General features: G+C 42.8%; 10 protein-coding genes across 16 annotated transcripts; 6 read left to right on the top strand and 4 right to left on the bottom strand.

Moving 5' to 3' along the window:
* Positions 1-3,392: 3,392 nt before the first annotated feature.
* On the bottom strand, positions 3,393-25,750 carry arap3 (ArfGAP with RhoGAP domain, ankyrin repeat and PH domain 3). Of its 2 annotated transcripts, XM_062524558.1 has the most exons (34): positions 25,636-25,750; positions 19,291-20,321; positions 19,104-19,147; positions 18,857-18,939; positions 18,689-18,741; positions 18,318-18,551; positions 17,846-17,915; positions 17,570-17,690; positions 16,850-17,034; positions 16,507-16,613; positions 15,995-16,194; positions 15,529-15,614; positions 14,965-15,147; positions 14,301-14,436; positions 13,878-13,982; positions 12,788-12,944; positions 12,568-12,670; positions 12,151-12,349; positions 11,988-12,051; positions 11,461-11,624; positions 10,863-11,075; positions 10,411-10,516; positions 10,045-10,192; positions 9,845-9,913; positions 9,621-9,695; positions 9,072-9,189; positions 8,593-8,721; positions 8,316-8,449; positions 7,792-7,874; positions 7,644-7,679; positions 7,475-7,538; positions 7,165-7,314; positions 6,508-6,546; positions 3,393-5,310 (listed from the first exon to the last, which is right to left on the bottom strand). In XM_062524558.1, exons 2-34 carry the CDS (start codon positions 20,250-20,252, stop codon positions 4,819-4,821), a joined length of 5,112 nt encoding a protein of 1,703 aa, XP_062380542.1. In that variant the 5' UTR covers positions 20,253-20,321; positions 25,636-25,750; the 3' UTR covers positions 3,393-4,818. The 2 variants fall into 2 exon arrangements, with proteins under 2 accessions (XP_062380542.1, XP_062380543.1); XM_062524559.1 differs by lacking the exon at positions 6,508-6,546.
* A 2,016-nt stretch (positions 25,751-27,766) lies between these two features.
* Positions 27,767-35,298, bottom strand: stard15 (StAR-related lipid transfer (START) domain containing 15). The gene is made up of 6 exons (XM_062524659.1): positions 34,874-35,298; positions 31,942-32,089; positions 31,387-31,490; positions 30,561-30,678; positions 29,570-29,622; positions 27,767-29,348 (listed from the first exon to the last, which is right to left on the bottom strand). The coding sequence occupies exons 1-6, from the start codon at positions 35,018-35,020 to the stop codon at positions 29,130-29,132; spliced, it is 789 nt and encodes a 262-aa protein (XP_062380643.1). The 5' UTR covers positions 35,021-35,298; the 3' UTR covers positions 27,767-29,129.
* Positions 35,299-43,134: 7,836 nt separating this feature from the next.
* Positions 43,135-54,534, top strand: tgfbi (transforming growth factor, beta-induced). Its single transcript, XM_062524885.1, has 17 exons — positions 43,135-43,289; positions 43,594-43,692; positions 47,530-47,594; positions 48,146-48,303; positions 48,556-48,720; positions 48,814-48,960; positions 49,218-49,359; positions 49,685-49,897; positions 50,039-50,176; positions 50,269-50,411; positions 51,095-51,231; positions 51,696-51,826; positions 52,106-52,230; positions 52,876-52,978; positions 53,083-53,144; positions 53,368-53,392; positions 53,852-54,534. The coding sequence occupies exons 1-17, from the start codon at positions 43,174-43,176 to the stop codon at positions 53,911-53,913; spliced, it is 2,031 nt and encodes a 676-aa protein (XP_062380869.1). The 5' UTR covers positions 43,135-43,173; the 3' UTR covers positions 53,914-54,534.
* A 5,257-nt stretch (positions 54,535-59,791) lies between these two features.
* smad5 (SMAD family member 5) lies at positions 59,792-70,951 on the top strand. Of its 4 annotated transcripts, none has more exons than XM_062524404.1 (7): positions 59,792-59,944; positions 63,637-64,628; positions 65,195-65,458; positions 68,418-68,582; positions 69,276-69,500; positions 69,776-70,032; positions 70,200-70,951. In XM_062524404.1, the coding sequence occupies exons 2-7, from the start codon at positions 64,226-64,228 to the stop codon at positions 70,341-70,343; spliced, it is 1,458 nt and encodes a 485-aa protein (XP_062380388.1). In that variant the 5' UTR covers positions 59,792-59,944; positions 63,637-64,225; the 3' UTR covers positions 70,344-70,951. The 4 variants fall into 4 exon arrangements, with proteins under 4 accessions (XP_062380388.1, XP_062380391.1, XP_062380390.1 ...); XM_062524407.1 differs by having other exon boundaries at positions 68,418-68,528; XM_062524406.1 differs by lacking the exon at positions 59,792-59,944 and adding an exon at positions 60,129-60,231.
* A 1,808-nt stretch (positions 70,952-72,759) lies between these two features.
* LOC134069244 (uncharacterized) lies at positions 72,760-73,745 on the bottom strand. Its single transcript, XM_062525148.1, has 2 exons — positions 73,160-73,745; positions 72,760-72,987 (listed from the first exon to the last, which is right to left on the bottom strand). The coding sequence occupies exons 1-2, from the start codon at positions 73,700-73,702 to the stop codon at positions 72,832-72,834; spliced, it is 699 nt and encodes a 232-aa protein (XP_062381132.1). The 5' UTR covers positions 73,703-73,745; the 3' UTR covers positions 72,760-72,831.
* A 5,814-nt stretch (positions 73,746-79,559) lies between these two features.
* On the top strand, positions 79,560-86,162 carry syvn1 (synovial apoptosis inhibitor 1, synoviolin). Of its 2 annotated transcripts, none has more exons than XM_062525146.1 (16): positions 79,560-79,650; positions 80,571-80,715; positions 81,015-81,107; positions 81,218-81,370; positions 81,462-81,510; positions 81,829-81,932; positions 82,060-82,186; positions 82,265-82,364; positions 82,575-82,640; positions 82,804-82,920; positions 83,122-83,279; positions 83,514-83,663; positions 83,778-83,921; positions 84,490-84,673; positions 84,783-84,889; positions 85,304-86,162. In XM_062525146.1, exons 2-16 carry the CDS (start codon positions 80,584-80,586, stop codon positions 85,498-85,500), a joined length of 1,881 nt encoding a protein of 626 aa, XP_062381130.1. In that variant the 5' UTR covers positions 79,560-79,650; positions 80,571-80,583; the 3' UTR covers positions 85,501-86,162. The 2 variants fall into 2 exon arrangements, with proteins under 2 accessions (XP_062381130.1, XP_062381129.1); XM_062525145.1 differs by having other exon boundaries at positions 79,569-79,757.
* A 172-nt stretch (positions 86,163-86,334) lies between these two features.
* Positions 86,335-90,359, bottom strand: gpr137 (G protein-coupled receptor 137). Its single transcript, XM_062525147.1, has 8 exons — positions 90,245-90,359; positions 88,713-89,620; positions 88,574-88,623; positions 88,246-88,477; positions 87,872-88,021; positions 87,534-87,662; positions 87,341-87,450; positions 86,335-87,028 (listed from the first exon to the last, which is right to left on the bottom strand). The coding sequence occupies exons 2-8, from the start codon at positions 89,085-89,087 to the stop codon at positions 86,932-86,934; spliced, it is 1,143 nt and encodes a 380-aa protein (XP_062381131.1). The 5' UTR covers positions 89,088-89,620; positions 90,245-90,359; the 3' UTR covers positions 86,335-86,931.
* A 3,883-nt stretch (positions 90,360-94,242) lies between these two features.
* On the top strand, positions 94,243-101,528 carry pld7 (phospholipase D family, member 7). Of its 2 annotated transcripts, none has more exons than XM_062525149.1 (11): positions 94,243-94,475; positions 95,108-96,091; positions 96,363-96,547; positions 96,669-96,852; positions 97,141-97,255; positions 97,379-97,506; positions 97,940-98,143; positions 99,170-99,309; positions 99,657-99,822; positions 99,915-100,014; positions 100,414-101,528. In XM_062525149.1, exons 1-11 carry the CDS (start codon positions 94,395-94,397, stop codon positions 100,608-100,610), a joined length of 2,484 nt encoding a protein of 827 aa, XP_062381133.1. In that variant the 5' UTR covers positions 94,243-94,394; the 3' UTR covers positions 100,611-101,528. The 2 variants fall into 2 exon arrangements, with proteins under 2 accessions (XP_062381133.1, XP_062381134.1); XM_062525150.1 differs by lacking the exon at positions 94,243-94,475 and adding an exon at positions 94,538-94,731.
* Positions 101,529-101,629: 101 nt separating this feature from the next.
* On the top strand, positions 101,630-108,254 carry polr2g (RNA polymerase II subunit G). The gene is made up of 8 exons (XM_062525151.1): positions 101,630-101,774; positions 106,007-106,116; positions 106,217-106,376; positions 106,500-106,550; positions 106,737-106,802; positions 106,886-106,957; positions 107,084-107,117; positions 107,824-108,254. The coding sequence occupies exons 1-8, from the start codon at positions 101,763-101,765 to the stop codon at positions 107,832-107,834; spliced, it is 516 nt and encodes a 171-aa protein (XP_062381135.1). The 5' UTR covers positions 101,630-101,762; the 3' UTR covers positions 107,835-108,254.
* A 1,077-nt stretch (positions 108,255-109,331) lies between these two features.
* On the top strand, positions 109,332-119,581 carry eef1g (eukaryotic translation elongation factor 1 gamma). Its single transcript, XM_062524051.1, has 10 exons — positions 109,332-109,422; positions 110,371-110,529; positions 110,614-110,677; positions 110,768-110,910; positions 111,161-111,304; positions 111,387-111,516; positions 113,664-113,880; positions 115,509-115,681; positions 115,867-115,991; positions 119,017-119,581. The coding sequence occupies exons 1-10, from the start codon at positions 109,411-109,413 to the stop codon at positions 119,173-119,175; spliced, it is 1,326 nt and encodes a 441-aa protein (XP_062380035.1). The 5' UTR covers positions 109,332-109,410; the 3' UTR covers positions 119,176-119,581.
* Positions 119,582-129,232: the final 9,651 nt, after the last annotated feature.

Below are 129,232 nucleotides of genomic sequence, written 5' to 3' on the forward strand. Positions count from 1 at the left end.
ACTGCCCAGGTGCTACACAGCCAATTGTGTTTCCAGCTCTATTTTTACATTTTCGTAAAAAAAAAGTATCGCAATATATCGCAATATGTATCATATCACAATGTATTGTATCGTGACCCATGTACAGTATCATGATACGTATCGTATCGTGAGCTATAGTCAGCTGAAGTTATTTTTGCACAGTCAAATGCTTTAATAAACATATTCATATTTGACAGCAATGGCGATACGATATACCGATATATATCGATATCAAAAGCACAGCCCTATTGGACACTGCAAAGGGAAAGGACCTGTACATAACATGAAAAGGCGTTGTGCCATAGCTGAGCCCAGTTAAACTGCATACATGCAATGTTGTTAAAACGGTTTCCGTCTAAAAGACCTTCCATCTTTTCATGGACATTTATTCAGTAGTATTTCAAACTAGTAATTTGCCCCTGACACGGTCAGAAAAAAAATGAAGGGTCAGGGCTATTGGTCTGTGGAGGCCTGATTCAGCTCCTAATTGCCAAGCCAGAGGACAATCATAATGGTGGACATCTGAGCTCCTGGTCTTTGAGGGAGCACTATGCAGACAGGAGTCCCCAATTACTCACAATTGTCATGGGCCATTCAGAGACGGGGCTCCCTCTCAAGACTGAAACCAGATCCCAGCCCGCGCTAATCCTGTGGTTTCTTCACCTTTTGAATCACGGCTCTCCCCACTGGAGTGGACACCTCAAGTGTCAGACAGACTCCCAAAGTACAGTGAAACGAGCCTGTTGACTCCCCGTCTAAATCAGGAGCGAGGAGGCCCTTCTCTCCAACAGACACACCAGTCCCCCCTCCTTTTTTTTTTGAAACTCGCCCGGCTCGTTCCTCCGACGGATCCTCCTTTTATCTAAGCACGGACTCAATGAGCCCTTTTTAAGACTTTGGGAGGCTATACACTGCAGCACTGAACAATGCATGTTTGCTCACAAGAGGGTGCCCCGAAATTTGAAGGCAGCTCATTGTGTGTCATCTCTCAACCACCCATCATCTCGACATGTGCATTCAAAAAATAATGTCATAGCCAAACAAGAAAAAAGAAAGAAGCTCTCCAAAAACATGGAGGTGAAACTGAGATAAGCGATGTCTCTCTTTGTGTAAGTGCTGAGTGTTTTCAAGACGTGGCGTGACCTGTTGTCGCCCGAGAATCATTATGTAATAAAAGTACTGATGAGATGTCTGCTATTAAAGCGGCTTTGCTTGTAGGATTGTCAAAAACACTTGACTAACACGCTGACAAGGAGAATCAGGAAACTGAAAGAAATATCACAAACTTGAAGCAACGATATTGTGTTCACTCGTATATGCTTTCAGGAACAGCCTGAGCAAGTGAGATGGAAAGAGACCAGAAAGACTTAGACAAAGGGACAAGGAGGCCAAGAGAAAGAGGCAGAGAGAGAGAGAGAGAGGGAGAGGGAGAGAGAGAGAGGGAGAGCGAGAGAGAAGAAAGAAAAGATGGACACAGAGAGTGGGGCTACCACCCTGGGGATATTTTCCCTGCTCCTCGGAGGAGCTGGACATTCTTATGATTGTGCAGCCGAGTGAATCGCCGCCATCACAAAACACTGCGGCGCATTGAGCGCCCTGGCAGAGGGCAGCAGGAAGGTGACACACTGGCAGTGAGAATGAACTTAATCCCCTAAACTCTTGTCCAGGCTTGTCTTTGCTCCAGGTCCTCTCGGAGCAGACTCCAGCCACACAAAGCAACGCGCACGAGGCTCGCGATGTTCAAGCCTGCTGTAGTTTTTTATATTGTCCATGGTGAGGGCCCCCATTGAGTTGCCTCAGGCACAGTCCATCTAAACCCCACAATAAATCCTGTGTGCATCAGTGTTATATTGCAAGCAATTGTTTTATCGTTCCAGCTGAAATGGGAGGCTGATTTTTGTCAGCTATATTTTGTTACTTTTCGAAAAGTGCTGTACATATAGCAACATACAAACGGAGGAACTTCTTTTATGTGTTCAGAAACCCTGTGTTGAAAACCAGTCTGATTACAGTCTCTGTTAGCCAAAAGGCCCTTTGGTCTTTCATTACCCATACTGCCATGCTCGCTTGCAAAAGCATATTTTACTTTTTTCATCCTTGGCTTTTCCCCTAAGTGTTGTAAACAAAGACTGCAGAACATGTTGTGCAAATAGCTGGACTGCTCTGCAATTGTGTGTGTGTTCTGTGTATCTTAGTGTGATATCAGGAAACATCAGGATTCTCAGTCTGGAAAAGAAAAGCACCGGACTATGCCACTGGTTGAATTTTACACGCTCGTGAAATTCACATGCTTGTGAAATTGCCCGCTAAATGTTTTTCCAGACCAATATATCACAGGGATTGATTTATTGTCAAGTATTATTTTCGGTCTTCAAGTAAAGGAAAGAAGGGCTTTCATCGCCACTTTAACTGAATGGAAATAGTGGGATTGCCCAGAGCACATCAGGCCAGGCTGGTGATGGCTTTAAATCGGAGGTGTCCTGTTAAAAGCTTGGATAAGGAGATTACTCTTAAAGGTATTTCTAGTGGAGGGGATAGGAATGATTGACTGATCTAAGGGACTTTTTAAGACAAATGCTCAGCTCTTTCCTCAAAGAATTAATCCTCTTTTCCAGAGACACTTGCAACTTCTCAAAAGCTTTGCCAAAAGTCTTTTTGTTATTTTTCTACATCTGCTGCTTTTCAGGTTTTTTCAAGTATTCCAAAGTAATCTAGCAAAATCTTGTAAACTGCACTGCCAGTCCTTTGTTGACACAGACACGTCAGAAACTCCAGTGGGCAGCACAGTGCGTTCTGCACAGCAGAACATTTCCTCTGGACAGAAGCCCCTGCTCTGGAAAATACACCAATCGCAACCTGCAATGTTGGTAAGTTTACTTCCAACTGTTGTAAACAGAAAATGTGCAAATCAACTCAGCGTTGAATCACTTGCTCTCACTGAGGTTTGCTAATTTAAAGAAATCTCATCACTCATGAGAACTGATTCCCTTGGCATCTCTGCTGCAGCTCGGCATTATTCAAATGAGGCTTAATTCTTATGCATATGTATACACCCACGCATCTCATCTACTTCTGGTGCACCAATGGCAAATATACTGAAACAATCCAAGGTAGCCTATATTATGCAGAATATTATAATGCCCTCACCGTCCAAAACAATGGCAACGTTGTGCCAGATATATCTAGACATGCAGTATCTGTCTGTATGCGGAATAGATCAGATTAGAGGGACTGAATGGCCCGGCACAAACACAAAGGATTTGTGTGCCATCTTAACACCACAAGTGTGAAATCACCTGATCTCCTTCATCCATTTACTCCTAGAGGATTTAACGCAGCAAATTCAATAAGAACACACAGCGGCACACCTTACAAAAGTATTTATGTATTTTAAAAGGTATGGCACTGGATGATGAAAATAAACATATCACTGCCAACGAGTTGAATTCAGGAACAACAATATACAATATATACATAAAATAAATGCACACATTTCATGCCAAAAGTAAATTCAGGGAAAAATCGCTGAACACAGAACAAGCCAAAAGAACATTAAGATATTTGCATAGTATGCCAGTGTGTCAGGAATGACTGGTCTTGTATACACAGATGAAATGCTGACCTAAAAGTTTTATTTGGGCATACCAAAGGAAGTGATGTCACAGGTTGATGAGTCATCGTGGGAGAGTTTGGAATGTCACAAGTAATTTGCAGTGAAAATATGATTATGGTCTGTCGATGCACAGTTGATCAAAGACTAGTGGTCTACAAGCATCTAAGTGGTCTAAAAATCCATACTACTGAAGAAATATCTACACTGCCACCTACTGTTAAAAACAAGGTATTGCAGACATTATAAAATGCTAATGACTCCTCCAAGCTCCACTTGCGTTCACAGTGTTTTTGACAAAAGCTGCTTGACATTTTAGCACAAACAAAATGCTCTGCAAATAATTTAATAAATAAAGTAACACATATCCTGACTAGATCTTAAACCGAAATGTTGTAGTCTCTCTAATGTTTTTCCAGTACACAAGTTACACTAGGACAGTGATCCTGAATCTATGTGCCCATTGACAATGGTAATTCTGCATGTACATTACATGGCAGAGAACTAATCAAGAACAGCCAGCATATTACATAAGCAACATATTAAGTACATATATAAGCCTGTGCATTAACGATAATGCTGATGAAAGAAAGATACTGGATGAACATACAACTGAGCTTGAGACTGAAAACGTATTCACATCACAGTCATGGAAACTATCTATTGAGAAGTATAAAAATGATTTAAATGCTAACCAAGCAAAATACAGCTTAGCAAATGTGCACAATAAATACTCTATCTCTCCTTTTCCAAGGCGCCAGTTCCAAACTTCAAAGAGATCAAAATTGTCCACTGTTTAAAAAAAAAAAAAATACAAATGAACTTCACAGAAATGACCAGGGCTTAGTACTGTGGAGGACGACTTGTTCTTAGGCTTATTCATACAACAAGAATCCCAAGAAAGAACTTTAAAAACAGATAACCACTGACACCTGTACAACATGTCAGACCAAATGTCCGTTTGTTTTTTTTTGCAGATGTGTAGTCTCAGGTGCATTTGCTCCTGCAACCAGTGCATACGGTCCATGGCAAAGAAGCTCAAGTAATGAAAACACCTCCTTCAACATGAGAGCAGGCACCGCTGTATTTGGCATCGTGCTGTAGAGATAGCTGGCCTGGACGCTCCCCGTCACACCTGGACGTCTCCGTCTCCCGTCTCGGCTCCTGCGGTCACTCTGGCGGTCAGCTCAGAGGGCCTCGTCCTCGGGCGGCTGCGGGGGCTCGGGCTCGGGCTTCTTGGTGAAGACGCTGGACAGCTCCTGCAGCAGCAGCTCCTGGGACGGGCTGCAGGGTCCGCGCTGTCTCCGGCGGGGCAGGGGGGCCACCGGGCTGCTGCGGCCGCCGCTCTCGCTCCCGCTCCCGCCGCCGTGGGGGTCCCTGCCCGGCTCGGGCGGCGTCAGCGCCTCCAGGGAGGAGGCGCCGGGCAGCGGGGAGCCCTCGGTCCGTCCGAGCGGGCGCGTCGTCGGGGACAGGTCGAAGTGGCGGTCCAGCGAGACGGTCTGCCTCGGGCTCAGGCTCAGCGGCCGGCCGGGCACCTCCAGCGTCTCGGCGCTGCTGCCCGACAGGAAGCTGGTCTCCAGGGACTTGAGCACCTGCAGGCCGAAGTCGCCCACCTCCTCGTACAGAGGCTCGGGGCTCTCCGGACGCTCCTCAAACGAGTCCTGCTGCACCTTCATGGGCTGGGCAGAGACACGCACAGGTCTGGGACCGGCTCCAACTCTAAAGCCAAATTAAACCTGACCGGCTCATGAAGAACTAAGGCCATAATTATGAACCTGCGCTAAGACAGGCAATTTGAGGGATTTCAGATTTATCCTCCATATGAGCTTACAGTAGCTTGTCATTACCCCATCAAAACTAAGTATCTGCTCGATCAACTGCCATTATGTGGACAAAGACACTATTTGTTGTCGCTAGAACTCAACACTGGAAGAATTCACCCTTCAACGACGTCAAAAACAACAAACTTCCTTTTTCGAGGCCTAAGGCATTGTTTTAGTATCACAGTGACAACCTCAAGATAATTGCTGAATCCACAGCGGACAAAGAGGGGAAAATACATGCAAACAATTCAGCAGCAAAGCCAGTGGACTGGGGGCTAAACCAGAGGCCACGCCCTCTTCCCACAACACAAGAAGGCAGCTCAGGTCTCCCAGCCTTCCCTCAAGGCTATGGCTGCAAAACAATACACTGGAACAAGGCTTCCTCCCCATGCATCCTGTTGTCTACACTTCAAACATTCAAGGCAACATCCTGATAGTGTCATTGGGGGAAACGATCGCTTCCAAGAGGAACAGGGAGTTCCCAGCCAAGGAGAAGTGGGAAAGAAAGCGAATAAAAAAGAACAGATGTATTTCTTTTCAAATAAGCGGAGGAGTGTTTAGGATATATGTAATGTTAACGGTGAGACCAGCAGTCAACGGTTCAAACTCAACTTGTCCACAGGTGGTTTAAAACAGATGGTGAGTATGTAGGAGGAAAATCAAACTTGAGAGGAGTTACTCGTCGGTAGAGCGAGACATGGGAGGATCATGCACCGAAAACCAGCCCCAGAACAACAGCAGTGGTGAGGGCCGCCGTGAGGCCGCTGAAGAGTGGGGCGATTTGCATGAGAAGTGAGTCATTCACAGACACCGGGAGGAAGGGAGGGAGGGCAGGAGAGAGAGAGAGAGAGAGAGAGAGAGAGAGAGAGAGAGAGAGAGAGAGAGAGAGAGAGAGAGAGAGAGAGAGAGAGAGAGAGAGAGAGAGAGAGAGAGAGAGAGAGAGAGAGAGAGAGAGAGAGAGAGAGAGAGGGGGGGGGTGCGTATGCATGCGAGGGAGTCAAGCAGGAGCGTCGTGCCACAGACACTCAGATAGCACGTGCGTGGACTACTTACAAAGTACATGGACAGCGTCCTCCTATTGTGGAGCTTTTGCTGTAGAGACACAATGATACCAAGGTTTCCCCATGAGACCTCGAGGACTCCAGGGGACACAGGGGAGTGTTATACTGAATGGACCACCAGGGGCCGTGCATGGAGCACACACACACACAGACACACACACACACACACTGTAGGGAGTTAGCTCCAGGCCACTGTTTATGGACTTTTATTGTGACGTAAATGAGCTACGTTTACACTAGAGAGCTATGGGTTGAATCACTGCACCCTGTTGGGGAACCTTTGTTCTGTTGAGGGCAGCGGTGCATGAGTAGGATATCACTTTTGTGGAGTTTCTTTTCTGAACTCATTTGCATTACTTTGCTTGGAAACGTTGGTCCAGGAAATAATGTCACGGCTCAATTGACATGTTCCGTTGCTTAAATGACAATATCACAACTCACAATGTAGTAAATAATCTATTGGTCTAGAAAGATATCCACACGCCGAGTGTGAGCTTTATAGAGTTTATGTGAGCCTTATAAGTTATAACGTCTTCATTAGTCAAACGAACTGTGTGGTTTTGGGCGGGGCTCATAACATTAATATGCAGACGACGTACTCTCAATACATTCCCGTTCCTAAAGGTGTGAGGCGGGCGCGGTGCGTTACCAGAGTCTTATTGGCCGAGAGCATGGTGGTGTTGGTGTTGCTCTTGCTCTCCTCCCCCCGGATGGGCACCAGCGGCATGGTGCCGAACTTCTGCTTGGAGATGTCCGACGAGGAGTGTCGCCTCAGCACGGGCGGCCGCAGGTCGTCATCCTGAGGACCACACACACAGCCACCAGGCACAGACACCGTCACATACAAGGAGAAATGGCTCAGATTCATATCAGTTGACTAGAGGATGATATACAGTATTTATTTTATAGCCTACGGCTGTGTTCGTGTTTACTGGGAGACGTGTTAATAAATGTGACACCTGTGCTTTCAGCAGGTTGGTCATCCAGTCCCAGAGTTCTGCTTCACAGGAGCAGCTCAGACACCTGTGAGGAAGAAGAAAGGAACGTTACGCCTGAATGGACTAGTGGCTCATAAAGAAGGTGCCAAGTGAAAAGCAGAAAGTGAACAGGAAGAACTAGAATACGTACAACTGTTGCTTGTCCATTATGACTGTGAACCCCCACCTGGGAAAATAACAACGGTTCTCATTTCTATATGGAATGGGATAGCAACCACATGTATTGAATTCATTCAGTAGTTCTTGGGTTAATGTAAAAGGTAATCAAGTTCACTGACTTTGTGGGCGCCTTCAGCTTCTTCCTGATCCCTATGTAGATCTTCAAAGTCTTCAGCATCCATTCCTTCTCTGGTTTATTGCTCTTGAATGACAAAGGAGCAGGTCTTACTACATTGATTACCCAGGTTAGGGCACCATTAACTGAAAGTGCACTGAAACTGCTTATCTAACCAAGTGTTATCAATCATATATTAAGATAAAAAAAAAAATCTAGTAGATGTTGTTTTTAGTTTGAGTTTGACTTATTTATCTCATCAAGAAAACAAGCAAATCAGGCTGCCAGCATGTTAAGCAAATTTGGATCGATAAGACGCCTTCAAATAAGTACTTAAGATAAACTCAAAATCAAGTCAAAATTATCTTACCAAAGAGCTCTAGGTAAGTGTGTTTATACTAAAAACAAAATCAACTAGATTTTTAAAATCTAAATATAAGTTTAATAACACTTGGTGAGATTGAGGTTTTTTTTGCAGTTTCATACTGTATTTGATGGGGGGGCGGGGGGCAGGGGGGACAGGCCTACCTTCTTGTCCTTCAGGAGCAGCTTATGGTCCCTGATCTGAAATATCCGCTCCTGAAATTTGTTTCCCTGCAGCAGTTTGGGGGGCTCCTCTCTGCACTTCAGCACTCCAACCTTCGCTATCTCACTCTTGTATGCTGCACACACACACACACACACACACACACACACACACACAACACAACACAACACAAAACAATCAACGTCTGTGGGTCATTTCATGGAGATGGAGATGGACACAGTACAGGTGTCACACACATACAGTATAGGCGTGACTCACCAGTGAAGATGTCGATAACCTCTCCTTTAGGAACCTTCTTCACCACTAAGTAGGCTGAACTGGGATCTGCCATTTTACACCACTGCAGGGCTTGCTCCAGCACTTTCTCTTTAGGGTGAAGCGGCCGTTCTGTGACAAAGGCACACCATATTTACAACCCCAACTACAATTAGCGCACAATGTTGAAATGAACACACACAGATACTACACAGACAGACATCCAAGAATGGGATTGCATGCATTGCTATTAGGCATAATTCATTTTCTAAATAGTGGTCCTGTTCATTCAAATATTTCCAGTCAATGAAACTTCTGTGAATGAAAAATCTGTGTTGAAGTTCACTTCCCAAGGACATATTCAAATAGAAACAGAAATAGCTCATATTGCTGAGAGCATGGTTTTAAGTGTGACAGTTATTGCATCCACATTACATTAATAAGTTTCACTTCTGCAACTAGAACTGGCCGTGATCCCTCACCAAGTTCTCCATCCTCAATCGCCTCAAAGGTCATCCAGATGTCTCTCTCCCCGGCGGGGACGTTTCTCATGTACAGGACCTGATTGGTTAGCTCCTCAGCACACATTGAGGGAGACACCTGAGGGCACAACACACATCATCACCAACCCAAACTCTTGTGCTTCTGTGGAGCTCTCCTGCCCCCATGTGGTCAAAGTGGGTATGAGCAGGTTTATATTTAGAGATAAGATAACAGCAAACTACAAAAAGTGATAGGCAACAAGTGATTACTAAGTATTATTATCTTATATCAACATAACAAAATCGAGTTTGCATTGTTTTTAGTATAAAGATGCTTACTTTGAGCTTTCTTGTAAGATCATGTGACTCAATTTAAGAAGACTGTGACTTATTTTAAGACATAAAAACAAGCAAATGGCATCTGCCAATGGATTAAGAAAATTTGCCTCAATTTAAGATAAGATTTAATATTTAAGACAAATCGTCCCAAATCTTAAATCTCATCTTAAAATAAGGCAAATACAAATACCTAAAGAGGTCTACACCTACCTTGAGAGTGATGCAGCAGTCTGGTATCTTATGCTCCAGGTACACTTCTATGATCAAGTCGCCGGCTTGGGAGAGCTGAGGAGGGTATCAAATGAGAGTGAGTTCAGAGAGAGGCTACACTTACGTCAACACTAACACTTGCCTTTCAAGAGAAGCAGCTCTATGCTCCTGTGTGCTCCACACAGCAAACAGAACACATCTGAACACATGGCGCAGGCTGGTACCTGTGTGTCTCTCCAGGTGGTGATGAGGCTGATCTCCAACTCTATCTGCGTCTGGTGCTCCTCGTCCACCTGAACACAAATATCACCGTCAGGCTAAAATCCAACCACCACTAGAGGCTGACCTCGGTACAGTACAAGCAAGAGCATGATAACCACAGAGAGGGGAGTCTGGAGGGAGCTGGAGGTGCTGGTCTACTCACATCAAACACATACAGGTAGTTGTCGATGAGGTCCTCGATAATCTTCACCTCGTGCTCCCCTTTGCCGTCAGTCTGGAAGAGACTTGGGGCGAAAAGCAGCGAGAGATTCTTGGTGCACATCTGGTTCAGGTCAGCACATTTCTGTACCCTGGGTGACAAAGGCCAGAGGGAGAGATCACTTACACACTGCAGACAGTGGAGGGAACAGCTGTCAGATGCAACCCATGACAACATATAGCAAATGCATCTGTTTAAAATGGAGACTGAAGTGAAAATACTAAATCAAGGGAAAAGGAGAAGCAGGGGCCATGCTCAGGTCCAGTGTTGGGTCAGAGTGCTGACTGAGGGGCGTGTGAGGACACTGACCGGAAGAGGTGACTGATGAGGGCAGAGAGGGTGGTCCTGTTGACGCGTGGCAGGCCTCGGATCAGCTCTTTGTATCTGTCCAGACGATGCATCTTATTTGAAACCTCTGTAAGCAGCGGTAGGAAAACAGTTAGGGAGGATCTTACTTCTCCTTTTCAAACAAAGAGACATCTTTGAAGTCAAGAATGAGCCACATTCAGAGGGTCAACGTAGAATTGCACAACTGTCCACTGTTATATGCTATTGTTCAACATATATGATAAACATGTAGGAAATAGTTAGGGAGGCTCTTACTTCTCTATTTCAAACAAAGAGACATTTTTAAAGTCAAGAACGAGCTAAATTCTGAGGGTCGATGTAGAAAGGGCAATGGGAACTGTGCACTGTTCTATAAGTTACTGTTCTACATACAGTATATGGTGAAACTGTATAAACTGTGTTAAAGGACTCACTTGCAGCGTCTTGCCAAAATGGGTGCAGATCTGCCATGAATATCGGGTCATCGATTTCCCTGAAAAACCTCTTCAGCACATCGGTTACATCCTCGATGAAGTTGTCCCCGATGCGCAGCTTGACATTGCGTGCATCCTTACGGAACTCCTCCATCAGGAGTTTGATCCTGGATTTGGCGCCGTTCTTCCTGTAAATGCCCTCGTGGCCCAGGCCTGCAGACAGTTGTCAACAGATGTTAACACGCACCGAACATAAGCTAGGCTGGGGACAAGTCAAAACAGATCGCATCTGGATGTAACAAGCATACTTTTTCTACATGTAACATGTAACTATACATATTTTAATTCAGTGATATTGCATAAATTGCAGTATTGTAGTTTTTTAACAATCTAATTACATGTGACAGTATATGGACATTCGTCATACTTTAGGATACAATACAGCTTCCTTTAAAATATACAAGAAAACTAAATGGTTTATAAGACCTTAGACCAGAGGAAGTTAAAGAGAGATGGTGCAGATGACTGATGGAAGTGAGCTCAAACTACTCGTCCACTAGAGGGCCTGCCACTCCTCAGGCCGGGGACTTGTCCTCACCATACTGCGTGATGAAGGCGATGCAGCTGTCTACGATGATGGGGATGTCGTGTCTGCTAAGCTGCTGGTCCCGCAGCGCATTGCCCTTCCCGCCAGCCGCCTTCTGGATGTCGGCGAACCACAGGGGGAAGTCCGTGCGGCCCATGCCCTGCAAATGGAGTGTCCTGTGGGGGCATGAGAACAATATAGTCCAGAACAATGGCCATGCACACACATCAGTTAGATTTCTACATTAGAATTTACCCGGTTCTGACTACTGTCCTTTCAGGGAACACCCTGAGCTCCCCTCTGGTTTTTATTAAATTAATCACATTTCCATGAATTTCCTTTGTGGAAACCAATATAGAGGACCACTGCCATCATTGAAAAAGTATGATGTGTTCTCTCTGCTGATTCCATCTGTGAGGGACGGTCTCCTTTCCAAGGCGGGGTCATTTTCATTCATTAGATTAAGCAACTTTTTTTATTCGATTTTTAATAATAGAATGAAATCAGTGCTGGCATTCAACCCTTGCTGATATGCTTACCTTCCTTTTTCCACCAGCACAAGATTGTCCTTTTTCTCGTGATTGTCCGTCTCCGAGGCCGTGCCTGCACAAGAGGAACATCAAAGAGGAACGATTTAACGGACGTCTGTCAATCACATGTCAGCCGCGCGACATGACGGACTGATATGTCTGCGTAACCTACTGAGCTCCTGGAGCCGCTTGAGGTTGATGATGTCCTCGGCGGCGCCGTCCGTGCGAGGGCAGATGAACAGGTTGGACTTCTGCAGGACGAAGAAGGCCTCCTTCCACTGCTGCGGGTCCAGCATGTTCTTGTACCTCATCATGCCCACGCGCTCAAACTCCCGCGCCAGCAGACAGTGGCAGCTCAGCGGAGTCGTGGCCTGAACCAATACAGACGGAAACAAACAAAAAAAAAACAAACAGACCGATCTCTCGAAGGTCTCTTAAAAGCAACAAACATGATAGATAGATAGATAGATAGATAGATAGATAGATAGATAGATACTTTATTGATGCCCAAGGGGAAATTCAAGACATAACAGGACATTCAGACATGCAGGATGCTGAGCATTCCAGGGTTCCAGAGGGACACTCTTACCTTCCCAATGGCTTTTGCCCAAGATTGCAGAGCATCGGCCGTCTCCAGGCCAAACTGGATCAGCTTGTCGTTTGAAAGGTACAGCTCAAACGTGTAACGAAACCTACCATAACAAAAGTGATAGTGGTTAGGGGCACGTTAAGACAAACACTGGAAGACCAGTTTGTTTTATTCTGCAATCTGTCATATTATTTGTCCAGTATCACTGATGTTAACATACCGGTCAATAAATCCATTGTTGTTGTTGCACGAGTCGGGTCGGCTGACTCCCAGACAGATGATATCTTTGACGTTGATCTTCATGCTGGGCTCATGACTTCGGTCCGACTCGTAGAAGAGAATGGACTTCTCCACAGAGCACCAGAACTTCTGGAAATCTGAACAGACCAAACCTAAGAAGTGTGTATCTATTTCATTTTTTAATCATCAAAGTAGAACTTTTTCTTATCATGAGAGTGCTTGAGGTATGCACACAGTATATTATTCCATATGTGACCATTCACAGCGAAATCAGTCGTTTTGCTCACATCGTTATTTTGAGAAAATCAACAATAACAAACTTCCGGGTTAAAATGTTGAATTTCACGTTTTCGCATAATTCGGCTGTATACAGTCTACAGTTTCATATCGTGAACGCATTTCACTGAAAAACCTACGTTTTGACTGTTAAACCCGGCGAAGATTCAACACATTTGCTGTCATTCCCGTTGTGCACGCGCTGCTTAAACAGGTGATTTCTCCTCTTCTGGCATATCATGACAGGAGAACCATGTCAACTTTGGATGCGGTTATCTTAGCGATAGTTTGTGTAATACCCTCGATATACATATCGTTGGAAAGCTTAGTTTATGGCCGTTCACGTGAGCACAATAACTTAATTTATTCAATTTTACCAAAACGACTGGTTCCGCTTTACAGGGTCACATATGTGTTATATTACTGAAACACTGTACTGCCTTTAGGTTTTCAAAAAAACAAAACTGGACAATTCAACTCAAGACCAATTTATGTCCACATGACACATCTGAGCTTGATACGATCAGTTAAACACAGATAAAATCCTTTCTACATTTCCTAAAATTAAAAACCGTTCGTGAGAACTAGATGGATAAGAGAACTCATTTCACAAACAGTGAAACTTCTTTTGAAAACCAAGCCAAATACAATATCCTGCCCTTACATATTATGTAACGTGAGACAATACATTAGTATACATTTGTCCTAACAGCACCCATATTTCCGAGGAATTTGGAGGGGGGCTTTGCTACTGAACTTGAGCCAAGGGAGTGTACTGGCACGTAGTCGCCTACCTTCTCTGGTTCTGCGGGATAATGTGCCTTTGTTTGAGGAGCCCGCCTTGTAGAGGTACCCAGAGTGCAGCACCGGCTGCATGATCTCATCATACACACTGGAGTCTGTGAAAGCACATCACCACATCAAACCACATCAGAGGACACACACCACTCAGACACTGGAACTTGAGAATAGTGGTACCTGAATACAAAACGTGATTTGCAACCTAATTTGTTACCCAAGTAACTTTATGATAAGACTCGGGGGAGACGGGTTATTATATAAATAAATATTCACAAAGCGAAGATGAATCATGCCAAGAGCAACTGTACTCGCTGACCCTTTTGGAGTGCAATATGGTGGGTATGAATATGATTTTAAAAGGCACTCTCGGCCTGCTTTTGAGCGGAGGCTGGGCGAGACGGAGAGGCCGGCCTCACCTGAGATGCCCTGAGTGTAGTGGAGGGACTGCCTGTCGTGGCCATTAGCATCAGCCAGACGAGCGGCCTCGGCATCCGCAAAGATCTGGGTAACCGTCTTCAGCAAGTTCTGTTCGGACACGGCGGTGCAGAGGACCTGGAGCAACACACACACACACACACACACACACACACACACACACACACACACTTAGGACATGCATCACTAAGAGCACATTCAGCCACAGGCTATTCAAAAGTATCCCCCCCCATTCTAAAAAAAGAGGCTAAAAAAGACTCCCCCATTCACGGTCATCCTTTTATCAGTTCTCTTAGGTTTTCACAGATCTGACCCCCCCTCCTTCTCCCTCTCCCTGTGAAAGCTGAAATGGCCTGACTGTTAGCCCGCAGACTTAAAGGAGTGCTTTTTGGTGCAACGCTGGGATGGCACAATGCATGCCAACCCAGCCATGACTGCTGGCTTTGTGTACTCAGATGGTCCGGGCTATTTTAAGCAACGCGGGCTGCACAAGAAGACTTAAACTCTTCTTTAGCGGCATGTGAGGAATACTACAGTCACACAACACGGGTCTGTATCGACCGCCATGATGGGAGGACCTGCGCTGGAACGGCACGTGGAAGCACACGGTTGGTGTTTCAGGTGAGCGAGCGGTGAGCGGGGCACCTTGAGCAGCTCCTCCTGGGTGCTGAAGCTGGGGTGGGGGTGGCGGAAGCGCCCCTCGCGGTACTTCTGGGTGATGAAGTCGCGCCGCTGCTCCGGCGTGGCGTTGCAGTCCAGCTCGTCCACCGCGGTCAGCCTGGCCGCCCAGAACTCGTTCGCCCGGTCATTCCCCAGCATGATGAAGAGCTGGAGCACAGGGAACAGACTCTGAACGTCAGACACAAATGCCCATACTACAGCAGGGCCTTCAACAGAATACAGTCATTTCCCACATAGAAGCCGCAGGACAGTGTTTTATGCCAGTTAAAAGAAACAAAACCATATTAACACCATATTAACTGCCCCCCTGTATTAACTTCATAGCTGAAGAAATTTATCAAAATCAATGTATAAGCCGCGGCTAATAGTCGGGAAATTACGGTAGAACAGGAAGACATCCAGTAGGAAGAGGCACCATCATAAGATATAACAGACAAAAAATAACTGAATCTTGCGCACAATATAGCCAAAAGATAAATGACACATCTTTAGGGGCCTCCTCCTCGCACAGGTGATGAGCTTCTTTACCTGAACGATCTCATTGCTCCAGACGCTGGTGTCGAGTTTCAGACTCTGGACTTTTGACACCATTGTTCCCAATCCTCGGTGCTGGCCTGCGGTCAAGAGAGAACAGAAGCTATGAAGAGCACTGCGCTGCTTGGGACGCAGCAGACTGCCAAGATGTCTCATTCAAAACTGGATTACGTCTTCAGGGTGAAAGCGAATCTATTTCTGAGCACAAACAAATGGTTGTAACAGCAAAGCCCTGCAATTCTGCTCGAGTCGGAGGTCAAAGCAGACAGACATTTTTTATCACAAACATCACAGCCACTTACAAAGCGCCCAATTATGTTATTTAGGCTGTCAAATAAACTAAGCCACAGATATTGATCTTGACTGATGACGATGGCCGACTGATTGACAGATTTACAGCCTGATTGGCGGTGACTGATAGGGCACCTGGGCTTATCTGGCGCCCCCATCACAGACCCACCTGCGCAGTTCTTGCAGATGACCACACAGAGATTGATGGAGGCCCAGTCGGGGTTGATGGCCTTGCAGTCGGCGCAGACCTTGTTGGACCTGTTGGACCAGATCTTCTCGGCCACCTCGTAATCGGAGAGGGTCTCGGCGATGGACTCCTGCATGGCCTCCATCCACTCGCGTTTCTCACGGTCAGACTCCGCGGTGAAGCTGAGGCATTCCAACACAGGGTCGTCAGACAGACATGTCTTCAGGTGCTATTTCTTTTGTTTATTTCTTCAGTTAGATCATGAGATAAAGTGGTGCCTTTTAAAACACTGATGGGACACTTTAAGCTCCGTTCTATGTTCACGTTAGTATCTATCCGTTTTAACAGGCATCTTAAAAAAAGACCCTTTAAAATACCTATGAACATGAAGTTTGAAAGCCTATAACTAAATGTCTCCTGCTCAGATGAAAAATAATAAGTTCGGTCATTCACACGCATATGACATTGGGGGGTGTTTGTTCATAGAGCTTCACCTGAATGTCTTGTAGGGAGTGATAAGATCAAAGCTTTTGCTCTTGCCATCTCGGATGGTAGCCCCCCTGGCTTCTATCACGGAGATTCCAATGCCAGTCTTGAAGCACTGCAGGGAGAACAACCCAACACAGAGTAAGACAGAGAAGAGGACTCAGAACTAATCTGTGTGATTCTCTCTCTCCCTCTCCCTCTCCCTCACACACACACACACACACACACACACACACACACACACGTAACACACTCACGTAACACACACTTAACACACACACACACACACACTTTCTGTAAAACCCCTGAATACCACTGTGCCATGGTGGTGTGCCATGAATGCCTAATTACCTGCTCGCTCTTGTAAAGCCAGACTTGCTCGGTGTTGACGGCCACATAAATCTTGGACTTGGTCCCTTTAAGCTCCAGGAAGCCGCTCTTTTGGCAGTGGCTGCCGGGGCCGAAGCGTGGGCGGCCAAAAACCAGCTGCTCCTTCACCCGCTCCTGGAGGGTGCTGCACCACTTGCTCCTATGGACTGAGAGGAGGGGAGGGGAGAGAGTGGGGGTTCCTGTGTTGTAACTCCAGCAAGGCACACATTCCCATTCTGAGAGGGGACTACTGTTCTTATTGTCACAGGGGCTGGAAAGCGAAAGGCCCGTTCTCAAGGGCCGGAGACCAAAGCCTTCATCTCCCAGGAAATCAGGAAATCAAAAGACAGGAGTCTTGGCTTCACTTTCTGCTGTTTTCTCTGTACTGTGGTGGAAACGGTTTGAGGCCAATGCCTCTCTCTTTGTTACTGATCTTAAACCATGTGTTTGGTGGTTTCAATTTCATTTTCACACAACTAAAACACTTTTAAAAAAATAAATAAACACAAATTCTTAAGTAAACACCAGAACACAAAGGGAGTTCTGCTACTGACGAGAACTGTAAAACAAACATTTATGATACAGAGCGGATAAAGCTAATCTTCAAAGAGCCGTCCTTCTGTTGACACCTTCAGTGCAAACACACGCAGTGCTGAGGACTCAGACAGGTCTTATTCAGGGGGCTGATGAGCTGCTGTTTACCTTCATTGTCTGCGCGGAAGACAAATGTCCTGTGACTGGTCACAACCTCAAATTTGTTGTCTTTGGCCGTGCGAACCATTTGCATGGCTGCCAGGGGAATCACACCTTTTGGGTAAGGATCCTAGAGGGGACACACAGTTGGTAAGAAAAGAGTCAAAATGGGCCCGCTCCAAAAGAAGAGCCCTTGAGCTAGAAAGACCCTGAGAATATAACCAGACATTCAGGTAGACATGAATTTGGCCATCAACTGAGGAATATTAAGCATTTAGCTTATACCTTTTCACTGCCAAAGTACATCAGGTTTGCGCCATCAAATTTCACATAACGCTTCTGGAACACATAGTTTCTGTAATATAAAAACACATGGAAAGTCAAACGCTTTAACGACCTCAAAATGACAACTAATTTATGATGGGGGGGGGGGGGGGTTCCACATTTATGAATACAATTTCATATGGTACACACATTACTGTGCTTTAACAGACACATTCAAGAACAATCAGCACATTCAAACTGGGAATTAAATGCACCGAACAGACACGGTGCTAAAATCAGAAGCACGGCCAAACGCAAGACGAGCAGAAGTGTGGAAAAGGGAAGTGACAAAATGGCTGACAAAAGGAAGGAAGGAAGACGCACACACCGCTTGGAGAAGACAGACACGAGGCACAGACATTTCCGCAGAGGGACAGAGGTGCAGAAGAGGAGACAGTGGGAGAGCAGCAGGCCCGCGAGGTCGTACTCGTACCCTTGAGGGGACAGCTTGTCCAGCCAGCCGTAGATGATGGGCACGGCGCGCTCCGACAGCGAGGTGTAGCTGGCGTAGGGCGAGATGGTCTGGTCCTCGTCCAGCTCGCTGAGGTGCATGCCGTGCTGGGGCAGGGAGAAGGAGCGCGAGGACGGCTCCCCCACCGTGCAGTAGCCGGGGCTGTCGTGGTGGAGCGAGTTGGACAGGCGTCGGAGCCACAAGTGGGCCGGGTTCCTGGACAGAGCGGAAAAAAAGGGAGACCGCCAAAGCAGTGAGGTTGACCCAACTGACAGGGATGTCATCCTACACCCCACATCGGTGAACTAACACGTCTCTTGTCATTCCCTGTGCATGTGGATGATCACTCTTACCCCCGCTCCTCTTTTCTGGGGCCCAGGCTTTCATTGCTCCTGGTCCTCTCCGCCTGTCCAAACCCACATCAAATACACACAGCTCACTTTTCATGGCAGGGGCCATTCACTGGGCATTTAGAACCCTTGTATTAGTACGCTATTATGGTTTCAGAGACTCACACTCACATCATCATGTGGATATGGCCGTCTGCTTTGGAAAACTGTTTCACAGTATGGGCTGATCATTTCATCTTGGTCATCAGTTTGTGCTAACACAAAACAATTAATTTAGTTAAAGCGAGTATGGTGTTAAAGTTACAGTAAGTTAAGTAAAGTTATTCAAAATAGGCACACAAGCACAAAAAACTTGCAGAAATAAGCTGAGTTTTGGGGACTTTGGTGACAATTGGGGGGAGGGGGATAATAAACGTACCTATCGATTGATTAGGCCGTTCAAGTGAACCGCTGTTGAAAGTGCTTCAAAAGAAAAAAAAAGTCAGATTGAGCGAGCCTTTGTGATGTGAGAACACAAAGCCAGTCTAAACATATTAGTAAACAAACACTCAAATATCTGCAACAGGTGAGCGAGCTCACATAGAAACAAAGCATTGAAGACCCACCCGTCGTTATCAGAGTGTGCACTCCGCTCTTGGCGTGGGGGAGGTTTGGGAACAGACTGGCACCAGCGGGCCACTGGGGAGCCTGGTAAAGTGCCGCAGTAGATCTCATTGGAGACCATCTCCACGCCGGAGCTCCTGGAGCTGTGTGGGGACGTGGGCGTCCCAGAGAAGGGCGAGCCCTCACTGCTGTGCAGCGAGTCTGGGGACGAGGACAGGGACGGGGTGGTCGCCAGGTGGTGGTGCTCGGCGTCGGCCATCCCGGGCAAGGAGGACCCCCGGAAGTGGGAGGGGGGGACCCCGCGACGGAGCCTGGGTGGCACAGGGGGCAGGAGGGGCTCCGGGGTGGAGGTGGTGATGCTGATCTGCCTCTCGTAGGGGCTGGGCCTCGGGTCAGAAGGGGCATTCAAGGAGTCCGCGCCAGATTCGCCCACCGTGGAGTCTTCCAGAACCGTGAAGCAGAGGGATTCCTGAGAGGGCCTCCTGGTCACTTGAGGAGTGGAGGTGGCCTTTTTGTGCCTGTTGAAAACAGTCCGGGGCTTTGGCACGGGTCTGACGCCGGGGCTGCTTTTTTCGCCCGCGATGCCCTGAGTCAGGAGGGTGGGCAGGTTGGGGGCAGAGCTGTTGCGGAACGCTTCGAAGGACGGGGTGGGGTCCACTTGGAGGGTCAGCTGCCGGGCCTCGGAGGCGTGAATCGTGGTCTCCGACTGACAGCGGTCCAGCGGGGGTGCCCGGCGCTGAGCCTTGCAGGCCTGCTGGATGTGGCCGACCAGCTTAAGGATCCGCTTGCGGTGACCGGTGGCGGTGACGCCCAGAGCACTCAGAGCCTCGTTGTCTAGGTGACAGAAGTCCGGAGCGAAGAGAAAGCCAGCTTGTCGGAAGCTGTCCAGGTACTTCTCTAGATGGATGGAAACCAACAGATTCTCTACGTCTGAGCTTGCATCTACTGCTGCCATAGTGTACATTGGCTAAGGAATTAGCCTGCAGGCAGGAGCGACATCGGCCAAGAGGACAATAAGGCACCATTTCTTCATCTGCAAGAAGAAACACAAACAATATATCACAGATTAAAGTAAAATGCCTTTGGGCATGACAAAGCTGGGTCCGATACAGAAAACCTATTCAACTAAGAGTTTATTGGCCATGTCATGTCATGTGAGAGCCATGTATGGACCCCACCACACACCAACCATGGACAGGAAGGAGTTAATAATCTTCTACACCAGAGCTTTTTTTGGAAACTTGAAAATGGCATCACTGTGACATTTCCAGAGGGGGTCGTGACCCATCTTCCAGCCTCTTAAAATCACTGGTGTGGAACAAAGCCTGATGTCACTGACGAGACAAAGGCCCATCTTTGTTTTGCTTTCGTTGGTCTTTGTGATGAGAAAGAGCAAGGCAACATGACAGATATCTAAACCAATCAAATGTGTATGCCACTGAAGGCGGTGTGATCTAATGAGATCAACTCATGGGAAGATAGTAGCTAACGCAAAGCAGCTCTCTGGAGACATCTGTGTTTCTTTTAATTCTCCACAAATAGCCTATCCACATTCCCACAGCCGACCAGTCCATGATCTCAAGATGTCCATATCCCCAGGACCTACGGTCACTGACAGGTCAGACGCATCTGAAAGAATTTCTCAGTAGCTCGGGAGAGGCCCCAGGACCGGCCGGGACACACACAGGCCTCTGGGTGGAGTGCCCGACAGAGAGAGGCCTCTCCCCCCTCTGCACACACTTCCTGGATGTGGTCAGTGCTAAGGGTTAGATTTCCCCCTGTCCTGTGTGTGTGTGTGTGTGTGTGTGTGTGTGTGTGTGTGTGTGTGTGTGTGTGTGTGTGTGTGTACGTCCTGGAAGGTGACTGTGAAGAGAACGCTCAAGGCTGGAGCAGGCCAGTCGGACTGACCAGGGGAAAGCGGAGGCTCAGGGAGGCCGCATTCCATTCTGTCAGGGAGGGGTTGGCAGCGGTGGTGAATTATTTCCTAATCAAAGGGTTAAGACCTTGAAAGCCCCCCTCCCTCGCTCCAGGCACGTCATAACGAACAGACAAAAAAAAAGCTTCACTGTGTCTATTGTGTGTGAATCCCAGTGAGACAGACTCATCTGGACAACACCATTATGTGTGCACCACCCAGTCAGCATCTACAGAAGCTAAATATCACGCTTAGAACTGAGAGGATAGCCCACTGTCTGTGTCTGTGGTATGCTACAGGTCACCACATTAACTTCTCATTTCTCAGCTCTGCTGCGGTTGCCCCTTGCTGTAGCAAACAGAGACCTTCAAGGTTAGTAATTTGATAGCTCCCTCTGACCGTCTGGGAGATCGTTTGAAGCACGATAAGAAAACGTAAACAACTTGGTATTCTCCGACGGCGGACCGAACGCTAGCGGCAAACATGGCAGGCCACTCCCCGGCCACAGGCTCTGAGTAGGATAGCAGACGCAGGGAGGCTGATGAAAAGGGGGCCATGAGTCACATCCTACTCTTCCTTTGTCTGCACTCTGGAAGCTAACCTTTGGCTCCTGCACACTGATACACCGGATCCCGCGCTCCCACTGCAGGCAGGAAGCTCGTGAAGGGGCTTGATAAAGCCTGACCTGAGAATCGCCACGGGAGAGAGCAGTGCCTGCGTTTGTCTCTCTCTCTCTGTGTGTGTGTGTGTGTGTGTGTGTGTGTGTGTGTAAGGGAGGAGGGAACACATGAACATCTCGCTATGACCGGTCTGTCATCGTGGTGCACAGTCACTCAATGGTGAATCCGGGGGGAAATAAATCACACACCATTCTGTATGATTTGAATGGGTAGAGGCTATACTTAGCGTCAGAGGGAGGATGAAATGTTACAGGAGAAACCGTAAACATGGTTTCCACTTTGGAGTGTTGTTTTCCCAAACTCTGGAATGTGTTTGGCATGGGAAGTCCTCCAAGCTGTCCACAGTTAGATGCCTACCCCGCTGTTTTTCACAAATCACTAAGTACTAAGATTCAAAGTCAGAAGAACATTAACAATCATATCCTAGAGTGCTGCTCTAACTACAGGGCAGTAAATTGTGACCACAAACATTTTGAGGAAATTCAGCAATCCACATTAAGACTGAACTTAGCTTGAACTACTGTAGGGCAACCTCACCGGGTGTCTTGCACCATTTACATTCAGATATTGACAAAGTGAAAGTACATTCACTACAGTACAACAGCAAATGCCTCTGTGTATCATTTGATCAGATTTCATGAACTTCCTATTGATATGCCTTTGGTTACTTCATCGTGGTCTACAGAGAGATTGAGCTGCAAGGCTGAAACCACAACTTCTGTTGCGATTCTGCTGTCACAGACCCGACATCATGAGGTGTCTACTCCACTCAGACATGATGCATCCTTCCAGACACCAGTCAGGGGATCTGTGTCTGAGCACCAGCGACTCTGTCTGACAGCCAAATTCCTGCCACCAGTGCGCTTTAGGGGTTAAAGGCTGATGGTAGTGGTGGTGGTGGTGGTGGAGTCCACTCAAGTTAAGAGCCAGGAGAGAGAGGGGGGGAGCAGGCCTTCTCAGACGGGCCGTCTACTTTATGTAGGGCAGCGGAGATGACAACACAGATTTCCATGGCAGCTCGGCTCTTCAGGGCGGTGAAGCACCTTCCCCCTCAAAGTGTGCAGCGTTCGCGCCTCGCCCTTCCAACCAAATCAGAGGGGAGTCGACCAAGAAAAGCTTTCACAAGCAAACATATTAGCTCTAGGAAATTTTCACCCATCACAATTGCATGAAAAGAAACTCAGTGTTTTTTTCCCCCCCTATCCCCTGTCCCTTGCGACCCACCCACAACTATCAGGATGGCTGATCTGGGGCTTGTGAGAACTGAAAACACAGGATACAGCTGTCTCTCAAGCCACGGCAGAGCAATACTGCCCCACCCCCGGCCCTCCCACTCCAGAGGAAAAGAGATAATGTCAACCATGCAGAGATGGACCGCTGATAAGGACACAACCTCAGTAGGCAGCATATAGTCTTAATCTTAGAGACGTGGGCATGCATACAGGCCGTTCATTCAAAGATGAGCAGAACCGATAAGATATTCAAAAGATTCACTGTTATGGCAACTGCGGTAAACATGATGATGATATTTGTGCGTTTGTTGTCTTCACAACTATTGCAAACACATCGACGTTCAGTGCTAGAGTCAAGTGATCACAAGATGGACTCGAATCAGCAATCAAGTTGCCTCTCACCGTTTCCTTGTGTTTGTTTACTTCCTTCCCTTTTTTGTCTTTTTATGTATGCCCGTTCCTCTTGGCTGATCATCAACTAAGTGGCTCTTTTCTGAGTATCTGAGTCAAACTCTCCTCACAGGCCACACAGGCCAAAAATTTATATTTCCTAGATAGATTATCCATTCATGACTTACACTGTCACGGTCTGCTGAGCTGATGTGAAATATTTCTTAATAAAAACTTAATATGCTCATAAATTACTGAATGGGTAGACCACTGGCAGAATACGAACAAAAAGCCAAAAACAACAAACTCCACACTGGCCATTTCCTTTGTTTTTGAATGCACTCTAGTGAACACAGACAGTGCTACTGATTAACTCATAAAGATGCTTTCTACACAGCACACAAAAATAGACAATTTATAAACTATCATGATGTGGCATGTCCGTCTTCGATTCATGAACATTTCTGCTCTGACGTAACCAGAGGGGAAAAAAAACATCTCTAAACATCTTCCACAAATCCTGTCCTAGTCAAACATCCAGGTCCTCCCATTCGAACAATTAGTGGAAGCCGTAGAGTCAAAAGCAATTGGTGAAACGGGGGGAATCAAGGAGGCATTTGGGATGCAGGGTGCTGGGGGTGTTTATAAATAACAGTGAAGCACTATTGTGTGACACAATATGTCATTGTTCAGGGGCTGGCCAAGGCTGTGCTGCGGAGATGACAGAACACACTTGTGCCTTAATATGCTCCGTCACATTTTCAGCACTCAGATGTACACGCCGGACTGAAAGCACTCTGTTCCAGCCAAGCCTACACTTTCTGTCGCCCGAACGAGACCGTGGACGCGCAGGGAGCCCGAGGCCGATTGCATTCTGGTCCCATAGAATCCTAAAAAAAGAACTGTTTCCATTCAACTAGAATACTGCCGGCCACCATCGCCTTACTGATGCCTTGGTCACTGTATGCCACACTCATATGAGAGGAACTCATAGCATTTTTTTTTAACAAAAGGATCACTTCTTTCCAGTTGGGACTAATTTTATAACTCATGAGTCACTTCAACAGCTAACCACACAAATTCAACTAAAACTCGTTAAAAAATGTGTGTGCATTCATGCATGTCCGTGCCTGTCAGATCAAAGTAAAATACTAAAGGAAGGATAACAACACACTTAGAAAACAGCAGAACAAATTTAGCCTCTCCAGCCCAGCCAGCTCAGAGGTGGATCTTAAATGATCCTGCTGCCTTTGACCCCAGATGGCAGCTTTGAGGGGAATATGGGTCATGTCATGCAGATGGAACACTATCATACATCTCAGTCATTTAGTAACATTAGCAGGAGATCTGGAGTCTGTTCAACCAGGTCAGAGAGAGGAAACAGTGAGAGAACAGATACTGGAGAGTTTGGGAATCAGTGAGCTGAGCTGAGCTGCATGGGCGTTTTGTGCTGCACAATCCACAACATCGAAAAGCATTTTAATTGAAAAATTCAACTGTGACTCCTCTAAACTAATTATGTGTACAGCTCTGCTGAACAAGTAACTTTAAAAGTGCCTCCCTGTAGTCTGCTTTGATTGACTCTCTGCTCCAGCTATGCCACCCAAGAACTGTCACATTCTGTGTTTTTTTTACAGACTACATTTCTAAAACAAAATGATTCAAAACCCCATGTTTAACAATTACCTCATTCTAATTCAGTCAAAGTTGAACTTAAAACCTTTGACACGTCCTTGCAATACTTTAAATTCACCGCTAATAATGACATTTACAATAGGGCCATTAGTCGGTCCGTTATGATTGGGACAAAACTGCTTATTGGCGTGAAGTAAAATCAACGTTACTGTAACAGACAGACAACAGGAGAAACCTGTTAACCAAGTAGACTAAACCATAGCATATGCAGCAACATTGTTACATGCTGCAAACTATTACACTATTATCTGCCTATTAAACAGACTCGCCAAGCAGATATTTCAGTAATATTGTAACGAAACGGTGCCCAGCAAAGAAAAGAAAAAACAGCATGCAGTCTCACAGTCGGTAAGTAGGCTATCGTATGTGTTGTGCTGTTGAAAGTACAGTTACTATGAATGAAACATAATGAAACAATCCTCTATGCTACATTACCTTAATTTGTTGTGCGTTGCATTTCACACATAATTGAAGTGGAAAACATTTTATTTTCCTGCTGAATGTCGGATGAAGATAGGGCGGCCAGTGACAATCCGAAGCTAAAGGAAGCTCTTTGGGAGTATGGGTTGTGCCAATGCTTATTGAAACTCCCGACAAGTCTTGAGTGACTCCTTAAAGGGACAGGCGCTGGTTGACATTTCGTCGACTTTTTCTAACCATCCTTGCTGTTTGATTCCGCTGAATAGGCTAGTCTCTCAATAGAAGAGTTGCGAATATGTTGCAAACAATCATTTTCTCATATTGAATATCACATTGTGTACATATCAGTTTGTCAAATTTAATTTAGGCTACTCTAGTCTGAGGATGAGCAAATAGCATGTTGAAATCACGAATTCCTACAGCTGAGAGAGGGGAAATTTACAAAAAGTCTCAAGGCTTGTACAACATATTAACCTTATTCATGGGTTTCATCAGGTCCCTTTCCACAGGTGTTTTAATCAAGCACCATGCAGTCTGCATTGATAATCAAGGTGCTTGATTTTATACACCTGTTGAAAGGGACCTGATGAAACCCATGAATAGTATGATCTTCAGCAAAGACAGTTATACTGAATTATGTCACTGTACATTCGTGGTTAGGAGGGTCACGTTGGAGCTTTTAGAGGAAGCCAGGAATTTCAGGGTCTGCAGCAATAGGGCCCTCCTGTGAGAAATCAGACAGCCTTACTTGTGGAGTTTCCTTTCCTTCCCCAAGGAACAATCTGCCTGATGTCGACAGGAAGTGTGCCAAAAGGGAAACAGGAAGAGCCTGAGACAATACAGATTTTTAGGAGTGGCCCCATCTGCAAGTTCATGTATGAAAAAGGATGCAGTTAGTGCGCAAAACATCACTTATCATCACAGGTAAACAGAACAGTTTATAATAATGCCAAACCTGTTATAATTACGTCTGCGAAAACACTCTAAATGTATTATTTGCACAGAGGTGAGTGCTTGCTGACCATTTGTAAAAGGGGCTAAAGAAAAACTCCTGACCAATGTTTACACAGTTAGGCCTCACTGATGACTGATATTGATATGGTAGTCTTATAGTTAAAGTTATAGTCTGACAGTTTTATTTCCCATGGGGACAAAGGATTAAGAAGGATTCAAGAATGTTTGAATGTTGTCCATGCATTCTGACTAAGTAGTTGCTGGATGATGTCCATACACCGTCAATTGTCCACTTTATGGAACCAGAAACACAGAGTTGGTCAACATGCATTCAAGCAGCATAACAAGTCCATAGCAGACAGACTTACAAAAAAACCCATTCAGAATAAATGTGGACAAAATTACAGAGCCACAATACAAGAAATGATAAAATAGGCCAGTTTGCCCAACATCCCCATCCCAGCTTTTGTGATTTGAATGTATGTTCAGATCATGATATTGAAAAAGTGAGACTCTCTTCAGTGGGCCACAGTTAATACAGCTGATATGAGCTCAGTACTTGGAGGTTACAGTGGAGCTGTACCCAACTCTCCCCTATTTAACACTATCACCATGCACCGTCATTTCTGGACACAAGAGTTACCCTCTTTTCAGTCTGATAGGAGGAAACAGTTGTAATTCATAAGAGTTACCAGTTCTAAACAAATTGCTGGATCTGGACTTTGTGGACAACAGGAAAAAAATGAAAATACCTTCATTGTCTTTAACTATCGAATCATATGAACAGTTTCCTGTCACTGTTCAGCTTCACATTGAATCTACAGTATTAGTGTAATGTAATCCTTGCACCAAAGCAACCACCAAAACAACACAAACCTTTATGATATCCCTCATCCATGTTATACTCCATGCAACTACATACAGCATATGCCAAGAAATGATACCTGCTGATATCATCAGGGTAGCAAGGAGTTTCTGTTCTTTGGTCAGCTTTACTTTATCGTCCCATGGCGGTTACACTGTCAAAGTCAGTGAAATTTGCTAAATATTTACACCCAAAATGTCCACTTTGAAATGAGGAATGCTGCGCCCACATTTCCCCTGTCTACACTAATCTGGACCCACCAGTGTAACCACCTCTGCAAATCATCCTATCTGTCTTGTAAAAGAACATGAGATGCAATTACAAGACAAAACATAATGTCTTTATTCATAACAGAGAAAGAGGGCTTGTAAGGAAAAAGAGAGTATGAAACAAATCTATGTCAGCCAAAGGTAATAAGAAAGCAAAGCATAATAAAGAAAAAAACACACCTGATTTTACAACCCCTGAGGTGAACAAGTATGCAATTTTAGTTTTTAAGGTTGCCAAAGTACCCATGCAAAGTAGAAGTACTTGCTTTTGTCTAACTAAATTCTTGCCATTATTAATTCAAAACTGACCTACAACCACTGGACTACAAACCCATCACTGCCATCGCTGATGTTTTCAGATACAAGACCTCTGCTTTTGGTGTCATCAGTAGGGAATTTAAGTCCACTTGCCCGGAAATATATTACGCCATATGCATTTTTTTCATAAAAAAGAATAATAATAACAAAACAAATCTAGACCTATTGCCATGATGTAGTATTAAGGCACAATGATCCAGTGTTTCTACTTCAACAAGTTCATCTAAATGTTCGTAGAGAACAGCTTATCAAACTTTAACCACAAGTGCACAATACTTTGACCCCTAGTGCATCAGCAAGTCTGTGACATTTCCGAGGAATTCCCCATAGTTAGAGGCTGTGTGAGATCTTAGGGATGTACAATATTTATCATAATGCCACTCAGTACAATTTACATCTAAAACTCCACAGTAATGCCATAAAATACCCGTCAACAAATGTTGAAAACAGCTTTATCCACAGGACATGTCTTGTAAGGTCCACTGCAGGGTAAATGAGTAGAATCTTGCGGTTATTTGATTCCATCTGAACTAACTTATTAACTTAAATTGCAAAAACTGTTGAAACAGCCACAAGCCAAACAAGCAGACAAAGCAATAATCAGTGTTTTCAGATAATCAGTAGTAAAACAGTCGTTCCAAATATTAGTAATTCTAACTCAAGGATACACAATATTTTCCCACGGCTCGCTTAGTGAATGCTCTTATTTTTTAAATCATCCCTGTACAAATATCTCTACATTAAAATATTTTGATGTATACTTTCTGAATACATTTTGTATGCCTTTCAATTGTACATATATACATACAGCTGAATTCTTAGACTGAATACATTACAGTCTTCACTTTCAGGATGAGGCTGGGAGTGTTGATTGTTACGTGCCAGAAACTGTACAATGTATTCCACCATTCACCATTTTACTGAATGCAAACCCGACTGTATGTTTGGACCAAAAATGAGAGATAAAGAAGAAAAAAAAAACAGTGAGTCATGTAATGCATAACAATTAAACCCATGCACACACCCTCACTCTCACACGCGTAGCTTTTGCACACCGCCACACACACACTTTAGGGATGTGAGCAGTCCCCCCTGCGGAGCGTTTAGGTCTCGTCGTCGTCGCTGTGGTGCTGGGCCTTCTCCTCGCTGAGGCCGCTCTCGTCGATGTTCTCCAGGGAGTCGCCCCGCTGCAGGGTCAGGTCGGCCACGTTGATGCAGGGCAGCGTGTTCTGCTCGGGGTACATCCACGGCTTCAGGCTGGGGTTGTGCTTCCGCTTCCACTCAGGGTACTTCAGGCATGCTTTGTAAATCTTCCTCATTGCCTGAAGAAGTGAGACAATAGCTTGTGAGAAGGGCTTGATGTAAATACCAAAGGACTTCACTGCTTTCAGCTGATTGTTGTTGTACTAGTCTAAACTGGCCAGTAGGTGGCAGTATAAGGACATAATAGAGCTTGCCTTTTGTTCTTGGAACGGTTTTAGTTCAATGTGGAAATGGCTTATGCACATTTGTAGGGTTTTCAAGAAAAAACACTTTTTTTTACCTTTGGAGCAACAATCTGAGAGACTCGGTTGACCACCCATTTGGGCAAAGACCCTGGGGTACAAACAAACAAGCACTTAGACACATTTTAATTGTGATCTGTTGACAGGTTTTGAGGTTACATGCATGATGAACACATTTGATCCCACAATTATTTACCCTGTCAGCTTTGATGCGTTAACTTAAAACACCAAGCTGCCCTAAATGGGTCTGTAATCAGGCTGTTGCGCCGACTGACATGCTGTGGCTCTGTGTCTGTTTTGGGACAAACAACGTGCAGCCATCTTAAATCAATCAGCATCTTTGGGGTGTTATTAAAAGCAGAAGGCCTCCATTGTGTGGAGTCCTGTGGAATGATGTGCATGGGTGGAGGGAGCTGAACTGTGGCGGCGGTCCCACAGGTCACCAACAGCTGGTGAGTCGTGGCAGTGGAAGGCATTAATAATCCGCCGATGTCTCCGAGCAGCGGGGAAAAAGGGATGACATCAGCACATTTATGAAATATGTCCTGCACCGGGGTTTATTTTCGGGAATCAAAGACTTCCTGACCCCGCTTCTGTCCAATAGAATCAGTTCCTGAGGCATAGAGCTAACGCTAGGGGCCTCTGCGGCTGAGCAGAGCATAGAAGGGCCTCCTTTATAAATGAAGGCCGTGTTAAGGAAATCATATTAAAGAGCTCAGGGTAAGCCAAGCAACATGGTGGCTTTAAAAAAATAAGCAAATGCTAAAAGAACAAATAAAGCAGCCATGCTATAGCTGCGTGCCTGAGCTTTGAAGCTCTTTGAGTGCGCTGTGCTTGTGTACATGAAATATTTCATCGTAGTGCTTTCAGAGGTGTAAATTGAGGTTTGAGGGCCTCCGTGGTGGATAATAGTTGAATTATGGAAATGGCTGGAAATGTTATGTGCCAAATGAATGGGAAAGCTGTTATCCCTATAATGAAGACGTCTTGCTAACATGAAGCGGTGTTGGAGTACGAGGAGAGGTTTACCTCTTGGGTCCACTTGTGTTAAGTAGTAGAGGGAGCAGCAGTTTGGCCCGTTGGACTGGATCAGATAACCAGTGAGGAGTGACACTGCTCTCACGTAATCCTTCTTTGGCGGATATTGCTGAAACAACATAATGAGGTATAAAGACGTTTCTCCACAGTGTACACCACACTATATTACCTTCACTGGGATAATATCTAACATATGCTACAACTAAAATGGAATTTGGATCGTGAAATTAAGTAGTATCATTGAAAGTACAAGTAGATCATTGAGAAAGAATGATAACAACATAATGTAGCAAAGCGATTGCTTCTATCAGTGATGATGTTTAGCAACAGGCTTTCTACTTTCATCTGTTAGTGATTTTGTAAGAATCTCGTAATTTTCAAACATGATGTTTTTCCCCTGCAAATGAGAGAATAGGGCGAACGATTTGAGAGTGACAGAAGTGACTACTCCCAACATCTGGTGTCAGATAGACTTTTCCTGGACAAGGGGATCCATGCAGAGCTCTGGGCTGAACTCCCTGACACCCCAATGCGCATGGAAGAACCCCTCTCAGAGAGATTCTATTAAACTTCTCATCTCACAGTGGGAAAAAATGACCTGCCGGCGGCGCACAGGGCACATACTGTAATTATTCATTGCTACATGGAGATTAAATCACCTCGCCGTTCACTTGACACCGTGGTCAGGCTTTTGCCACTGGCCTTTACGTCTTCTGTTACACATGTGTGGGCCTAAAGCTTACATACCTACTTATCTACTTCCACAAGACTCAATGAATCCTGACTCGTACAAAACAAACATTTCAAATGTACGCACCGGATGTTTGACAGAGTAGTTGATGATCAAATAGTCATTGCCCAGGGGTAGCCATGACCGCATTGTGACAAAGTCCCTGTTCTTCAAGGGGCTTGGGCACCTCCCTAGAATCACAAGAGAACAAATATGCAGTGAGAAAGATACACAGGATCGCATGCTATTCCCTTTAATACTGCCCGGGGAAACTGTCAGTGTTAATGTGGTGTGTGAGTTTAGCATTCTACGGTCTTTGCAAAAAGAGGAAAGATCCATCTATCCTAATTTAATGCTTCTCTTTACGAAGACAAATTTGGTCAAAGCTCTTTGGGTAATGGAGACACTGTTAGAAAATTGAATGTTATTGATTCGCTTGCTGGTGTAGTGACTGTAAAAAAGAATTATTAATCTCCTGTATCTAGGCAGGCAGTTTTGTTTTGTGTGTGTGTGTGTGCTGTGACTATCAATGGTGGACCAAATCAGAAATAGAACCAAACAGGACTCCAGAGAGGAGCCGAAATGGACTCTCAATGGGAGGGAGGAGACCCGTAACCAGATGGTGTCGCGTGTGCCACTCACAGGAGTAATATCCCACATCTGCATTAACCGTCAGCCTGCCGATGTCAAAAGTGTCAATCATGTTCGAGTCCCACTTCTTTCTGTAGCTGGTGTCATGGAGGACATCGTATAATGTTTCTGCGGTGACATCTTTGCACACAATTTTCATCTAGAAAGACAGAAAAAGAGAACAGAGTTTTAAAAAAAAAAAGACACATGGTCAGTCTTTTGGGACATGCTGTGTTTTCGGTTGACCTTGTGACCTCTGCGGGATGATCTCTGTTCTTTATGACTTCTCCTCTTTAATGGTAGGTTGTATAGAGAGAGAGAGAGAGACTTGGGGAAAACTGTTCAGTTTCAGTGACAAGTCCATAAAGTTCCTGGAACTGAACACTGCTGGAGTTACACCAACCATGATATAATCCATTTACACAACGGCGTGAATAAGTGCACCATGATCAATTACGGATTTCTTGCTTCTTGTAAGAAATGAGACTTTAAGTTGGGTCAGGCAACTGCAGCAGTGCTAGTCTATAAAGAATGAATTTACTATGGTTGAATAAGGTATACAGGTGAAACACATATCCAGCTGACAGCCAAGCTACACAAAGGTTTAACAATGAATGAAACTCCCCAGAGTGCACTTTTCCACAAGTGAACATGTGCACATAAAGCATGCCCCCCACAGTCAGACCTGTCAAATAGTCAAGATCAAGTAATGAGATATACAACTCAATATGTCAGCATGCTATGAAATTCCCCTGTATGGTTTTCATTCTCGGCCACTGTAGCCAGAAATAATGTTAAGAAGACAGCTTGAAGATGAAAGTGCAAAGTTACCCTCGGATATCAAACTCCCTAAAAACACATTTTTTTTCCACTGCACTCTTAAAACTGCTTGCGTAGGTCTATGGGTCAAGTAAGACAAAAAAAAAACGTCAGGTGCAACATGATAAGATATTGTTTGGAAAGTGCAAGAAGTAATGTCACCCGATCCTTAATACCCCTGACATCAGCTGAATTATTCATTTGACACCTCCGCCCAACCCAGCGTGAACGGTCGCTCCCCAGTTCCACTGGGCTCCTTGAAACGAACTCTGTTTGGTCTCTATGAATGGAATGTCGTCAATGCCTACACACACTCAATTATTCATGGCAAGAAGTGCATCACTACCCCAGAAAGTTCTATCAATTATTGAGGCAGGTCTGTCATCCCTGTTTTGTCGATATTCTGGGGTCCAAAACCATTTTCTTCTCCTGCCCCCAGAGCAGCAGTCAAAAAGGGGGCCCCAAACAGTGCTGGGTCTCTCCCCACCAGCCGTGCCCCTTAGTCACTGATGTGGAGGTCAACTGTAGTGCTCCATTCAAAAACATATGCATACCCTTCGGCTGGGCCGCAACGGGGACTCAGGTTTCCGCATCTGAGCTAGCAGTTACCACGAGTTTTCCGCTCTTAATTTTTCAGGATGTCTCCTGCGTGCACCCTGCCTCTTAGAAGCGGGCTCTTTCATCACTGACACGAAGGCTCCTGGGGATGGGCAGGGGATGGGGGTAGGGGCTGGACAAGCTGCTTCAGTTGGTTAGATGCAAAGCCACCCCTCTGGTTACTGATGAGCCATCACACATGTGGTAAATCATTGTGTGCGTGTGTGTGTGTATGTGTGTGTGTGTGTGTGTGTGTGTGTGTGTGTGTGTGTGTGTGTGAGAGAGAGAGAGAGAGTTTGTGAGTTTGTGTGCGAGTGTCTTTGAAAGACATTCCTTATGTAACTGTCGGTAAAAAAGTTCGGTATTGGTGTGTTGACTGCAGTAATGCTTAAAGCTTATCAAAAGAAAGGTATACCAAAACCAAACAATCTGCACAAAATAGATGAAATTACAATACTGATTATATTGCTCTTACGGTTGGGTGTCCTGGGTAAATAGGAATAACTGACTGGGCACACTCTCTGAAGACTGCTGGTGGGGAGTGCAGCAGCACAGGCCTTTGCCTTCTGTAACTTGATGGCACAAAATCCTCTCTTGAAAGGAGCAACGTGATAGGGGCTGCTGCTCAGTGTCTACATTAATTAAACATGAAGGCAGGAAAAGGCCTACTGCCTGAGAAGATTCCCTGGTTGTTCCCGAAGCCAGAGATGCTGTCTCCTACAAAATATATGTGGATCATCTATAAATAATATTCTACCTTGGGTCTCCACTCTGGCAAGCATCCAGGGAGAGGAAAGACGCCATTGTGCAGATTTCACTAGGGTGATAAAACCCTGAACCGGTAACAGACTACATCTATTGCAACCTCCACTCCAGTCATATATCTGCGCTCAGCAGTTATTTTACTGCAGCTGTGAGCGAAAACTGCTATCATAGGGGGACGGAATAGAACTGAGGCAAGGCGCTGAGTGTAACACAATGTTCTTCAACAATGGATCCACCCCCACCTTGCTTGCTGCTCATGGTCAGTTTTAAGTGGGTTTTATGCCTTATATAATACTCCACACACTCCCTGGAGTGCCATCGGGAATAATATCCCTATCATTAAACAATGTTCATTCATCATCATAAATGTAGGCTACCTCCACTACTAAGCTGTAGCCTAGTGACTGTTGGCTACCCATTTTTCCCAAAAGAGACAGAGCAACACCAATAAGCCAGCCTCCAAGAGATGGAACTTAGCCTAATTCATTTCAGTGCAAGAATGAAACAGGCTATTTAAAACCTATGAAACATACATAATTTAGTTACGTAGTCAAGCAATAGGAGATAGAATTATGCCCACAAAGTTAACACGAAGGTGTGAACTTTGCTTTTTTCCTCACTTTTGTGAATGTCAAGTTACATTCTAGACATAATATCATATTAAATTGTAATCTTATGAGTATCCAGGCAATCCTCCCAACGTGAAAAAAGTCTTCAGACCGCAATGCAGTGAAAATGAATAGAGGAAATGCAGCACACTTGCCTTGAGTTTCTGGACACCTCTGTCATCGCCATCTCTACACCACACCGTCACACCACCTTTGCTGTACCGCGCTACCCATCCTTCGTGGTTTTCGCATTGGTCTTTGAACGACGCAAAATCGGTATCATCCGGAATCTGGACTGGCATCTTGCCCTCTCCCGTGCAGCGAATCGATCAGATGGACCGGTGAGGACTGACTGCAGGGTTCCCGATTCTCATAAGATCTCCCCGTTCTTCTGATTAATTTCTTTTTCTGAGGGTTTGTATGGCACGGTCTGTTTAGATTTAAAGCTTACCTGTGTCCAGGTAAACGACAAAATAAGCGACGACTGTCATTAGCCACACGAAGATACAACTAGTTGATGACTGCCTGACGGGACGGGACGTTACTCCAGCAGGTGTACTAGCAACCCGTGACGCGCTAGTTCAGGCACTCTTTCACATTGATGAGAGAGAGCATTATATAGGTAAGGAGTCACGTTACCGACATCCTTTCAGGTGGGGCAGCAGTCTACACGAGTACACATTTAGTCAGACTGACTGATGAACAACAGATCGGGTGTCATGTTTGCCCAGTACTAGACTCCTTTTTCTCTGGCTATTTTGTTTAGCCTCCGTGGCTGGATAGAGTACAGCTCATATTTCGCCAGCAGCCTCGGTACATGCTTACCCACCTTTTGTCGCCCTCCCTTAAAACCTCTTCCTCCTCTCTCATCCACTTTGGGCTGTTACGCAACAATTCTTTGTGAAGATCAGCAGATCCACGATAACACAAACAAATGCTTCCTATTTATAGGTGGAAAATCATTTTCCATTTTGCATACTCTGTCAGCAAATTCAACCAAAAAGTTGTCTGGAGAGATAAGGAAAAATGAAGCATCAATTACACTTCCACATAAAATTGGAAAAGACATACATATTAAGTAGCCTATAATAAGAGTCTTTATTTGACTTGGATGAAAACCTCTTTGTTGGATATGTACTGAATGTTGCAGGAAGTTACGGATTTTCAGGTTTTGCATGTAATAATGGAAAATATTATGGCAACTGGTTGAACAAAATGTTTTAGTGTCTGTCAAGTAGCCTGTTTGAACTAAGGCCCCTGAGAGTGAATACATAAAGTCTGGAATTTCAGATTCCTCATAATAGTAAATTCACTCTAGCTATGTTAGAAATTGCTATTTTAGGCGAGAGGCCACCGCACCATAAACTAGAGACAGTCAGCACTCAACCAACCACAAATAAATGCTTTCATCAAGCTAACCAAAAGTGGACAAAATTGTGAAATGTAGTCCACCATAGATATCATGTAGCAGATGCATCAATGGCTATAACAGTATCAGTGGTGTGATTGCACAATATGTTTGTTGGCTTTTGGTTTGTTGGTTTTTAGTGTGTATGAGGCCTTGCATCTGTGGCTCTTCTTGGATTTCAGATTGGTTATTTGGTGTAAATTTGCTTTGAAATGTGTAAAGTGCACATACGATGTTATATTTAACCTGAAGCTTGATCATCACAAGAGGTCACACAAATGTAGCCAAACTGATGTCTCTTTGTGAGACAGTAATACACTCCCAGACTAAACCAGCAGTGCAAAGCCAAACATTTAGTCCTTGATCCATATCCAGCTGTATCGCTGCAAGACCCCTCCCCAGGGCAGCTACTTTTCCTCCCCTCTCGGCGGGACTTCCTCTGGCCTCCACTGCGTGGCTCCATATCTCCCTGCTGGCCGCTATTCTTCATGAGCGCCAGTCCTCTGGGCCCGCCTGCGAGCTGTTGCATGTAACGCGCCGGCGTGACACCTTGGGATGACCTCAGCCTCCTGAGCGGCTGGTGGGAGGGAGGGTTGGGGGTGGGTGGTGTGTGTGGAGGAGGAGGAGGGGGGGGGGCGCGGGTGTGGGCCGCTGGCTCCTTCTCCAGTGTGTGTGTCAACCATGGCCGCAACCTGAGCTCACGTTGTTCAACTGAGCATGTTAGTGCTCCGCAGTCCAAGATGCGCCGCTGTCTGTTTGGGCCTGCAGTGCACTGTCACTGAACTCTGGTATAAAGCTCTGAAGGTGAGCAACTGTGCTTGGTTTTTTCCAAAGAAGCCGATCCTGAAAGAGAAAGAAAAAGAAAAACCCTGTGTGGCGAATGATGTCATTAATGGATGAGGGATGATGAATGGGCGATGACTCACCTGATGACTGAGTGTCTGTGTCTCCAAAGGGTAAACCAACAGCAAGCGCGAAAACGAAGCACTTATGCGGAAACAGACCAAATGTTTCTTTTAGTGATCGGATACATTTGGACAGAGCGTACTTGCTGGATAGAGCATTTACATATGCTGACATGCGCCACCACACACGCTGACATACGCCACCACACGGCATCTTCACCACCACACATGTTAATATTACAGTCATAGACATTGAGGTCATCATTTAAATAGTATGTTTCTGTAATGGTGTGCTGTTAAGTGATGTCTTGGTTTGAGAATTCCATGCTCCTGTTTCCAATGAGACGTATGCTCCCACCAGATATAGGCAAACATTTCATTGCTTTGATCAACTGGATTAAATGGCAAAATATTAGAACAAATGGCACAGTTCACATGTATGGTAATATGAGATATTTCATCCATGCTGCTGCTGTCACCATAGCTATTTGGCTGATCAAATAAAGTGGGATCTGAGTGCCGATAAATTGCTGCTATCTCAGATGTTGAAATGACTTGAGAGGATTTCTGAAGGTACCTTCAGAAGCTTCACATTCCTAACTGGTGAAGGTTCTTTTATCGCAGTCTGAGGAAATGTTGTGCAATACCCACTTTATTCTGTGATGTTTAACCCTGGAACCCCCACTCATTTAGCATGCCGCATAGTATGACTAAGCTTTGTCCCCTTCTCCTGGTTGTTAACCTTCCTCACCTCCAGACATCTGCCCAAGTAACCTGATCTGAATGCCTTGCAATGTTGCCATTGTTTCCCTTACCATTTATTTGCAACATGGCCCTGACCCTTTTAAACAGAGGCTATTGCTGAAACACCCCAGTAACCATTGTCACCGTTTCTTATTGGTCCCTGAGGCACAACCATTAGAAATATTTATGATGAAGTCATTGGGCCATTGGCTATTAACTCCTGCTTGTCCACACAGTCAATAGGCATATAGGCTATACAGGCTGACTAGTGCAGTGCAACTGAAATTGAAAGGAATGAAACAGAGCAGAAAGCAGAAGGATGCTCATGGGCTGTTTAGCGAGAGGATTCCACTGAAGTTATGCAACAAACCACTTGAGCTCACTTGTATATAACAAGCATACCAGCTTTATCTGAGAAGACAAAAACACATCAACCATACATATTCCTATGTCATCCTTCTAAATCACTGTCTTATCCAACTCTAAATCCGTCCGTCAGAATAGCAAATCAAATTCACACTAGTAAGATAAAAAGCTGATAAAAAAGGAGTGGCCGTAGCATTCTGTTTTGTAAAGTTGTATCCCAGGTAACCAATTGTTTTCTGGCTCAAGTTGGTCTTAATGCTGAAGCAGGAAGCAATGCCAGACAGTAAGGAGACCTCTGGTACCCCTGAGGAGATTGGAAAAACACACTTAATTATTTCCCCGTAAGGTAACCCACTCATGTACCCTTGTGGTTTGATATGGAAAAGCGGCCACGTGACAGGAGATGCTAAAGCACACTCCAGGACTAAAGCATGGTCCTCCTCTGAAGCCACAAAACGCTGCAAAAGAGCCGGCCAATTTTGTCTTTAAGTCTCAAGAATGGCAGCGTGCCATTCTAAACTATATCATTATCAACATCTATAAGTTGAAAGAATGAATTCCACTGTAAAGAAAAAGAAGAGAGCCCTTCTCTTATGTCGTTTAAATTAAATATTTTAGACAAACACCCAGAGGCAAAAGTAACGCTGGTATAATTCAATAAAAATCTTTGTGAAAAGATATTGAAAAAAATACAAAGATTTTGGAGACAAGAAGATAAATCAATAACTACTGGCTTTGTCATTGCCTATAAGGATTCTAAATATAAAGCATCTGACGTATGAAAAAGGTTTTAAGGAGAAGAATTTTACAGAGTGAAAGTATTATCATTCCTTTTGGAAGCCTCGGCAAAGGAATGTGTGCCTCTCTGGCTGCCGTGGAGTTAAACATTAAACACGAGGCCCCATGGCAGCTCCTGTTGGACATGGCCATAAAAAGTAATAGAAGAAACAGACCTCCACAAGGTAACATGTCATAATTCATCTCTGACTTTAAATAACAAATAAGACGTACAGCCTGAGGAATTAGATTAGATTGTCAATCACGTTTCATTGCATGGGAGATCACTAGAGTGACATTTTCTGTGTTTTATCTTGTGCACTTTTAAATTAATAGACTAAACCACAGTGTATACACAGGATCACATTTGTTTGAACTGTCTGTATTTTATGAACTTTTATCACCCCTTCCCTTCTTTTGCATTTTTCTGTTAATTCATAGAGTATGGTGACCTTACGAAGTTCTAAAATGTCAAGCAAAATAATACATCCTATGTATATGCATTTAATGATAATGAGATACATTTGCATAAAAGATAATTATACTTAAATAACATGCTATTAGCCTAGTTAATCTGGAGATTAACAAGACTATATAAAACAAACAATAAAACACAACAGGGACAGTTTTGTACCGGTGTCAGTTCCTTCATGAAGCATAACAGCGCTACTAAATTTATTGATACATAACTCTTTATGCACTAACAAATTTGTTTGACAGGGAGATAATGAGAGAAAATTGGTCTCTGGAGCATCAAAGTTGTTAAAAAGTAACTCTTTCTCCGCTGTCTCAGTAGCCAATTGAGAGGCCTTTAGCCAAACGACTTGAGAGAATGGCTCTCAAAAGGTTTGAGTCTGTTGGGTGGTAATTGTTTGTTTTTCCCCCCACAACTTGCCAGCCAGTAAAAATAACTGAGGCTCACAAACATTGCCTATGTGCATACCTGGTAAGCCATTAAGTTTTAAATACCTTTAATTGGAAACGCTTGGTTAAGCCTTTATATTAGTCCGGGAGGAGTTAGGCAGTGCAATTATTGTCTAGGAGCTATATAGTCTGGCGTCCTCTTGCACGGGAAGCTTTTGAACGCAGCATGGAGACTTACCAGATGCCATTGTGAGTGTGAGAGCCTTTACGTTTGATGTATGGCATGATGGTTGACGTGGCAGATCAGCACTTCAATAACCGCTGTATGTACAGCATCCTGAACCCTGCTGAGTTTTCCACTGATCTGCTCTCATGATCCACAGAGGCACTGCCCAATAATTGCTACTCCATCACACTTTTTTTTGCTCCTGTTTGGCCATGCAGACATACCTTTGGGACAGCAGCAAATGTTCACATACCAGTATTGTTGGTGGTAAAGATTATTACATGAGGCAAGTCTGACACCACTGACACTATTGGAAGCCATTTTGGTCAAAAGAGCGTGAACAAGCAGCATTACAGGTTTTGGAGATTATTTACCTATCTATCCTAAATGGCTTTGAGCCGTAATTGATGTGGTGCTCAAAATGACTCTCCCCTCCACGGCCGCTCTCATTTCTCAGGGAACACATGTGTCCAGTGTCCACACCACACTGTCAGAGCCCCAGCAGGAGACGCATAACCCATCAAAACTCTGCCATGGAGGAGACGCTGTAGTAAAATACCACATGGCCAATGGTCCATTATGGCAGCATATAGGGGAGAACAAGTGGGGCTTTTACGGACTGGTATTGTAGATTTATACGCTGCTCCCGGAACGTGACACAGGGATTTGCTCTGTGGAAATTATTTCCAAAACCTGTCTGACTGAAGGTATACTTTATGTTGATCGTGTTCCATCTGAGGCCATTTTTTGGTTGCTTTTGGCACGACCTCTTGTGCATGCAAATACTTACGGTTGCACAGAATCAACATTAATTTAATTATCAGCTCCAATGTCACTGTGCGAGATTTCAGGACATAGAAGTATTCTTTTACAGTAGTGGATTTGTGGGTTGCATAAAGGTTATGCAATTCCCCTCTTCATTTTGAAACCTTTAATAGTATACTGTGTGGCATGAAAATTGAAGCCATGTCTTGGTGAAACACTGAGGAATGACTCAGAGCTTCATTTCCCTGAATATCATCCATCAAGGGCTGGAAGGAGGACTTTCTGCCATCTAATAAAAGGGGGACTTGAGACTGATCCAAACATGGCAGTTTAATCATTAAATATATTTTCCCAGGGATCTCCGAATGCACTGCAGATGGAAAGGAACTGAACTCACCCTGCTGGTCAACAGTCACACCTGAAGCATGTGTGGTACAGTGCTGGACGGTACAGTCATTCCTTACTGCTGCCAGCCTCTAAAAGCTCAGTCATCTCATCCCTCCCAGTGCATACAGAGCTGGATAAAGTACAATCCACAAAAATATATATATGTTTTTATCCTGTGGCTTCCATTCAAAACAATCAGTAGACAAAGTATATGCATGTTCTCATCAAAGACATTTACTTAACCATAGACATAGAAAATAATTTAACAGTGATTTGATTAGGAAGAAAATGCGAGTATTTGCATACGGTACCACAAGAGAGTCTCAGTGTGGTTGCGGTTGAGCAGATTATGGGAGAGGGAGGGCAGAAGTTGCCATGACAGATCTGTTAAACTCATCGTGATCTCAAACAGTGAGCGGGATCCTCTGCCTTTTGTACAGGGCCTCCGAGTCCTCAGCAACTGTTCTGTCTCTTCTTTAATAAAACATAAACTTGATCAAAAAAAGTCACTCATTTTGGGCTGTGAATCATTGTGTGGGTGTTCCGGATATTTTGACAAAAAGAAAGCAGTAACTAAAACGATGTTGGCAGACCCAAGTAAATGACTTGCACTTTGGCAGAAAGGTTTGGTTTGAGGTTCAACAGGGAACAGTCCATTTGTTGCACTGTGATAAAGATAGCAATGGGATGACAAAAGCAATCCAAATGAGCATGACATGCCCACAGATGTAAGCAGACGGAGCTTAAGAGGCGGACTCTGGATATGATCTTTTGTTCTGCCTCATGACTTCATTCCATTACACTGATGAGAGCAATGGAAGCTCTGGACAGCTGAATAAAATCAGAATGTACAGTATACAGTTTTTCATAGCAGTGTTCACACATAATGGAATGGAGAAAATAACATTTTCACAAAGCCAGAGATGAAAGGCAGCTTTCAAAGAGGTGAAACTGGAAAGCAGCTACACTGATATTGGCACCAATAAAGTTTTTCACAGTTCAGCATTCTCAGACAGTAGCATTCACTTGCGTATTACGGCATAACGAACAAAATGGCTTTTAAACCAAGAACTAAAACTGCCAGGGTAATACCTGTGGACTTTGTTTATGCTGACTAAATACAGAAGGGCATATTATGATGTCATTACTGTTATGTAATATAAGCATATGACTTCAGTCCAAAACAGACAGACCATAGTTGGTGTAATAGCACATAGATGGTGCAACAGAGTGCATTTGCTCTTTGCTCTCAGCTGACCATGAAAATGAGGGTCGACCTTTCATGTGAACCTATTTACAGAAGTATTTTTTTAATTACAAAGATCGAGACCAAACAGAGAGGTTACATTCTCGACCTCTCAACATGACAGTGTCGGTGATGCTTGAAATGACATTCTTCCTCTCTAGGTTTTTCAGGGGAAATACCACTTGGCGACCAAAGTTTATGGCTTAATAAAGGTGTTTATGGTTCAGTGAAGGTGTTTTAATGGTTTAATCAATACTCTTAAAGTAATGAGAGGCTCTTTGCAAAATGTTCAACCAGGCTTCAATGATATGTGGAAAGAATGCTTCAAATTGTGTGTAAATAGCTCACCAATTTTTGGAACTATTCCATCCACATAGTGCCCATATAATGTCCCTGCTCAAACACTCAGCTCTTGCAGTGTTCCTCTGGGCTAATCTCTAGGCCTGCTTGTCCATACACATTTTTAAATGTGTTTTGGAGGTTTGCGAATGAATGGTGTGTTAGGTCGGATTGACCACATAAACACGGGCAAACATTCACGAGGGGTTTAAATCATTTTTAAAACCAGACACGTTCTTGTCAAGTAGTCTGAAGAAAAATCATAATTTTCCTCCCCTGAGGAGTGTTTCATATTACCTATTCCTATCACCGCCCCAAGCCCCTCCCTGATGGGATGGTGTCTCCTTAGTATTTATTCCAGAGGACACCTATAACATAGGCTACTTGTTTGCAGTGGGGAGAGGAGCAGTACTGGTCAGAGGATCAAAATGAAGCACTTAACGTTGTTGGCTCTGGCACTAACCTTAATTGTTTCGATATGTGTTGCAAAGTCGCCATATCAAGCAGTTCTGCAGCACAGCAGAATAAGAGGACGGGCGCATGGGTAAGTTTAATCAACGTTAATTAATTACCGTTGTAAGAAAAAGTGAAACGATGTACTTAAGGTCAATGAAAAAAGTTATATGCAGTCATGACATTATCAGATAGCCTACTCTCTAAACTACGGTTTCATTAACATTGATAGGCTACTGCGTTTGAAAGAGATATTGAAGATATTGACTGCTAATACCCAACAGATCATTATAGATGTGAGAACTGTCCTCAGGAAAGTTATAATAATAAAAACGCTCTGTTTGTGTGTTCCTGTGTCAGAATAATTGAAACTTACTTGTCTTTTCCCATTGTAGCCCTAACGTCTGTGCAATGCAGCAGATTCAGGGAACGGATAAGAAGTATTTCACCAACTGCAAACAGTGGTATCATCGCAAGATCTGTGGAAAGCCAACGTGAGTTGAATGGGATAGCGCACACAGGAAAACTTTTGTCTTTCTTCGCCTTTCTTTTACATTGCACTGCTTCTGATGAAATATTGTCTACAAATGAGTCACGGAGATTATGCTTCTGAATCTGCTGACGGAATGCACTCTTATAGGATACACAATGATAGGGCTCTGAACTTTCCACTTTATTTTAGCCATCTTGTGGAGGTGCTGCTAATTCAGATAATGCATTTTGCATTTACATTTTGCGAGAGTAACGGCGAGTTTCCACTGAAGTGAGAGTTAATCCTGAAAATATCCTCTGTCAGGACCTCTAAAACGCCTCTGGAAAAATGTATCCCTTAGATCCCTGGCTGCTTTAAATTGATGCTGGATGGTAGTCTGTGATGTAGCTGTGTGGTTAATGATAGTGTTTTGTGGAGCCAAAATGCCAGCATGCTAGACATGGAGAACTTACACAAGCATGAAAAATAGGGGCCACTGTTTTAAGAGATTTAAAAAGTTAAATTCTTTCCTCATACTGGTGCCCAAACATCTTAGCAAACCATAATTACGCCCTGAGTCAACAGTGAAGTTGTCTTCTGTAATGTTGAACATGAAAGTTATTAGAACCACCAATTAATGTCACTCAAGCAAGGCTTTGACTTTAGACCATCAAGGGGAAAGCTTAATCTATTACCATTAATTACATTCACATGTAGGCTACACATCAGTTGTGTAGCCTATAGGTCTAGATGAAATCACTCTGTAACGTCCACTGCTGTCATCACTCTCTGGTGTTGAAAAAAATACCTGTTGGCTGGAGCAGTTTGGGTTTGGAGGCTACCCGTGATGCACCGGTGTTTTGGGTTGGGTTTGTTCTAGCAGACAGCCACAGTGTCAGCATAGCCAGTCCTTAACCACTTCTCCAGCTGATCTGGGTTGGTGATGTATTGACCTGATGAGGTATTTTTAGAATATGTTGCAAGGAGGTAGCTGTTTGCATCTGCTCTGTGTGTTATAGTAAACATTATGTTGAATGCTACTGACTTTTATCTGCAAAGTTTCAAATTCATGAAGATCACAAATGTATAGCTTGAAATGATCCAATAAGATCACAAATATGAAACTTTTAGCTCTATTTGAAAAGTTATCTTAAGTTGCCTTGCATGGCTTTAGTTGCCTACAGGCTCTATACCATTCATCCTATGTTTCCGTCTGGTCTAGTGCTTTTGTCTTTTTTTTTCTCAATTTGTGCCGGTGCCCATAAACAGGCCCATAAACAACTTTTTTTTGTCTGTTGGTCTCACAAGTTGTCCAAGTATTTGGTTTACGGTGAGTTTGTTGTTGGCACTGGGGAAAAGGCAGGTGTATTATTTTAAGTCGAAAAGCTTTGGAAAAACGTCCTATTAATTCCCTAGTTCTCTGATTTCACTGCTTCACCCAAAGACTTAGAGGTCCCCAGCACTTTGTCTTGTATATTAAAGCAGTCGAACTGTTTCATAGTGAGGTGGGGTATACCCTTGCAAACATCAACAAATGCATTCTTGTTAACAAAGGACTTATTAACTTGCCTGAAACCTGGACGAGTAAGATGCTAGTCAGTGGGGTATGAGCTGTTCACTGACTTCCTCTTAAGGAGCACTCTGGTTTTCCACTTGGAGGCAGACATGCTGCAAATTCCTCATCAATTTCATTCTCTGCATTGACTGATGGACAGGCTTAGAGGTACAGAGAGTGGTTCTTGGATATCGGATTTTGACATGGCATGGCCTTTTATGTCAGTGTAATGTAGAAGGGTGATGGGATTATGTTTTCAAGTAAGTAATTTCACAATTTTGGGGAAAAAAATTAACCAACGTACCACATCCTGAAAAAAATGAAGTATCAGCATACATGAAGTGTGAGGTAACTTATGAAACAGAGGAGGTCTTGTGCATTTCCACTTTACATTTCACAACAGTGTTTCTTTCATTGCTGTACAGAAAGTAAAAGAGGAAGCAGGCATAGCTCAAGGCACTGGACAGCTTAGGAAATGACGGCTTTAGATAAATCTGTGGAGGATCTATTGTCTTCAAAAACACACAAATCTTCCAAAAGTTGCCAAATGTTTTGTTTTGTTTTTGTTTTTATTTGATTCATCACAGAAAGTCCTGTGTTAATGCGTAAACAATCAGGCCTAGAATAAATATGACCGGACAATAGTCTGGTTTGTAAAAGCAAGACTCTAATCATTATCAGGTTGAATTTATGTTGATTTACAGACAACCTCCGAGGGGTTTTGAAGTTTAGGGGGAGCCGGGGTGGGTTGGGGCGGGGGTAAGGGGGTGCAGTCTGTGTGAACAATCCCTGTCTTTGTGTGAACAGCTCATAATGGGCATTGCAGTGAGGCAAACTATTTCCAGGTCACTTGAGGGGAGAGTAATAACCGGCCCCTTGACCAATAACCTACCTACACTCCACTGGCCTGCTCCGTTTGGTTTTTTCATCAGGGAATCATTACCCCTCGCCAGACACGATTTTTGACAGTCTAGATTACATGGTCTGTGGAATTCCCTCTAAACGGGAGTTGACAACCCAAATCAATTGCAATAAAAATTCCGATTGGGTCCTTTGTTGGATGTGGAATTGCATTTAAATTCACTTTCCATGTTGTAAAGTTCTAGATGTACTCAAGAAAAGGCCAAGGCCTTTTTGACAGTTGGAAATCTGCTCTTCTAGACTTTCCACATTCTTAAGCATCTTTCAAGCTGACTTTGCCACTTTTTTTTACCATTTGTGAGGGACCACACCATTTGGAAGTTCAATGTACACAGTGTTTGAATTGTGCAGCCTATCTGTTTATTTTGTCAGAAATCCATGGCTACCATCTTTGTTTATGCTGGCAAAGAACAAACAGGAGTTGAGTTACCATCTGTTTTGATAATCAGTTCAGTCTGGTTTCCAGTCCTCTGTGTTTTACAAGGCTACCCCCACTCTGAATGTCAGGATTGTCCTCTTTGTCTTGACTTACATCTTTAGCCTTACACTCCTTTCTTATGTTCCTAGCAGCTGATCGCTTAAATCCAAGTCTGTGTTTTTGTTAGAGATGATTGACATCCTGGAAGAAAAGAAACATAGCCACTGTAATAAATGACATGAGTTTTATTTTATACCTTTTGTAAATGAAAGAGGAGAACTGTGAATAATGGTCTTCGGGCACATTTATTTGTCTGTCTCCTTCTGTCATCAAGCAAGTATTTGTAGACAGAAGGCCTAGTGTTGTAACAATGTTTAGTTTCTAAAATGAATAAGTGATCTCATTATAGCTCGGAGACATAGTTCTTGTGTTAAACCATCCTTTATGATGCGCAACTAAGTGATAACCACAGTGGTTAGCTTGGTTTGAAATATGAATATACGGGGCCTCCTCAGCTTTTGACATTTGTATTCAGTGCACCCTCGAAAGATGGTTTTGAAGTATTTCCCATTTGTTTATGCTGGCAAAACACTCTTTCAGTATTGGTCCCTTTGTTCCCTCTCAGGACTTTCCTCTGGCCAATTCTGTGTCTCTGGATTTCTGTTCTCTCAAAGGAAATGAGTTTTTATGGCCTTCCCAGACCATTTCAAGCCTAGCACAGATTTATTATGGAAATACAAGGGAACAAAATGGAGAAAAGGACTGTATAGATATGATTGCCTTTCTTGAAAGACAAGGCAGAAGGTTGGCATCACACTTTTAAATGCTATTGCAGCAGAGGACTGTGATACACTTATGAAGTTTGAAAGCGGCAGTACAAATAACAGTGTAACAGCACATGTCATGGTAGCGTAGTCGTAAAAGTATCTCTGACTCTGTGTTTTGTGGCATGTTTGTGTCTGCAGGGTGATCAGCTATGAGTGTTGTCCTGGTTATGAAAAGGTAACGGGAGAGAAGGGTTGCCCCGCAGGTAAAGAGGACAATGTGTTAAAATTCCACATATGTGACCCTGCAAAGCAAAAACAGTCGCTTGTCGCACAATGCTATTTTGAGAAAATCCACAATAAGCAAACTTCCGGGTTAAAATGTTGAATTTCACGTTTCTGCATAATTCGACAGTATACAGTCTACAGTTTCATATCGTGAACTAATTTCACGGAAAAACATACGTTTTGACTGTTCAACCTGGTGAAGATTCAATACATTAACAGTCATTCCTGTTTCCAAGTTGATTTCTCCTCTTCTGGCATATTGTGACGGGAGAACCATGTCAACTTTGGATTAGTTTATCTTAGCGATAGTATCTGTAATACCTTCGATATACATATCGTTGGAAAGCTTAGTTTATGGCCGTTCATGTGGGCAATAACTTCATTTAGTAGATTTTACCAAAGCGACTGGTTTCGCTTTGCAGGGTCACATATGTGCCTTTGGTTCAGTTTCGCCTACTCATATGTATTGCTGTCGTGCAACCATGCGCTTGTTTTAACATGGGGTGATTGGGTTCTTTGTGCTTTGCAGCCTTGCCCTTGGTGAACATCTACAATACTTTGGGCGCGGTTGGAGCCACCACCACTCAAATGTACTCTGACAGGGCCAAGCTGAGGGATGAGATTGAGGGACCTGGCAGCTTCACATTCTTCGCCCCAAGCAACGAGGCCTGGGCTGCCCTGCCAACTGTGAGTAGTAGCATCAGTCCTCAGTCTACAGCTGGCTGGAAAGGGTTCAAACTTTACCGCTCCATAAAACTTTCAGCAAGCAAGCCTCTCATCTGAGGGCTAATTGATCTGATGACAAAATCGTAATGACCTCTCATGTTTTGGAACGCTGGAAACCAGTACAACATCTCCATGATGAGGTAATCTGTAGTCTGCAATGTTGTTTATGTGGTCACCATGATGGAATGTGATGGATCTCAATGCGGCTTGCAGGAAATTCTAGATGCCTTGGTCAGCAATGTCAACATTGAGCTTCTGAATGCACTGCACTACCACATGGTCAACAGACGTCTGACCTCTGAAGACCTGAAGCACGGCGCCGCCTTCCCGTCAATGTATCAAGACTTCGATGTTCACATCCATCACTATCCCAATGGAGTGAGTACTGGACAGCTGCATCGAGAGATAGCACGCAGAAGCACAAGTACATAATACTGCAGTGCTGTAATGAGATTTCGTCTCTTTTAAAAGGTTGTTACAGTGAACTGTGCCCGCCTTGTGAAGACCGACCAACATGCGACCAATGGAATTGTGCATGTCGTGGACAGAGTCATCACCGCCATCACCAATGACGTCAACACTTTACTGGACACCGATGATGAGCTGGAGACATTGCGTGTAAAGCAGCTTTTTATGTCTCACACTTTTGCATTACTTTTAAGCTATACAGAGTTATAGCTTATAAAAGTTACACAGTGACCATATAGAAAATACATTTGAGATTGGTATTTGCTTTGAATAGTCTATTTTTAAATCATATTCTAGGAGGGGATCCTTGCGTCACATAATACTAAGCCAATCCTTTTATTTCAGTGTAACCATGATAGCAATACTTTCAGTTGAATTGTTTTATTCGTTTTTTTGTTTTGTCGTAGACTGCTGTTGCTGCTGCAGGTTTGACCACCATGCTGGAAAGTGAAGGCCACTACACAATCTTCGCCCCAACAAATGAGGCCTTTGAGAAGATTCCTGCAGATACTCTGACCAGGATCTTGGGAGACCCAGTGGCCCTGAAAGGTAATTTATTCTAAGTGCATGAGTTTGCACAAGTTAACTGAGACAAGAACGTTGTGTGTGATAATGTATCATTTACATGTCTAAGATAAGGACCAGTCAATCATTATTCCCAACCTCCCCCATCAAAATCTGATGTTCTTTGTTTTCATGGAGCACAGAACATTTACTATTTTCAGTGCAAATTAGGTAATAGTAGGCTATCATGTTGTCAGTTCAAAACATAGTAGCATAAGTATTTCTTAAAAACAATGTTTGCATTCAGAAGAGTTGAAGAGTATCATTTTCTGTTCTTGACATTATTCTGGCTTGTCTCGTCTCTCCCTAGACATGCTGAATTACCACATCTTGAAGAACATGCACTGCTCTGAGTCCATTGTGTCAGGAATGCCCTTAGAAACTCTGCAGGGCACTGTTTTGGAAGTGGGCTGTGATGGAGATGAGATGACCCTCAATGGCAAATCCATCATTCAGTCAAAGGACAAACTGGGCACCAATGGAGTTGTCCACTATATCAATGAGCTCCTCATCCCTGATTCAGGTTGGCTTCCTGTCATCTCTGTGTGTGTTGTTGGCTTCCTGTCATCTCTTGTGTGTGTTGGTTATAAACAATCTATCTGAACAACTACCTCATACATTTCTGGTTAACACTGCTGACTAACTGTGCTGTATATCTTCAAAGCTAAGACACTCATCGAGCTCATGGAGGGATCCACAGTCACCACAGCAACCAAGATGTTTGTTGATGCTGGGCTTTCCAGTCATCTTACGGGCTCTGAGGCCATTACCCTGCTGGCCCCTCAGGACGATGCTTTCAAAGGTATGCTTGTAAAATGTTCCGCCGGTCAAAGGGGCCTTTTTGCTCTTCATCCTTGGGATTTTGTCTCACAACCACATGGAATTTGGTCACAGGCAGCTTGACCATGACTGAGGAGATGAAGAAGTTGATGAGGAACCACTTAGTGAAAGACCAGCTTTCTTCCAAGGGCCTTTATCATGGACAGGAACTGGAGACTCTCGGAGGACTTAAACTGAGAGTGTTTGTGTACAGAAATGTAAGTAGGCCTGCTTGAAGCTTTTATATATAATTTGAAGGAAAAGTTATTTAAAAAAACATCTGAACATGTAAAATTGAGCAAATTACTATGCTACAGCATATATTTTAAAGGTGTGTTTTATTGTTATTCTATGTTATATATATTATATATGTTATATATATATATTTATATTATATAATGTATATTGCTATGGATAAATGTGTCTGCTAAGTGTATGCTAAGAAACATACAAATAATTGTTTATTTTCATAGTAACAACATTTACACACCGATAGCGGGCTTGTCAGTCCGTGTTGCTTTGGATAGAAGTGTCTGCTAAATACCTTTCAACTACACACATCATACATTGATTTTCATTTCTTAGTAGGTCGAACAAATAACCACAATAAGTGTTCAGTGCTTGTCGTAAAAATACAAAGACTACTCCTCTATGTATATTATATCGCTGGTGTCATGTCTTCCCTTTTCCAGCCGTGTTCTATGTGCTGGTGAGGCTGGTGGATAAAACGTGTAGCGCTCTCACATTTCTGCTTTGCAATGGAATTCACAGACCACCGGAAACATCCTCTCAGCATTGACTTAACTCTTTCCACAGATCACATTTGAATCATGAGTCTTCACATAAAACAACATTGCACTGAGGACTGATTTGACTAACAAACTTGTCCCTTCTCCATCAGAACCTGTGCATTGAAAATGCTTGCATTGCTGCACATGATAAGACTGGACGATTCGCCACCATGTTAACTGTTGACAAGGTCCTTGCTCCGCCCATGGGAACAGTTATGGATGTCCTGAAGGCAGATAATCGTTTTAGGTGAGAAGGAGTTACCCTCCACCCTAATACTTTCCCTCTGATTAGTATTGGCCTTGAGGGTGTGAAGTCGAAAGGAAAGTGAAGATATCATCTTATGCTCTGAAGTTGATACCTTGCAGGTGTTGCTTGACTTGAGAATTCTTCCTTGCGCTTTGCAATTTTCTTTTGAAGCCCTAAAGCTCTGAAAATACCCTGCAGGGAAATATCCAAAGAAAAAGACGTGTGTAATGGGTTTAACAGAGCACAAAGCTGAAAGGGAATATGCAGCTGCACATTCCCACCCACATTCAAAGACTTATTGTCAGCGTGCTCAACACTTTTCCGCAGCGCTCGTGAATTAACATGTTCTAAGGCAGTTCCCGGTCCCTACATTTACTCAGGTTTTATCGGTGCCCTGTCTGTAACATTGTTGTGTCTTTTTTTATTTGAGCATGCTGTCTAATGGCCACTCTTGTTCGTTTCAGCACTGTGGTTGACGCCATTCAGAAGGCGGGCATGACCGAGCTGCTGAACAAGCAAGGAGCTTACACGGTGTTTGCGCCTACCAATGATGCCTTCAAGGCTATGCCCCCGGCTGAACTCAACAGACTCATGAGTAATGCATTTCACTGTCTTGCCAGCGCAAACATGCTGACTTCATTCTAAAACAAAATACGATACATAAAGCATTCAAAAAGGACAGGGCTGAACAAGCACTGAATTGAAATTACTGTCCTTTTTTGGGAGAGCTACTTGTTAAACACTTCTAAATTCTACTTCTAATTACAGACTACTTCCAATTCTAAAACGTTCTAGAACCTTAAATGATTTCTATGTTCAGTGTTGTGCATGTGCCCATGGACTTGCCAGCCTCACATTGATGTGTGTTTTATAGGTAGCACCCAGCAGCTTGCTAGCACTCTGAAGTACCACATGGGTGAGGGGCTCCTGGTCAGTGGCGGAGTGACCTCTCACACACGGGTGCAGCCCTTGCAGGGAGGGAAGCTGGAGCTGGGCGTGGTAGGTCAACTATAGGCTAAAGCAACAAGTATACTTCTGTGCATATGGCTATGTTGTACGGTCAAGCGGTCATGCATATCTGTGTGTGTGTGTGTCTCCCAACTGGATTTGTTTGGCTGCAGCACAGAAAGGTTGTACAGACTGGACACATGATGAATTTTGCATCATCCATTCAGTGCGTAGATCACGTTCCTACAAGGATGCTTGGCCTTAGCCCGCTCCGGGGTCATCCCTATGTTCCCTGGGTCCTATGTTCCCCAGTTTTCCCCAAAAGGGTCCATGTTCCCCGGTTGCAATACATACTGGGGAACATAGGACCCTTTTTGGGAAAAGTGGGGAACATAGGACCCTTTTTAGAATTCAAGAAAAAAAGGGTCCTATGTTCCCCGGTCCCATATGAAGTGGGGAACATAGGACCCGGGGAACATAGGTACGCTCCCTTAGCTCCTATAACCCTCCATCAATGAAAACCACCTACAGAGTGAAAAGGCGCCATTAAGAAACTGCCAAGTCAAGGCAGATTTCACTGAAAACAGAAATATCATTGTGTCATCATCATCATTGGTGTGTTATTATTGGTAAAAGCTATGACTTGTTTGAAGTGGTCCAGTTATGAGCCTCACGTCATTTTGTAACCCCTCTCAGAGAAACCAGACCATGTATGTGAACCGAGTGCCTGTTGTTGACGCTGACCTGATGGCCACCAATGGGGTTGTTCATGCCGTAAACACAATCATTAAGCCACTCCGTAAGCCTCTCCCTTTTTTTAACAATTTGACAGTATTTTGAGATTTACCATCACTTCATGAAAGTCACAGAATCCTGATTTAATGCCTCACTTATGTCTTTCAGCTCCCAAGGTTCAGAACGATCAAGCGGCTGGATCTGTGATAACACGTGCATCTGCAGTGAAAGTAAGTCTTGGTCATTATCTAATCACATTCATCAGTAATCACATCATTTTACCTCTGCATAGGGCATTCATTTTCATTATATTGAGAAATCACATTCTTGCAGGCCATTAGATTCCATTAGCATTTTCAGCAAACAGCGCAAGTGCATGATTAAACCTCACACCATTGTTTGCAGTACTGAACAGATGGATGTGTAATGGCCTTCTGTTTGTTTTCTTTGCAGGCAGGCACACAAGTCCTCAGAAATGGTAATTTTTCATATAAGTTTCACCTTTAATGATATTCAATCCAGTTGACATATTCAATGCAGCAGGGATGTTTTAAATTGAAACTTCACTGAAACATTGATCCACTGAACATAAGCAAATTCGATACTAATCGTCGGCCAAAAAAATGTTGTCACCAAGATTAAGGACAAATGTTACCACCACTTTTATTACATGACCTCAGGTGTAAAATGTGTGGGTTTCTCATAAAAGGGAATGATATTCATTTGCCATATTTTGAAATGGATTTTCACTTTGTCTGCACAAAACAGCGTACCTGCCCAGATCAGGAATGTGTACTCCCAACAAAATTGAAATAACACCTGTGTCAATCTTGGCGTAAACCCAATCTGACTGGTCGTTTTTGTCTTGTTATCACAGCTAAAACAAAGTGTTTCTAAATGTGTGCATACAAAATGATATTTATTCTTTTCATTTCAGACGATCTCTTCCAGAAGGTGATGCGGAGTCGGTCCAGTAAAACAATGACTCGTGTTCAGTAAATCCTTTCAAGCAAGGGGATAATTATCAACTTCACCTTCCAATATTTGAACTTGTAGTGTTTGGTTTATGGACGATATGCTTATTTTGGTCTTTCAGGTGATAGGATGTTTATTCTTGTGAAAACTGTTCAACAAACAATGTTGACAGACACAAAAGGAACTATTTTAGTAGTCAGAAATGATTTGTTTGAACTTAAGTAACAAAGGCCAAGATTTGGATAATCTCTTTGTTTGATGTAAGAACTATATGATAAACCAAAGACAGCAATTTGATATGATTTCATATAGCTTTATAAAATAATTTTGAATATTCGTTCAAGTGACTCTTGTTTTTCAGTTTAAGAATGTTTATCCAGAACAGATTTTGAGAATTGTATACTGTGTTTTGTTTTAATATACCTGTAGCATGTTTGCATGGTTTAAGCTGGAACAAAAATGCTATTTGGGCACATACCAATGCAGGTGTTTTATCATGTCTCCTTGATAATTGTCTATCCTTTGTGTTTTCATCAGTTTAAAGTAAAGTAACACACAAACCATTTGTACATTACTGTGGCAGTCATGTGTGGAATCAAGCAACAATGTCTGCACATATTCAAATAAAACATTTCATTTTTTTAATCAAGAGTCACCAGGGTATTTTTCTAGCCTCTTATGTCTGTATTTATATTTACGGCAGTTCACAGACATTTTCATACAACGTCATTTGTAAAGACATCAATAAACATTACATTAACATTACAAGTTTATAAAGTAAAGTCATAACATAGCCTAATAATAATATAACAAATACAAATATTTAGTCATAGACTAAATCAAATTGAACAGAATAATAACTATAAACATACCGTATAAGCCACAACTCTGTAAGAGCTCATAGTCAATTAATAATGGGGAGAATTTTTAACTGACACTTTACCGAAGGTTTAGTATCTGTTTTTGTAAGGTTCTCTTTTCTTTTTCTGAAATGCGTGTTCAATGTCCAGAAAGCTGATAGCTGAACTTTATGAAGTAACACCATCATACAGGCTATTATTTAAGTTTCCTTGTTTTCATTTTTTCCCACAACACCCTATGGCTTTAATCCACTCTAACATGAGGCACTTAAAGTCCCGAGTATTTACTCCTCCACACTGTTGATAATGGGAACCCTTTCATAGGAAGGAAATATCAGCAGGGACCAAGGCTGTGGGGTACTTTGCCAGTCAACATTACAGAAAAAGGAAATATATTATGTACATAGTCGGCCGTTCCCAGTTGGCAAGGTAAAGGAGTGATCCGGAAGAGTGAATAAAACATTCCAGTGCTGTTGCACACTTAATGCCAGCCACAGGCAGGCTCAGTATGGGAAGGCAAGGATGTGTGACAGCCAATCCCTCCAGAAGTGGCTGAGGGGGCTTCTGAGTCACTGCCAAAGACAGTTTAACAAGTCTAAATATTGCCAGATAAAGTATGCATAAACCAAAGGTCACCGCTTTCAGTGGGGGCATGGAAAAGCTCAGGGCCACTGCTCAGAATTCCACTAAAAGGGATGAATGAAGAAAATGCACTCACTGTAAACTCATAGCCCTTTAAGTGAAGTCAGAAAAGCCACCAGATCAGATGGAGTTGAAGTCTGTTGTTCCATTTCAGAGGGTAACCTGTTGGGATGAAGTCAAAATGTGGGGATTAGACTGTGGGATGCCGCTGGGGCTTGGCATGACATTTCTCTCGCTTGATTGCATTTTAAAATGGAATATGATCAGACTTCTAAACAATATAAAGATACTGTTCAGAACCTTTTGCAGGCCCTTAGTGGATATGGGATGCCGATGTCCCATTCTAATCTCATGGTATGTGTCAGTTAAATGTTTACTAAACAGTCAGTGTTCTCATTATTTCCGCATTCATCATTATTGTATGCTCTACCTGTGCAAGACCCTTTTGGAATCCCTGACTAAGTGGAGGAACCACTAACACAGAACATATGTGGTGACATTAACACCATACTATTATGTGGTGCTGAGCTATGTGCGTCACTCAAATACCCCTACTTTCCCAGTAGTCTTTTAAAAGTCCACTGTCTGACTAATCACATTAGCAACAGTAACAAAATATCAATCACAAGTACAAACATTTCGAAGAAACTGGAGGCATATCCATCTACTGTATATCTATCTATGTAGCTAGCTATCTATCCACTACAGTGGGGAGAATAAGTATTTGAACACATGTTAAAGTTGACTAAAAAGAGGAATCTAAAATCATCTTTTGGAAATTGATCTTAATGCCTTAATTAAAGAAATGAGCAAAAATCCAACCTTTAAGGACACTAATTTCTTTGTGAATGAAGAATGTATCGTAAATAAATAAATGTTCTTCCTTAAAATAGGAGAGAATACGTATTTGACCTCTATGTTAAATTCCCATAGAGTCAGGAAGATTTTTTATACGTTTTTATTGTCAAAGGATACAAGGATACAAACAGTTTTATTTTTCACATGCATATCATTACTAAAGTAAAGAATGCAGTGAATTTTTTCAGTTCCTTCGCCTGTTGTTCATATGGGGGGGGGGGGGGGGTAAGAGTAAGCTGCAGGGGGTGAGCACCAAGGGACACCCAGGAGCAACATGGATCCAGGATGCTATGCATCCTGATAAAGTCTCCTTGGCATTTGGAATTAAAATAGCCCCACATCATCACATACCCTTCACCATACTTAGAGATTGGTATTGTGTTTTTCTAGTTAGCCTGTTTGATACTCATTGAGCTCAATACAAATCAAACCAGCTAATAGGCTAACTGAAAGAAACACCAGTTTCTAGGTATGGTGAAGGGTATGTGTTGATGTGGGGCTATATTAATTCCAAAGGCCAAGGGAAACTTATCAGGATGCATAGAATCCTGGATCCATGAAATAGCTGGTATTTAAAAATAACTATACAAAAATATGTCCTGCCTCTATGGGAATTTAATATTTCAATTTCAATTTAATTTCACTTATAGAGCGCCAAAACATTACACATGTCTCATGGCGCTTTACAGAGTGTTAAACATTCAAAGAGAGGGTCAACTAGGCTACTTATTCTCTCCTATTTTAAGGAAGAACATTTATGAATTTACAATACATTCTTCATTCACAAAGGAAATTGGTGTCCTGAAAGGTTGGGTTTTTACTCATTTTTTAAATTAAGGCATTAAGATCAATTTCCAAAAGATTTTGTATTCCTCTTTTTAGTCAACTTTAGCATGGGTTCAAATACTTATTCTGCCCACTGTATACAGTAGGCTATATATATATATATATATATATATATATATAGAGAGAGAGAGAGAGAGAGAGAGAGAGAGAGAGAGAGAGTGTGTGTGTATACACAGTCAGTCACACATATGTCCCGTGTGGTTTTATGTGCAATTGGATAGACAGAATGGAATTCCACGCGTGGATGGGGTTTCCTCTATCTTAATCTAATTTATTTCACAGTCAGTCTGGCAGCTAGACCTACATAGACTCTTTGACTGGGCAGGTCTGTTTTTTCATGGATTAAGGAACTTGCGGAACAGCCTCAGGTTATGCTAGGTTTGGCAAGTTATGTAAGAAATGAAAAAGAAAAAAATAGGGAGCACATCACTTCTCTTGGAAAAGTCAAAGGCAGATAGTTAGAGCTTACAGAAGACTTCTTATCCAGAATGACCTGTGACACATCTGTTGCCCTTTGCCATGTCCAATCAGGAAAGATCATCCTACAATGACACTCAGAGGGAAGGATTATCTTGACCCAGAGCATCTGTCTCAAAGTGTTCCTATTTATGTGGACATTGCATTATTCAAGTTAACTGAAAATAGGTGGGCACAATACATAGTAGCTATGACATTTCAAGACTTAGGCTATGGAACTGCAGGATTAATCAAATGATTGAATTAATTAAATAGCTTTCAGTTATAGTCTGGAGAAATAACAGCTGTGGATACTTGGGTTTGAGTGAGTTCATAAGATTGCTTGCTCCATTGTGTTTACAGCCAATGAGAAAAAAGTAATAAATAAATAAATTTACTGTAGGCTACCCTATTGGTTCTTTGGCATGACAGGGTCTGATGTATGGGACATTTCTATAAATCTACACAGAAGAATTATTAACTGGTGTGATGCTCCTTTTAAGATGCTACCTCAGGCTGTTGCACGTTGGATACCATGAGGTCTGCAACTCGACAGTGAGACTACTTGGTGAAGGCTGCCAACTGGTGGCTATTATTGTTCATTGCAGACAAAGAGCATTCTCTCAGATGTTCTGGTGCTTGGCTTCAAGTGCCTCACTGTTCATTAATTTTGGAAAGTGTCAAGGCCTTAATCATCTCATAACCACCAGTTGCATGTAGACTATTGCCGGGTAATGATACAGACGTTTTACAGTTTGAAAACAAAAACACAGAATTTTGACAATATTAAGGGTGCAAGATGTATCTGTGAGGTGAAGTAGGCCTAGGCCTACAAGCAGAGAGATCTTGAGATAGGCGAGATGGACTGAATTGTCAGCCACAACAGATTGGCCTATCCCAACCCAATTCAAGACGACAGGCATGTGATTTGAGTGACACTGGAAAGAGGAGACACATTTTATTCATGCTGGTGTGGAGCTAGCAACATCGGCGTTACCGGCTTTCTATTGGTCAACCACTCCTGAAGAGTTTTAAACGCCAGACAGAGAGGAGCCACATTTAGTGACGTCACTGGACCGTAGCACTGCTCGAAGAAACTGAAAGAACAGTGGTTTTTGTCGGTGTCCTTCCGCTCATTACTAATGTACTGCTTTAAGGCCCAGATCAGCCTGCAGCTGTCTTGTTTGATGTCTGTGAACTTTGCTCAATATTTCTGGTTAATAACCGTTTTATTGGTAGCCTACCACTATAGGAGTAGGCTAGCCTAGGTCTATGCTGTCATCCGACGTAGGCTATCAGTGAAAGACTGACATTGCCTAAAGTAGCCTAAATTAGCCTATAACAATTCATTATATTCAATTTGAACAGGCTCGAACAATTAGTCAATTAGACGAAAATGTTAGTAGGCTATTCGTAGTATGAATTAGCAATAGATACAGCTTATAGGCTACTCCAGACTCGTTTGCAATTAGGGGACACTTGCTTTTAGCCTAGCCTAAGACGTAAATGTTAACAAGGGAGGCTACACTGTGCAAGCGCTGCACATCCCCGTTCAGGCATGAATTCGGTTAACGTTAGAGGTGAAGAGAAAAAAAATGTCATAGAAGCACTGAGAGTCTTCATTAGGCTCCGAAAAAATACTTCTTAGACAGTGTAAGCTAAACATCTGAGTATGAATCATTGATCTTAAAATACTACCCATCTTTGAAAAGATTCGAGAAGGTGTAACTTAAGTTACTTTATATTTTCTCACAGGACTGACTTAGCCTACTTTACCGTGCAGTTGGAAAGTGCCTGATCATAACGAACATGCGATAACAAACTATCTGACAGCCAGCGTTCTGCAGACAGGGACGCAGTAAAAGTGAATGTAGCCTATCATTCAGGCGACAATGTTGCTCGACAAAATGTATACATTGTATCATAGTCCAGTCAGTGCCAACGAGAATTTGCCGAATAATAGAACGTCAAGTAGCCTATCATAAACTGGACATTCACGTTGAATTTCACCGCAACCCGAAAGAAAATACACACCGTGAGCACGTTAACACATTAAATATCGAACCTCAGCAGCACTTTGAGTTGATGTCTAATCAGAGTATGCGGCAGTGTCTGCGCTATTTCAATAAATATGTACTCGACACACTACTAGACTAGCAAGCACAAATGTCTCCCTTTGCTCAAGCGACACTTGAACTATAAATTGGCCTGAAGTTGTTAATTTGGCGGATGGATATGGGGAGTTGCACTCCGCCTCCAGTCTTTTTGACGCCAGGACATGGGAGACGAGGGAGTCGGGTAAAGACAGAGTGAAAAAAGGGAAAAAATCAGGTTCATGTCGGAGTGTGTTCACAAGAGGAAAGGAATAGGGAAGCGTCTTCGTTTTCTCAAAGGTATGCGATGTAGTTAAATCAGATGCAATATACAAACCTGTTTCGGTGGCTATACAAGAACTTAATTTTAATCAGTTGAATAGGGTGTTTTCCATAGGGGGTGGGGTGTTGAACTGATTGGAAAAAAAGTTTTTTGTTTTTTTTCCTCTTTCTAGTGGGGGTGGGGGAAAGGAGAAATGAAGTGGCTACCTAACTAACTTAGCTAACTTGAAATGAATGTAATGATAGCTAACATCCCATTAACGGTCATCTTAGCTGGTCAGATTTCAGAAGAACTTGAATGAAAAGTAATTTCAAACATTCCAAGTACAACTTCGAACAGAAATGTTGCGTTCTTGTGGTCTGTCGTCTAGCAAGCTAACTTGCCTTAGCTAACGCGGCTGATTAGTGTAAGTTAATGCATTGTGATAGTGTGTTATCCAGTTGGCTAACGTACCGTTACTTTTTTCCCTTAAAACTAAGTGTCCTCTAATTATTGTTTTCCTTACTTCAGAATATTGTTCATTGGGTAACGAATTGAATGAGTTTTGATTGAGTTGGATGGTTTTCTAGGCCAACATTGTGTCCTTTGTGGAATGCGCCCTTTATTTGTGTCTCAACCTTTCCGCATTTTAGCTAGCTAGCCATCATTATTGCTAGTTAACGTGTTCTAATTCAAGCTTGGTAAAGTTAAACTTTACTTTAAAGTTAAGATTAAATGTAACACGCCGACAATAGAGTTGAAAGTGAGTCTTCAAGTATGAAAACAAACTTCTGCTGTGTTTTCTGACTGAACGTAACTTTCGTCATCATGGTAACGTACACGTTAGGCATCATGGCGAGTGGCTAGTTATCTCCCTTGCAAATTTAATGTACGTATGTAACTTGAACATCAGACAGTACCATTCAATTTTCATTGAATAGGCAAGTTACCGTTCATTGGTTACTTAAAATGCATTGATTGTGCTTACCACCCTTGTTACGTTGTTGTATTTAGCTCTTGGCTTTTTGTACAAACAGAATGGGTTAATGTTAACGTCGTCAAAATGGCTGTACTACAGAACATTGCTGAAATGTTCTTTCAAATTATAGAATTGTTTGAGGGTTACCTAAACTTATCATAAATGAAATAGTGGGCCTAAGTGCCCCCCGTGTTGACAGTTGCCTTTGCGAATGTATGTCACGTTAATTGGATTTGTGTGCTGTGTATGAAAGTAAACGATAGAATGAATTTGGTTAAGTTGACTTAGTTCAAACACGTTGTCCTTTTACAGCCTCATATTACCCTTATTTCTGAGATTGTCATGGGGAAAAATGAACTCCACTTTCTTTTTGCCAGTTGGGCTACCTAGTGTTTGTTCAGGTTTCAGTGATGTCCTTGATTAACAGGCTGACTGGAGTGGTGTGAAGTGATCTACAGTATTTTACAGACTAATCTTTAGCCAGTAAGCAACATGCTATTCTTTTGATATACCACACCTCACCTTCCATACCTCAATGCTGAAGCACTTACTGTTACTGATACTGTAATTACCTCATGTATGATGTACAGCTGTGACAAATTGTGCTAGCTATTTTGGAATTGAGGATATGCTTCCCCAGTATGCCTGATATAAATTCTGGTTACATTAGGACGTCTTATTTCACGTCTTATTGTTCGGTCACCCGTCATTAGTGTCTTTCTGAGCAATATTGAACCTGTTATTATGAAGTACTGTTGTAGGCAAAGTGGACTGTTGTCCATGTTTTTGGAGAGCACAGGCTTTGCACATTTCCCTCCAAATTTGGCCAAAAGAGTGTGAGAGTGTGGTTGTGTTGTTACCAGTGTCAAACAATGGAGCCCCTCCAATTTGTGTGGATGATGTCAGACACCAGGGACAGAGTGGGTGTATATGGTGTCACGAGTAATTAGACAGGGAGCAATTAGGCAGTCTGAACCCCGTCTCCCAGGGTTTGGTTCCTGGGTTTATCAGGGGGCACAAAAGCAAGCCCATGCCTGAATTAACATGAACACCCCATCACCACCACCACCACCGCCCTCTTTGCTCTATAAATTGTGGGTTACCTTTATTCATTTAGCAGATGCTTTTATCCAAACGGACTTACAGGTGAGGGTTATGGTTATGGTTAATGTGTGAATAGGGATTGAAGCATTCTTTACTATTGCCAGTACACTGTGGCCTACATGATTCCTGCATGAGATGAAACCGGATTTTTGCTACTGTAAGCATGTGGTAGGCAAGATAGCACCCGCTCTGTGAGCCAGTGAGGGAAATCAATAGAAGTGACTGAGGAGAAGTGTCCTTGTGTGACTGCTGCGGCCGGGTATCCAGTGTGTAAACCATGGAGCACAAAGCCTGTAAGTCACAGCAGCCAGATCCTCCCTCCCCTTGTGCTGCTTGTGAAGCATATGACTGGGAGTGGTTCTGATACCCTTGGCCAGCTGTACAAGCACTGTGTGGCTGCAGGGATGCAGACACGTCTCAGAGGTGGGTTCTGCTGGACCTCTTCTTTGCATACTAATGCGATGAGCGCATTGTTTTGAACTGAATGACTATGATCTGCCTCACTGTCCATGTGTTGTTTTATTTTACCCTCTGACAGTAGCATGGCTGAAGAAGTCTGAGAAGTGTGAAATTACCCAAATAAGTAAAAACGGCAACAACAAAAAGAAGGATAGAACTAGCAACGGTGTTGCTCATATCAGATTGAGTGGTCTACCCTCCGTGCCTGCTCCTGTCTGTGCCACAGTGGTGTGGGTGCCAGTAACCATGCTGGGTCTGGATAACGGGTGCTCTGTCTTCACAGGGTGAGAGGCTGGGGCAGGAAGGGGTGACCTACATTCATTCTCCCAGTGCACCGAGATGAAGCATGGGGCAAGCCATCCTACCCAGCCATCCGCACTTGAGCCAGATCCTTTTGGTAGAGAGCAACTTCTGCCCGAGGGTTGTCAGCTACTTGGGACACGTTATCAAACATAAAAGAGCAAAGCATGCTTTGTTCTCCTCATTACATTCCGAATTCTGAGGGAGATTTTGGTGTAGTGCTAAAATGAGCTTTTCCGCAAGATGTGGATGCTGTACGACAGCATTTCTGGCAGCCTGTGGGTGGGGTGGAGCTGACAGGCTTGGGAGGCAGAGTGAGTGGGCTAGCGGAGATGTGACTGGAGGAAGTGACTCCCAGTGGCCTGACATCCTTTTTGTCTTGGTAGCACTCGCACTGTTTTCAATAGCTGGGCTTGCTGGCAGCTCCACCCTGTGTGTGTCTGTGTCTGTCTGTGTGTGTGTGTGTTTGTGTGAGGGAGAGAACACACCAGGGTGGGGCTGTGTGGGTCCACTGCTCACAGATGATGTCGCACAATGACCCACTGTTGAAGGACGATACACATGGCAAACACGGTGCTTTCCATTGGTCACAGAGCTGCCCAGATGTGGACCAGAGCTTTTCCAGCTTTAGGGGGAGGATGGACTACATCTGTCTATAGAGGCATCTTGAGCCAGAGTAACTGGAACAGTAGCCATGCAAATCAATCAAGTGTGTGAGCGTTATCCACACTAGGAGAATATGTAACTGAGAGTCCTTATTTTTCTCTTTGCCCATTTGTTCTGTTAATTAAGGCAAAATGCATCCCGTTTGATCAAACCTGTTGTTTTTAAGTCTTCTTTTTGCTTCTTTTTAATAATGAACGGAGGTCTGTTTATGTCTGTTTGCAGGTGCTGCTCTTCAGATTGGCTTGGGCTGTGGACACCACTCTGCTTTTGGCATGGACTATTAGCCAACCCATGTGTGCAAGATTGCCCGTGACTCCCCACTTTTGAAGAGGCTGTTTTGGACCACAGATCTGTCTGTCCATTCCCATCTGAATCCCAAACTGCCCCTTTGCACCATTTCCCAATGTGTCTGGTGTGACCTGGCTCCACCCCTCTCCTCCCCTTCACTGCAGGCTTTCCTGAGTGCCGGCAGCTGCGTCCTGCCTCCATTTCCTGTCCTTGGTCGTGCAAGGCTAAGGCCCTCTCCACTTCCCCACCCCCCCATAACGCATACGCACAAACAGTCTCGCACCCACCAAGTCGCTGTCTCTTTGTCTTTTTCTGTCTCTCTCTCACTCTCTCTCTCACTCTCTCTCTCCCTCCTCTGTCTGACGGTTTCATCCTCACACAAGCCCATTTGGTTGACCTTAGTTTCTCTGGGACTCCTGAGGAGGTGCTTCCCCTCTTTCCGCCCTCCCCCGCTGTGTTTTTTTTTTTTTCTTCCCCTTCCCCTCGCGTGGATCGTCTTGCCTGAGATCTCCTGCGGAGAGCCATGACCTCCATGTCCAGCCTGTTCTCCTTCACGAGCCCGGCCGTCAAGCGCCTGCTGGGCTGGAAGCAGGGCGATGAGGAGGAGAAGTGGGCCGAGAAGGCGGTGGACGCCCTGGTCAAGAAGCTCAAGAAGAAGAAGGGCGCCATGGAGGACCTGGAGAAGGCGCTCAGCTGCCCCGGGCAGCCCAGCAAGTGTGTGACCATCCCGCGCTCGCTCGACGGCCGCCTCCAGGTCTCGCACCGCAAGGGCCTGCCGCACGTCATCTACTGCCGCGTGTGGCGCTGGCCCGACCTGCAGTCGCACCACGAGCTCAAGCCGCTGGAGGTGTGCGAGTACCCCTTTGGCTCCAAACAGAAGGAGGTGTGCATCAACCCCTACCACTACAAGCGCGTGGAGAGCCCAGGTAAGCTTTCAGCCAGCTGGTGTGGCCTTGTATGGGAAAGGAAATCAATGCAGATGTCGTCTCGATGAGTCAGACGATGGAAGATGAGTGAGGAAATGCTGACTCATGTTCTAGTAAATATGTCAAAGGTATATTGTTTGCCCGGGGGCCTTGGAACAGTTGAGTGTCATTTTCCTGAGGCGAAAGAGAAGCATGTTGTTCTAGAGACGGTCATCAGCTCAGTATAGATATTCTGTCATAGAGTTGGAAACTGATGGCTGTATTGAGTTCCAGTTTCTCGCCATTGTGTAACCTTTCCTCTCCATCTCCTGACTGCTGTGTGATTGAGAGGCCCTTGATGACTCGCTCAAGGGCAAATATCACATGACACACAGCAGAGCAGAGACAGCACTGTTGATCCTTCCTGATGCCAGCACACCAGAAATGCTTTCTGCTAGTCAGCACATGATGACTGTTCTCTCTCTGCCTGGCCTGTAGTAGCTTATAACATCTTTGCACTGCTAACTCTTTGGTTTGTAACATCTTTGCTCTGCTAACTCTTTGGTCCCCCCGTTTTCTTTCCCCAGTGCTTCCACCGGTGTTGGTCCCCCGCCACAGCGAGTTCAACCCGCAGCACAGTCTGCTGGTACAGTTCCGCAACCTGAGCCACCACGAGCCACACATGCCTCTCAACGCCACCTTCCCCGAGTCCTTCCAGCAGCAGCAGCACAGCAGCGGCAGCTCCCTACCCATCTCGCCCAACTCGCCCTACCCGCCTTCGCCCACCAGCAGTGGCACCTACCCCAACTCCCCCGCCAGCTCGGGGCCCTCCAGCCCCTTCCAGCTGCCAGGTACGAGCGCCTTGACCTCACACTGGAGACTCATGGCAGCCAGGGGTGGAAATTCACTTTTTAAAATGTGTACATCTGCCAGCCACTTTTTAAACAAATTATGTGTAAAATTCACCAGCCGTTTTATTGTGCGCCTATCTACCAGCTGGTGCTAATGTCCAGCCCTGATGGCAGCAACCTGCAGCATTATTATTTCTGAGTTGGTAAATTTGGCTGGTTTTAGAGTTGGCCGATGTCACCTTATTTGCCATTTGACGTACAAGTAAAACATTGCGATGGGCGATGATAACGCCGGGGGGGGCGGGTGAGGTATAGTCAACACAAATGACCGTATGTCTGTACAGAGATAAATGTGTCATTTTCTACATAAATGCACACAGCCTAGAGTTACACAGCATATGGCCTGATGAGAGTGGACAGTTAAGAGACATAGGCTCGTGTTGTGTGCAAGATCTGCTCCAGTGAAATCTGCCTAACTTGTGTGTGCACCAACCGGCAGAATATTCCACGTTGCCAACCTTCTCTGGGCCTAGCCAAAAAGCTATTTAAGACCACTGCTGTGGTCAGCCATCTAAAATCTTCTTCAGTAGTCTTCCCGTTCTTACCGGTCATGCCGACTATGCAATGGGACAGCGGACAGTGAAAGTAACGGACTGCGATCGCTTAGTCCAGGTTGCGGGAGGCAGGACGCAGCAAACAACCTTTACAAATAACGAAGCCCGATTAGGCTACCATTCTGCTGCTGTCAGGGGCTTTTGCCAAATGCACGAAATACAAGCCTTACAGTGAAAGACAGAAGTCTTCTGATCATATAACTCTAACAAAAGAAACCGTTTTTTAACACGGTGGAGAAGAGTACATTTGCCGCCGCTTCGGTGCTGTAGCCTCGGATACAAATTTGAGCTATTCATGGGTTTCATCAGGTCCCTTTGCACAGGTATTTAATCAAGCACCATGCAGTCTGCATTGATAATCAAGGTGCTTGATTTTATACACCTGTGGAAAGGGACCTGATGAAACCCATGAATATGACAATCGGCAAGAATTTCCTCTAGTTGTAACAATAGTAAAATTTAGCCTTTGTCAAAAAGCAGGGTCTATAGAATTAGTGTGTGTTTGGCTTGTGGGGATGTGGCATCACGATGGTTGCTTCCTTGGTATTTTACATGAGTGAAACACACGTCTTTACTATTTGTGTCTTGACATCGTAGTATTTGTTTTAAAGTTAGGACCGTGTAAAATGTGTATAATGGCTTGCTTAGCTAGATTATGTGTGTCTTAATATACGGATGGAAGGGGTGGATTTCAGTGTTTTGTTGGCACAGAACAGCACATTTACATAAAGCCAGAATTTCCTGGTGTGCATATATTCACTGCACCGACTAGTTACACTGGTTTGACTTTGTACATAGGGATATACACACACATATGCATAATACGCATACATAGGCACACACACTCATAACACAGTAATGTTGGTGGAGGCTTTAACAACTGTTGTGTTTGAGCAGTACAAGGAAAACATTGATATCCTCTTTACACCTTTTCAATGTATGATTAGGTGTAAAGGGGATATCAATGTTATGATTAGTTGTTTGATGTATTTTTTAACCTTATGTGGAGGGGATTGTATGGAGATCTAGGAGCAGGAGATGATGATTGTTAGGACTAATCAGAAGCTAACATGTTACAGCCAATCAGGATTGATTGGGGGAGGGGGCTGAGTCTGTATGTGTGTGTGTGAGAAGGGGGGGTGCTGCTAATACCATCATAAGTTATGATGATGGGCCGGTGCAGATCGGTCCCCTTTTGGCTGGGACAATTGAAGTGCCAGCTAAGCAGCACAGCAAAGCCCAGAGTCAGTGTGTCCCGTGAGCGGCGAGTCCTACTGACGAGTGCCCAGCGCTGGGCACCGGCCCGGTGGGCCCATTCTGTGGCGCGCAGATTTGCTGATGCACGCACCCGCTGGCCTGGGGTGCAGTCAGCCATGAGGGAAGCTAATGTTTTATAGCGCTCCGGGGAGAGACTAAAGCAGCGTTTGATTCAGCTGAATTGGCCCTGATGGCATCATTGTATCAGTTCTGCTTCTGCAATCACAAGTGGCGATCAACACCATTGGAGTGTCACCCTCCCCTCCCCTCCACCCCACCCCTACCCGCCTTTGCCCTCACCCTCACCCTCGCCTTACGGATTTATCTGGGCTAGTAATGAATCAGCAGAAGCAAAGCGCGTGCATGCCTACCTGTGCGGAACACACGGTGCCTACAGTACATCTCGCTTACTGGTTGTCTTGCCGTAGGGCTTATGGGGTTGGGCATGCGCTTGCCATTTATTTTGGGTAATAGTGGAAGTTCCCCTAATTGGAGCCTATGGCGTTTTACCCTTGTGAGCCTCAGAATGGAAAAAGGATTCCCTTGCATTAGATGTGATTACAGCGGTGGCAATTATTAACAAATTGCATCATTACGGAGCCCACAGAAGGCCATTTCTCTTCTTGTAATGATATTACCTGCTCTGTAATACCATTACCTACAAGTCTCCCACTTGCGGACTGCATAAATGCTCTTTCTTAAGTCGTCCATGCTAAGATCTGCAGCGGAGAAAAAATCTAAATGGAAAACATGAGTGTCCTATTTTTCTTCATTGTGGATCTATCAGTAGTGAGATGGGCTATTTTAGACCTTCTGAAGGATCATCCTGAGATGGGTGTTTGGTGTCACAGATTAGCGTAACCGGACACTAAAAGGTTTCCATAAACTGCGGGGTGCAGCTTCCGGTAAAGATCCATCGGAAGCCCTCACTCAGGGGAATAGTGTGGATCTTTAACCATTTGCCTTGAGCAGCTGTGCGATCTCACACACTCTCTCGCTCTCTCTCACACACACACACACACACACAAACATCCTTCCTCCATCTCGATCTTGACCTGCTGTTCTTTATGGCTCTGTCCTCTCCGCAGCCGACACACCACCCCCTGCCTACATGCCCCCTGATGAGCAGATGGGCCAGGACGGCTCTCAGTCCATGGAGACCGGGAGCAGCATGGTACCCCAGAACGTGCCCAGAGGAGGTAAGGCCGCCCCTCCCCTGAATCCACCACGCGACCAGCCTCTCAGCCAGCACAGTAAGACATGCACAGCTTACTACACAGACTTATCTTCTACTCTTTTTTTTTGTGTGCTTGGCTTGTGTTGGCAGTTAGCATACTTGTGGACCAAAGTAATTTAGTCATTAAAGCAATGGAGAAGAGTAAAGTGGCCCATGCTTAGGCTGTGTTGTTCTTTTGGGGTGCGGAGGGAGCCAGACATGTTGAGGGCAACGCTAGGACTCCAAGGACATGGCCAGAAAAAGCCAGTCAAACATCTGTGATGCATTGTACAAGGGAAGTGTGCTCTAGTGACAGCAGAAATGCCTCTTGCCCCATGTGAAATTAGATTGCTACACTATTTAAGAGGATCATTTTCTTTAATTGGAGACAGCTGAGCATTGTGCTTCAAAAAATCATCAATCTCCCGCAGCTCTTGACTGGATTGCTATTGCAGGATGCACTTATATCCGGTTTGTGATTGTAAATCTCCCTGTGACCATTTGGTACTTGTAAAAACAGACACTAATACCACAGAAATTACAGTAGTATTTCTTTGGCGAGGTTAAACAGACAGCTCCCACAGGTTGCAGTGTTCCCACATGTTGAAATTCTTGAACCGGACTTTAGTTTTTTTCAGGCAGTCAGTAAATGGGCCACTTTCCCCCCCCCACATATCTCAACTAGTTTGTAACCTGCTGCTGGCTTTATGTGTCTCCTCGTCCCTCTCAGTTGACGTTCAGCCAGTGGAGTATGAGGAACCGATTCACTGGTGCTCCATCGTGTACTATGAGCTGAACAACCGCGTGGGTGAGGCCTACCATGCCTCCTCCACCAGTGTGCTCGTGGATGGCTTCACCGACCCTTCCAACAACAAGAACCGTTTCTGCCTGGGCCTGCTCTCCAACGTCAACCGCAACTCCACCATCGAGAACACCCGCCGGCACATTGGCAAAGGTACACCGCCGTGGTTCAGTGCGTTTCTGTCAAACGCCTTCTGTCATGCCTCTGATGTCAGTAGGGGTGAAGAGAAATGAGGCGTGATCACACAGCGAGTCATATGATTGTTTGTTTTGGTATTCTTGCGAAAAAAAAATGTAAAAAAAAAAAGAAAGAAAGAAAGAACTTGACAGGCACAACTGCGTCAGCCACATTTTCGCAATATGGGTGACACCATTCATTTCAACCTGCTCAACCTGATAATTTCTTTTGCCCTCTGTTTGCCCCCGTAGGCGTACATTTGTATTATGTCGGTGGAGAGGTCTACGCCGAGTGCCTAAGCGACACCAGCATCTTCGTCCAGAGTCGAAACTGCAACTACCACCACGGCTTCCACCCCACCACCGTCTGCAAGATCCCCAGCGGCTGCAGCCTCAAGATCTTCAACAACCAGGAGTTTGCCCAGCTACTGGCCCAGTCGGTCAATCACGGCTTCGAGGCCGTCTATGAGCTCACAAAGATGTGCACCATCCGCATGAGCTTTGTGAAGGTAGGCCAGAAACCTTTTCAGCACTATGGGAGGATTTTCTATGACAGAATATTGTGGGGGTTTTTTTTTCCATTTTTTTAAATGAAGCTTGTAATCTTTAGCTCCATAATGAATTGATGTTTTTGTGGATGTGATTGCCTAAGCCATTCTCTTTCCCATGCTTTCAGGGCTGGGGTGCGGAGTACCATAGACAGGATGTGACCAGCACCCCCTGCTGGATAGAGGTGCATCTGCATGGCCCCCTCCAGTGGCTGGATAAAGTACTGACGCAAATGGGCTCTCCCCTGAACCCCATCTCTTCTGTTTCCTAATAATGGCCTTACGTTGGCTGGGAGTATCTCTCTGTGTTTTTGTTTTGTTTTTTTACTTTTTTAAATTCAACATTTTTACTTTTGAGAAGAGGAGGTCTTCAAGGCTGAACTGTTTACACTGCCTACAGCATGAGCTAGCCCTTGAAGCAGTCAATTACGAGAATGAACTAAGGCTACAAGCAAATCTGGCAGAGGAGAATTCACAGCAGTGGCACAAAAATGGACATACTACTGCTTAGTTTGCCTTCATGAAATGTTTGTTTTTTGCATAATGTTTTCAAATGATGGTTGTATGTGTGATTTTGTTTTTTCCCCCTCTTCACTATGAGTAGGTTACCAAGTAGATGGAAAATACTTTCATGAATTACTTTGATGTATCCCTACTTCACCTTAAAACAGACAAACCTGCAGCTTTCTAATTCTGTGAACAATGTTTAGATGGTATGCTGTCTAATTCCACATATTTACAATAAGGCATAGCTGCCATTATGTGTTTACTATTAGACTCAGAATTCACTACAGATGTTTCCTTTTTATAGTCCATGTTGCAATGAGACAAGACTCAAAGTTACTGCTTTTAAAATAAAGTCTCTATCCGATCAAATGAATGCTGTGGATAAGTGCTGGTTTTCATCTGCTAACTATTTTCAACAAAATGTTTTCAGCACCAACAAGCTTATTGTCCTGTTTACTAGTAGTGCCCACTTTCTGATTTCAACCAGTGACAAAAAAAGAGGTTTTAAACGGTCACTGATTTTTCACTTCTTGGCTTAAGAAGACGGCCACCCATTTTCATCCGAATGAAACTCCAATTATGACTCGTTACTGCCGTCCAGTTGGATGAGAATGAAATTAGCCTGTACTAAAAATGGTATCTGTTGAAATATTGCTGTGTCCACCGTTTATCACTAACTTATAAGTGCATTTTCGTGTACCCTCCAGAGTAGCTGGTTTTGTGCTCACTGGACTGTAGCCAAAAATGTCCTTGTAAGTAATTTGCTATTGGATCATATATAATATCATTATATTTAATAATAGTTTTTTTGTAATATGTACCACTTTTAATGCATACAGTAAATGATAATGGAATGCATTAATAGGCAATATAATGCATTAATGTTATCAGGATTGGGTCATGTAAGCTGTCCAGCTGTTTTCTATCGTTGATCATGTTTTGGCTGCCTTTACAAGCTTGTGTTTTGACTGGCCAGTCCAAGCTTAGTAACACCAGACTCGTTTCACTGGAAGGAGATTCCAAGTGGACATGGCCAGGTTAGGGCAGTCCATCCTGGTCCACAGAACAAAGTAATTTTTTTATTATTATTATTATTGGTTTTTTTATATTTATTTTTTTTATATTTATTTTTCCAAGACTATAGCTAATCCTGGCATATCAGCAGACTACATCACCAAATGTATACATAAAGCTGTAGATTATAGAATGCTCCCTCTTTGTATTGATGATCAAGTGTGAGGCAGTCAGTCCTGGTGTTACGGTCATTAAAGGCTGGGTAGTACCTTTTCATGGATAGAGATGGCAGGCTGGTTGGATCAGTAGTTCATATCCTAGCATCCAATTGATCTTTCTCTCTGATAATCTGCCATAGATGAGTGCTACTTCTTGGAGAACTTGGATGAGAACCATTACAATACCTATCGCAGAAGTATAGTACTACTGGAAAGTTTTCAGACCCATTCAAGTTTTCCACATTTTTCTATGTTTCAGACTCCTATTGAAATGGACTCAATTTTCTTTCTTTCTCAATCAATCTACACACAACACTCCAATACAAAAAAAAACAGGTGTAGGAGTGTTTTGCAAATTTAGAAGAAAAAAAAAATAGATTGAAATGTCCTATACATATCAAACCCATTGTTATGACACTTGCACTTTCGGGTGCATCCTACTTATCAGTGGTCCTTGAGTTGCAACTTGATTGGATTCCACTTGTGCCTAAATTAATTCATTGGACATCAGGAGACACACACATCAGTCTACATAAGGTCTCACAGTTGATGGTACAGAGTGAAAACCAAGCCACGAGATCAAGACAATTGATGGTAGACCTGTGAGACAGGGTTTTGTGAAAATACGGATCTGGGGAAGGATACAAGAAAATGTCTGCAGCATTGAAAGTGCCCAAGACAACGCCATTCTCGAATGGAAGATTCATTCTTAGAATGTTCACAAGAACAGTTTTATTTCAGTCATGTTGCTTTCCTTCAACACTTGCATCTACTCAGAACATTCAAATCAATGTTGTGTATGTATTTTTTTTAGGCTATGTAAAACCCCTTACATGGGTTGAAAGGTATTCATTTTTCTAGGCAGCCCTTATCAATAATGGAAAGTATTATATAACATTGAACACAACTTTCTTTATAATTTTGTTGAAAAACAATAACACTTGAAACATTGTACAGGAAAATAATCAGTTTAATAATGTTTCCCATTTAAAACTATGTCTTGATTGGCAGAGGTGAAAGCTTAGCAGCCTTTGCAGCTCCGCACTCCTCTCCTTATTCGCCTGGCGGTGGCAGTATGAGGACCACCTCTGTTATGGATCACAGTGCTGGGGCAGGTGCCAGGCAGATTCAACCCTTTCTGTCCCTCAGACTTGGACTCCTCTGGTGCATTTGTGTTCTGTGAGAGGAGGGAGGAACACATCATGAAACAAAACAATTTGTCTCAACCATTTGGTTTTCAAAACTATAACAAAGGTACAACTGTCCACTTTCTCTCAAAACCCAGGACGACAACCTAAAACTGATCACCCTTGTTTTCCTATTCCTTCTTCTCTACCTTGAGTTTTTACCTGCAGCAGTATCCGGATTGTGATCCTGGCCAAGAGGCCCATGGTGGCCAGCAGACAGACGCGGTGGAAGGAGATCACCCAAACAATGGCACCAGGTCTCCTAGTCTCTGTCTCCACTCTGTGGACAGCTTCTCTCACTGGTGTCCCTCGGAGAGACACTCTTTTCATCTCAGGACTCTGGCTAATTCTGATCTGGCTGACTCTGCTTCTCTTCAATACTTCATCCCTTTTGCATGTGACATGCAGGTCCTCCACCACCATGCATGGCAGTCTCTTGAGGAGTTCCTCCTTAGAGCAAGGCTCAGCATCCATGTGTCTAATTGGGGATGCCTTGACTCTCTTATGAGCGTGTTGTTCCTGCTTGACTGTCAGCTGCAGGGCGAATTGGGTCAGAGCACGGAATGGATCCGGTGAAAAGCCCGGAGTACTGGCCCACTGTTTGGGCGGCGCCAGGGGTGCTGAAACACACCAGCCAGTGAAATCTGGCTTGAAGTAGCACAGGGCACACACCAACACAATGATGGTGAGGCGTTCTGAAGCCATTTGGAGCAATAAAATAACCAATGAATGAACAAACTGAAAAAGCAACCACACTCTACAAAGCAAAGTGAAATCTGAAACTTCACTGTGTTTTCTGTTCAAGAACTTGTTTCCATGGTGCTGCTGCAACATAGAATTTGATGACAGGGGAGATTCTCTGTAGTCCCTTTCCCACATAACTTCTAGAAGTTACCCGGACATATTTACCCGGTAGAGGCACGACACGGACGTTTCCCACATGAGCTTTATGTCCGAGTGAGATACGGGTAATTGTGTTCACACTAGACCCGAGTAGGAGCCGCGAGGGGTGGGGCAATGTCAGCACTTGCAGGGGGAGGGAGATGACGCTAAATAAATGCGTTGTTGTGCTTGTGATGCGACCTTACATCAGATCCAAAACATCATGAAACAACAGAAGTAGTTAGCTCGCTAGTCAGCGGGAGCTAGCATAGAGGAAAAAATAGCTAACGCCAGGACCACAGTATAAACAAAGCTCTACTTCAACCCTCTCTGGTATAAACATCCAACACAACAAATTAATAGAAAATAATGACACACCTGGAAATATAAACAGCACACAGAGGTCTGAGGCTCCTTCCCAACTCTTACAAAAAGCAACAATGCTAATTAACAGCGACGTTAACTATTAGCTGTTAATTGCTAACCACTGTAATAAACAGCTAGTTGCAAGCTAATCGACAACACTTCAAGCTATTCACGTTTGCAAGGATAATCCTGCCTGTCCCGCAACAAACACAACAACGTGATTGCAGTTTAAATTTTTATTGTACGTAGAATTCTACACACCAAAATGTCACTGTTTTCTGTAGTCTACTCCGGTGTTCTCGTCTGTGTTCATACTCGTAGGGCAATGTTTATTGTTACCATGGCAATTTGTACTTTCTGCCTCGCTCTGCAAGCTGCAAGCAAGCAGGCTGCAAGGGCGCATTTCTATACGTCATCGGTACGCCCCCCATCTTTACCCAGAACTGTGCCGGCTGCGTTCCCACCTAAGCGCACCCGGGTAACATCTAGAAGTAGTACTAGGGGGCTAGTAGGGTGAGTTCCGGGTAAGAAAATACCGGAGTTTTGCGTTCCCACATACAGCCACCCGTTTGATATCCGTTTGACATCCGGATGTCTCGCTCATGTGGGAAAGGGACTTGTGACATCACAATCATGTACGGATTATGAGCCACTGGGCCCCTGGGCACAGACATGAAAGGGACCCCCTGCCCACCTCAGAGAGTTAGAAAATGTACATGTATTCATTTATTTTTCATCCAAAGTAACCTATGTCAATTCTATTACAAAGCACTACATTGACTCAAGAGCGACTTGTTCAAGGGTATTAACTGAACCCACACATTTTCAGACTACTGTATGCTAGCCCAGCTCCTTAACTTCTACACTACCACCGTTATTTTGATATAACCATCAACAGATTTAAAGCATCTTTCTGTGAAAAAAGATGCTGATTATAAAGCATGACTATCACACGGGCCTGTCCCAATTCTCATCTTCCCCTAGATTTTTGTCCTAACCCTAGGTTTTGCGTGTTCCTGTTTAGGGTAAGGGTGCCCCATTATTTTAGGGAGCAAGTGGAAGTGCCCCCTTAAATTCAAGTGGAAGTTTCCCCCTTAAAATCCACCCTAAAATAGTAGTGGGCTCTGATGCAGGCTTAAAACGAAGTGGAGGATAAAATGAACAAGATAGCAGACATTGCTGGAAAGCAAAAGTGAAACCTAACTCCACTATATATTTTCACAAATAACCATGTTAAAATTCCGAAATATGTCGGAACATGTTAGTTTGAACAGTTGTTTCTGTTTGTCGAGTTTTGAACACTAATGTTAAAAATATATATTACGAAGCTATCTGAAGATGTTCATGATTATCTCCTAAGTGCTTCCCACCCCGGGCTTGTCCAGGGTTCAATCAGACGTACTGTAGATAAACCAACACAGCCCACGCAACAGGCAATACAACCACTGTGACCAGCATCTTGGTGAATGAAAACAGCAGCAGTAATTTCACTGGTAAACACATCGGCGCTGCGCGTGATGTAGGTGAGCACGTTCCCTACGTTCACTACACAAATTTGCATATAGCGATGTCCCATTTCATAGGGAAAGATCTTCACCCCCCGATGTCCCATTTCATAGGGAAAGATCTTCACCCCCCCTTGCCTTGTCCAGGGGACTTTACTGTCGAGAACAGTCAAAACTGAGTGGAAGATTTAAGTGGGGAGAAATGGGACAGGCCCATATGTGACCTGTGGGGCCCTATTCATGGGTGTCGCCATCATATATTTAGGGTGACGCAATTGACCAATCTCACATGCCACACATGCCTTTGCTGGCTGCCAGTTTTAATACCAAGCAGCAGCACTCGTCTCATCAACAGCTCATCAACAGCAGAAAACAATGTGTGTGTAGGCTTATCTTTTCTGTACATATGTAATGCTTGGGTATTCTATGAAATAATGCATGTCTATTGGATCACTGCATAGCCATCATCATCCTTTTCAAATACCAAACCCTAAGTTATGCAGACTAGTCTACAGTTACTTACAAAGTACAGTCCCTAACCTTTCAAGAGTCAAGGTTTTCATTCATCTAGAAACTAAATCATGGCGATGCAATTGAGTACAGGTATTTCTATTAACTTTTCAAGAACATTCTTAAAGTTTCACAAGACTGCCCTCTCCTGGCTAAAAGCAAAGCGTATCATTTCGGTCCTGAGTGGAGCAGCTTGCTGCAAGATAATTGATGACTATCATTTACAGTTTTTTTTGATTGCTTTGACGCAGTACTCGACTCAAAAAAACATTTTTCAAAACTCTTAACGCAAAGGCCTAAATAGTGGCACCAATGGTCAAAATGACTCATTTTGCCTGCAAAAGGCTCTAACTCCTCCAAAACATTTAAAATATGGACCAAAAGCAAATTTTGCCCTCAAACAACACAACTTGCACACAAGTGCATAAGCGCTTCCAATCAGTCATTAGACAAGGGGCATCAAAATACAAAATTCAGCTCTCAATGTGAATCAGTGCTGCATTACTGGTCAGCAGCTTACATATCAGTGCCAATTTGCTTTCTTGCGAAAAATAGATCCAGAATCATATACAATGATTCTGAAAAATGTTATTGAATGCAGTATTCATTCTTTTTTTTTAGAGAGAGATTGTGGCTAAGAAATGAAATATTCCAACAGAAACCACATATATCGTATGAAAGAAAAAAATCCAGTAAAATCCATCACTGTGTAAGACATAAGGAAAATAAAAATAAAAATTCTGTACAATACTGTAAAGAAAAAAAAATCTCTTACTCTCACTCTCATCTGCCTTGACCATCCATGCTTGCAAGTTACAACACACAACATGGCACCTTTTTTTTAATTTTTTTTTTAAGTATATTTTTTGGGCTTTTGTGCCTTTAATTTTGACAGGACAGTAGAGAGAGACAGGAAGCGAATGGGTGAGAGAGTCGGGGTGGGATCCGGAAAGGACCACGGGGCGGGAATCGAACCCGGGTCGCCGGCGTGTGGTGCAGGTGCCCCAGCCAGTTGCGCCACGGCTGGGGCCAACATGGCACCTTTTAAGCCTGCAGACTGATGCAAGTTGAAAAGTGTGAAGCAGTGTCAAACAGGTGCTTCAGTGATTTCATACTGGGCAAGAAGTTTCTAAGAGATGGGAACATATAGTTTCTGTTTGGTTACCACATAAAGCAATGGAGTTTGGATTGCTTGAATGACATCTGCGTTAACTGATTTGCAAAAGGGTGCGGGAAGTGTGTCAAAACAATGACAATGGGTTAACTCATTTGCAAGAGGTGTCTTTTGCTCTGCTGAGAGAGTGATGATGAAGACTGAGAGGTCACCAGTTTCTTCAACCAGGTCAAAGCAATAAAAAAAAAACTGTAATGACACATTGAAAATAGCACCTTATCCACTAGCTACCAGCAACCATTAGTAAAAATGTCACATATGCACTTCTACTCAAATGTGGGTTTTTGGATGCTTTATACAACAGTGAGGATCACTAACCTTTGTTACTGTTTTTGTTGCCTCAAACTATATCCCTAACTATCTCTAAGGATAGAGGCACTCTGAGTGGCTGTTCATTTTAAAAAAAAAGAAAAGAAAAAAAATCAACTTTAAAGAGGGAATATCCATAGGCCCACATAAATGAGGATAAGGATGAGCATTCTATTTCAGTGCAGGGTTCGACCCTTTGTGCTGATAGAGGAGTAATGTCCAGATACTGTATCAGCAGAGGCATTCACTGGGGGAATCCCATCTTCAAAATGACCATAAATATTACACCCAATAAGGGTTAGCTCACTGTCACTGATTGGATTCAACTTTATAGTCATTGTGCAGAGTACAAGTAGGCTACATGGCCTCTTGGTGTGATTTTGTGACTCGCAGGGAGACATTTTAGTGGTGATGATCTGGCAAAATGATGCCTTCATTGGAATACATTTAGGTGGATCTGGCGAAATGATGCCTTAATTGGTCTATGTGTGTGTGTGTGTGTGTGTGTGTGTGTGTGTGTGTGTGTGTGTGTGTGTGTGTGTGTGTGTGTGTGTGTGTGTGTGTGTGTGTGTGTGTGTGAGTGTGTGTGTAAGTGTGTGTGCGTGTGTGTGTGTGTGTGTGTGTGTGTGTGTGTGTGCTGTGTTTATTGTTAGGCCTATTTTTTTTACAATTATTTTGTTTGAAACATATAATATAGATCCATTTGTATTTGTGTCAATCAAAACTTTTTAGGACCAGTAGACTTCTGAGAACAGCTTTTCTGAGGCTGTCATTCTAGTGGGCTGTAGCCTAAACAACACACACACACACACACACACACACACACGCACACACACACACACGCACGCACGCACGCACGCACGCACGCATGCACACGTGCATATAGTTATGTGTGGGCTACTACAGTAGGCCTACACATTAATTCAATCATTCATTCATTCAACCTTTATTTTTATTCTCGGAGAGTCATTGAGGAGAGCCCTCATAGCCTATTCAATGAAGCCGAGGTAACACATCATTATTTTACCTGCATTTCAAGGCCCAATTCCGGGTCAGTTCCTTCACCGCATTTAAATAAACTGCACAGGTTATCGTGACTAAAAATCGGCCTAGTTTCAACAGGTTTCAACACCGCTTTGACGGACACATGTTCATGTCTTTGTGGAACGCTGTCATGCCATAATGTGATTGGATGAAAAACCGCATATGAAATGCTATTGGTCCGCGTAGGTGCAGCAATGCAACGTTGGTCCAATCTAAATCTTTGGTTGAACTCTTACAGTGAAAAACTAAGTTTGAGCGACTATATGGTTTTAATTAGAGTCGTCTATATTTTGAAAGGGGTAGCCTAATAACCAGACTTGTTTGTGGTGGTGTTTGGTATTAAATGAGACCTTTGAACTTTCATGCAACTTGACACAACTAGTAGTGGCCTTGTTTTCTCTTATTGTCTGTGATTGATGATCACGGTTAAATGCAAAAACGGTGTCTCAGACACCAAATATCGAAGATATGCGCCTATCAATCACTTTAGTGAGGTTAATAATTTGACGTTCTTGCGTGGCACTAGGAATTATACATTCTGAAAAGGTGGTCCCAAGACTAACTTGGATAGTTCTGGCGGCGTCACATCTGATTATATATTTTCAGGAAATAAAAAAACACGAATATTATCCTAAATATGAATTGGCTGTTGTATGTAGAGTAAAGCAATGGTCTTACTTAAAATTAATATCCGAGTAAGATGAACCTTGGTAATTAACGCCACCCCTTATGATTGTATGCTTGGATCATCCCGGAAATGAGGTGGCTGCTCTGTCGAACAAGCGAAAGATAAACACGTATCCGAAAGGTGGAGATGGTTTAAATAAACGTTAATAGACAGTTGAGCAGGATTTGGATATCCGGTACGCGGTATTTTGTATATTTTACAAAGGACATAAAACATTTCTGTAGCACTTTCTCTAAATAAGAGGTTTTGTGTCTGGGAGAGTCTGCGTTAGCGACAGAGTCGGTAAGTCCGTTTCCCAAAGCACTGGCTAGCTGACTATTTTATCCAGCTAGGATAGATTTGGCTAATCACATTCCTTCTTTTAAAGCTCTGAACTTTAGTCGTATTAGTTGAAACAAAATAGTGGTCACAAGAGAGGACATACTTTTAGTAGATATACTATTGTTTGCCCCCTTAGGGTTTCAGATGCGCCCATATGGAATACAGTTCAGGGTTAACGTTAATGTTAGCATTGTTACTTTAGATGTCAACCACAGCTAGAGAGATGGCTAATTTTGCATAGCGACGTCTTATTTCCTCAGATGCATTACAGTTGTGGCTTCTGAAATTGATACAGGTTTGAAAGAGACTATTGCTAAATTTGATCGACGTTTATTTAATAAAGCTTGGGTGAACACGTCTATTCTCCTTGTATGGGCAACGAGTTGCTATCGTCTTTGAACAGGCAGCTTGCTAACCTTAGCTAGGAGGCAGGGTCCACAAATTGCTAGATGTAACTGAAACGGCCCTAAAAGCGGCTGAGCGAGCCACCATTACATAAAAACAAAGATCCTCCACAAATGTTTGCGTGATATAGTAACAGCTGATATTTCTGGCGTGCAAAAGTGTCAGCTTTCTTGGAATGAAAAGCAGGACTGCTTGTTTGTTTTTCTGCACCTCATTATAAGTTCATTAAAAGCAATTAAACCAAAATATTATCGAAGATTACCCAGATTAGATTGGGGTTGTCACACTTCATACCGAGTATATAATTGATTTGTTATTGCAAATTATGAAATGATGATTGCTTAGAACCACTTGTTCCACTCATAACAGCTCCTGGCACAAGATGGTGCGAGCAGCCCTGGTTACGGCCACCAGTATGGTGTTGACAGGGGCGGTGGTGGCCCATGCCTACCTTCTCAAACACCAGTTCTACCCCACAGTGGTGTACCTCACTAAAAGCAGTCCCAGCATGGCTGTAAGTAACTTCACTTTCTCTGTATTACATAAGTAGAGTTGTGAGTTTCAAGAGTTTTAAAATAGACTTTGAGTTGTAATGTCTGTGATTCTCCAAAGTGCTGATAATGCTTGGCAAAAAAGAGGTCATGGTTGCATTATTTAGCCAGATAAAAGCTGTGATCATATGGCAAAATGAATTTGTCAGGTGTCTACTGATAGACTGACTGCACCACTATGAAGATTTTGGTTGATATCAGTTGTTGTTGTTCACATAGTTTTCAAAGTTTTTATGAACTTGCAATGTTGTCTGTCTACCAGGTATTGTACATCCAAGCATTTGTGCTGGTGTTTCTGTTGGGGAAATTTATGCGCAAAGTCTTCTTTGGACAGCTGCGGGCTGCTGAGATGGAGGTAAATTCTCTACTTTTGTGTCTCTTGTGTTTCCATGTCATGTTTTACCCATCGTCACTGCTCTTTATTGGTGGCTCCTCATGTTCACCCCTGTTCTTCACATGTTTTAGCACCTGATTGAGCGCTCCTGGTATGCTGTGACTGAGACCTGCCTAGCCTTCACAGTGTTCAGGGACGATTTCTCCCCTCGTTTCGTGGCCCTATTCACACTGTTGCTATTCCTCAAGTGCTTTCATTGGTTGGCAGAAGACAGAGTTGACTTTGTGAGTGACCGCAAATATCAATGGGACATTCATACCTTAATTCAGGTGTAGAATATAGGAATAACCTGCTGCATTTAAATTCTTATTCCAGATGGAGAGGAGTCCAAATATTTCCTGGGTCTTCCACTTCAGGGTGCTGTGTGAGTATTTGGAGACACAATAATTTTTTTCTTATCTGGTGAAAGTGGTACCAAGTCACAAGTCATTCAGGCACAGTCATGAGATGACAGTCAGCAGTCTTCACTGTTATAAGGATTTTACTTCCTGTTTTAAGTGAAACTTATCTCATCCGGCCAGTGTTTCAATCTGTAACCCTATGCAAATACCCATGGTGCACCTGTTGCTGCTAGATGGACTGTTCATTAATTTGTTTTTAAATCAACAGGCTGTTTAATTAACACATGGGGGTTTTCCTCATGCTTACCATTGTCTCTTTTTTTGTGTGTCATGTGATGCAGCTCTCATGGTGTTACTGGCGATACTGGACTTTCTTTTTGTAAATCATGCTTGCCATAGCATCATCACAAGGGGAGCCTCAGTTCAGCTGGTGTTTGGATTCGAGGTATGGATATAAATTGTAGTTACAAAGAGACTTAATGGAATAAATTGGATGTATGCATAATCACGCCATGATTGATACAATTTTACCATTATGTTGTCCTAATAATCCACTGCTTTTCTCTGTGCAGTATGCAATTCTGATGACCATGGTTCTCACAACCTTCATCAAATACACACTTCATACAATTGACCTCCAGAGTGAGAATCCCTGGGATAACAAGGCAGTATATATGCTGTACACCGAACTCTTCACAGGTATGAGGCTCCTATGTTTCCCTTTTCTCTCATACCCATCCGAAGTGCTCTGTTATTCAATGACCCTCTATCCCATAGGTTTCATTAAGGTGCTGCTGTATATGGCATTCATGACCATCATGATCAAAGTGCATACGTTCCCTCTGTTTGCCATTCGTCCCATGTATCTTGCTATGAGGTAGGACGCCTGTTAAGCTTTGTTCGTAAATTATATGCTTGTGACTTGTCATTTATTGTTTATTGGGGCAACTTCTGTCTCTAAGTCATGATTTTCCTACTTACTGGATTTTCTCAAAGAATTGTATTTGTATCATATTGGCTTGCATGGACTTGTTATTGAAAAATGGACATGAAGGTACACTCAAATAATGACCTATTTCTCTTTCAGACAATTCAAGAAAGCTGTAACTGATGCCATTATGTCTCGGCGAGCCATCCGCAATATGAACACACTGTGAGTACCACAAGGAATTTTACCCATAAAGATTTTAGGAGCAAACCCATTGCTTTTTGAGTTTAAAGTCAGCTTTCACAAGCACATCTGTTGTATGGAGAGACATTAAGGTTCTTTGTTTAGTACCAATGTATTGACTCATGGTTTTATGGCACTTCACCAGCTATCCTGATGCCACACCTGAAGATCTCCAGGCCTCGGATAATGTCTGCATTATTTGTCGAGAGGAGATGGTGACTGGAGCCAAGAAATTGCCCTGCAACCACATCTTCCACTCCAGGTGACCCAGACACAATTATTCTGCCTCTGGGAAATGTGATATGAGCATTTATGTGTTTCTAACTGATGGTCTGGGTAGGATATCCTCTACATCTAATTGCATTGCCCGTAGCATTTGACATTGTGTGGTCATTAAAGTGATTCCTGACCGATACCATTGAGTTGGAGCTAATGTCCGTGCCCTCCTCCTGGGACTGTGCAGCTGCCTGCGCTCCTGGTTCCAGAGACAGCAGACCTGTCCTACGTGCCGCATGGACGTGCTGAGAGCCTCTCAGCCCAATCAGACACCCGCCCCGCCCCCTGCCCAGGCTCCGGCACCCGCCCCACCTGCCAACGCACAAGGCCCTGTGCCCGGCAACGGTGAGTGCAGTCCAGACATGTACACACACACACACTGTTCAGAGGGGAGTTAAGATTTTCTTCTACTCAGTCCCATTGCCTGGAGTCAATCTACTGGCTAATGAGCTAATGAGGGCAAAGCAGGCTTCATTGTAAGCACATCACCATGTCACCTACAGCTTTATACCTTGCCAGGGTTTTCTGTGACTCTAACCTCATGCTCTTCTCCTCTGCGTTCTCTCTTCGGTACGGTAGCCCCAGGGATGATGCCTCACTTCCCCCCGGGGCTCTTCCCTTTCTGGGGCCCGTTTCCCGGGGCTGCCCCTCCTGCCGGTGCACCTGGTGCTCAGGCTGCTGCGGATGCCCCCCCAACTGGCGCCAGCACCACCCAAGCTCAGGCACAAGGTGAGAAGTTCAGATGTGCATTCAGACGTCAGCATCATCTACCTTCCCAGCTGGCTCAGAAAACCATATGAATTTCAGATGTGAATTATTTGAATATTTTTGTGTTCTCTACAGGGAGCAGTACCTCAGCCCAGCCTAACGGAGAAGCCTCTAACACTTCTGTCCCTGGAGGTGCCATGCCAGGTTTCCCGTTCAACTTCCCTCCCCCGCCATTCCCTTCTGCACCGTGGCTGCCCATGCCACCACCACCTCCCTTCAGTAAGTTGCTGAGGAAAGGACATATCTATGGCATATGCTGAGTGCCGTACAGTAATGTTGAGTTGAATTTGAAAATAGTGCTAGCTAAATGGTTAAGTTGCTATTTATATTGTGTTTTCATCAGTCCTAGCTACCATAGATCACCAACACTACCATAGATGTGTTTGTTGTTGGTGAATGATGATTCTATGTCAGGACCTCCAAAACGCCCGAGTAGATTAATGTACTATGAAACACAAGTGTTCGAATTCCAATGAAAACAGAGCTGTGTGGATGTAGCCTTACAGGGGAACTACACCAGGCGTGTAACTGAAGCGTTCCGTTCGCAAAGCATGTGCTGCAGCAGTTAATAATCACTATAATCAATGGAAGTAGCTACACCAGATGCGACAGTGGCGCGTACATTTGAAAAAAAAAAAATAGACCTGTCTCCTAAAATGGATTTAACGCGTTGCGAACGGAATGCTTCAGTTACGTGCCTGGTGTAGCTCCCCTGTGAGTTCCATTTCAGAATCCCATTATGCTATTGAACTGTGTTTAATTGTGACGCGTCAACTCCCCTGCTTAGTGTCCTCGATGCCTCCGCCGCCCGCCTCCCTGTCCAGCATGTCCGACGCGGAGCTGAGGGAGCTGGAGCAGGAGGGCCGGCGGGGCCTGGAGGCGCGGCTGCAGTGCCTCCACAACATCCACACGCTGCTGGACGCCGCCATGCTCAACATCCACCACTACCTCACCACCGTGGCCACGCTCAGGTAAGCTAGCGCTTTTCCCACCAAAGGTCAAAGGTCATGGAGCACATTTATGAAGGGGTGAATGTGGAGGATAAATGTGGGGTGTGCTTGTGTTTTGCGGTTTGCTCAGCCCCCCTCGGACTGAAGCCAGTGCTGGAGAAGCCAGTGGTCCCTCGACTTCCTCCAACACCAACAGCACCACGGAGAACTCCAGCCAGGAGACGCCAGCTCAAAGCCGTGAGTAACAGATCAGCAAATAATAATGAAATCATAGCCAAGAGTGCATCATCAGGAGAGAGGTGGTAGAGTGCTGACACAAAATACTATTGGAATTCAATTACAATTGTTTGAAGGTTGAAATTAGTTATTTGATGTAATATGGTTTCTGTGTCATCAGCCATGTGTTTAGATAAGCTATCAAGGACACAAACTGGTTGCCCGTCTGAATCATTTTATTTATGTGATGTAGCTTAATCACAGACACGTAGCATTGAATTTACTTACCAAGAAGCAAAACCTGTTAAATCACGCGCCATTACAAAGTCAACTGACAATTATCCGATGGGTATTTCAGGTGCCTCAGACTATTAAAAATGTCACGTTTAAATTCATTGAAACCCAACACGTTTCTCCTCTTGCCCGTTGAAACAGCTGAGCCAGTTTTGGGGGCGACGGGATTCTCTCAACCAGACTCCACCACAGCGGAGGAGAAGAAGGAGGAGGAAGCAGAGGCAGCGGCGGCGGCGGCAGAGGCAGAGGAGGAGAACGACGACGGAGAGCCCAACGCGGCGGAGCTCAGGCGGAGACGCCTCCGCAAGCTGGAGACCACTCCACCCCCTGACCACTGATGCCCGCTCAACCATGCTGGATGATGATCACTTTTAACAAAAGACTTCAGTCAGCTGAATTCATCTTATGTCTCCCTCCTCATGCTGGGCAAAGTCACACGGCCAGACTTGACGAGGAGGAGACCCGATGTGCCCTTACCCATTCTTTAACATCGCATACATGGGGACACAGTGTTGTGTATGTGTGCAGCACTACTTTCTGCTCATGGAACGTTGTGCGTTTAGGAACGAATCATGAACCGTGGGCTCTACTTACTGTGTAGGGTGAACCAATACTCTGCGGCCGACGTTGGCCGACATCTTGCTTTTACTGTTGAATCGATTAAATTTGGGTAGGATTTTTTTTTTCAGTATGCTTTGTTTCAAATTTGATCAAATTTGGATATCTTTTTCTTGTTTAGTATATGTTACAGCTGCAGCACATTGGGAAGAGTTGGTTTTAGCTACAGCCATTGTGTCCTTAAATTTGGCCTAAGGGTGTTTGTTTATATCTTCAGTGTGTTCCCAGCCCACTCTGGGGAAGTGCATTTTCTGTGTGGTGAGAATGAGACGTGCCGTGTGAGGAGGACTAATTTAACTTGTACATACTGTATAAAGACTATTAGAAGCATCTGTACATACTGAAGAGTAAATAATTCAAATTAAACTTTGCTTGACATCAATGATCGCAAAAGCAATGTAGTTTCTGCATTTGTAGAAACATTTGTGTTTTTGCAAATGTAACAGCCAATTCAGGAAGCTCAGTGCTAAAACCAGTGAATCACCTACATGGACAACTACTATACATAACCAGACATCCAGTATTAAGAACTCTAAAAATAAGTACAAGACAAAATGGTTTAATGGTATTTTATATATTAATGCCATCTTTTACAAGTTCCCTTTTTAAATTGAGCAACATATTAACAAATATTAATACACAGCAACCATATGCCTGATCAATCCTTGTTCCCTTTCATTTATCCCCCCTGGAATCAAAGAATATATATTTTTTATATCTAAAATACGTATTTAAAAGTAAGGGTCATAGGAAAATAATTTAGAGAACAATCTTTACAGGTTGAAGTATTAATAAAAAATACATACAACTTTAGTTACACATCTTATGTCGTGACTTGAGGAATGATTAACGTTCTACAGACACTTACCCTTTTATCCACAAGAACTAAGACTGACTGACATTTGAGAGGGGTAAAACTGTCAGTTTTTGGTTCCCTATAGCTTTAATATAGACCAGCGAGCTACTGGATCCCAGATGACCTCATCTCATCAAGAGAAATCTCAGGTGTCTCTGATGGTCTTTGACAGAATAGTGGTCTGGTTGGAATGTGAAGGTGCAAGTAGTCTCAGAGAAGTGCCTGAAGAATTTGAGTGCAAATACTCCCCCTTGACGGAGGTCTTGGAAACCCTAGAATATTTTGTGTCCGCTGGTCAGTTCTGGGGAGTGGAGTAGAGAGAGTGGTGCTGGTTGGTCTGGTCATTGGGATTGGCAAAGAGAAGGGGCGCAGTCTCACTTGTGCCAAACCAGCTAGACAGAGCAGATCAGAAAAGAACATTCAATTGATTAGGCCTGTGTATCAAAATGATCCAAGTCCAACACTGTCAACAGTGGCTTAAGATTTACGATGTTCTCCTCAGACTTACTCACTTACACTATGTATCAAACAGTCATCCTCTTTACTGAATATCTGATTTGGCATGTTGTCATTTGGCTAAATTATTTCACACATTAAACAAAAATGTATTTAGCGACTGTTAATTACTAAACTACAGTTTCCTTAAAATGTCAAAATGATGTAAATTGGCTGTCATGGATAAGTAGGCTATAATCTTTTTTTACCTGCTATGGGGATTGAGGCCCCAATGGACACCTGGGTCATCGTCCATCCTCCGAGGGTCATCAAAGAAGTAGGAACGTGGGCCTTGACTGCTGATAGCTGGAGTATAATTCTGCAACAACACAATCAAAACTGGGAACTTGTACCAACTGACACCGTTACCACAATGGCAGTAAACAGGTGACGTATACTCACCACTTCCTGTGAAGGCTGGCGAACTCTGAATATGAGAATGAGCAAACTGGTGGGGAGCAGCTCCCAGATAAAGAGAATTGCGCCAAACACCAGGTACCCCGTATCGCCAAGCTCGCTGCGTAGGTCAGCCTGTGATCCATTCAGACAATAAGCAGACATGATCACCATGAACAGCACCAGGGTGAAAGAATACTCAAGACTAATTTACCCAGTAGAATAAAAAAAAAAGAGTACAACATAAACAGTGTGCCAATATACAGGACCATACAGTACATCTAGGCTAAAAGAATATTTTAATTGTTCAGCTCTGCAGCTGGGTGAGCAATGGATTCATGTACCTGGTCTGAGACGTTGTACCAATCAAAGTCAAAGGATTCCACTTTGTGATTCTTGGACAGCATGAGCACTGCGAGATTGTAGCAAGCCCTACTAGAGAACAACAAAATCACTCCTGCTCCCTGTACAGCAGTCTGGCATACCGATGTCCCCTGGAGAAATTAGGAAAACATTTGTCTTTATTTGCTCCATTGTACAACATGCTCCATAAATGGAAAACAAAATGTCAACAAACACATTCAATTAAACATTGGTGGACATAGAACACAAGTTCTTTGCAGCTTCCAAAAATAACACTTGGGCTTGGAACAGGGTTCATCCTATTGTATCATGTTCATTCCCAGGGATGAATAGTTTGGCCCAAGTCGTGCATTACCCTATTGTGCAAGCTGAGACTGGTCGAGGGAGAGAGGCGGGTCAGGATAAGCAGACTGGCGGCCAGACAGATGGCCTCCACGATGAAGAGCAAGTCATTGACCAGGACCCGCACGAGCACCAGTGTCCAGGTCTTGTCGCCGGCCGCCCAACGCTCTCCGAGGGCGGCACACACCACGTTCACACAGAGGAAAAGCGCACTCATGCCAGCATAGGCACAGCGAGCGGCATACCTGTGTGAGTAAACAGGTCGTCATGCTTCAATTCAAACTGGGGCTTTCCTTCATGCAAAGGAATCTGTTATTTTCACTTCAATGTGGAGAACTTACAGTCCTTTGCTTGGTTCGTAGCTGTACTTCCCCCTCACTTTCAGCACGAGCTGTACAACACAATGGTCTCATGTGAGTTTAGCGCCAACTAAAGTCTCTCAAGACAACATTGTACATGAATATTCCAGATATCACTTACCTGTGTGAAGTACAGGTTGATGAGACTTAGGGTGAAGAACTGCAAGCATACGGGGCAGCAGTAAAGCAGCCAGTAGACTGGGGTGGGCAGGTGATTGGCTGCTAAAGCATTACTAAAATAGAAGGAAAAAAGTGTGGTGCGCAGGGCTGCCCAGAAGAGGCATAAAAAGAGGAAAACGCTCTGGTAGCTCCAGCGCTTATGGCGGTATCGCAAAAGGAGCCAGAGCTGGACATACACTATTATGAAGAGACCTCCGTACAGGCAGGTGTACAGTGTGGTAAACCCCAACTGCACGGATGGGGCCATAGCAGGCTTAATAGGATAAGGGTCGAAGGACGAGTTGGGCGAAACAGTAGTTGAAGCATGGTTTTCCATTTTGCTCTACAGTTGGTGTACTGAGACTAAGGGAGTTCTGGTGGATAAGAGAGTCTGAGGTAGAAATTAAGTTGATAGCCTACTGTTTGATTAGAAGAGAGAGATCACAGCTTTATAGAGATAAGTAACCTTAATAAATAATGAAAGACCCTTTTCAGTTCTATCAAATGCTAAAATGATTTAGCTCTACATAACCAGTGTTCACAGAAAGAGAGTGAGTCAGTTTAAGACTTTGTCTAAGGAATATGGTAAACAGAACCAACTAATGCATACTCAGCAATGATGAATGCTATTGTTGTAATGTGTTACGTTGTTATTGCGTTGTAATAAAATGCTTCCCTACAACTCTTGATGTGTAAACATAATTTAAGAACAGTGCTATAGGTCTGTAATTTCCCATAGTCCAAAACAAACAAACAAACAAACAAACAATCAATAAAACAAACAAACCAAAAACAAAACAATCCACTCAAATATGCAATTCCCTTGTCCTATGATCCAGGAACACACTCAAAGCACCTGAAGTCCATGTCCTTCAAAGAAGAAAAGAAAAGGGGGAAAATCCATATTATCCATTCTGGACATACAGTAGCTGGTTACACAGTGTACTTTCGATATGCGAACTCGGATAACTGGGTAGGTACTTCCTGTTCTGTGATTATGTAAGTAGTAGTTGGATAAATACAAATACTCGACAATCGCAGTGCACAATCGACAGCTATCTGAATTATCTAATTACTGGATTGACAGTATTAGCAGAGCATTACACTGATGAGTCGACCTGTTTCCTATGCTAGCTAACAAGCTAACTGATTTGGATTTGACAGTGTTTGCGACATCGTTGTTCTGGGACTGCTACAATGTATTCCCAAAACAAGACACTGGAATGTCGTTCTCTCGTTTTATCTGTCATCTGTAACGTTGCTTATATTACTCAATGTGAACACAACGCTAACAATGCAGTTTATCTTACAAAACGACCTCATAATATTGTGCCCACTAGTTAGCACGGAACAACATAGCCAGTTAGCTTTTGTAGTTTAACGTTGAAGACTAAATTGACACAAGGCATCCCTAAAATCATTGGGCTTTAATGAAGACCACTTCGACCTTAACATTACAGTTGTTGAAAACGGCATTCCAAACTATAATCTTACCTCTCGGAGTGTGCTTGTACTTCTAGGGATTTTCATTGTGTACTATCCAAACTTCTGTTTCATATCTTGTTAGTGGTAGGTGGATTCCACTTTAAGCTGACTACTGCCACTAGCGGTGTAGGAAGTCACTCACGTGTGCATCATAAACAAACCAGTAGGTCTAAGGTTGGAATCATGTGAGCGTGGATAAAGTATGACTGACTACCACATGTCTATTTATGCACTGCAGTCTACCAACTCAAAATAGTGAAGGATAAGGAACTATGATGTACTTTGTATCAACGTTATTTATTTATTTATTATTAAAGCCTACAATAGCAATTTTCCTTTGTGCTTTGCACTAGGCCTATAGCCTACATAGCCAGCATTTGTGTATAGGTCTTATTATATACCAAATAAATATGATAGTAGGCTATTTTGTGATAATGGAGAAATTGTATAGTACTAGGCTACTGTAGCTCTCATTTGATGCTCAACTCATTTACTCATTTGATGCTCACTTCTTCAATAGCTCAGGAGAGGGGAATTGTCTTAAATTGCCTTTCTGTTGACAACATGGACTAGGCTACACACAAAGAATCAATGCAATGTAAGTTTAACAGGAAATTACTAGCCTATGACATGTTGGGAATTATATGATTAAAGTAATAATGAATTATTTATGAATAATATTTGCTACCTGTAACATTATACTAATTGTAGGACAGCGGATTATGTCGTAAAACCAAATCCATGCAATATGTCTCAGTCACTTTACATTCGGGTCTGAGCTTCCATCGGCCATTGCCAGTGGGACAAAATGCTCAGCTGATCTCCAGATCCAAGAGAGTGAGTCAAACACCATCCATCCATGATGAGGCACATTTGCCAGAAGATAGACTTCATTTAAACAAGAAACAATGCGTGGGAATATTTCTTAAAGCAAATGGTCAGTCCAACATCTTTGTTCACACAGGTCATACTGGGACAGGTGATGTTTCACTGCAGCTCTCCCCATGGTCCCACTTGGTTTGATGTTGAGTCATCCATAGTCATGGATCAGCTCTCTTGCAAGGGACTTTAATAACAGGAAGGCTATATATTAGTTGTATCAACAAAAAATGTCACTCTGACACACAATGTTACTATTATTTTTCTCTTTTCAGGCATAGAGAGACTCTTGGAAATGTGTAAGAAATAAATAGTATCAATATAGTGTCTGCAACACCTGTGAAATATCACTACTTCTACCACCACCACGTGTCTTTGTTCAGCACCTCACCATGGTGGAACCTAAACCTGTACCTGTGATAAGATCAGGGTCTGGGTGTTGGCTGCCACCAAAGAGGTGATTTTGTCTGCTGTCACCAAGTACCAAGTAAAAGTGAAGTCAAATGATCTAATCTGAGCACAGGCTTCCAGCTAAAATAGAACTGAAAGTGTTTGACTGTTTTGAGGCAGCATGGTAACACAAATATATATGACTGTCGGGTAGGTTACAGGCTATTTGATGCCAGAGAGTTAATTAATTCAACATTTAAAAACATGTCCACATTTAAAAAGACCTGGGCGATTGAAATGACTTCAAATGTCTAAAATAAGGTCTAAACTTGGGCTAGCCTACCTGTCTTAAAAGCATTATTGTATGTACTGTATATACCTCAAGGTAGGCTACGCAATAAGGGAAATAAAAGCGGCAAAAAAAAAACAGTATGGAAGAAATTTGAAGAATGACCTCAGCGACTGTGACCCCCGTTGCCTGTGGAGAGGACTGTAGACGATCATGGACTATAAAACGCCATCACCTCTAATTAAGGACACACCAGCCTCGCTTCCAGAAGAGCTAAATACGCCCATCACCCTAACATTTTTTTAGTGCCTGGAGAGACTGGTTGCAGCCTACATCAACACACACGTCCCTGCTTTCCTGGATCAACTTCAGTTTGCATACAAGCACAACAGGTCCGTGGATGATGCCATCTCAATCGCCTTGCACACTGCTATAGCTCACCTGGACAATGATAACACCTACAGTATGTCATATGCCACAAGGCTCTTGCCTCAGTCCTCTATACAGTTTGTTCACTCATGACTGTGTGGCAAAGCATGAAAACAACAGCATGATCGAGTTTACAGATGATACTACAGTGCTTGGCCTCATTAGCAATAACAACGAGGCCTCCTACAGAAAAGAAGTGAGAGACTTGACTGTATGGTGCCACAACAACAACCTCTCCCTGAACGTCAACAAAACTAAAAAAGAAAGACATTGACTTCAGGAAGAAAGGTGGCAATCACATACCTTTCTATAAATGATTGACCTGTAGAAATGGTCTGGTTCCTGGGCGTACAGATAACCATGGTCTCTACACTCCACCTGCATCCTCAAGAAGGCACAGCAGACTGTTCTTTCTGAGGAGACTAAAGAGGGCTTTTGGGGTGGGAACGAAAACCCTGAACTTTTACAGCTGCACTATTGAGAGTGTCCTGACTGGATGCATCACAGTGTGGCTGGGGAACCTGTCTGCTCATGACCTCAAAATGTCATCAATTGGACTGCATCCAAAATCATTGGGACTGACCTCCCTCAGCTTCAAATGATCTACTCCACACGCTGTCAGAGGGCTGCATCCATCATCAAAGAGGCCAGCCATCCAGCTCAATCCCTCTTCTCTCTGCTTCCCACTGGCAAGTCCTACCGGAGCATTACCCACACCACACGATTCAGAGATAGTTTCTAAGCTGTCAGAATACTGAATGTATATGCCCCATACTCACAAGGCTTATTTAGGCTTACATTCAAGTGTAGTGTGTGTGTGTGTGTGTGTGTGTGTGTGTGTGTATGACTGTATAATGTGCACATGGATAGTTTGGATATGTGTGGTACTGGGGTAGTACAGTTGAGACAGTTTTCGCTTTCCCCAGTACCACTTGAAAGTTTGACTGTAAAAAGCCACTGAAAATAACTGTTTTTACATGGTATATCTTTGATCTGTGCACTAAAATAAAACCCAAAGTATATATCCATAAGTTGTTTAGATTTTTCACAATTAACGTAAACACAAGGTGGCATTTTGTCTCAACCGTACCCATATACTAATTATATTGAGTACAGTTGAAACAGTAGCATGGTACAGTTCATTCTGACGCAAATGTAGCAGACTTTTAAAAATGTGTAATCTGGGTGTTTCTTTTTATTTTAATCCATTTTTAAAAAAGAAAAAAAAAATCTAAATTGGCATCAGATACACATAAAGCAGGGACAATGTTTAAAGCTGAAAATATTTTTTTCTCCCTTAGTTTTATCATGGCCAATTTTCAAATTATGATGTAATCTTCATGTTATAAACTATATTCATTAATAATAATAGTTTAAATATCAAAAACTTTCATTTTATTGACATTTGTGTTGTATATTGCCTAAATGCCGTACAAATAAACACCATGCAATCCAATGGGATTTTATCCCGAGTACAGTTGTGACTGTGTCTCAACTGTACCCTTCTGATACGCTGGGTGAACCCTGCCTGAACTTTTGGGGAATTTGAATTTCACCCAGGACACTAACACACATGTGTGATATTTAAGGTGTCTCAACTGTACACACGTCTCAAATGTACTCAGTCTAGCCCTACAATCCAATTTCAACTAATTTACCTCTCCTTAAACTATTTCAACAACAAGAATTTAGGCCTATGTGACAATAAAACTTGAAACTGTGTGTATCGATTTTAAATTGGTGTCTCTTGCAATTCCAATAGACTGGGGCACAAAATTCATAATAGGGTTTTATTATAATGTGGTTGTATTGCATTCTTTGATGAGAGTATTTATTTGCAGGCTTACTGAAAAAAAAGTTATGTATCCTATGTTCCTCTAGATGGTGCAATATCATTGATGACACCTGACGCCACCGCCAATTGTCACCAAGAAGAGGAAACCGCGGCTATTTTAATTCAAACCATTATTTGTGTTGACGATGTTTACATTCTATGATGACATATCGCCATCTCCTTAATTTGTGGATAACATTACACAACAAAATAAGACCAACTTTGATAGTTGACTTTCCACTTCTACAACAAAGTACCTCTGGTATTACATTTCTGTTAAACATATACTTTTTTATTTTGAGTTTCACGAAGTCAACGATAACTTCCAATAACTAAGCATGGGAAGGAAAAGTGCCGTTGCCTCCGAAAAATCCTTGCGACGATCGGCTCGCATCAGAACCATGGGCGCTTTGTCAGAGGTGGGTATTTTAAAATTGGATGAAGTAAGCGAGCTTTTCCGCCTCACTTTTTCCTGTAACGTTACAGTATTTTCATGGCCACGTAGCAGCAGTGATGAGAGGTTAGGTTAGTCAGACACACTTAGCTGGCTAATGTTATGTTTTGGCGCGCGTTTCTTTATTTCCCTTCATGCAAAATAGTTGCTAAAGTTTATAGTTAGTTTAACCTAACGCCCGTGAAGCCCTTGTAACTTGTAGTATTGGACTATAAAAGATGGTAAGTTTGCTTGACTTTTCAAGACCAAACTAGCGATAGCGAGCTAACTTGCTTTACCTAAAATTCTTCATCATCCGACTCTGTTTACTCATCATGACAGTTGGTCTTTGCAACGTTACTTACTTCCTAGTTTGTTTGTCAGACAGCTTAATTTCGCGTTGTTTTGGCAGCTTGACCGCTAACATAAAGTTATTCTTTTTAACCTCATTCCATTCTGTTCTGGATAGTTTTGTGTAGCAAGCATTTTAGTAGCCAGCTAGCAGGGCGAACAAATGACACTTGAACTCATACCGTATCTGTCACTGCTATAAAACTGATGCAAATTGGTGAAGTGTGTTACCTTGACTGACCATATCAACTTTGCCCACATCTACAGGAATCGGAGAAGACAACAAGGACTGAAAGCATGCAAGCTATCTCGGAGGATGACGAAGAAGCACGCAAATCTGCCAAACAGCCTACATCTCGGATTCCAACTTTTCAAAGCTCCCTAGCTCGTAAAAAGCCTGTTGGTAGCGCAGAATCGTTTAGTTCTAGTCAAATCCGTCAGGATACATCAGGTATACCCAGTCAGACTAAAGACAAAGCAAGTCATGCAGGAGAAATGCCTAAAACCAAATCCCTCAGTGGAAGAGAGACAGCTCTCCATCTTCCCTCTGTTCGCCTACCAGGAATGTTTTCTGATGCTCATGCCTTTGGTGATCATAATGACCCTGTAACCAGCTTGTCAGATGCCACTGGACCTTCTGCCAGCAGGAAAGACTCTCCTAAACAAGGATTTCCAGACCAGCTCCAACGACCCTCACTCCGATCTGATCCAGAGTCTAGCAGAATAGACCTACCTGATTCTGTCCCAGAATTAGCTTCTGAAGCTTCACGTCCAGATCAAGATGCCACATCTGAAGATGGGCAGGAGTTGTCAGATGTAGATTTTGAAGATCAGAAAGAAACACAAGGGACCTCCAACAGCGCTGATGAAGAGACTGACTTTCCTTTAAAAGAGGAATCCTTTGGTCTGGAGGAATGCCCAGAAGAAACTTTTTCTCTCAAACAGACTGAATGTTTCATTGAAGGGACAGGAGATCACAAGGACTTGATTACGGCAGAGACATGTACCACAGAGGGGGAGAAAGTGACGGTTGTTTCCTCAGAATCAGTGAAGACTGAAGAACTACTTGTGGAATGCTCGTCACAAGAAGAGGCCAACAGTGGGTTCGATAGAAATACAAAATTGTCAAAAGATTCTGAGACACTTCCAAGCAAACTCTTGCCATCTCCAGATGAGGTAGGCGGGGATATGGATGAATCAAATATATCTTCAAGTCAAAGCACTCCAAAGCACTCTTCTTCATCAGCAAAGGTAAATAAATACACGCTTAATCTGAGTCATGATAGTGTAGTCTCTGATGCTTAAGAGGGATGTCAACTGTTAGTAAAATATGCTGGAGTGTTTTTTGTTGTTTTGTTTTTTGTAAGACACTGGATGCACTGGAATGTTTTGACAGGTATAGATGCAACAAGACTTTAAATTGTTGTCGCTCAACACTGCACAGTGAATAGCATTTAAAAATGAATCAATGATTGTTTTAATGGGCAAGTTTTATTGACTGATGTGTTACTGATTTTTGTAGGCACGCAGAGGGAGCTTTGCACTCTTTTGTTTGCTCCCAACCACTCTCTTGCTATTGGGTGGATTTGGGCAGCATGTTTGGCTCTATGGCATTCCTAAATCTACGTCACATCTACTGGATCAACTGGAATTACACTGGCTAGAGGGATTCTGGATGCCACAAGAGCACTGTTCTTCAGATTGTCGGTGAGAACATATCCCCACTGTTTGAATATAAAGCTTTTTTCTGTTGTTATATTTACTCTGATGTGGTAATTATTATTTACTATTATATCTGACTTTAATACTTTATTCCCTAATGTCTTAGTTTCAGCTTGGTTGAGAGTATTCCTGAAGGTTTAGTATTTGCACCTGGATCACCACTTCTGCCAAGCATTTCACAAACATGGAAGGATCTACTCGACAAGGCAAACCAATCTGTCGATATTGCAGCTTTCTACTTCACCCTCAGAGATAGTGACTTGGGTCTCACAGAGCCCAGTGCAAATGAGGTGAGAGATTATGAACATACCTTTTAAGTCGCATTTAACAGGCCTAATTTTGCTCCTGTTTACAGCGTGATCTATTTTCTGTCTTTGGTATTGGTGGAGTATTTATTGGTGATACCATGAGAGGCCTGTTACTGAAGCAACAACTTCTGACTACCAGAGCCTTCTCTCTGATCGCAAATGAAAGCGCTCGTTCGTATGACATGCCTGGCCTTTAGCACAGTATTGAAGGAAATCTTCAAAGACTTTTTGATCACGCGCCTGTCTCCTTCTGTGTCTGTCATGGTGTAGGGGAGACAGGTGTTCACCAAGCTGATGCAACTGCAGCCGAGAGGAGTGAAACTCCGCGTAGCCGTCAACAGTCCTCAGTCACATCCAATGGACGTGGAGGAGCTAGCCTCTGCAGGTGGAAATAACCAGTATATAACCCCTGCTTTCAACCTCCTCTGTCACAGGGATGTTTTCAGTATTGCCATTCATTCATTATTGGGATTCATTTGGACCTCCATGATTGTTCTGAATATTTTAGGTGCAGAAGTGCGACCTGTTGACCTCCAGTCTGTGACTGGGGGCATCATCCACACCAAGATGTGGGTCGTGGACAAGAAGCACTTCTATGTTGGAAGTGCAAATATGGACTGGCGGTCTCTCACCCAGGTATTTGCAGCAAAAAAATGATTGATGCCTGCCTGGCATAACATCCAACTAAATGTGTATTAAGGCTGACATTAGAAATGGTATAAGATCAATGGTTTCAATTCTTCAGGATAAATGTATCTACCATGCATAATAACTACATGTAAATGCTACAAGATGAATGGTTTCAGTTCTTGAGGATAAATGCATCTACCAGGCACAAAGGCTACATTTATAAATGCTACAAGATGGATGGTTTCAGTGTTTCAGGATAAATGTATCTGCCATGCATAATGGCGTTCACACACACAAAGGTCATTTTTCTTAGTGTTCATGCTGTGCATGTGGTGGTGAGGGCTAACCCTTGGTGTTGGTGTGTGCTGTGTGTGTTCTTGCAGTGTTTTCCTGATTACTCAGGGCCCAAGTATGGCTGTGGCATTGTGTTTTTTTTCAGGTGAAGGAAGTGGGAGTGTCCGTGGAGAACTGCAGCTGTCTGGCACAGGATGCGGCACGGATATTCGGGATCTACTGGGATATAGGTGATCGGAAAACTGGTTCTCTTCCACCCTACTGGCCTGGGCGGTTCTCTCCCTTGTCCAGTGCCAATCATCCTCTTGTTGTTAATGTCAACGGTGTCCCTGCACGTGTATATCTGTCTGTGAGTTACTTTGTGTTGCTTTTTCATATCATTATATCAGTGTGGGCTGCACATTTCATGTAGAATGTTTGACCATATTTTTGGTTGTCATGAAGACTGTTTTGCCAGCTACTGACATTTAACACACACACCCCTTCCAATTGTTTTATTAAATCCTCTAAGGTTTCCTTGTTGAATCCTTCTCTAGACCTACAGAGACATTACACGTACCATTTGTGGTGCCATGTAGCACATTTATGATTCTGCTTTGCATCAGCATGAGCAACGTTGACATTGCAAGCAGAATTTTATCAATGTTATTTGATTAGTGAAACCACACTTCCTGCCCTCACTGAATTATCACATCTATTTCACTCTCACATTGCAAGTCATTGCGTAAACTCTACAGGACTGAAAATACATTTTTAAAATCAGATTTGTAAGGATTCCATAATGGGATGATGTGAACGTATAGTGAGGCTGTTGGTTCTGGCAAAATGGATCTGAATCTTCCATTCATTGTTTGATTCCCAACCCTACTGAGAATAACACTTTCTACCTGCTGCAACATTCACATGTATTTACCTCTTCTCAAACATCTGGTCCATTTACTAGCCTCATAATTGTTCATGGTTTCCCAGAATGTGTATGATGTGAACTAACATTTTGTTTTGCTTACATCCTCTCCTTTACCAGTTATAATTTTCCCTACTAGTGTCCTTGCACCAGATAAAATGTAACAGCCCTTGTTCTCGGGCCATTGTGCACAGTGTGTGATCAGATATGTCAGTGTCAGTCTCAGTTTATTTGTAAAGCAAATTACAAAACAACGGGAGTTGACCAAAATGCTGTACAATCAACCAAGCAATCTTACAGCATAACATAATATGATGAAGAATTAAGTTTGATGTCAGATATATCTTGTGCATGGTGAATGGATACATTTTATATTCTAGAACATGAGATGGTATGACACAGGAACATTTAATCTTTTTTTCATCTGAGCTTCTGATGTATAATATACATCCTGATTACTTTTTTTCCCAGAGTGCACCTGGCCCACTGTCTGCTCTAGGACGCTCTGGTGATCTCTCAACCATTCTGTCTGTGATCGCTGATGCCAGACAATTTGTTTACATATCTGTAATGGACTATCTTCCACTATCGCAGTACACCAATCCAGTCAGGTAACAGTGTTTATGAGCGTGAACGAATAGTCTCCTAGAGCTAGGCGCACAGCATATTGTAATTCACTTGTAACACAATATTTATTTGGGAATAGCCACAGGGGAATTTCATCTAATAAATGGAAGCTACAGTTTGCATTTCCAATACATCTGTGAAAGCGGGGTTCTAAGTAACAGTGCAGATTGAAAGAGAAAACCAAGGAAAGTAGTGTTTTCGATTAGATGAGTCCCCAGGCTTGTACTTTTGTTAAAGACACATCTTACCCTGCTTGACTAGTTAAATTACATTTTATTTGTTTGTTTATATATTTCACAGTATATTGTGTGCTTTGCAAATGTTTCACTAGGTTCTGGCCTCCAATAGACACAGCCATACGAGAGGCAGCGTGTGCTAGAGGAGTGGAGGTGAATATAATGGTTAGTTGCTGGAACCACTCTCCACGATCCATGTTCATCTTCCTGGAGTCTCTCAGTGTTCTTAGCCAACCCCCTCTGCAGTGTAAAGTCAAAGTGGTGAGTGACCTCGCTGCATGCTATTTTGACTGTAATACTGTAATTCCACTAGTGGCGCTAATATTTTGTCATCGGTTCATTTGTCTCAACAGAAAGTTTTTCAAGTGCCATCCACAACTGCACAACAAGAGATCCCCTTTGCTCGAGTAAACCATGCTAAATACATGGTGACCGATCGTGTTGTCTACATAGGTATGGGGCAATATTAAAAAATTACAACCTGGCACACCTAACACATATTTACCATGCACTTCCCTCCTCTACCTCCTTCTACCACGTTCTCCTCCTACCAAACTTTGACTAGTACTTCTCTAGTTGTTCTCTAGTAATAGTATTGATGGATGCAGTAGTAATTCCTAGGGCCCCTCTGCACTGCAGCTTGAATGGTATTCTCTTGCACTTTGGATAAAAGTGCTAAATTAATAAATGTACAAGTAAGAGAAGATGAAATATAAATGGTTGCTCTGTAGCTTAATGACAGTTGAATTTGCAATGTTAGTGAATTATTTATGAGGGTGTTCTTAATGGACAGATAAAGGACATATTACGTTGTTTTATTAAGTATCATTTTTTATTTTTTCGCCTCCACAGGAACTTCTAATTGGTCAGAGGGCTATTTTACCCAGACGGCAGGTGTTGGCCTGGTGGTTAATCAGACTGGATCAGAGACTGGCGAGGGACAGAAGACTATGCAAAGTCAGCTGCAAGGGATTTTTGAGAGAGACTGGAACTCAGCTTTTGCTGGCGATCTTTCAAACGAACATGTTCAACAGTGTGGGAAAAAATAAGGTATAGGAAGCAACTATATGGATTGTTTGTTTATAAGTTTACAACATGTTTTGGGTATATGCACTTCCTTTTTAAAACTGATTGTGTCATGCAAGGCAATAATTTAACCGGTTCAGTACCCAAAGATACATACCCAAACATCTCTGCTGTGGACCTACCTGTACTACCTGTTCTACCTGGATTGTATGTATTTGCTTGTTTCACTTTTTTTTTTATGATGCATGGTTTTGTGTCCTTGTCCTTTTTTGAAGTTGTCAAGCATTACCACTCTTTATGTTTCCTCTATTATCATGAAGTCTTTCATTTTCTTAGCACATGCAAAAAAAATGTATTGGCTCTGGAAAATGCCAGAATGTGTATATAATATTTCCATGCTGCCTTTGTGTAGATTGATATTTAGCCATGAAAACAATATGTACGTAGGCCGAGAGGTTTTGTGGGAGATTGTTTTTGTAGTATATGAAGAAAACGTTATGTTACAATATGATGTGCTGAATTTATTAAATTGTGTGCTCATTTTAGTCTTTTTATTCAGTTGTGGTTTGTTTTTACTAAATTGTTCTCTCATTTTAAATCAGTAAAACAAGTGCACAATTGTATTAAAATGAACATTCCCTTTTTTAGTACACAATTTACCAAAATGAGCACACATTTTTGCTAAAATTAGCTAACAATGTAGTAAAATGAGGATACAATTTTGTAATACTAGCACATAATTCAGTATAATGAACACACACTGTACTAAAATGAACACACAAAAAACAAGAAACCTCCCGAGCTCCATAATTATATTGTGTAAACATGGCTGAATACTGTAGATAAACATGAATACATTTGTCACATGCCCATTCATAAATGGATAAAATGCTCGTTCTCGTTGAGAAATAATTTTCAATAAATGTTTGCTTTATTTTTAACCTTTAATCATTTTTTGTCTTTGATCACTGTATGTTCTGCACCAAGAACGAGGACTTTTAGTGACGACCTTTATTCTGAAACAATTCAAGCGTCTGTTACAGCGGAAGTGGGGCGCTTATGTCAGTTCCGCCTGTTCTTACTGTCTTTGCCACAGTAAAAAAACAAAGCTAGCTTTGTTGTTCTTTGTCTGTGTAGCTGATTTACATTCATTTCCACATTTCGAGTTGATCATCATGTTCTACCACGTAAGTGACAGATTCTGTGTGGTTATAATATTTTGTGACAGTGTTATAGTTAAAGCGTTGTACTTGGGGGCTAATGTTGAGTCAACGTCTCTTCAGCTAATGGTAACCATGCTTTTTATATTGCCCGCTCATTTATAGAGATTTACGTAACGTTACGTAGCGTTACACAGTGTGAGTCAAAGAACTAACACCGGACACCTTTTAAGAATAAGTAATGTGATACTCAAACTACTTCTCAGCTTCAACTTAGCATGGCAAGTGCAACGTTAACAGTTCGCCTCGGATCGTCTGTATCCCAATGTTCTATGCAACTGCTCCCATGTTAACTGGCTGCGTTGATGACGTTTCATGCTTGTCAGTTTCTGATGTAAACTAGAGAAAACATACACATTCACCAAAGAGCGTATATAAAATCCACGTGGGTACGAACCATAAATTGAACAGCATGATAACCAGACGTCTACCTGCTTGCACCATGAACAAGCTGACGGTATACAGGGAAACACTGACTGCACACACTGATGTTGGATGAGGAGGAGAGTGGCTCTCAGTCTCCGCTCTAATTCATCCCAAGGTTGTTTTATTAGGTTGAGGTCAGGGGTGCGTTTCCCGATAACGATGGATAGACACTCTTACGAGGGTTTTCTACGATTCATCTTAAGATTGATCGTTAGGATTTGCCGACTGTTTCCCGAACATGCTCGTAGCGTGAACGCGCGTGCACTGCTCTTACGATGCTCTTAAGGGAGCTGTCCACGATAAAAGTTCTGAAATATCCCCTAATTTCATGGTGATGTCAGCTGACTGCACGTCATCACTAAGCCACCGTCTGAACTTCGGATCTATACATTAATTAACATCAATACGAAAATAGAAAACCTTTGACATCTGCATGTAAGCATTCCAATTAGCCTAGGTCATATACCACACGCATACATACGTTTGTATTATTTAACATTAGATTGTTGCCCCGTTTTTATGTTTGTTGGAAGATATGTATATAGGCTTCGGCTAGCTTACTCCTACATAGTTTATGCGAGTTCTTTGCTAACCTACTTGTCAGAGCACGGTATGCTGCCTGTGCAATAATGTGTCGTGTCACTTAAGCAGACGTTTGAATGAAGAGGTTGATAAGAGAATGAGGAAATGTGTAGGCTGAAATAACATAGCCTATAGGCTTAGATTTTGACGCAGAACAGACTATTGTCACATATTCCTTTCTCTGTTTTTACCTCATAAGCCTAATAAAATATAAAAAATAAAAGGCTACACAAAAAGATAATGGCAAACGTTTCTGGCAACGTCTCCTTTCCTAACTAGTAGGCTATTCTTGTCCGGTTTTAATAACATATGTCCATTGAATGAATGCTATTTTACACGCTAAAATCTGAATCATCAAGTAAATTTACAATAAAGAATGGTAACGTAAATTGGATCATTATATTCTTAGTTGTAATCCCCCTGCATATCCTGCTGGTGACTCCACTGAGGCATAGCGTTACGACGCTCTTAGGCAGTAACGAGAACTCTGGATCACTCGTAGATCTACGAGTGTTTTCACGATGCTCTTAAGCTACGATGGTTTCGGGAAACAGTCGGCAAATCTTAAGACGGTCGTAAGAGGGACTTTACGATCATCGTAGGCTTACGATGCTTTCGGGAAACGCACCCCAGGACTCTGTACAGGCCAGTCAAGTTCATCCACACCAAACTCTGCCGTCCATGTCTTAATGTACCTTGTTTTGTGCACTAGTTTTCAGTCATGTTGACTGAAAAAGGTCCTTTTGCTGGAACTAAGGTGTCACGCCCAGCTCTGTGATGGCGCCTTTGTAAGGATGTCGATTTAGATTTTAATAGTTTGAGAGAGAACTGAGTAAAAGTGCAAGTCTAGTGCAGTATAACTTAAAGGCAAACTATGCAAGTTTTTTTTATCTTATAGCTTTAGGTTTTAGAGTCATTTGAATGGTTATTTGACTTATTCTGGGTTGAATGGTGACTGTCTCGCTTCCCCCTGGGGCCTGTGAGCAGAAAAACCATGCTTGCAAGTTTGTGACACCGGGTCAGGTTCACTGATAAACAGAAAGTTTCGCAGCATCGTGATCATGCTCATGAAAAGGCAGACTGATCAATTGAGGAGTGTTGTAAAATATACATAGGCTACTAAAAGTGTAGGGGAAGCTCTGCAGAGAAACCTACAAGCGTAAAATGAAAAAACAGCAGAGTCTCTGCCAGAGACATCGCCAAACCTACATAGTTCCTCTAGAAATGTTTCTGATGTACAGCACATTCCAGCCCACATACTATATAACAAGCTTGATGTTTTTGGAATGAACAATAGAAGAAGTCACCTTTGTAAATAAGATTTGTTGTCTGTTGTCCTGTTGTTTGCATCCTTTTTCAGAGGACTCCCAGCTGGTTGTTGCTGCACTGTTTCAAATTTTGTTCAAACCTTGTCTACGGTATATGTGATATTAGTTCAGTTTTACTGCCTGAATAACACATGATCCAGGAAGCCATGCTTTAGCATTCATATCTTTAAAAGTATTATTCATAGCCTGCCCAAACTTTGTAGGTTGGAAGGAAAACATGGTCCCAGGTTTGAATGATCAAAAGTTTATGCAGCATGCTCATTGATATTCTGTAAGGTCATAGATTAAGGGATGGAAGCATAAAAAGATGGACATTGAGGGTCTCATAAACAACTGTTTTATAAATGCTGTGTCTGTGGGTATCTTCACAAATAATTACTAAAGGCGTATTCACACCTGCCTTGTTTAGTTCGATTAAAACGAACTCAAGTTCGTTTCTTGCTTGGTTCGGACCTTTTTGACTGGTGTGAATACAATCACTCGAACTCTGGTGCGGACCAAACAAGCGGACCGAGACCCAGCTGAGGAGGTGGTCTCGGAGCGGTTCCTATCGAACCCTGGTGCGGTTCGTTTATGGTGTGAAAGCAGCCCGACCTCGATCCGACCCAGTTGCAGAAATCTACCTTTTTTGGATTTGACGAGCTCCCGTAGTTTTTGCGCATTATGGGAAATGTAGGATAGCTCCGTGACGCGCAACAGCTGTAAGCAGCAGTGAGCTAACGCTTTTTTGGCAACAATAATTTGATTTTGCATCTCCTACCGGTTCCGTCTTCCGTAGGCCTGCTGTTAGCATGTTGGACACACATGAGAGCTCTTCTCAGCTGTTTTGCTGCACGTCTTCGTCGTTGCAAAATTACGTTATTGTTAAACTCATGTTGCATCAAACGGTCTTGACGCTCAAGCACTTATGCAAAGCTGAAACTGTATTAAACTATATTGCTAGGATAATAACGAGTACAGTACGCAAAGTCTCCATAGTATTTACGTGGGCCAACTTTGATTTTGGCTTCCTATTCTTCACCCCGCCTACACGTTTACCAGACAATGGTTGAACGACCTTAGCACATGTGCTTTTGTTTATAAATTCTGGTCCGGTTGCAATTAATCACAGTGTGAAAGCGAACCGCACTAAAAAAAAAAAATTGGTCCGGACCAAAGCAAGTGAACTAACGGACCTTCCTGGTGTGAATACACCCTTAGTTATGTGAATTAGAGGTGTAGTGCACAAAAATCACAGTTCAGTTTGTACCTTAGTTTCAGTCACAATTTGGTTAATTTTCGGTTCAGTAAGCTTGTAGGTACTGCTAACCTAAAATTCACAGACATTTGTTTTGGCTGCACAATGGGAATAGTATTTTTTTTTAGGTCTCAAATGTTTTATGTTAATTTGATTAAACGGACATAAAAACAGCTTTATTAATACCCTCAATATTACTCTTTTTGCACTTTGTTCTGGATCTAGCCCTAATCCCTTATCAAATTAATGGGCATACGGTACAAACATGTTTGCCTTCCTTCCCACACACTTTGGTAAAAGATATCAATCTCCAAACATATCTTCCACAATAAGGCAGTTTAATGACTAGAGTCAAGGGCAAAAAAAATGAAAACATTGGAATTGAATAAAAAATAATTCACAGGTATTCATTTTGGGACATAAACATTATGAACCTTGAGCAAAATCTGAGAGGGTGCTGCAACCATTGTCCTGGATTCTGTCTGATTTGCCATAAAGCATATACCGGTAGTTATTTCAACCTGTTTGCTCGTGTTTTTAGGCCTGCAGGAGTATTAGTTTGACACTAGTTTTACCTATGTGTTATGGTATGGGCTACTTGTTATTTATCAGAGTTCTTTTCACAGATCTCTTTAGAACATGAGATTCTGCTGCACCCTCGCTACTTTGGCCCTAATCTTCTGAACACGGTGAAACAGAAACTCTTCACTGAGGTGGAGGGGACGTGTACAGGAAAGTGAGTATGTCCATACACCACCACTTCAGCTAACATTAGTTTTGTCATTTGTTGATTTATAATTTTTGATTAATGTTGTTTTCATTTCATTTTCAAAAAGGTATGGCTTTGTCATTGCTGTGACCACAATTGACAACATAGGAGCAGGTGTTATTCAGCCTGGCAGGGGCTTCGTACTGTATCCAGTGAAGTATAAGGCCATTGTCTTCAGGCCCTTCAAGGGGGAGGTGGTTGACGCTGTCGTTACACAGGTTAACAAAGTATGCACAAGTCCTGTCTGAGCTATTCATGACAACAATGATCTAAAATATTGTTCAACACTAGTTATGTGCTACTGGTCACCAGTATTGCATTAGCAAAACCTTGTTCTTTTTTTATATTAGGTTGGACTATTCACTGAAATTGGGCCCATGTCCTGTTTTATCTCACGGCATGTAAGTGTTTCCTGGTCATGTCTTTATAGAAATGCTTTTAGAACCAAATACTCTAATACTCCACTAATACTCTAATCGGGCAACACATACGTTATCTTCTCACAAACCTTATGTATACCGGTTTGTGTGTACTATATACAACTACTGTAAACATTTGTTGGTAAATACAAGTTTCTGTTTTATTAGTCCATTCCATCAGAGATGGAATTTGACCCTTCCTCCAATCCACCAAGCTACAAGTCGGCTGAAGAAGTAAGGTTATGGATGAAGCCACATCACTTGATTATTCTTGATGTTCTGTGTGCCATCACTAAAATCCTTTACTCTCTTTCAAGGATGTTGTTATCCAGCAGGATGATGAAATCCGGTTGAAGATCGTAGGAACTCGAGTGGACAAAAATGACATTGTAAAGACCAGATTTTTCATGCTGTTTGTACACATAGATAATATACATTTATTTTGTTTCTATCAGCACCATTGGTTGTGTTGCCTTTGGAGAGTGTTCATATTTGTGTCTTCTTATCTCTTCCAGTTTGCCATAGGATCTCTTATGGATGATTATCTAGGTAATTTGTTATTTTCACAGACACTGGTTGGATACCATTGTATATACTGCATATCTGCAATATTGTTATTGGCTTGGTGCTTCGATTTAAAGGAACACTTAACCGTTTTTTCATATTAAACCCTGTTATTCCCTGAACTAAGACGAGTTGATACATACCTCTCACGTTTCAATGCGTGCACTCACTGGCTCTGGCGCGCGACGCTACTTTGATAGCACTTAGCTAGCCCAGGTCATTCATTAGGATTTTAATTTAGAAATGACCAAACACCTCCATGTTTTCCCTATTACAATACAGTAACACGAGTAGTCACACGACCAAGTATGGTGAGACAAAATAAAACGTGGTGGATTTCTAAGCGGGTATGAGGGATAACTACGTTGTGTGGCGGAATAACACTTGGGAGCACTTCGACTTGGCGCAGTAATATCATTACTCTTGCACTTTCAGTTTCACTTTGGAGTAAGGATACACACACACACACACACACACAGTTTTAGCCACCTAAAACGTGATATGTGATATGAATGTCAAAACATTGTCTGAATTCACACAGACTCCTTCTAGCTGTTGAGCACTTGGCCATTTTAAGTTCTTACCACCTCTGCATTGCAAACGATTATGTGATACTGTTTCTTAAAACATATGCTTATGAAGTATGTATCTAAATTCTGGTGTTTACTAAATTGTGTTGATTTCTTTCTAGGACTGAGCTGATTTTTCTTGCTGAATATTGAAAATATCTCATCACCACACATCTTCGACACAACATTTTCGCGTCTCCAGCTGTGGACAGTAGTTACAGGCTGATACAACTTCAGTTGCTTTTATGTTTTAAGCTCAGTTTGCATTGATGACAATGCCTGATTCAAGTTAAAGTTTTGTACTGTTTTTTGAGCAGACAATTTGGGATGCCGTTTTATGTTTCATAGAGTAAGAAAACGTATGGTATTGATCAAAATCATGCCGTTTTAAAAATTCCTGCAACTTGCTCTATGCTGTGGCCCAACACAAAGATTATGCATATTTACTGACATATGGTCGTGTGTCAGTGTCCTTCAATATGAAAATGTATGGTTCAAATCGATGAACAAGGTGTCACTGTATCATATTTTGAATAAATATTTCTTGTAATAATCTCGTGCTTTGTGTGTGAGCTGTGTGGTGCTAATTAAAGTGAACTATGCTCTCAAATTAAGTAAAATATGTTGCAGACCCCTATGAAGTTTAACAAACTGAGGGCAGGGAGGGAAAGTAATCTCATCGCCACCTGGTGGTTGCGTTCCTAGAGGCTAGCGGGAGAGGATGGGATTTTCTTTTAGAAAAAATACATCTCGGCCCACGATCGGAAGTTAGTTAAATGCCTTCAATATGCTATCCATGTAGGTCAGCTCTATTGCTTCTAGTGGTCATACTTTATTTTTTAGGATCAGTTTAATTGTTTTGAGTTTGTTTGTAACATGGTGATAACGAACTACAGTAGCTAGCTACAGTAGCATTTGACGTCACCAGTTTGGGCGCTCCATCTCCAACTGATCAAAACGGCAATTTGCTTAACTTGCTTATCATATTTTTGTAATAACAGAGAGCGATGTAAACCGCGTGGTAATTACCTTTATGTTGGGATAACTTGTGTTGTGCTCCTACTCACACAAGAGCTGGAAGTAAGTGTGATTGTCTACTAACTAACCAACTAGCTAACAGGCTAATAAACAAACCATGCTAGGTGAGTAACGTCGTCGAAGGGTGTCACGTCACTTGAAGTTGTAGTCCATTTATGAAATGAAACGAGCAATTACGTTTTTTTTAAATAAGGCGAAATAGAGTCTGATATTTTCACAGTTAGTAGATTATTACAGTATGCCGACTGAAAAATATTTTTGGTGGATAAGATCGCTGGTATAGCTGCGTAGTATTTTTTTGAAAAGTCGGTCTATGGGACTTAACATTGGAGCTGCTCTTCGATAGGAACGCAACCACTTGGGGCGCTGGTTTTCACTTTCCCTCCCTGCTTGAAATCCAGAGTGGCACCATATGTTGAAATTGCACAGCACAACTATAATTGGTCACCCCAAACATACACGGTTATCACGAACTGAAAGAAAATTCAACATAATATCGTTGTCAAAATCATGTCGGAAATGGCATCATTGATTTTGCTTTTAATTTAATTAATGTAATTGTGAACACATTTCACGGTCAGTCGCACTATAAAACGTGCTATTTCTGCGACGAGCCTTCGTGTATACGTCAAGCAGGCGCGCCTGAGATCCTCCTTTCTCTCATCCTGAAGATGGCGGCGGGGGTAAGTAAGATGGAAGGGAAACTCTTTCAATGGTTGTACAAGCCATCTGAGACAATCTAATGGACATCTTGTCAATCGCTTCTGCTACATTCAAAATATACTTTAAATTGCTGTCGTTAGATTTCCTAGATTAAATAGAAGTATCCATTTTGCTCCTTGAATCTGTGTAGTTAGCGGTCTTAGCTATAATATGATGCCTATCGGGTATGGGATTGCTCTAATGCCACGTTTTACTTTCCGGGGACTTGCTTTAACCAGATATCATGTCGAAAGTCCAGGGACTTGCCTGTCGGCAAACTGTTACGGTTTGGGATAGTCTAAACAACTTTGTCCACGTAGTCCAGGACATTAAGCTACCAGACGCTAATGAATTAGCGGTTTCCCCGTAGGCAAGCGTCAGCTGGTTACTTCTGTGAAGCACTCATGAATTGCCAGTCCGAACGGAGACAGACATTACGTAGATATTGGGAAAGCTGTACCGATAGTTCTCTATAGCCAGATAGCGTTGGTTGTTTCATGGTTGATAACCAACTTTTCCGCGGAACTTTTATGTAACTTACTACGTTCTCACATTAGCTTAATGTTGCTAAGACCTGACGGTTCCCTTATAAAAGTTGCGTCTCGTTTGACTGATGAACCAACCGGAGTTGGGACATTTAAACGTAATGTCAGTCACCCCTTAACTTTTGTATAAAAGTTGACATGACCTTTATAGTGTGGTTACAGTAGGCGTTGCAGCCATATCAATTGTCAGGTATTTGTAAACGTTAGGTAAAGAACCTTTTTGTCATGGTAGAACTTGCTGCATCATTGTTGCATGAAGCTATCATTTCAAAATCCATAAGTAAGCTGTTTTGATAATATAGTCCATAAGCCAATTTATTTTTTCTTGGAGCAATTAAGCTGTTAAGTTCATTTTTGTAACCTGTACACTTCATCCATCTGCAGACTCTGTACACATACCCAGAGAACTGGAGGGCCTTCAAGGCCCAGATTGCAGCCCAGTACAGTGGTGCTAAGCTTAAGGTTGCCAGCACCCCCCCAGCCTTCAGCTTTGGGCAGACAAACCGCACCCCTGCCTTTCTCAACAACTTCCCCACCGGCAAGGTGAGTCGTCAAATTCTCTAGTTGATGTCTTGGGTAGCAAAGGCCAGTCTAGACTGAACACTAACATCAATACCCTTCCTCCAGGTTCCAGCTTACCAGGGTGATGATGGATTCTGTCTGTCAGAGAGCAATGCCATTGCTTACTATTGTAAGTTCACCTCCTCTTGTATGGCATAGACATGGTAACACTTCAGCTATATCTGCTATAAAGTCTTTATTTCTTTCCTTCTGTCTGCAGTGAGCAGTGAGTCTCTTCGTGGCACCAGCCCACAAACCAGCGCCCAGGTGCTCCAGTGGGTGAGCTTTGCAGATAATGACATCGTCCCATCTGCCAGCGCATGGGTCTTCCCCACCCTTGGCATCATGCAGTTCAACAAACAGGTGAGACCGCTTACTGTGTTTTCCCCTTCTGGGGCCCATTTAATGACGGAGTCAAATTGAGGTATCAAGTGAATGGGGAGCTTTGTTTTTGATCCCAACTATTAGATGACTAGTTAATCTCAGTAATAATAATAATATAATAATTATCTTTATTTATAGAGCGCTTTTCTAAACATAGTTTCACAGTAATGTGCAGAACCAGTGGGTGTAAGATGGCTTGTTCAAATTGTTTAATTTTTTGATGGTTTAGGCCACAGAGCAGGCTAAAGAGGAGGTGAAGCGTCTCCTTGCTTACCTGAACCAGCACTTGAATACCCGTACCTTCCTGGTTGGCGAGAGAGTTAGCCTGGCTGACATCGCTGTAGCCTGTTCTCTGCTTTGGCTCTACAAACAGGTAAGATTTTGGCATGTCAAGGTGTGTGTGTGTTGCGTTTCATTCATGTTCTCAAACAGCAACTGAGTGCCATTGTTTTTAGGTTATGGAGCCTGCCTTCCGTCAGCCCTACCCCAATGTGAACCGTTGGTTTGTAACCTGCGTCAACCAGCCACAGTTCAAGACTGTTCTTGGGGAAGTGAAGCTCTGTGAAAAGATGGCCCAGTTTGATGGTAAATTTATTCTTCTATAAATTCTTCTGTCTCTGCTGCTACTTGGAACTCCTAACACAATGATTGTATGATTTGACACTGAAACAGTTGTTGGTGTGTGTGTGGTGTGAAGTAAATGTGCAGTTGGGTTGAACTGACCGCGGTTTTTTTCTCCCCAACTTACTGGTCTTGACTAGCGAGTGGCTATCTATGGGGAAGGTGCAAAGCAGGGTCAGTTTACGCTGAGTTGTCACTCTTTTGAATTTTGTGCTGCGTGTGTGAAAGTATGTATGCACATGTTAAATATTGATTTCAATACAAGTTCAATATCAGATTATCGGTGAGGCTTTCAAGCTTGACTGTCTCCACATTATTGAAAGAGCAACTGTTAAGGATGCATAATATATCTGCAGCTGATGTATTATTGGCTGTTAATTGAAAAAAAAATCAGCCTATAATTTTCAAATTTGCACTGTGCGCTAGTCATGCTAGCTCGAATAACGATTTAGCTAGTCTTTTATGTGTAATTGCATTCAGGATTGTGGAAGTTTTTATATTAAATGTGCATGCTGAGGGGTGTGTCCAGAGAAAGGTACTCCTGTACTGTGTGGTAAAGTTGCACATGTAGCTCTACAGTGAAAGGCTACGAGACCTATGAAATACTTTTATTTTTTGACGTATCAGTAGTTGAGGCGGTAGACGTGTGTTGCTTTGGCGGCCGCCTAACCTGCGGAGCACTATGGGAAATACTTGGAAGGGTTGTCATGGTTCTGTTTTCTCACAACGCAACACAGGTTTGTGGATAAGAGGGTCGGGATTTCAATATGCGTATCGTAACACCCCTATTATATTTGCATTGAGTACGCATGGTTTTTTAAAAGACTTTAAGATATCCCCTTTCACTTCTGTTGCAGCAGGTGTGCGCAACAGAGTAGACAGACACGAGAGTCTGCGGAGTTGGAAGCTTTATCGAATTACCAACATAAGTTTCACTCACAAACTGATTTGGTTAATAGCTTTTCCCCAGCTTCTAGCTGTTTATCCATGTTGAGCGTTTACTCCTTAGATATGAAAGCTGTTCACACCCCCTTGCTTCCCACTCGCAACCCACTGACATGACATTCATTCTTGTAGAGCCATACATTAGCTACTGCTATTTTAACTGCTTCACCATTAGAACTATTGAGTCCTTTCTGTCATTGGTGGTAGGTAAAATTACTGCAGTTAAACGATGCCTATTAAATGCCGTCCCCTTAACTTATTTTTTCTAAGACTAATCGAATGCATTTTATTATCAGTTATTGAATTGGTTTTCTAACCCCCATGTTGATTCGTCTGTAAACTTTGTCCTAAGAATGACACTTAGCTGAGTTATGTTCCCAATTCCCAATGCTGAGTTCAGTCCTCTGAGAGGATTGATTTTGGAGGGATATGTTTCATAATAGAAATTGGTTTAAGGTTTGCATTATTACATTTGATCCGAATGTGTCAAGACCTTGAGTAGCCATAATCAGTTCTGTTCAGAATTTCAGTCTGATACTGCACCCTTGGGACATGACGATAGGGCACGTTTCAACTGATATGGGGCAAATTGCCTCTGCACACAATTGGATAGAACTAACCAATTAGAGCAATGACGGCCTGCCATGAGTCCTATAGGAAGAACAGCTGAAACAAATAACAAATGCCCTAATGGCTGTTTTCTGTTTTTAATTTATAGCACTGTCAATATGTTGTACAACAGGCGCGATAGTGACAGCCAAACTAGCTTTAACGCTTCTTTAGCGTGTGAATGGAGCAAGGTCAGAATTTTCCGACCTCAAATGTTGTGCTGTGGTAATTGCTAATATGATCTGTGTGCATTAAGACCAATCATGCTGTTTAGGGATAGAATGTGACCTTTGTGACCCCCCCCCCCTTCCCCCTTTGCTGCTCTGTAACACTATCATATGTATAATGTTCTGAACCTAAACCAACAAGCAAAACGTGTCTGCAAGGGCGTAGGGTGCCATGCACTGGCGTGGCCGGTTTCGTACCGCATGATTGTCAACGCCATTCGTTAATGTCAGTCAGGTCTTGATGTATGCATGTGCAGCGCTTTGGGTTGGCAAAAATGCGCTTCATAAATAAATTTGACTGGACTTTGTTTTTGCCTTTGCTGTCCTCAGCCAAAAAGTTTGCCGATCAGCAGCCCAAGAAGGACACGCCACCAAAGAAGGAAAAGGGTGGCAAGGAAGGCAAGCAGCAGGAGAAGAAAGAAAAGAAGGAGGATAAGAAGAAGGAAGAGAAGAAATCTGCCCCTGCTGTGGAGGAGATGGATGAGTGTGAAGCTGCACTTGCCTCAGAGCCAAAAGCCAAGGACCCCTTCGCACATCTTCCAAAAAGGTGACTGTTAATGAATGACTTTGGGATTTCCCTGAGCTGGAGTGTGCTAGCATATACAGGGCCTCACAAAGCGATCACTTTGGTGCAATTAAGGTTGGGTGTTTCTTACATGTCACACCTTACCACCAGCTGATCAATCGGTGCATCTCTAGAAAGAACTGAACCCATGCTTGCCTGCAACTGTATCAGTCATGCCACCTTCACACCTGCACTTCGTAATGCGCAATGCTCCCCTGTCGGGCGTCGGACTTGACCGTTAAAGTGTCGGAAGCATTTCAAGTTTGGGAATAAAATAGACAACTAGTTTAAAAATAAAATGGCACTATTGTACAACTGCCCTAATAATGTTAAGAGACAATGTAAGACGATGACATGACACAATACTTCGTTTGGAATTAATTATTTATTTTACACCAACTGTTCATTTTATTTTTCACAAGATGGGCTTGTGTACCACGCTGGATCATACACGTTCCTTTTCGATGGCTTTTGTTATAAACTTTATCGTTTAAAAGCATGTAATATGATATTATAAAAGATAGATATTCAATTTGTTTATCAGTACCATAGCAACGCTCACGTCCGTCAGATAGGAACCGTCTGTTGCCTGTCGTATGAGTTCAAAACATTTTTAAACGCATGGGTATGATTTAATAATTTTCAGTGGAACATTCAGCTAAGCTATGTGGTTATTCTATGTTGCTGTTAAGTGTTGTGCCCATAACGAGCGTTGCTTGTTTGGTGGGCTCATGTTTGATGGCTGACAAGTAACTTGGAGTAGTAGGCTACCCTCGGTGTGGTGAGGTGGGTTGTTGGTTAGCATCTGTTGGATGACTTGGGCGAAAATATAGATCAATGTAGTTCAGTAGTCTTATTGCCTAATGTCTTGACGATAGTTTTTCCTACTGCTTTGCTGTTTTAACCCCAGTTAACAAACTGGCGCGGCTCTGAACTTTCTTGCCATTATTGGACGTCAACTGCTACTGTATGCAATCTGTATTCATTGCCCTTTTTGATACTAAGATGGCTTAAAATGCATTAAATGTATGATCCACAGATAAGGTATAGACCTCTGAAGTTCGCCTACAAAATAGCTGCCATCTTTGAGATTCGGTATCTGGCGATTTTTCCAATGGGAAAATAACGATAAAGTCTTAAATGCAGACTTTTTCTTGAACACACTTGTGTCCTCTGCCTTCTTGTGCATACTGTGATCTCCAGTACGTGAAGTCGGCACACTTTAATTTTTGCTACCCCAGAGCTAACTGGCTAACTAACTTGATGGCAAGTTGCTTGGCAAGTTAGCTCTGGGGTAGCAAAAATCAAAGTCTGCCGCCTTTGCGTACCAGAGATCACAGTATCTTCTCGAAGGCAGAGGACAAAAGTGCTTTCAGGAAAGCACCTGAATTTCCTATTTTGTCATCCCCGCGAGAGTTTAACAGGTGTGATAATTCAAAATCCCCAGGTTAATTTCCCATAGGAAAAATCGTCAGATACTGTATCTCCTTATATGGGCAAAGATGGTAGCTTTTTTGTAGGCGAACTTCAGAGGTCTATGGTCAAAGAATGTTTAGGAACCAATTAAGCAGCTCATTTACTGAAACACCCCCCTCCCATATTTTATGCAGCGCGTTTGTCATGGATGAGTTCAAGAGGAAGTACTCCAATGAGGACACCCTGTCTGTGGCACTGCCCCATTTCTGGGAGCACTTCGACCGTGAGGGCTACTCTATCTGGTATGGGGAGTACCGTTTCCCTGAGGAGCTGAGCCGGTCCTTCATGAGCTGCAACCTCATCACAGGTACGTTTTCTTCAGGGCAGAAGTGAAGGGAGCATGTAAAACTGCTTAGTGGAGAAACTAGACCTGGACTGTATTTTGTATGAAAGACCGCTAGATTGTCTGTAAGCAGTACAGGTGTAAGGCATGCAGACATTAGGTGAAATGTATTACAATTTATGTTTAAACTTTTCTCAATTTAATTTTAGGAATGTTCCAGCGCCTTGACAAGCTTCGCAAAAATGGCTTTGCCAGCGTCATCCTGTTTGGCACAGATGACGACAGTTCCATCTCTGGTGTCTGGGTCTTCAGAGGTCAAGATTTGGCATTCACTGTAAGTGTGACGTAATTAGTGTCTTTGTACCATTATGGCTGGTTTGACTTGTATAGGGGTGTCAATCACTGATCTATAGTATTCTTTATAGATCAGTGGTGTCAATCATATCCAGCATGATTAGGGGTAAAAATGCTGTGACTTGTCTGTTTTGGATGTAAATTGCACAGATCCACCATTGTAACAATTTTCTGTTGCTTGGATGTCTGGACTGTGCTTAGTAGGTACGTGGAATGGTTTGGTGAGCTCTAAGTTTTGTCAAGTGACTGCTACCGCTGGTTAATAGGTCAATACAGGTCAATGACTCAACACTGTCTAAGCATTAAAAAATGCTTTTTTGACGTACTTGTACCTGGCCTACTAAATCTAGATTCCCATTTAAGTTCTAGCTCTAGCTTTTGAGTTGGCTAGTATTATTGGAAAAAAACATTAGTTAGGAAAATCGATTTTGCCAAAGCACTTCTGCTTGGAAGTTAGTTAGTTACTGTTGAGTTTATGTGCAGCCCACTTAACACGCATCTATGCATCACATTGCTTATTGCACCTACCTTACTTAGCATTACTCACTTGGCTAGAGGTTGTAGGCTGCTCATTGAGGCCTGATTTGTACACAAGCCCAGCCTTTGTCATCCCTCAATTCTGCTGATATTTGGCAGATAAGAGTAGATAAAGGTCTGTTGTTGAACTGCAAAGTTGATTAAGTTTGCTGCTAAGTTGTAGAATATAGGAAATGACTCCTGTTCATGAAGACACAGAACAGTAGTTTTGTATGGTAGGCTAGAAGTGCCCTCTGCTGGCTGGTGCTCTGTTTAGCATTGCTAAACGGCAATGCTAATCAGAGGTACCTGTCTAGTTTTTGTAGATGTTACTGGCATGCATGGTCAAGAGCTTCCATTTATTGTGCCATAGCCCACTCAATTGCGATTCGATGCCAGTTAAATGTATCGACTGATGGGTTGGTAACAAAGGTAAATAGCAGTTTTGCAAATGAGGCGATGGCACACAACTTGAGCAACAATGCTTAGTATGCACGTACAGTGATGGACGGCATTTGCATACGGAAGTTCGGGAGGAGCGTGACTACATTTCCCACGCCTCCTTCAATCTGCCAGGTAGCTTATTTGCAGTCTCCTTGCCGAAGCTGCAGCATCGGCTTAACTTTGATCACTACCCACCGCCTCCCCACCCGTCTCCCCTAGTTAAAATAATGGGGGGTGTATGCCTGGATCCTGCGTGACTCCTGCCTGCGCAGTTGACTCTTGCATGATCCTGCGAAACGCTTCAGGACCCTGGCCTGAGATCACACCACACACTCGTGCATTTCCCGATGCAAATTTCGGAATATGAACTCGTTAATGTGAGTTGTGGACTATAACCAAAGAAAGTAGAGAGGGGTCCTATGAGTCCGAGCCTTAATTTGAAAAAAATGTTAAGTGGAAGTAAATACAGTCATTGTGTGTGTATAGAGGTAAAGAAAGATTCTAGTATTTGTCAATGAAATGTCAATTCATTGATATTGAAATGTGAAATACCCTCTGATATTTCAGTATTTTTTTTTTTTTTTTTTTTTTTAAGTCGGACTGCCCTGCCTCTGAAACGCTGCCCGTTGTGTTTTACAGTGTGATTGGAAAAGAGAACCACAAACTAGAACTTTCATTCCAATTGATGTAGCTCTTCCCAGACTTCTAAAATAGGGAGCTCCTTGATGCATTGGGAGTAAATTTGTCATTTTCTGTAGACTATCATCTAACGTCACCAATTGCGTGTCTAAAATGTTGCTTGTAGCCCGTCCCATACAGATGGTGAAGACTGTGAAGCTGTTTTTTGAATGGATGGAGTCAACACATTTTGCCCTTCATGCATCAATCTAGGTGCTCATCTAGATCGTCAACTAGTTGGCTTTTTTGAATGAGTTGTATTTTGGACTAGAAGCTTGAATGAGTGGCCATTCTTCACCTCAAACTTCAATTGGAAGGAACTTTCAGTTGAAAAAATCAGTTCAATGTGCCTTTTGTTAGTTCTATGCTATTTTGGAGCTGTGTTTAGCAGATTTTTTGAAGACTTACCAGTTAAGAATGAGCATAGACTCTGGAGCTGGTTTCCTGGGCAAGACATTGAATCTTGGCCTTGAGGTCCACAACCAGTGTGATTTGACTCAACATCTGGATCATTGTGTCCTGAGACAAAGATGGCTATGTTTGCGTGTGCTTTTACCATAATAATGACATTAACCTGTTGTACTAATGATGTTCCTAGTCAAAAAGTAAAAAAGGCAGCTGTTAAACTTGCATCTGCATATCACTTTTCATGTTAACTTGTAAATTGTCAACAATACAGCAAGAGTTTAACACCACCCAGAGATCTTGTGAGGCCCAGTAGTAAACAAGCTGGGTTAATGGTGTGCTTGAGCACGGCAGAAGGCATGGCTTATAATCACAAAGTGAAGCATGCTGGCTCATCTTCAGGTTCAGGCAAGATATGAAAAATGAAGTCATGTCTGTGGTAGGAATCTCTTACCTCTCCATGTTATGGGTGTGGTCTGTCTGTGTTCAAGTTTAGACATAAACTGCTGGCCCTTTTCCCTTGCAGCTTGGAAAGATGTAGCTTGACCAGTTGTGAGTCGAGGTTTAGTTTTAGCTTTTCAGTTTTGCTTTAGCTGCTGTTGCATCATGTGGCATTCCCATCTGTGTTTGCCCTCTAGTGTTCAAAGTTAGAAAATTATTTTCTTTTTGGGACTGCCTCACCAAAAACTGTGGCTTTGGGGTTGGAATGCAACAGTGTAGCATGTTCATATCAAACAAATTGCTTAAAGGTAATGTCAAGCCCATGACATAATTATTATGGATGAGTGTTTTGTAGACATGGTGGGCAATTTTACATTTGACTTTCATATACCAGAACTACACAGCCTTGGCAGAGATATGAGCTTTTAGTGGACTTTTTGTGTATTTGCCCATTTCTGAGACTAATTGTTGGTTTACTGTGTCTTTTGGGATGAGTAATCGATTTTATTTTGTCTTTTCAGTTGTCTGACGACTGGCAGATTGACTACGAGTCCTATGCTTGGCGTAAGCTGGATGTGGACAGCGAGGAGTGCAAAACCATGGTCAAGGAGTACTTCGCATGGGAGGGTGACTTCAAGCATGTTGGAAAGCCCTTCAACCAGGGCAAGGTCTTCAAGTGAAGTCGCACTCCAAATGCACTATCTGGCTAAAATGCATGGACATACAACCACTTTGAAAGCAAAGGAACTTCAAGAAAATAATTGGAGTGTGTTGTATGCTCTGTGTGGAGATCTGAGTTGAGGTGAACGGAAATAAAAAATAAAAGTGTTTTTCATAATCCCATTTGGATTTGTTTTTTTGTTGCCGTCCTTTGAAATTGTTTAAGTTTAAAGGAACATGCCATTCAGTGTACCTTCCCATCAATTGCTTTGGTGCCTTTTCATTTCTTGGGTTATGTTCTCCATTGCTTGCTTGTGCAGTTTTAGGAATTCCCTGTGCCCTGCAACACTGCTGCTTACAATGGAGTCAATGGCCTATTACAAATGTAGCACATGATTGGAATAAAGCCTCTTCTCCCTCCACTTACATACTTTTATTTTGTTTTCTGTGGATGTGTGCTGTAAGTGACAATAATTGATGAGTGTTATCCATGTGGGTTTGTTGGGAGAGGTTCTAGAATGACACAATTTTTCCACTCTGCACACAGCTTGCCTGAATTTGTTGTAATGGAATTTTTTGCGCAAGAGCTCCTTGCCTCATGGCCAGATGCAGTAAGATTTCATGTTGAATCCTAGATCAGCAGTCATATTTTGTCTAACATAACAGGCAAAAAGCTGTGGGTAATGGTTCAAGGGCAGTAGAATTGAACCACAAAGTCTGACAGGTTTGCTGCTCTTTCTAGTGGCATTTAAATGAGTGAAAGGTGTTCATAAACTACAGCTTTCTATAGTCGTGTATAGCTACATACTGTTTTGCTACTCAGTTACTGTTTTTGACCATGAACGTGGCTTTAGCAATGTTATCCATTGCTGTTACTTAACTGAATTAGCTGACATGACTTGACTGAATATGGTTCCTCTAGCCTGGGAAAAAAGAGGATTAACTGAAGGAAGTATCACTCTTCGCCAAGAACAGCTGGTAATTCTCCAGCGTCTGCTTTTAGGGCAAAACAATTGCTGACAAACATTCATTATCCATCAGTTATGAGCATTTGTCCAAAGCATTGCGTTTTTAATCACTACCAGGTTGAGACTTTGTGTTGGAAGTCTTGTAGTATAAGATGACCTTCAGCATGTCTATAATACTGAAGAGAAGAAAATTAAATGGTTGTAAAAGCCATTCCTGAAGTAAATCCCCTTCAAGACAACTCCCATGCATATTAGATTTTGCAAAGATTAGCAAAGTAATGTCTTTAAAAAAAAAATCTGTATTTGAATATCAATTGGACATGGTAATTTCAACAAGCTGTAAAGACCCATTACATTGTATTTCTTTGTACATTTTTATGCAGTGGCCCATATCCTCCACTAGGTGGGGCATTGACCCTAAAATGATAAGGGTGGAGTCCCATGGTTGAGGGTAAAATGGAGACCCAATTTGTTCCAAAGCAAGAGTTTAATGTGAAGCAAACCCTTCGCAGATTACTAACTGATTCGCCGCCACCATCACCGTCTAATTTTCTTATTTTTTTCCTGTTTGGGTTGTCTACACAACACACATTTTTGTCTTGAGTTTTGCAAAGGGATCTATGCCATTCAAAAGTCATAGTAGCAGTCACTACGTTTGGCCCTTGGTGCACAGAGAGGTGACTGGTGAGGGCTCCCCTAATCTCAGTTCCACTGTGGTCTCTACTGCTGTAAATTCCTGCCCCAAGATAAGTACCTTGTGAGATCTCTGTACTGAGGACCTACTTTGTCCTCAGTTCATCTGTCATTTGTCAACACCATCTAGAAGACAGTGCAGCTGCTCAACTTGTTTCCTCCTCCGACAGCCTCTCAGAGTTATACAGCGTGACAAGAGGCTTTGTCAAGAAAACATTTTGAAGGTGGTTAATAATGTAGATCAGAGTTAAATCTGCAATTCATGTGCACTCCACCAGAGGACTTCACCTACAAGACAGCCATTGTTACATTTTACTGAGGTGCTTATCCTCCCTAACACATACACTAGTATGACACTGGCCCTGAGGCATTATGCTTTAGAGAGAAGTTATCAATGCAGCCCTGACAAAAGAACACTGTGTCATGACTCATGAGCACAAGTATCCAGCCGTTACATTCCACTTTCATCTTCTCTATCACAGACTTTTGTAGCATAAAGAAACTATCAAACAGACAATAATGTGGAGTCATTCTGTAACTCTGTTTTTTAGATCATTGCTATACAGTCAAAATATTGCCAATCTCTGAACTGGGTATAGTAGCAGAAGTTGGACATCTTTACTCTTGACTTGACTCTGAAGAAGACGCAGTGCCTTCGAAACGTCAGTCGTTTGTGCACCACAATAAAAAAGTTATTTAATCCGAGTGCTCCAGTCATCTCTGGGTTAGTCTTTTAGAAGTAGCCCAGCCAGCGTTTCTTATCCTGTGGTCCTGGACTGTGAGCACCGACAAGGCTTGAGCGCAAGTGAAACCCCTTCTACTTGGACATCTTAAACTCCAGGTAACCAAATCAAACTTGGCATGAATTGTATGAATACCTTGATACGCAAGTATGAATGGAAGTGATAAACTGATAAGCAGGAGTTAATTGAAGTAATAAACTGATAAGCATGCTTTCAGCTGCTTTGTTTTTTCCCCCTGAATAGACATGTTCACATTTTTTTAAAATGCAATTATGTACAATTAAACAATTTACTGTTTTTTATTTGAAAAAAAAAAAGTTCCCCTTGAGTAATGATATTGTTATGTAATCTTAAGTGCAGGGCGGAGCCCCTCACTCTGTGGGCCATCAAACATTCCAGCAAAGGTGGGTGCTCTGACCCTTTGGCCCTGACTATCTGCTTTTCCATGCTGTGTCTGAGTAGCACGTTGGTTAGCACTATGGCTGCAAAGCCATTTAGGCCTGTGCGGAAAGCAAGTCAGTCAACCATTTTGTTGCTGCCTTGAAAGAGAGAAAGAGAGAGAGAGAAAGAGAGAGAGAATGAGAGAGAGAGAGAGAGAGAGAGAGACCACTGGCACAGCCCCTTAAAATGACCCAAGTTATGGTTGGAGTAAATAGCTCAGAATGAGGATGGGCAATTTAAGCACAAGTTATTTCAAGATGTTTTTAATCTCTTCAAAATACATTTATGCTACTTATAGCATAGCAAATCCAGACACACTTAAGCCATTCCCTGTTGGAACGAAAGGAATTTGTTGAGAGCAGGAATAGAAAACTGAGGTATTGCTCATTTATTTGGTTTTACAACTCTGTAAAGCACATTTCAAGTAACTTATCTGGAAGTAGCATGCTGAACTATTGTAATGTGTACAGGAGTAGTTTCAAGTTACTGAAATATTTAGTTTGCCAACTGTTGTTAAGAAAGCATCTTGGGATATGGGTGGATGGAAAAAAACACGTTGGAAAGAGGAAACCCAAAGGGAAGTGAGTAGTATGGTACTGGCATGCATGCCAAAAAAACCACCCAATTTAAAGTCACAGCCAAATCTAGCTTCCCCTGCAGTTGTGTCAGACATGTTAGGGTTAAACGCGTAAAAACGCAGAGCAGCTACAAGAACAATACACGGTGTAATGCCAACAGCAACATTCAGCTCCAGTCCTGCCAACCTTCTCTTCTCTTCTCTTCTCTTCAGAGCTTTCTTGGCCTCTCACTGCTCTCTCCCCACTCCTCTCTTCCTTCCCCCTCTCTCCATGTCTCTGGGCTGTGGTTTACAGGGGGTTGTTTGGTATGCCATTGCCACAAAAGACAAAGCAGAGCGCACAAAAAAAGGTCTGTGTTGTTGATAGGTGTTCAGTCTTGTCCCATGTGTGTAAGTTCAGGGCATGGTATGGTATGGTATGGTGTGGTATGCATGTGCTATGCATCTGCTTTGCACATCTGGAAAGCGTGAGGGTGGTGGTGGTGCTGCTGCACCCAGGAGTCCAATGATAAAGCACAAATGCAGTCCAGGTTGTTTTACTATGTGCAGTTTTGTTAAGTTAAGCATTACTGTCCAGTTCTCTGTGTTGTTTAAAGAAACGCTCTTCACACGAGACCTTTAAATGATTCGATTGGCAAGCCCTCTTGTGTCCGTTATTTTAGTGTTAGATTGTAGACTGCTCATGCCAGAGAATGTTTATAACAATGTTACAGTGTAATTGATTCTCTAAAACGGCAATAAGTTAAAAGTGAGCAGAATCATTGCGGGCAGTGGTTTTTGTGCTGTATTGTGCTGATACTGGGATTTTCCCCTGGAATCAACTGCCAGCATTTGCAGGCAGGAAAAAAAATAAAAAGCTTTTGGTCGAGGAAAATATTCTCTCCCCTACGGAAACTGCGTCCTTGATGTTTCACATTTTCATGCAGAAAACATGAAGTGTACAGGCTATGAAGTTCCTATTCACTATATAAATATTCATATTCATATTTATTACAGTGTTTGGGTGCAAGACTTTCCTCTGTAGTTTGTGAATCGGTGTGTCGTGTGTTATTGTCTAGATCTGCTCTGTGCGGATCGGACGCCTGTTCCACGCTGCTGTAATGCAGGGAGGCATTTTTGCATTCCGCAGAGGTGGTTGGAGGTCAGGGTGCTGAAGGGGAGAATGTGGAATGGCGCTGTCAGTCACAGCTGACTTCCTCTCTTTCTTGCCGAAACCACCTAAAGGCGAAAGAGGCCAAAATTGAAATATGTCACGTCCTTTTTGTTTCCCGTGAAAACAACAATATGTCCGAGGGCTTTTGCGCAGGAGTGAGGAACAGTGTGACTCAGTAAGATGGCGAGAGAAAAAGGAGCAGGAGGAAGAGGGAAAACAGAGCCCCTGCTTTTTTGGACATGAGGCCCCATACATAGTTCTGCAGTCTCATATTACCAATGGGGGAGGTGGAGCGCTGGAATTGATGGTCTCTTCAGAAGCACTACTACAATGCTCTGTGATGTCAACCATCAGAAGTGCTTTATCCATCTCTGTTGAAATGCTAAGTCTTATCACACCACATTACACACAAACAAACACTAATGTAAGACACCACAAAAACTTCACTTTTGTGAAGGAAAATGATTAGAGAAGGATTTGATAGTGTTTGCTATTTGTCGGAAGACCATATTAGTCCCAAATATCCCTAGGCATCAGAGAAAAAAAAACTATTTAAAGAGGGAGGCTATATCACTTGGATGAGTAGCTGAGTTTGTTGAAACATACAGTAGTTTGTTATTATTGTATTGTATTGTATTGTATTATTGTGGTTGTTACTTTTCTCAAAAGCATGACAAGCATGGTTGTTATTCCTTGCTCTGTTTAAGTGTTCAGTATACCAGTACATTCAGCCTGTCTGTCCTCCTGCCTGCCTCTCTGTCTTACTGTCTGTCTGCCTGTCTGCGTCATGAAACAGTGCAAGTGTTTATATGCCTGCAGCATCAGAGAGAATCCTATTGTCTGCAGTGTAGACAGACAGATCACTGTCCACCAACATAACAAGAATTCCAGAGCCACATTATCAAACTACTACAGGACAACACAGTCCTCGTGGAATTTCAGTAGTTGGCTAATATGCATGGTCAGATTAGATGTCCACACTGTTAACTGTGTCACTGTCAACATACCTGGGCTATATAGGTTATTGCAAACATACTGCATACCATGCCTTTAAGCACTTAGGCCTACATATTCGTGGTCAAATATACAGAAGTAGGCCTACAATCATAAATTATGTTAGGAGTAAGCTTACACATGAAATGCAAGTGTGTGTGAAGGTGTGTGACGATATGTTTTTGTGATGTACTTGTTTTTGTTTATGCAAAACTAGTCAATAAAAGAAACACATCACACATGAATGCATTTCAAGTCAAAGTTATACCCTTTATTATGTATTGCCAGTATCAACTTATGCACTTACTCAGAGCATGAGGTTTGAATCCCACCAATAAAGGGCTGGACTGTTGAAACACTTTAAAACTATGACAGGAATGTATTGCTCACAGGAAGGTAGCTGTCTGTGAGAAAACATGAAAGCTGCTGAACAAATATCCTCTGTTGCAGAGCACTGAAATCACAGGATCATTTACATAAACTGAGCTTCAACCAGGCAATCCATGTCTGTTTATCTTTTTCAAATAAAAGCTTTAGATAAGTTCAATATCCCTTTTCAAGCACACAGAGAATGGGAAAGTTTAACTAGGACATTATATTCTTTATACTACCGTGGCCAGAGAGTGCCTCTCCTAACTCAGTTACCTCAGGAGAAAATCGTGGATTGTCTCTAGCGAATTGGAGATGTGAAATTGAGCCAAGAGAGAGAAATCTCATTAAAGAAGAAGAGTGGTTAAGACATGCCTAGAGGATACTTGGGGGTTCCCTTTAGTAAACAGCCTTTGCCAAGTTACCTTGCTGTCTTAGCGATGGTTATAATGCATAAACAACAACTACAACAACTACTACTCGCCACGACTCCTGAAGCAGAGTTTTGGCAGCCCGTATTTATATACACACAGATGGCATTGCTATGGAAACATTCTTGCAATAACCTGCCCCCTTGCTTATTATGTTGCTATGGCAGCCATCCCGGAATAGTCCTTTTCAGTCCCTCCCTCGTGTTCGTGACTCACAATCTGCAGGGGAAACCACAATTCAATCTGTCTCTTATTCCCTTTTTTTTTCTAGTGTCTTTACGGAAAAGAGAAGGATCGCCTCTCTGAATCACAAAGAGTGCGTGGGGATCCCCACAACAACATGCTGATATGAGCTGTAACCATAGCAACAAAGTTAGGGTCAGCATAATTGTGTCATTACACTGAGATGGATGCCATATACAGTAGCCTACTGAGTCATTTGAAAATGGATCACGGTCAAAAACTATCAATGAAGTTGTCAAGGTCATTGATTTGCTTTTATGGGTGCATACTGCAATGCACAGGGATAATGTAAAGGTTTATATGTTGACTCAAATGGCTTGTTGTTTGCCTAAGGTATGGCTCTGGTATGAGGTGTCTTTGCCCCTCAGCTGATGCATGCATTCTTTCTGTACGGAAGTGCATACCACAAATACTTGTACAGATAGGGATTCATTTGCGGTGTTACCTTTGTTACATACCAAGATGGATTTCCATATTTGAGAAGACAAATATTCAGGCTACAAAATCATAGATGGCATAAGAATGTATCTCCAGGCCTTTAAGTTACGGTTATGGTTACAGTTATGCTATTTGGCAGACAACTTTGCCCAAAGCGACATATACAAATAAAAACAATACTATAATTAAATGAACAGTAAACAGACTATAATTGGGAGAATAGCAATACATAATATAAATTCAAGCAAACCTAATGAAAATACAGTTACAGTTTAATTGCAGGTGTGGGCTAGAAAATGTATGATAGCTTCACGCACATGTTTCCCTGTATCTTAGGAAAATTAAGACACAGCATTTTTTTCCTTCACTTCCAGTTTCATCTTAAAATGTGGCTTATTAAGGTGGATTATTTTGCATAAAATGTGTTGCGTATAAGAAGTTGTAAAATGTAAAAAAGGAGTTGTACATATACAAGATCTGTGCTATTCATCCAGTCCTGCAATTGTTCTCTAGAAATTTGCTTTCAGATCCTACCACACAGTCTCCATGGAATCAACAGCATTAAAACATTGATCTGGGTCACCTCAGGTTCGTCCTCCTCTGAAATCACTTGACGATAGCCTGGGGATCGTGGTGAATGAACAGTCTCTGTGTGTGTGTGTGTGTATGTGTGTGTGTGTGTGTGTGTGTGTGTGTGTGTGTGTGTGTGTGTGTGTATGTGTGTGTGTGTGTGTGTGTGTGTGTGTGTGTGTGTGTGTGTGTGTGTGTGTGTGTGTGTGTGTCTGTGTGTCTGTGTGTGTGCGTGTGTGTGTGTGTGGTGGAGGGGGACATGTGCCTATTACCCCATGACTGTTGCCACTCTAGGAAATTAGCTAGGTTGCCAATACCCTTGTCACAACTTAGCATAATTCCTCTACTACAGTAGAACTCAGAAATTCAAAATCATATAAAACGTTTTTGTTAAATCGTTCAGTTGTTTACTGTAGATGCCAACTAAAAGGCATGTGTCCAGGATTCTTGATAAATGTTGCTATTTGAGCTCAACACTGTTTCACCCCCTTCTTTGCCCTTGAAACATCATGTTGATTAATTGCAGTTGATTATGGTGCGATCAGAGCCACTGTTTATTTCCTATTTACAGACCCAGAGCTGTGCATTTACATCAGAATTTATATATGTATTTTGTTTATTTATTGATTATTGTTGTCCATTCATGTAACAAACAATTAGAAGGTCTTGAGGATGGGGTTAGAATCTGGCTACCTCTAAGGCAAGATCCTTCTGGATTTTCTTTTTTTAGCTATCAGTTTTCTTTATGCCACCCTTAAACCAGCCATTTTTCTGAATAGGTTGACTACTAAGGTAGTCTCCCATTGCAGCCATTTGTTGCAGGTTCCTGTTTACTCTGGTTGCCTTGGTTGGCTGTTTGGAGATGTTGACAGATAGCGGTTGAACTGAGAAACCACCCAGGTGCTGACAAGCAATGGATTTCAGTGTTTTTACTTTCTATGAAAGAAATCTAATGTAGGCCTCTATAATTGATTTGCAGTAAATGTCTGAAAAATTCTAAAAGATTTTTTTTTCACACATTTTAATTTGTACATACTTTCTAACACATTAGACATAGGTCCATTTTTACAAAGGCCAACCTCCCCAGAGCAACTAGGGGTTGAATGCCCTGCTCTAAGTCAAGGGCACAACAGTGGTAGTCGGGATTTTAACTCTCAACTTTAACTCTGGCCTCTGCATGCTACCACCACCCACTGAAAATAAATGATTTAGAATTGACTATATAGAACAGAATATATAGAATAAACATTAATTTGCATGAAATGTGAAAATAACAGCAGGAGGGTGATGGTAAGGCACCAGTAAGCTCTGTAAGTCATCTGGTTGTGCTGTTATTGTAATATAGCTGTGCACCTGAGAAGGCAGGCGTGAGCGCATACCAGTGAGTCTGTGTACATGTCATCATAAACCACCCAAGAATGCAAGTGTGGCCGTGATGACCTCAGCTACATGCTTGTTCTGGCAGGTTAGACAGACGTGTGTGAGTGGGCACCAATGGCAGCAGATTGATGTCCTTCTTGTTCTCAAAGCAACAAATGATCCTTGATCTTGTCCGACCTCTCGTTCCAGCTGCTACCGCTGGACTGCCATCCCTGTGACCTGTAGGCTACTGATTTTCATCTACACAATGGCACAGAAAATGTGCTTTAAAGTTTTAACTGTTGCGAAGGACGTTTGGTTAGTGTCATGTAAACTACTATTATGGGATTTATAGTGGGATTTACCACTTCCTTGCCTGTGTGCTAAGCATGAACTGATTGTCATTCCAGCGATCGGGCCCTCTTGTTATCTCTCTTATGTGCCTGGCTGCCAGCATGTGCTAACACTGTTTAAGATAAGTGCATGGCATTGTGCAGGAGAGAGCTAGGGTGTGGCTAGACCAGACACCACCCTATGATTTATCAACACATCTCTAATGGGAACCACAGCACAAGGTCCCGCCCCTTGAAGTACACTGACTTTATTGTTGAATCGGAGGGGAATTTGGCTTGTGTCTGTCATCTGAGTACAGAGAGAGAAAAAACTCAGTACTCATGTTCATCCTCAGTTGTTTTAAATGGAAAAAATATGTGGTCTGTAACTATGTGTTCTCACATGAAAATTGCTCCCCCCCCCCCACCTCTTTTTCATAAACAAAACCAACTGAAAAAGACCCAGAAGACCCTAACATTTTGTTTTCTGCCATTTTGTAACGCTGCAGTTACTTTGCTCTGTTGTTTCCCTCTATAGAGCTGTGTTTTAAGAACAAATAAAGCAGCTGCTCTTATCCGTAGTGGCGGATCACAGGACACACCCAAGCCAGTCAAGCCTCTAGCCTCTCCTCGTTTTTTTCCCCCTCTTCCCTCTCCCTCACTCCTCTGCATGAGTTGCATTGTAGTCAGAGGTTATGAGTCACCCAGAGACACCACACGCACCCATGTTATTTGCACTGGTTCACACAGGCAGACACACCTATGTC

This window comes from Sardina pilchardus, chromosome 21 (genome assembly GCF_963854185.1).
Source record: "Sardina pilchardus chromosome 21, fSarPil1.1, whole genome shotgun sequence".
NCBI lineage: Eukaryota > Metazoa > Chordata > Actinopteri > Clupeiformes > Clupeidae > Sardina > Sardina pilchardus.

Excerpts from the sequence above, each read along its gene's own strand:
- pld7 (XM_062525149.1), top strand. The coding sequence starts at position 94,395 with ATGGGAAGGAAAAGTGCCGTTGCCTCCGAAAAATCCTTGCGACGATCG. Across the intron at positions 94,476-95,107 it reads CCATGGGCGCTTTGTCAGAG|GAATCGGAGAAGACAACAAG; the intron begins GTGGGTATTTTA and ends CCACATCTACAG. Across the intron at positions 100,015-100,413 it reads CGATCGTGTTGTCTACATAG|GAACTTCTAATTGGTCAGAG; the intron begins GTATGGGGCAAT and ends TCGCCTCCACAG.
- gpr137 (XM_062525147.1), bottom strand. The coding sequence starts at position 89,087 with ATGGAAAACCATGCTTCAACTACTGTTTCGCCCAACTCGTCCTTCGAC. Across the intron at positions 87,663-87,871 it reads GGTACAACGTCTCAGACCAG|GCTGACCTACGCAGCGAGCT; the intron begins GTACATGAATCC and ends AATGGATCACAG. Across the intron at positions 87,451-87,533 it reads GCCAGCCTTCACAGGAAGTG|AATTATACTCCAGCTATCAG; the intron begins GTGAGTATACGT and ends GTGTTGTTGCAG.
- stard15 (XM_062524659.1), bottom strand. The coding sequence starts at position 35,020 with ATGCCAGTCCAGATTCCGGATGATACCGATTTTGCGTCGTTCAAAGAC. Across the intron at positions 30,679-31,386 it reads ACTACTCTGTCAAACATCCG|CAATATCCGCCAAAGAAGGA; the intron begins GTGCGTACATTT and ends ATGTTGTTTCAG. Across the intron at positions 29,623-30,560 it reads AACACAAGTGGACCCAAGAG|GGTCTTTGCCCAAATGGGTG; the intron begins GTAAACCTCTCC and ends TTTGTACCCCAG.
- arap3 (XM_062524558.1), bottom strand. The coding sequence starts at position 20,252 with ATGTACACTATGGCAGCAGTAGATGCAAGCTCAGACGTAGAGAATCTG. Across the intron at positions 13,983-14,300 it reads CTACACTCAGGGCATCTCAG|ACTCCAGTGTGTATGATGAG; the intron begins GTGAGGCCGGCC and ends GTGCTTTCACAG. Across the intron at positions 9,190-9,620 it reads ACTGCTGCATCACTCTCAAG|GTGTCTCCCTCAATGTGTGC; the intron begins GTAGGTGTAGAC and ends TTGTGCCCTCAG.
- LOC134069244 (XM_062525148.1), bottom strand. The coding sequence starts at position 73,702 with ATGGCTTCAGAACGCCTCACCATCATTGTGTTGGTGTGTGCCCTGTGC. Across the intron at positions 72,988-73,159 it reads CAATCCGGATACTGCTGCAG|AACACAAATGCACCAGAGGA; the intron begins GTAAAAACTCAA and ends CTCCTCTCACAG.
- tgfbi (XM_062524885.1), top strand. The coding sequence starts at position 43,174 with ATGAAGCACTTAACGTTGTTGGCTCTGGCACTAACCTTAATTGTTTCG. Across the intron at positions 43,693-47,529 it reads AAGATCTGTGGAAAGCCAAC|GGTGATCAGCTATGAGTGTT; the intron begins GTGAGTTGAATG and ends TTGTGTCTGCAG. Across the intron at positions 53,393-53,851 it reads CACACAAGTCCTCAGAAATG|ACGATCTCTTCCAGAAGGTG; the intron begins GTAATTTTTCAT and ends TTTTCATTTCAG.
- smad5 (XM_062524404.1), top strand. The coding sequence starts at position 64,226 with ATGACCTCCATGTCCAGCCTGTTCTCCTTCACGAGCCCGGCCGTCAAG. Across the intron at positions 65,459-68,417 it reads CAGCCCCTTCCAGCTGCCAG|CCGACACACCACCCCCTGCC; the intron begins GTACGAGCGCCT and ends TCCTCTCCGCAG. Across the intron at positions 70,033-70,199 it reads TCCGCATGAGCTTTGTGAAG|GGCTGGGGTGCGGAGTACCA; the intron begins GTAGGCCAGAAA and ends CCATGCTTTCAG.
- syvn1 (XM_062525146.1), top strand. The coding sequence starts at position 80,584 with ATGGTGCGAGCAGCCCTGGTTACGGCCACCAGTATGGTGTTGACAGGG. Across the intron at positions 81,108-81,217 it reads TGCGGGCTGCTGAGATGGAG|CACCTGATTGAGCGCTCCTG; the intron begins GTAAATTCTCTA and ends CACATGTTTTAG. Across the intron at positions 83,280-83,513 it reads AGGCCCTGTGCCCGGCAACG|CCCCAGGGATGATGCCTCAC; the intron begins GTGAGTGCAGTC and ends TCGGTACGGTAG.
- eef1g (XM_062524051.1), top strand. Across the intron at positions 113,881-115,508 it reads TTCGCACATCTTCCAAAAAG|CGCGTTTGTCATGGATGAGT; the intron begins GTGACTGTTAAT and ends TATTTTATGCAG. Across the intron at positions 115,682-115,866 it reads GAGCTGCAACCTCATCACAG|GAATGTTCCAGCGCCTTGAC; the intron begins GTACGTTTTCTT and ends ATTTAATTTTAG.
- polr2g (XM_062525151.1), top strand. Across the intron at positions 106,117-106,216 it reads GAGGGGACGTGTACAGGAAA|GTATGGCTTTGTCATTGCTG; the intron begins GTGAGTATGTCC and ends ATTTTCAAAAAG. Across the intron at positions 106,803-106,885 it reads GCTACAAGTCGGCTGAAGAA|GATGTTGTTATCCAGCAGGA; the intron begins GTAAGGTTATGG and ends CTCTCTTTCAAG.